The 127669-nt window shown below is 39.5% G+C and overlaps 3 protein-coding genes, 2 long non-coding RNA genes and 1 pseudogene across 11 annotated transcripts in view; 4 read left to right on the top strand and 2 right to left on the bottom strand.

Moving 5' to 3' along the window:
* The window catches only part of LOC109407055 (complement component 1 Q subcomponent-binding protein, mitochondrial), a 9725-nt gene extending 2977 nt beyond the window's left edge, over nucleotides 1-6748 (top strand). Inside the window, exons 2-5 of the mRNA XM_029872363.2 lie at nucleotides 3042-3192; nucleotides 3257-3450; nucleotides 6386-6474; nucleotides 6540-6748. Coding sequence (XP_029728223.1) covers nucleotides 3042-3192; nucleotides 3257-3450; nucleotides 6386-6474; nucleotides 6540-6692 — 587 coding nt within the window. The 3' untranslated portion in view covers nucleotides 6693-6748. The remainder of the gene's footprint in view (nucleotides 1-3041; nucleotides 3193-3256; nucleotides 3451-6385; nucleotides 6475-6539) is intronic.
* A 15909-nt stretch (nucleotides 6749-22657) lies between these two features.
* LOC109421591 (nucleoside diphosphate kinase 7) lies at nucleotides 22658-57192 on the bottom strand. Of its 4 annotated transcripts, XM_029872360.2 has the most exons (6): nucleotides 57061-57191; nucleotides 42662-42933; nucleotides 42244-42601; nucleotides 41943-42185; nucleotides 27945-28061; nucleotides 22658-22875 (listed from the first exon to the last, which is right to left on the bottom strand). In XM_029872360.2, the coding sequence occupies exons 1-6, from the start codon at nucleotides 57061-57063 to the stop codon at nucleotides 22738-22740; spliced, it is 1131 nt and encodes a 376-aa protein (XP_029728220.2). In that variant the 5' UTR covers nucleotides 57064-57191; the 3' UTR covers nucleotides 22658-22737. The 4 variants fall into 4 exon arrangements, with proteins under 4 accessions (XP_029728220.2, XP_029728221.2, XP_062707668.1 ...); XM_029872361.2 differs by lacking the exon at nucleotides 27945-28061 and having other exon boundaries at nucleotides 57061-57192; XM_062851684.1 differs by lacking the exon at nucleotides 42662-42933 and having other exon boundaries at nucleotides 42244-42360; nucleotides 57061-57079.
* A 357-nt stretch (nucleotides 57193-57549) lies between these two features.
* On the top strand, nucleotides 57550-58151 carry LOC134287097 (uncharacterized). Its single transcript, XR_009997017.1, has 2 exons — nucleotides 57550-57850; nucleotides 57922-58151. It is a non-coding gene; the product is annotated as an uncharacterized LOC134287097 (long non-coding RNA).
* On the bottom strand, nucleotides 57855-58688 carry LOC134287096 (uncharacterized). The gene is made up of 2 exons (XR_009997016.1): nucleotides 58528-58688; nucleotides 57855-58454 (listed from the first exon to the last, which is right to left on the bottom strand). It is a non-coding gene; the product is annotated as an uncharacterized LOC134287096 (long non-coding RNA).
* A 1527-nt stretch (nucleotides 58689-60215) lies between these two features.
* LOC134288805 (uncharacterized) lies at nucleotides 60216-61417 on the top strand (annotated as a pseudogene).
* A 5924-nt stretch (nucleotides 61418-67341) lies between these two features.
* Nucleotides 67342-115121, top strand: LOC134288032 (heterogeneous nuclear ribonucleoprotein U). Of its 4 annotated transcripts, XR_009997712.1 has the most exons (13): nucleotides 67342-67647; nucleotides 80544-81184; nucleotides 81241-81403; nucleotides 81740-82485; nucleotides 82558-82704; nucleotides 88317-88439; nucleotides 88500-88628; nucleotides 88693-88864; nucleotides 89008-89380; nucleotides 89440-89516; nucleotides 98716-98816; nucleotides 98902-98995; nucleotides 99075-99106. XR_009997712.1 is itself a non-coding variant. In XM_062851659.1 (12 exons), exons 1-12 carry the CDS (start codon nucleotides 67488-67490, stop codon nucleotides 114372-114374), a joined length of 2967 nt encoding a protein of 988 aa, XP_062707643.1. In that variant the 5' UTR covers nucleotides 67342-67487; the 3' UTR covers nucleotides 114375-115121. The 4 variants fall into 4 exon arrangements, 3 of the variants coding, with proteins under 3 accessions (XP_062707643.1, XP_062707644.1, XP_062707645.1); XM_062851659.1 differs by lacking the exons at nucleotides 98902-98995; nucleotides 99075-99106 and adding an exon at nucleotides 114240-115121; XM_062851660.1 differs by lacking the exons at nucleotides 98902-98995; nucleotides 99075-99106 and adding an exon at nucleotides 114264-115121.
* The last annotated feature ends 12548 nt before the right edge of the window (nucleotides 115122-127669 follow it).

The raw sequence follows: 127669 nt of genomic DNA on the forward strand, positions 1-127669 counted from the left end.
GAAAAATAAACACATGCATGCGATTCGTTGGTTATAACTATTTTCACAAGCATCGGATCGCTTTGCGGTCTTCAACAAAGTTTTTCAGAACATCTTAGGCTATCAGTATTGGTTAAAAAGTTATAGATAAACTTTTTCAACTTATGACAGAAATGCAAAAAAGTATGTTTTCTCATACAAAACCCCATACAAATTTCAATTGCAATGCGCAAAGTGTAGACGCAACCGATCGTGCTCAAATTTTGCACAGATACTCAGGACCCGAAACGGAACCAAAAAAGCTTTGATCTGAGAAAACGATTCCGATGACCCACGCTAATATTCACCTTAGGGCTTAGGCATTCATTTTCTGCTCCGCTGTGAGATACTTGAAAGTGAACACAGAAAAACTCAACTACTTTGTGGACGTTATGACTCCACCTTCATCAACACACACTCTGCGCTGATGGATGCTTCATGTCAACAACGGCCGCATGAATGCGACTCGCCCATAAGCAAGCGTGGTGAATTTTCTCTTTTGAGTACCAATGACAGGGAAAATGTTGTTATAGACGAGTGCACCGATGAACTGAATTCATCGCGGTCCGAGAATTTTGACACTAGAGCGGGGTCGCTTCCAATCAGAAGTGAAAGATTTCCAATCAGAATTGAACAATTCTGATTGGGAACGACCCCGCTGTAGTGTCAAAATTCTCGGACCGCGATGAATTCAGTTCATCGGTGCACTCGTCTATGGACTTATCCACCGATGAACCAAATTCATCGCGGTCCGAGAATTTTGACACTAGAGCGGGGTCTGTTCCAATCACAATCGTCCAATTCTGATTGGAACGGCCCCGCTCTAGTGTCAAAATTCTCGGACCGCGATGAATTCGGTTCATCGGTGGATAAGTCCATTAAATCTCGCCGTCGCCACGATGTGAGCGACGAGAGAATTTATATTCTCTTCTCACAAATCACCTTTACAGCTTATTGCTGACTCACCCCAAATTGGACTATCACACTATTTTTGGTACGCCTAAAAAGTGTGATAAAAGTGCACAATAGGAAGCAATCAGTGAAGTACTAGATTGAAAGTAGTGAGCTGGATTTTTGTATGGTGAGATGATCAGTTCTCCATTTCTGCAATGAAATGGTGCAAACAGCGTGGGTTATATGATTTCTGGGCTAATTTGATGCTGTTTGAGCAAAAGTTTGGGTAACTGTGTTGTTGTATTATTTATTTTTTGCAACTTCAACAACACAGTTACCCAAACTTTTGCTCAAACAGCATCAAATTAGGCCAGAAATCATATAACCCACGCTGTTTGCACCATTTCATTGCAGAAATGGAGAACTGATCATCTCACCATACAAAAATCCAGCTCACAACTTTCAATCTAGTACTTCACTGATTGCTTCCTATAGGAAGCAATCAGTGAAGTACTAGATTGAAAGTAGTGAGCTGGATTTTTGTATGGTGAGATGATCAGTTCTCCATTTCTGCAATGAAATGGTGCAAACAGCGTGGGTTATATGGTATCTTGCCTAATTTGATGCTGTTTGAGTAAAGCTTTGAGTAACTGTGTTGTTGAAATGGGGCACGTTCGGTGTAGTACTAGAATTGTAGTAATGAGCTGAATTTTAGTATGGTGAGAAGGTCAACTCTCCGTTTCTGCAATGAAATGGTGCAAAAAGCGTGGGTATTATGCTGCCCCCACTCGCATAACAGTCCCATTTGACTTTTCATCAATTTTGAGTTAATGTTATGAATAGTCATCATTTTCGATGTACTTCCAAATACAATAATAAAAATTACGAATTTTTATGTCAATGTGTGAAAAAAATACCAAGTCATGAGCGTCCCATATCAAAAGTACCCGCATAACAGTCCCATCATGGATTTTTGTGTCACGAAACACAAAACTGAACAACCTTGTAGCAATTATAATATTTTTTACAGTTATATATTCATGTGCAAAGCAATCTGTGAAAGTTTCGAGATGATCGAAATATTTTTCAAATTTTGACGATTTTTCAAAGTTTTATATGGAAACAAGTTTTCAAACTTCAAATGCCGTTTTCTCAATTCCTCCTTTTTGCAAATGGGACTGTTATGCGAGTGGGGGCAGTATGATTCCTTGCCTAATTTGATGCTGTTTGAGCAAAACTTTGGATAACTATGTTGTTTATGTTGCAAGAAATGGAGAAAACAACAACACTGTTTTCCAAAGTTTTGCTCAAACAGCATCAAATTAGGCAAGGAATCAAAATACCCACGCGTTTTGCACCATTTCACTGCAGAAACGGAGAATTGACCTTCTCACCATACTAAAATTCAGCTCATTACTACAAATCTAGTACTTCACCGATCTGTCCTATTGCAAGAAATAAATAATACAACATCACAGTTACCCAAACTTTTGCTCAAATAGCATCAAATTAGGCATGAAACCATATAACCCACGCTGTTTGCACCATTTCATTGCAGAAATGGAGAACTGATCATCTCACCATACAAAAATCCAGCTCACTACTTTCAATCTAGTACTTCACTGATTGCTTCCTATTGACTCGGATCGCCTCGACGTCTTCGGTGCACTTATTCCTTGATTTGCAAGGAATAAGTGCACCGAAGACCCCAACTCGATCCGACGTGGTCCTGCGCTGCAATCACACTTTGAAGGTGTGTGCACACTATTGTGTCAGTCCAATTTGGGGTACAGTCAGCAATACATTCGGCCAGAACATTAGTGTGATTGGAAAAGTTAAAAAACCCGATTTAATCCACCTATGGTGAACAGAACCCTTCTTACACTTATTAAAAATATTGTATTATTCGTATTTAACAAATTTATTTTGTGTGATTGACCAAAAGTTCTAGAAAATGTTGTGGATTTGGTATCTAGTGGATTGACTTCCAAAATAGCATCAGACCATGGACTAAACTACCAGAAATGCCATACACCTCCTAGAAACTTGTATGGAATGTTAAAAAAATAGCTTACATATTCTGGAATATTGTAAATAATAATTGGTTATTGTTTATTATCTACTTACAGGCGAACGTGAGCTTGTTGAGTTTTTGACCGAAGAAATTGTCGCCGAAAAAAAAGCTCAGAAGAAAAAAACCCTTCCCACTGACATCGATGGATTCAAAGTGAAACTGAACGGAGCCGATGTGGAACTTACCAAACAATCCGACAAGGAAAAGTAATACACTTTTTTTTTAGAATTAGAGAATCACGATGTTTAAACACACGTGTTTGTCTTTCAGAATCGTGGTTTCCTTCAACGTGAACCACACAGTCGATGCTGAAGATGAAGCAGAAATCGATCCCAACGCGGATAAGCCAGAATTTGCCGAAATGCGGAGCAAACCACAGTTTGAAATCGACATTGTGAGAGGATCCCAGACTTTAAGTTTTACTTGCTCATTCCTCCAGGGCGAGGCACAGGAAGGCGAATACAGTAAGTAAAATCCTACAGCTGCCAATATTGTTTCGACATTAATTGTTTATTAGGCATAGTACACAAATTACGTAACGTTATAGAGGGAGGGGGTGTCCAGGTTAGTGTTACGGTCCATAAAACAATGCTATACAAAAAGTGTTACAAGGCAAAGTAAGGTGGTCTGAAATGGTTTATTTTAGCGTTACGAAATTTTTGTACCATGCATTGCCTACGGCTTCTTCTTTATGGCTCTACGTCCCCACTGGGACTTGGCCTGCCTCACTTCAACTTAGTGTTCTTTGAGCTCTTCCACAGTTATTCAATTGAAGGGCTTTCTTTGTCTGCTAATTCATTATTACACCAACGAACCTAACCTCAAAATGACTGACAATAGGCCTGATCAGAATACGTTTAAATTCAGCTGATTTTGGTGGCCTTTGACAGTTCTTCTATGAAAATGACAGTTCAGCGTTTGCGCCTTTGTTCGGCAGTTGTAAACAGTGGCATACACGGATCTGTCAACGAAAAAGGCACATTTTCAGGTCATTTTGTACATCTAGTTACATGAGCATGAAAAGGACGGCAACAAGATCGATAAATTAGAATACATGATCCGTCTTTTTCGTGCATGTATCAAAACGACCTAATAAAATGTTAAACATTTTCATGGCTACCTTTGTTGGTGTAATGGAGAATTGCATGAATTTGTATATTTTGAGGCAAGTACACTATGCCTAGGGAGTCGAGAAAACTTGTCCGATCGGAACGGGAATCAAACCTGCCGTCTCCGGATTGGCGATCCATAGCCTTAACTCACATGAAGCTTCTCCCCACATGTCTTTAGGTAAACCGCTGTCATAGAGTATAGCCGCAGACAAACAGACGTAACAGCTTGAACGATTTTCATGTAAATCCATCGCCCAGTTCACACTACCATCACCTGGTGGAAAAGTTGCACGAATCACTGTGTTGTGCCATATCGTCAACAGAAGGCGCTAGTGTGAAACGTCAAACGCATAGAAAAACGATGCGCGCGCCTCTGATCGTGAAATCCACAACTATAAAAATTTAAAATGATCGTAAAAAGCGTGGTCGATGGAAATTTCGCAAGTGTTACGTCTGTTTGTCTGTGGTATAGCTATAATTTTCTCCATCAACGATCTGTTCATTCTTTCATTTACTACTTCACGGAGAAAAATACCTAGTAAACACAAACGGATTTCAGTTTAGTTTTTAACCGGATTTTTGGTTTGAATTTGGCACAACTGGCATGTTAGTTTAATTTGACTACCCGCGGCAGTTGTTATTAACCAAGTTGTTTGTTGTTTCTCTCTCACTTCGGCGTTTAATTTCTACTAACATCCGTTTGAAAATACCATTATGTTGGTTGTTTCGTTTTGACAGTCGAGGATATAAACGGTTTTGTTTGTTGTTTCAACTGCCATATGCCGTTTATTTTTACCAATGTTTGGTTTGTTTCCTACCTACATTTACCGTTCAAAACCAATCAACCCGTTAGTTGAAACTACAACACCCTCCGCACAAGACCGGTCATCATTATGCACAACCCAGAGCGTTAATGATTAATCATAAATTTAATCATGATTAATGATTAATGATTAAGATTAATCAAAAATCATCAATCATAATCACAAAAATTTCTCATTTAATCATTAATCATTAATCTTAATCACACTGTTTTTGCAATCTAATCATTAATCTGTAATCATAATCATAAGAAAAAATGTTAATCAATCATTAATCATTCATCACCAAAAAATGATTCATCACATAAAATATATTATTCAATTAAAATTGGTGCAAATGCTGTTCTAAATATTATAATTTATGATTCTTCTTTCAAAAATCTCCCAGACAGAGTTACCTTTAACTATTGAAACTTCAAAAATATTTTAAACAACAAATATATTTTAATCACTTCTAGTTTTTTTGTGATTGATTAATCATGATTAATCATGATTTTTAATCAATGAGTCATTTTTAATCATTAATCATAATCAATAATCACAGATGAAACCAAATTTAATCATTAATCATAATCTTTAATCATCTTTAAAATCAAATTAATCATTAATCATAATCAATAATCACCGAAATAAAAATTTTAATCTTCAATGATTAATCATGATTAAATTTTTTGTTAATCATGAACGCTCTGGCACAACCGCTACCAAATATTTTTTCGAATAGTGTGTTTCACTTCGAGAAATACGCCATTAGATGCTATTCGCCATACAATATTTTTGCGATTTACTTTTAGCGATCTTTCGCGCATAGAAGCTAGCGCCACATTGGTCGATGCGGAGAGTAGGAAAACAGTCAAAGCATTTAATTCATTGAACATTTTTCCTTTTTTTCAAGCATAAGCTGTTCTTCCATGTTCATTAATTTCATTGCGTTTTCATGTACAAACTGCTGAAAATGCGAGATTTTTCTTTCTTTTAAACACATCGTATTTAAAATGTTATAAAATGTTAAAATGTTTGGATGTAAGCTACAGATTTGTGCATCAACGTTTTTCTTGCCTTTAGAGTGTTCATTGATTTCTCATAATTTTACTATGAAGTTGAAGTTGCTGACTTTTCATCAGATATTTTTCCATCTTTTCAACATCGTTCGTGGTGCTGCATTTGAATTGAACGCAAGCCGTTACCGTTATCAAATATTTGAAGTTTTTTTTACCCTGCGGGAAACGTGCGCTGGATTACTTTGGCATACCATTGATGCAATGATCACATCTACAAAAATCTAAAATAAGGGGCATTCTCTCCTTTTTAAGGTTCTTTTTATTCGTGAATTTAAACTATAGCTATTTCTTCACATACCATTCTCCCTCGTAAAAACTCCCTCTCCCAAAAAGCTCACGTGGTTCATGAATGGACCCTTGACAGTATCAGCAGATTGATTTACGTGTTGTAATTTACCATTCCAGATGATGTATTTGGTATCGACGAAATAACTCTGTTCGAAGGGGAATGGAACGATAAATGTTATGCAGTAGCAGGGGATGTTCTGGACGGAGTAAGCTTACACAAAATGTTGCAATTGCATTTCGTCTAATATGTTGTATGTGTTTATTTTTTCAGTACCTGTATGATCTGCTCATGAACTTCCTGGAAGAGAAAGGCGTCAGCAATGAATTTGCTGAGAAACTCTCCGATTTCAGCACCGCGTATGAACACACCGCTTATATAAGCTTACTGGAAGGTATTTCCAAATTCACCATCGAAAAGAAATAGAGTCGTACATTTGTAGCATTTATTAAGTTGATTTAAACCATATTTTAAAACTTGAACAGTTATATTTTTTGTCAGAGAAAGAAAGTCAAAACCTAGGTCAAAACATGAAATGGCTCATATTTGATAAGTGACTCGACCCGAAATATTATAATGTGCGAATGAAGCGAAACAAATTGGTCACACTACTGCCCCCATTCGCATAACAGTCCCATGTTTGCTGGGTTTCCTATTCACATGGGACTGTTATGCGAATGGGGGCACTGCACCCCCGGGGCAGTATAACAAATAAGCATTACCAACATGACATTACAGAATGAATAGGACTATCGTTGCTTTTCGTCTCAGATGCATGTTATGGAAATGCATTAAAAAAAACAGCCTAACCTCAAAAGTTTTCCTCCTGAAACGCATTTGCGATAAACGCTATTCGGAAGGGGACAGTATGAAAGAACATTTGTTCGACATGGAGGAGTTTTCGTGACTTGCCAACGCCGGGCAGGAGCTGGAAGCAAACCTCGCAGTCGCAATGATCTTGCGAAGTCTTCCGAGCTCTTTCGACGCCTTAACAACCGCGCTCCAGTGTCGGGGCAATCCCATTTAGATCCCATTTGAACTGTACGAAATTTCAGCGCAATCGGTGAAACTATAATTTAGCACAAGCGGTTCAAAGTTTGCATAGGATTTACTATGGGAAAAGTTACACTTTCAAACAACAAATCCCAGAAGTAGCCCCTTGTCTTCTTAATTCAAATCGTTCAACGCTTCTTGTAGAAAACCCATTTATGAAACATTCCTTCAAAGACCGCAAAACGATTGGATGCTTGTGAAAAAAGTTATTGATTTATTACCGATTAGTGATCCAACGAACGGCTTTTTGATTGGAACGAGAATTTGATATTTGTCCCATACTACTGTACAAGTGTGCAAACCTAGATGCCGACAGAGGATTGATTCAAGTCAGATTGCATCCGCTTTGCACTTCATCGCAATTGTGGTGTCGGGGTAGAGTGTAGGGCTCTAACGCAGCGAATGCCGGTTCGAATCTGGTGAGCGTCATATTTTTTTCATTTGCACTTCATATTCATTGATTTGGTGAATATAGTCTACAAAAATTTGCTTATATGTACACCCAACTCTTTTTTTGCACGGGTCTGGTTTTGGTTCTGCTATAACTCAGACAATTTTCAACCGATTCTCATGAAATTGTGTTTACATGTAGGCACCATTAGTATTATCCGTGTACAAAATTTCATGAGCATCGGTTGAAAATTTACTGAGTTATAGCAAAAACCAGACCCGTACAAATAAAGAATCGGATGTAATAATGTTTTTCCTAAAATGACAAAAATAAATCCTTAGAGAACTTGAAAGTTTCGAGTAGCATCTTAAGCAGCTTTCAAGTTCTACGAAGTTCAGATGAAGTTCCGAATGGAACTTTCTGGCTGCTTAAGAGGCTAACAATGAGCCTTGCTGGAACTTATGTGCGAAGTTCCAGCAAGGCTCATTGTTAGTCTCTTAAGCAGCTAGAAAGTTCTGTTCGGAACTTGAAAGTGCATTTTGTCATGGGAAACGGAACTTTTGGTTATTTGGGTAGTAATCTATATTCCAAAGTTATATTCACATTCCATATAAAATACAAGCACAGACCAACAGACGTAACACTTGCGAAATTTCCATCGACCACGCTTTTACCGATTATTTTAAATCGCATCGTTTTTCTTCGCGTTTGACGTTTCACACTACGTTTCACGCCTTCTTTTGACTACAGCCTGGATTCGCTGGTTGGGTCACGACTGCGCCCCGATTAGCGAATCGTTTTCGTTCGTTAGGGCAACTGACAACTGATCAAAATGCTTTAGATACACTCGAGTGGTGAGAAATACGTCACGAAACTGTTGAATATATCTTTTTACCATTGGGGCGCTGACCCACTGAACTGAAATGTAAACCCTACCTTTGTTATTATTTACTTTCTACTTTGCTCTTCATCAGTTTAATAGAGAACACGTTTGTAAACGCACGTCGCGAGTTTCTGTGCTTTCTCCGAATCACAATTTCCCCACGCGGTTATGGATTCCCTGTGCTAAACTCTGCTGGGTGGCCAATTTCCTTCATACAGGTTATGGTCCCAGAGAGGAATCGTGGAATTCGGTCGGTTTAACGGTGTTATTCGCGGAAGTTTGTTCGGTTGGTTTCGGCGTCGTCGTGCGGAACGCATTCGGCTGATTGTTGTCTGGTGGTGATTGCCGGTTGTGTGCAAAATGGCGGATCCGGGAAAGTTTGCGATCAGCAAGCTGGGGAACACCAACTACGCCAGTTGGAAGTTCCAAATGGAGATGTTTTTGATCCGGGAGGATCTTTGGCATGTCGTGGCGGATGCCAAACCGGAGCCAGTGACCGACGCCTGGAACAAAGCTGACCGGAAAGCCCGTGCTACGCTAGGACTGTGCATTGACGAAAGTCAATAGTCTTGTTCAACGACGCAGATTGAACTTGCTCGAAGTTGCTGCATCTTGCTCTTACCCATTAGTCAACAAACGGGTAAGAGTAGGATGCAGCAACTTCGAGCAAGTTCAACCTACGTCGTTGAACAGGACTAATATGTGTTGATAAAAGATAGTGTTAGTGCGAAGGCGGTATGGGATGCTTTAAAAGCATACCATGAGAAGTCGACAGCGTCGTGGCAGTTGTCACTTCTAAATCGACTATGTGATGCGAAATTAAGTGAGAATGGAGACGTTGAGAAGCACTTGCTCGAGTTGGATTCGCTTTTCGAGCGCTTAGTGAATGCTGGCTTGGTGTTGGCGGAGAAACTGAAGATCGCCATGGTGCTTAGGAGCATGCCAGAATCGTACCATTTCTTGGCATCTGCTCTGGAGGCACGGCCTGACGCGGATGTTACGATGCAGTTGGTAGGGTCCAAGCTCATGGACGAATACCACAAGCGACAGGAGCGGAGCGGAAAATCTTCATCCGGGGAACAAGTGCTAAAAACGCAGAAAGTAAACAAAGAGAAGTTATGTTTCTTCTGCAAGAAACCGGGACATTTTAAAAGTGACTGTCGGAAGTGGCAAAGCGTGAAGGACAAGAACAGTAGTGGAGGCCCATCCGGTGGCAAAGCGGGTGGCAGCGGTCAGCAAGCTGCGAAGGCCAAACAAGTGAAGAATCCGGAAGTTAACAGTGTTTGTTTTTCTGCCCACACCGAGAGTGGTGCTGTCTGTGCAGCGGCAAAAGTGGATCGTTTGTGGACGATCGACAGTGGGGCATCTTGCCACATGACTAGCAGTGAGGGTTTTTTCGATAAGCTGGAAGAGTCGTGTGCTACGGTTATGATGGCGAATGGAAATCGCTCTGAATCCGGTGGTGTTGGGTGCGGATCTTTGAAAAGTGTTAACGGTACCGGAGATCCGGTGGAAATAAATCTGGAAAAGGTGTTATACGTGCCGAACCTCGACGGCGGACTGCTGTCCGTGAGCAAAATGGTAGACAGTGGGTACAGTGTGCTATTCACGAAGAACAGTGTTGAAGTGCGTGATCTGTCAGACTCAGTCGTGGCCTTGGGGGAAAGGCGCGGCGGACTGTACGTTTTGAGTGAGCCAGAACGGGTAGCGGTGGCAACCACCCAGTGTCATACAGTGAACTGCCAACACACATGGCACCGAAGATTCGGGCACCGGGATCCGGCGGTGTTCGAGAAGATTCAGAGTGAAAAGTGTTGGGATATGCAATACTGTTTCCTCTCAGTGTGGCATTCGGCGAGATTGAAGGCGAGATCAACCCTGCGAAAGCTTTCCACAGCAGAGCCGAGCGAGCGCGCCACGCGCGCATCAATGGATGGCATTTCATTCAGTCCCCTTTGTTAAACCCGTTCAGACGTGCATTAAAGTATTTTCTAGTTTCATTCACACGAAGTGTTTCATTCCAAGTCCGGTTCCCTTTCTTCGGTTATTTCGTTTCCGTTGTGCTTTGTCCACCTCTGCCCAACAGGTTATGGTCCCAGAGGAAATCCGAAAGAAATCTTCCGGATAGTGTAGGAAGAAAGTGTGAGAAACTGTGTTCCTGTTTCGGGTGTTCGCGCCGCGTGTTAATCGATTTCGTTTTCGACTGTGGTGATTCAGTGCGGAGACAAAATGGCGGAGCCGAACAAGTTTGCGTTTTCCAGATTGGGGAACAATAATTGGCAAATCTGGAAGTTCCGGATGGAGATGCTCCTGACCAGGGAGGAGCTCTGGTACGTCGTCGTCGGTGCGAAGCCGCAGTCAGTCACCGAGCAGTGGAAGAAGGACGACAGTAAAGCACGTGCTACAATGGGGTTGTGCATTGAAGACAATCAGTTTGGGTTAGTGAAAACGGCGAACAGTGCGAGTGATTTTTGGAATCAGCTCAAAGCGTACCACGAGAAGAGCACAGTCACGTCGCGTGTGTCATTGTTAAAGAAACTTTGCAGTTTGAATCTCGCGGAGGATGGTGACGTCGAAGGCCATCTGGTAGTGTTGGAGGATTTGTTCGATCGTCTGGCGAATGCGGGCCAAGAGCTGGAAGAATCGCTGCGGATTGCGATGATCCTGCGCAGCTTGCCCGATTCCTACGGTGGATTGGTCACGGCTCTGGAGAGTCGTGCCGATGCTGACATCACCATGCAGCTGGTCAAATCGAAGTTGCTTGACGAGTTCGAGCGGCGGCGGGAACGATCAGGTGAATCGTTCGACATGAAAGCGATGAAGAGTGCGGTGCAAAGTGACGACGGTGGTGCGGACAGAGTGTGTTATTTTTGCAAAAAGCCCGGTCACGTGCGACGCAACTGCCGACTGTACCTGGCGAAGCAGAAGAACGGTGAAGATGAGAAAAAGCCAGACGGCAGGGCGCGTGGTCGGCAGAGTGTTAAGAAAGTAGAGGATGAAAAATGTGGTGCTAGCGTGTGCTTCATGGTGGCAGGGCGTGAACAGCGCGAATGCTGGTTCATAGACAGTGGAGCAAGCAGCCACATGACGAGTGATAGGAACTTTTTTGTGTCGTTGGACGAGAAGCCCGGTCCGAATGTGATTCTGGCTGATGGGAAGATTGCCGCTACTGCGGGGCGCGGCGAAGGTGTAGTGATGTGTGTGGATGGGAACGGCGAAGCAATTAAAGTGAAATTGTGTGATGTACTGTATGTTCCGTCCCTAACCAGTGGACTGGTGTCGGTAGACAAACTGACGGCAAAGGGATTCAAAGTGAAGTTCCGAAAGGATGGGTGTTCGATTTGTGATGCCAGCGGGGAGGTAGTGGTTGTCGGTGAGCAATCAGGGTCGTTGTACAAATTGAAGCTGGCGGAGGGCGCGAGAAAGGTGAAAGCTATGTCATCGAGAAATCCGATTCCGAAAGTATCGGAAAGGAAATCGGAGCAAGTTTTGGATTTGGTCCATACAGATCTCTGTGGGCCAATGCGGACGACTACGCCTGGTGGAAAACGATTTTTGATGACAATGATCGACGACTTCAGTCGATACACGGTCGTCTATCTGCTGGAGAGAAAATCAGAAGCGGTCGGCAAGATAAAGGAATACGTGAGGTACGTGGAGAACTTATTTGGACGGAAACCGAAAGTGATCCGGTTGGACGGCGGCGGTAAGTACGTCAATAACGAGCTGCGTCGGTTCCTTGCGGACGAGGGTATTAGAGCGCAATACACGACTGCCTATACGCCTAAGCAAAACGGAGTTGCCGAGAGGAAGAACAGGTCGCTGCAGGAGATGGCGACAACGATGCTGTTGGATGCTGGACTGGACAAGCGGTACTGGGGAGAGGCTTGTGTTGCTGCTGCATATTTGCAGAACAGGCTTCCGACCCGGTCAGTGGATACGATACCGTACGAGAAGTGGTGTGGGCGAAAGCCAGAGCTGGACCATCTGCAAGTTTACGGGTGCCCGGCATACGTTCAAGTTCCAGGAGTGAAACGTGCGAAGAAGCTAACATTCATCGGCTATTCGGAGGAGAATAAAGGCTACCGGTTCGTGGATACTGGTACGAATATGGTGACGATAAGCCGAGAAGCGAAGTTTTTGGAGCTACAGGATCCGAAGCGTTCAACTCAGGAGAAGGTGTCCGAAGGTGGATCAGCAGGTAGCGAAGTCGAATGGTATTCGGAGGCAGGGCCTTCCGGAGCCGAGAAGTTCAAAGAAAGTTACGAGAGCGACAGAAGCGAAGAAGAAGACTATTTCGACATGGACGATGCAGGTGCAGATACAGACCCGCTAGAGGTGAAGGAAGAAGACCGGATCGTCAGTCCGGAAGAACGTTCTGGAGAAGCGCAACGATCCAGGAGGAGTAATCGGGGAGTTCCACCCGGTCATTTGTCGGACTACGTTGTTGGCATAGCGAGAGCCAATACGGAGAAGGTTCGGAAGCGGAAGAGCAAGCAGTCAGGAGGAGATTAGATCGCCGAGCGGTTCGAGGATCCAGCATTGAGGAGGAGTGTTGGGATATGCAATACTGTTTCCTCTCAGTGTGGCATTCGGCGAGATTGAAGGCGAGATCAACCCTGCGAAAGCTTTCCACAGCAGAGCCGAGCGAGCGCGCCACGCGCGCATCAATGGATGGCATTTCATTCAGTCCCCTTTGTTAAACCCGTTCAGACGTGCATTAAAGTATTTTCTAGTTTCATTCACACGAAGTGTTTCATTCCAAGTCCGGTTCCCTTCGGTTATTTCGTTTCCGTTGTGCTTTGTCCACCTCTGCCCAACAAAAAGCTGGCTTCGGGTATGAAGTTAGTGAACTGTGGTGCCAAGGTTGTGTGTGAGCCGTGTATGGAGGGGAAGATGGCCCGGCTGCCATACCCGCAGCAAGCCGAACGGAAGACGACGCAGCCGTTGCAGATGATCCACACAGATCTTTGCGGCCCGATAAGCAACGTGACTCCCGGCGGGAAGAAGTACTTCATGACCCTCATCGATGATTTTAGCAGGTATGTAGTCATGTATTTGCTATCTGATAAAAGCGAAGTGAAACACTGCATAATGAGTTTCGTACGGATGATTGAGAATCAGTTCGGCAGAAAGCCGCAGGTAATTCGATCTGATCGAGGCGGCGAGTTCGTCAACCATGAGCTTGAGAAATTTTATCGAGAGGAGGGTATTCAGATGCACCTGACGGCGGGCTACGCATTGCAGCAGAACGGCGTAGCCGAGCGGCGGAATCGCTATCTTCAAGAGATGGCGGTATGCATGCTTCTTGATAAGAAGTATTGAAGAGGGGCAATAGCAGCCGCAGCGTTCATCCAAAACCGTTTGCCGTCACGATCGGTAGCAAAAACACCGATGGAGCAATGGTGCGGAGAAAAACCCGATTTGAGCCGCCTAAAGGTGTTTGGATGTGAAGCATTCGTCTACATTCCGGACGCCAAACGAGCGAAGCTGGATGGCCGAGCGAAGAAGCTAACTTTCGTCGGCTATGCTTGTGGTTCCAAGGCATACCGCTTCCTGGACAAGCAGACGAACAAAATAGTCATCAGTCGGGATGCCAGGTTCCTGGAACTCGGATCAGAGCTGCAGGAGGAGCCGCAAAACGAAGTAAAGAAGCAGAAGTCACTCGCAGGTCACAAGACGCTGCCTGCGGAGAAGGACGCGATGCCGCGGAGGAACGCGGAGCAACTGATTACGGTTGAACCGGATTTTGCAGACAACGCTAGCATCGACGATGAAGCGGATTGTGAAGGTTTTCCGGAAGAGGATTCGGACGGCGACAATGACTTTTTCGAAGCGGATGATGAAGAACTCGATGAAGATCAAGCGGAGCATGGCAGGCCACAACGCGGAAATGCCGGAGTACTGCCAGCGAGGTACCAGGATTTTGTAGTTGGAGTTGCGAAGATGGACGAACCAGAGCCGAAGAACTATCGTGAAGCAGTGAACAGTGTGTGTAGTGATAAGTGGATAAACGCTATGAACGATGAATACAAGTCACTGTTGTCGAAGGGAACGTGGTCGTTAGTTCCACTACCGAAAGGACGGCAGGCGATAGGCTCAAAGTGGGTCTTCAAGAAGAAGAAAGACGCTTCTGGACAGGTGGTGCGCCACAAGGCGCGGCTAGTGGCTCAGGGGTTTGAACAGCGGTACGGTAGTGATTTTAGTGAAGTGTTTGCACCAGTTTCAATGCCGCAGACGTTTAGAGTGCTTCTGGCGCTAGCAGGTCAGAAGAAGCTTCAGGTTCGCCACATCGACGTGAAGAATGCGTACCTGAACGGAAGATTGAGTGAGGAACTTTATATGCGACAACCTCCGGGCTACGCAGCACCCGGAAAGGAGGAGCTAGTATGCAGGCTGCACCGCAGTCTATATGGGCTCAAGCAGGCAGCCAACGTCTGGAATGCGACCGTGAAGAAAGTGTTGTTGAACTTGGGCTTTCGACAATCAGACTCGGACGCTTGTCTGTTCTTGAAGAAGTTGGACAATATATGTGGACGATATTGTCGTGGTTAGCGGTGATGAGCATCAGATGGATCTTCTGGAGCAGCAGATGAGCAAGCATTTCGAAATCTCGCCGTTGGGTCCCATAAGCCAATTCCTGGGGATCAAGGTCGAGAGGAGCAGCGACGGATTCGTTTTGCTCAGTCAGAAAGCTTTCATCAACGAAATCGCGGAACGCCACGGATTGAACAAGGCCAAGACATCAAGATATCCTCTGGACCCGGATAAAAACTAACCATAGGGTGTATGGTGAAAACCATTCCTGCACCATACAGTGTACCAGCTACAATAAAGTGTATTGTAATGAAATGGTTCGCTATACTATACATTTACATTGGATTTTTATGTAACAATATATTATACTGTTTTTCTTACGTTTGAACCATTCACTTTTCCGAAACATTATTTTTCCGTGAATTTTTAATTATTTCTGGTGTTCGATTTGAATAGATCGTATGTTTGCTGTGATTCCTATGCAGATTCGACCTATTCAAATCGAACACCAGATTTATTCAGTTTAAGATTTTATCCGTGCTTTGTTTTGTTGATGTTTGTGACTTTTTTGATGCAAAGGAAAGGAAAGAAAAAAAAGTGAATAAGTTGAAACATCAATTTAACCTTTTGGAATCGATTTTTTTCGCCGCTGTTGACGCAACGTCGCTGGTGTCGAACACATTTGTTATGCTCGGTTTCATCGCCGGGGTCATATATGACCCCTCCGGCTCTAAAGGGTTAATGCCAATAACATGTTTAAATCAGTGGTAAACTGCAGGTCCAAGCAGGGGTCCAAGAAATATGGCGGGCTCGAGGGTGGGCTAGGTGTGTAGAGTGCGATGAGAGAAATACGAATGCAATGTAGGCCAACCCGGAAAGATGCAGGTCAGATTACCGTAAATCAGTAGATGAGTTCAACACTTCAACACTATTCTTTCTGTATTTGCATTTAGGGGAGTTTTCTCCTCTTCTCTCATGTGAACTTGCCTTCGACCACAATCGAATCAAATGCGGTTGACAAACTTTATCTTTGACGTAGAGCCATCTTTAACATATGGACTGGACTGAACACTGAAATAACTTTTAATATAGGTTCGTCTGCGGGTTCGCTTTTTAACCTAACTTATATTTGAATCGAACTTGACAGTTATCTCATGAGTTGTTATGTATTTCAAACTTTAGTCAAACTGGTGCCTCAATATTGCAATAACGGTTAAGCACGCTGTAATGATACTTATGTACCTCGTCACCCACTTCATGCAACTACATTAGTGGTCTAATAACACTTAGCGCGCTCGGCATAGTTCCATCATGCCGCTCAAAGTGTTGCCACAAATAATGCTTAGTTTGCGAAACCCGGTTATCTGGCTGGTGGGGAATGGGAGCCTAAGCTTCAACTGTTAATGCATTCAGAGACTACTCAGACTTAGACGTGGGCGATCCTATATATGAAGGGTTATCCAAAACGCTCTGGGAATTCCCAAAGCGCATTCTAATAAATCTAATAAGCCTAAGATGTAAAGAAATGTAAGAAATGTAAAACAATTCAACATAACAAAAGAGAACCATTCCAAAACCATTTGATTAAATGTATAACCAGTAGTGAAATTACAGAGTGGAACCTGAGTAGGCCATGCGCGCGGTTGCGTGTGCAAAACTTTCTGTCACGATTTTTTTCGTGCTCGTGGAATTTGGACTTAAATAGAATTCGGCTGATGTCAACCGTTTAGTGCTAAATATTGGTGAAGTTTTTTTGTTTAAAGATGAAAATTCAGAAATCAAATTGTGTTGAACTGTAGGAAAAATACAGCTGGAACTTCTGATGATGGACTCTTGGCCGCAGTTGCTGAATTGTCCGATATGTGCCGTCTCTTCTTTCACAATCTGGTGACCGGCTATGGTAATTTTCAACGGTACGCTGATTCGCTTCAAATTCACCAGAAAATTCACGAAACTGGATTCCCGGCGGCGTCTGGACTCGGACAGCAGGTTCCTCACAGCTGTCATTTTCTGGTGTTGCTGCTTCAAAGCCGAATCATTCCGGATGACGATCTAGCGTAGTTAAATTATGGTGAGATTAAACAACCTTAACTTTTTGCTACAAAGGTTTACTTTTCCAGCGGTAATCAGGTAAATGACAACTCTTAAATGTTAATCAACAACACGCTTTGCTTTTTCGCCATGGAAAGCTTCCCATATACCTCCCCATCCAATTTCCAACTCCAGATATCTATGAGGTGGCCCAAGTTCTTGGACATTATCTTATCATAGATATCTAATCAACATTTCCTCCCCATCCCCGCTGATCGTAAGGACCTGGCCAGGTGTCAAACAAAGAGATCGCTCAATGAAAGATTTGTCAACTCCCAGGCAACTTTTCTGGCGCATTTCACGTCTCTATTGACAGCCACCCCAGGATGTGTACGGTCGGCTATGCTATGCTATGCTATGCTAACCAGTAGTGAAATTACAATTAAAAACAATTTATTTACGGTACATTTTATTGTTTGAAACCATTCATGTACCATACAATGTACGGTATATTTAAACCCACGTATCAGTATTTTGAACAATTCATTAACAATAAAATGTATGGTTTTGCAAAAAAATATATATGGAGAAAAATATTTTTTTATATTGTTACGATACTTAACAACCTGTATAATATATTGTAAAAATCTTATTTACAATTAATGGTATGGTATCCTACATTACATCTTATTGTTTTTGTATTTTTATTTTTACAGTGGTGTCTATTGTAAAAATATGGTTCTAAATAGTACTGTTACAATATATCGTTCGGTTTTTCTACTGTATTTTTTATTCGGGGACACAGGATACATGAAGCAAGCGGATGGTGAACCACTGGCAGACAACGTGCAGTACCACAGCCTTGTTGGTGCTTTGTTATACTTAGCCACTAACACCAGGCCAGACATAGCCGCAACCGTGTCTATACTCAGCCGTAGTAGCAGTCGTCCTACGCAGCGTGATTGGGTCGAACTCAAACGCGTTGTTCGTTACCTGATCGGAACGGAAGATTTGGTATTGCGACTCGGATTCGAACGAGATGATGGATTAACTCTGACGGGATATAGCGATGCGGACTGGGCTGGAGACACCTCAGACCGAAAGTCAACCAGCGGGTTTGTTTTCATGCTCGGAGGTGCGACGGTCAGCTGGGGCAGCCGAAAGCAGAACTGTGTATCGATGTCCACTATGGAAGCGGAATATGTCACTCTTTCAGAAGCGGCACAGGAGGCAGTATGGCTACGACGCTTGTTGGACGAGTTAGGAGTCGAGCAGGAGCAGCCAACGAAGATTAACGAAGACAATCGCAGCTGTATCGATTTTGTTTCCCTCGACCGGCAAAACAAGCGCAGCAAGCATATCGATACTAGGCGACATCATGCGAAGGACTTGTGCGCGAAAGGAGTGATTCAACTCGGCTACTGTCAGACCGACAAGATGGTGGCCGACATCTTTACTTAACCGTTAGGGCCACAGAAGATCAACCAATATGTAGCCGATCTTGGACTGGTAAAGCTGATTAAAAGGTAAATTCGTTCATTAGTTTAGCGAGGAGGAGTGTTGAATATATCTTTTTACCATTGGGGCGCTGACCCACTGAACTGAAATGTAAACCCTACCTTTGTTATTATTTACTTTGTACTTTGCTCTTCATCAGTTTAATAGAGAACACGTTTGTAAACGCACGTCGCGAGTTTCTGTGCTTTCTCCGAATCACAATTTCCCCACGCGGTTATCGATTCCCTGTGCTAAACTCTGCTGGGTGGCCAATTTCCTTCCCACAGAAACACTCACATACTCGCACAAACGTTCTGTATACAGGAGCTGCGATGCGACGGCGGACAGACGTCAAACTTGTTTTGACATCGCTTTTGACATTGACAGTGCTTTTTAGTGGCACGGTAAAGGCTGGGTATGCTGCGCAATTCAGATCCCATTGTGATCCACTAGCCTCTACCCAGCAACTCCTATCCCTACCTCCACGCGGTACCGGCCGGAAACTATGAGCAACCTTAGGGAAGATCGGGTTACCAACCCCGGTGGGAACTTTGGTCGTTGGCTGACAGGGAAGGGGGGGGGGTTTGCTTCGGCAAACCTGAGCATCTGTTCTCCAGGAGGAGCGGCTCACAACAGCGTCTGATCCCCATGTTAGGGGCGGCTGATCTACGTCCGAGTGCCAGGGAAGGACTCTAAGCTCAACTGTGCACTATGGTCCTCCGGAAAGTAGGGGGTTGGTGTCAGGCCCTACGAGCCAGCCGTAAAAAACCATTGTAACGGAAAATCAGCAACAGAATAATACGAACCGAGACCAACGGTAACGACCCCAGCGAACAAAAAGGACTTGCGATTGGAAACTCGGTACGTGGAACTGCCGATCTCTCAACTTCATTGGGAGCACCCGCATACTCGCCGATCTACTGAAGGACCGCGGCTTCGTAGCGCTGCAGGAGGTGTGTTGAACAGGATCCATGGTGCGAACGTTTAGAGGTAATCATACCATCTACTACAGCTGCGGCAACACACGCGAGCTGGGAACAGCTTTCATCGTGATGGGTGATATGCAGAGGCGCGTGATCGGTTGGTGGCCGATCGACGAAAGAATGTGCAGGTTGAGGATCAAAGGCCGATTCTTCAACTTCGCATGTTGAGGATCAAAGGCCGATTCTTCAACTTCAGCATAATAAACGTGCACAGCCCACACTCCGGAAGTACTGATGATGACAAGGACGCATTTTACGCGCAGCTCGAACGAAAGTACGATCGCTGCCCAAGCCACGACGTCAAGATCATCATAGGTGATTTGAACGCTCAGGTAGACCAGGAGGAGGAATTCAGACCGACGATTGGTAAGTTCAGCGCCCACCAGCAGACGAACGAAAACGGCCTACGACTCATTGATTTCGCCGCCTCCAAAAATATGGCCATACGTAGCACCTTTTTCCAACACAGCCTCCCTTATCGTTACACCTGGAGATCACCACAGCAGACGGAATCTCAAATCGACCACGTTCTGATTGACGGACGGCACTTCTCCGACATTATCAACGTCAGGACCTATCGTGGCGCCAACATCGACTCCGACCACTATCTGGTGATGGTCAAACTGCGCCCAAAACTCTCCGTCATCAACAATGTACGATACCGGCGACCGCCACGGTACAACCTAGAGCGACTGAAGCAACCGGATGTCGCCTCAGCATACGCGCAGAATCTTGAGGCCGCGTTGCCAGACGAGGGCGAGCTTGATGAGGCCCCTCTAGAGGACTGCTGGAATACAATGAAAGCAGCCATCAACGACGCAGCCGAGAGCACCATCGGGTACGTGGAACGGAATCGACGGAACGAATGGTTCGACGAAGAGTGCAGAACGGTTTTGGAGGAGAAGAATGCAGTGAGGGCGGTAATGCTGCAGCAAGGGACTCGACAGAACGTGGAACGTTATAAACAGAAGCGGAAACAGCAGACCCGCCTCTTTCGGGAGAAAAAGCGCCGCCTGGAAGAAGCGGAGTGTGAAGAAATGGAACTGCTGTGCCGTTCCCAAGAAACACGGAAGTTCTATCAGAAGCTCAACGCATCCCGCAATGGCTTCGTGCCGCGAGCCGAAATATGCAGGGATAAAGACGGAGGCCTTTTGACGGACGGACGTGAGATGATCGAAAGGTGGAAGCAGCACTTCGATCAGCACCTGAACGGCGTGGAGAACGTAGGCACGGGAACCCACGGCAACGGAGGAAACGATGACGCCAGTGCAGCGGAGGACGGAAATGAACTCCCACGCTGAGGGAAGTTAAGGATGCCATTCACCAGCTCAAAACCAACAAAGCAGCTGGTAAGGATGGTATCGCAGCCGAACTCATCAAGATGGGCCCAGAAAAGTTGGCCACCTGTCTGCATCGGCTGATAGTCAGGATCTGGGAAACCGAACAGCTACCCGAGGAGTGGAAGGAAGGGGTAATCTGCCCCATTCACAAGAAAGGTGACCATTTGGAATGTGAGAACTTCAGGGCAATCACTAATTTGAATGCTGCGTACAAAGTGCTATCCCAGATCATCTTCCGTCGTCTGTCACCTAAAACTAATGAGCTCGTGCGAAGTTATCAAGCCGGCTTCATCGACGGCCGGTCGACAACGGACCAGATCTTTACCGTACGGCAAATCCTCCAAAAATGCCGTGAATACCAAGTCCCAACGCATCACCTGTTCAAAGCGGCATACGACAGTATCGACCGCGCAGAGCTATGGAGAATCATGGACGAAAACGGCTTTCCTGGGAAGCTGACTAGACTGATTAAAGCAACGATGGACGGTGTGCAAAACTGCGTAAGGGTTTCGGGTGAACTATCTAGTTCATTCGAATCTCGCCGGGGACTGCGACAAGGTGATGGACTCTCATGCCTACTCTTCAACATCGCTCTGGAAGGTGTGATGCGACGAGCCGGGCTCAACAGCCGGGGAACGATTTTCACAAAATCCGGACAATTTGTGTGCTTTGCGGACGACATGGACATTATTGCCAGAACATTTGGAACGGTGGCAGAGCTGTACACCCGCCTGAAACGCGAAGCAGCAAAGGTCGGACTGGTGGTGAATGCCTCAAAAACAAAGTACATGCTGGTAGGCGGAACCGAAAACGACCGGATCCGTCTGGGTAGTAATGTTACGATAGACGAGGATACTTTCGAGGTGGTGGAATTCGTCTACCTCGGATCCTTACTGACGGCTGACAACAACGTGAGCCGTGAAATTCGGAGGCGCATCATCAGCGGAAGTCGGGCCTACTACGGGCTCCAGAAGAAACTGCGGTCGAAAAAGATTCACCCACGCACCAAATGCACCATGTACAAAACGCTAATAAGACCGGTGATCCTCTACGGGCACGAGACATGGACCATGCTCGAGGAGGACCTACAAGCACTCGGAGTTTTCGAGCGACGCGTGCTAAGAACGATCTTCGGCGGTGTGCAGGAGAACGGTGTGTGGCGGAGAAGGATGAACCACGAGCTCGCTGCACTTTACGGCGAACCCAGCATCCAGAAGGTGGCCAAAGCCGGAAGGATACGGTGGGCAGGGCATGTTGCAAGAATGCCGGACAACAACCCTGCAAAGCTGGTGTTTGCAACTGATCCGGTTGGCACAAGTAGGAGTGGAGCGCAGAGAGCACGATGGGCGGACCAGGTGGAGCGTGACTTAGCGAGCATCGGGCGCGACCGAGGATGGAGAGCGGCAGCCACGAACCGTGTATTATGGAGAAATATTGTTGATTCAGTTTTATCTTGAATTTGATGTAATACTAAATAAATGAATGAAGTGCTTTTTAGTTGGGTTTTGCCCCAACCAGTGAACATTCAACTTTCTCTGTGATTCAACCATCGAGACAGCCCATCTACGAGCCCCCAACGAACGAATCGGCACTGTATTTGTTGTCACGACTTGTTGGAAACTTTCTTATCTGATCCTGCAAGGAAAAACACCAAAAGAGTTAAAAACTACAAAAAATATTGTTAAGATCTGTTTTTTTTTATTTGTTATGAGTCTTGGTTACACATTGGACATTGAAGAATTGCCAAAGTACACGACTATGGCAGAAATTTAAAAATATAATCCAATTCCAACATTGTGTCTTCCTCCAAGTCTGTACAGTATATTGCATTTAAAATTTTGTTTTGTCCGAATTGAGCTCGCAGTGTGTGTGGTCGCGTTATGCGAGCAATATCCTGAAAATAAACAGCTTGTTTAGTTTATAAATCATCATAGTGCTTATTTGCTCATTATGGAATTGCATTGAATCGTTTCGTTGCATTCGGGACAATAATTCTACAAGATGTATAATCTGGATGCTAGTCCTAGTCGTCCTGCTTTGAAAAACATAAAGAGATAATCCAAACACTGATAGTATTTCACGGAAAATCCAAAGAGAAAATCGATGAAGACAAATCGATCATTGTAGATACGCCTGCATGATACTTAACGCGAGATATTCAATTTAAGTTCTGACGATGTTCTTATTATTTAAAGCATTTAAACGATGGAAAGCTTCTTGCGTATATCGTGTGGTAGGCGCGAAAGATACCCTGCCCGAGGAAATCGACAAAATTTCGGTTGCGAATAATTCTTGAACAGCTCGGTAATCGAACCCGTCATCCTCAACATGGTCAAGTTGAAAACTATTGTAGCGCATCGGAATCATATACCGTAACATCACCAAATTCCAATCCCTTTTTTTCACCAAATCCGTTCACAGCATGTAAAACAAATGAGGTGGGTGGAATTGGGAACCGAAAAAAGTGATTGGAATGAGGTGATTGTAGGGATCATAAGGGATAATGAAAAAAAAAGAAAATCAATGTACTCAATTTGAATTCAAAAAGAACGATGCTGGTTATAAAGATGGATCTTAGGAGGCTGAGCCAGTGCAGAAAAATGAAATGTCAGTTTGTTGGATACTTTTCACGAGAATACATGTGCTTTGATGAACATTAGTAAAAATAGAATTTATTATTGTTGTTTCTTTTGAAATGGAAGTGATCCCAAAGTTGTCCGAAAGTGTAGTGTGGGATAAATCATTTAGCTGCTGGATGGAGCCGATATCCGGTCACTACAGTGATGTTACGGTATAAATAGCGGAACTCATGCTATTTTCTACAACCTGTTGAACTCAAAATTTGCCTGCAATTTCAAGCAATTTGGCCGACAAAATCCTTTTAAGAGATAGAGAACGAAAATCCACAGAATTATAAATCAAGCCTAACTTTACAAAACGCCGTGTGTAACAATTTTATTGATTGGAGAAAATGTCTTCCAAAAATTTTGATTTATGCATTTTTTACATTTACATTTACATTTATTGTTCAAATAATACGGCAACCTGTCAGCTTAAGCCATACATCAGGTCAAAGACACTTCAAATATTTGAAATTTACAAAATGACATATTTTAGTGTTAAGAGGTTTGGATAGGTGTTAATTATAGACACTCCATAGACTCGCGGAGGCGAAGACAACTGTAGCCAAACGAACTGTCAGTTCGTGTAGCCAAACGAGCATGACGTCACAATTTCAATAACGACAATGGATTGCGTGACGTCATATTCGCTCGGTACACTCTAAATTCAAGGCAAAAAACACTAAAATCGTATTGCTCAACCCTGTCTCCGCGAGTCTATGGAATCTATAATGTTAATATATGTCTCAGGTGTTAATTATACATCTTCATGCTCGATTAAGCGCAGCTTTGATTTGAAGGTTGACATCGTTGTTTGGTTCCTTATGGTCAGTAGTTGTGAGTTCCAGGTAGATGCCCCGTAGATTAGGAGACTTCTGCGAGTACTCGTTGTGTGGCGTGGTATTCTCAATTTAGTTGAAAATCGGAGTTTTCGACTAGCGAAGTTGGATTTTTCTCCAAATCCATGCGTCGGACCTAACTTCGGAAGTGGTGCGCTGTATAGTAAACCTGGTCCGCTATACAGCGCACCACTTCCGAAGTTAGGTCCGACGCACGGATTTGGAGAAAAATCCAACTTCGCTAGTCGAAAATTCCGGGATTCAACTGCACGTACAATATGATGAACGACCTCGCACGCTGATTGTTTCCCCTCCGTACATGTTGTGCTGTGCTATGTACTCAGGAGCCTTTCCGTTGTACACAGTGTGCATGAAGCAGCAAACTCGCAAAAGTCGTAATTAGTTTTTTCGTCGTTAAATAGCTTAAGATCAATTAATTATATCATATAAAACTCAAATGAGGATTTATAAATTGATTTTCATAGCATTTTCGTTTGAAGAAGTGAAAATTTTAGATAGGGTATTTCCACTATCGTTTTGTATATACGGTATATGTGGACACTGTGTTAAATAAATTTTGTTTTCAGTTGCTTATAGAATAAGTAAATTAATCATCCACTGGTGACGTTGTCCACAAGTTTCGCAACACTCTAGAGAGATGGGGACTACTCCCGGAGAGTATTTCCAAGCGTAATTACCGTATACAAAAAATATGTAAATTTCACGCAAAACTAGCGTTGCAGAGGGTGAGGTCTGATGTTGTCATATCGGACTCGTCTCCATAATTCAGATCATAAGGGAATGGTCATAAATTACGTTCAACATTTCGGGGGGAGGGGTGGGGGGTTCTAGAAAAGTGTGACAGTACGTGTATTAGAATAACTAGTCACAGAAGTCCAATAGAGTTTTGCATCGAAATTTAACCTCAATTTTCTTTCCGAGAGAGAAAAGAACGGCAACGAACGGGAATCAAAACAAACCACCGGAAAATGTCAAAATTCGCGAGAGAGGGAAAAGGAAGGGACGTACGAAAATGAACCGAACGTTCATTCGTGACGTCACCTTGCAAAATTCAATGTAGCGACTGTTCGTGTGACTAACATCTAGTTTGCCACGCCCTTACAGCGTCATTAGCGGTACTAGAAGTGTCAAATAAATTTTGTTTACCAAAACAAAATACCCTCTACAAGATAAACACTTAAAAATAGTCAGTTATTACAATTAAAGTTATTAAAATAATTTATTAGCAAAAGTGACTACAGCGCCATTGGAGTTCTAGTGTATTTCTATTGTACGTGTATTAGGTATAGGAAAATATCGTGACAGAGGAGGGAGGGGGGTCTAGAAATCCCGAAAACGTTGGGCGTAATAAATGAATCTTCCCTAAAGGTGATGTCTTGGTTAATGTGCAAAACATATTGAATGATGATCTTTCTTCTTGGTGTACATATTCAGCATAAGCGAAGGACTTGCAGCTTCGCCTTTGGTAATGCTTAAGATTGTGTTGAAATCGGCATCAGCGTTATGCTGCCGACTCTTGAAATAAAGTTTCATCCATTATATTATACGAATCAAAATAAAATCTACTTTCGCGACTACTTTTACCCGCAGTCGGATATATTGTACGTGCAGTTGAATCCCGGAATTTTCGACTAGCGAAGTTGGATTTTTCTCCAAATCCGTGCGTCGGACCTAACTTCGGAAGTGGTGCGCTGTATAGCGGACCAGGTTTACTATACAGCGCACCACTTCCGAAGTTAGGTCCGACGCATGGATTTGGAGAAAAATCCAACTTCGCTAGTCCAAAACTCCGATTTTCAACTAAATTGAGAATACACGCGAGACAGTCGCCTAAGAAAACAGACCTGTTTTCAAATTTTCCATCATAGCGCTCTTCGATAATTCTTGAAAAAAGGTCGCCACATGGCCGGGTGATATGATGACTGCTGCGACCAGGCCCCTGGCATGAATGAAATTTATCGTAGCCAACATCTAACTGCCTTATACTCACATTCGTGCAAATTGAAACGAGCGTGTAATCAACAAACGCAGCTTTTGTTTGATGTTGTGAGCCACACACGAAATCACATTCACAATGCGTGTTTGTTGGGTTGCTTTATTCAACTAATCGCATGCTCCTTACCGTACATTAATATTAAAGCGAGTTTGAAGTGTTTTGTGATCATAAGCGGTGGAAAAAATGATTCCAAAAACTGATCAACAAACCAAAATAAACGTTAAACAAAAAATTGTTGATGTTTTCGCATTTGACAGTGGGCGCTATTTATTAGCGCCCAGGACATCCTGTCTACCATGATTCCTATGCATTGATATAGGCCGTGTCAGGGGCCTGGCTGCGACTGCACGTGGCATTTGCACTGCGATTAAATTTTGTCCATCATTGAAGGCCTTGAAAACAGAGATGGCATTGCGCACCGAAAATGTGCACAGTGCAGCTAATTTTCATATTAAAACCGCGCACACTTGCACTCAAACTGAGGAGCATGCCATCCCTGTTGAAAAGTAGTCGCCATAATTGTGTTTTTCTTGCAACGCACAATACACTAGGGAGGATAAGGCACTGACCGGAAAGTGGTATTGAGTTGTCCAAAAAAAGTCTCACGAAACCTACTGCAAGCCTATCCATATTGGCGATCAAATGTGAGGTTAAGTAACGCAAAATTTTCAATTTTGGAAGCAAAAATAACATAGTTCTGGCCAATACATTGCATGAAAGTTAGGAGATTCTGCAATAATTTCACTTTTCTTCCATTTGTAGCATTAGTAATTCAATCTAGGGTTCGTAATTTACTGTTTTAGAAAAGCGCCACCTGCGCAATTTAGCTTTGCGTTTGATGGTCAATACGTGAGAACAAAAGATGTTTACAAAGTTCTTACAGATAGATTAACACGGGAAATCTTAACTCAAACCACTACTACACAGGAATTTGGATTGGTCAATTTGTTGTGGATAGGTTCTTTGAACGCGGGAAAATAGTGACACTAACCACACTAACCGTATGTCGCAGTTTGCTATGATACCATCAGAATGGTAGATAGGGTATTGATACCGTATGTAACAAATATATTTGTTATTTATAATATATATTTTTACATAGGGTGTTTTTCATTTTCATTACCTATTAGCCTGTGCATCAGTTTGTGCTATCTTCCTCACTCCTTCGTAATGTTTGAAAACGGGGACCTCAGTAAACGTCAATTTTTTTGTGGGATAGAGCAAGACAGCATCAAAGGCTGCACAGGCTAATCGGAATGCTATTTGACAATAAAAAAAGCTTTACATATAGAATCTATATGTATATAGATAGAGATATATCACTGTATGCAGAATCGTCAAAATATCAATTTGTTTACATTTGCGACATACGGTGTTTTATAAAGTAAGGCTTGAAATATTCGATATATAAGTACAGAATAAATTGAAACGACTCAAATACGTGTAATTTCCAATGCTTAATATATATGTTAAATATATACGTTACCGGACATGAAGGACCGCAAAAATCTCGAAAGCTCTGCTGAGTGCTATAACCGTTCTCGAACTTGTTTGTTATCTCCAATGCTATTAGATCTCCGCTTATCATTTGCATGACCATGGACTATAGATAGAGAAATTAAATATGATTACTTATCATTGTTATATCCGTTCTGTGAACGCACTCCGATTACTGAGAGAGTAGTTCTGATGCGATCTGCAAATACGATAATAAAGTCAGTTGATTTGCATCTGCCAACCAAACCACTAATGGCTTTTCATTTCGTTGCGTACTTCAATCTCTATTGTTTTCTCCCCGCAACCCGAGTTGGGAGTTGTTACAGTGGCGTACGAGGATGAAAATTTGCCATCAGAATGATGGTTTGGCCACCGGTTCCTCTTATTTGTTTTTTGGTTTGGACACGTGCTTACAGTTTTTAAGAACAACGATTTTCTGTTTTTGTGCATTGTAGAGCGTGAATTGTTTTGATTATTTGATCAGTGCACAGTAGATTGTTTTATTAATTACGCGTGATTTTGTGTAAAAGATTTACATTTTTTATGCATCGCTTTGTTTGAGTTATTCCGCGTATTTTTGTACTATGTATAGACGAGTGCACCGATGAACATTGTGTTCACTGAGCCTGAAAATTTTTGATAGCACAGCGGGGTCGACTCTCAACAACTTCTACTCTGAGATGCATCACCAAAATGCGCTGATAATATGTTTCTTTGATTTCTTACATGAATTTACATTTAAAGTGATGCATATGCATATAGTTAATGCACTAACCCATATTTTTGCAACTTCATCGCGAAAACTAGATGCAATAAATTAAACAAAATTTCAGCTGGGTAGAATTTGTTGAGAGTCGACCCCGCTGTGGTGTCAAAATTCGCTGGCCGAGTGAACTTTCAGCGGGCGGTGCACTCGTCTATACCGTATTACCCCGTTAAGAGCAACATTAACGGCGGCTACTATTCGAGCAACCCGCGCAGCGCTACCATTTTGACTTAACCACCCTTTTCCACACCGGTAGTAATCAAATTAGTCACCCTGATTCGTATCGGGAGGGCTGTCATATTCCCATAGCATTTTTAGCAGCGCAACTGTCCCGCTACTATATTTGGTCACCCACCCATAGCGCTACTATTTTGCGAGCGCATCCAGCAGCGACCGGTAAAGTTTGCTGCAATGATGTAGGGCTGCCAAACGGGGTATAGAAGCGCACCGTTAAAGGTGCTCTAATACGACACCGACTGTTGTCGAATAACCGGGGTAAACTTTTAATTCGACAAATTTGTCACCCTACACCACCATGCTCATTGAAATTTGGCAGCTCTATTTTTGTTTTTGTATTGATTTCCGGATTTGTTGTGAAACATAATTTCAACAGATATTGCGGTGGTACGAATGAAAAGCTCATTCTTTCTACGATTGTTTCTATCCTCAGTTTATTCCAGTTGTACTTTTTTTTTGTATACGGTGTACGATATAGTTTGCACAGCGATATCTCTTTGTGTTTTTTTTTTTCGTTCAGGAGATTGATATCAAAATTGCATTTTTTTTCCCTGACGAAATTGGTAATTCATGTATTTTGGACAGGCTGAGGACAACGTTAGAAAAATCGTCCCCTAGCTCCCTTAGACAACAATTGATTATTTTGCAAAGTTACTAATACGCTTGTAATATGATTGTACTTTGCGTTCCTGGCGACAAAAACCTTAATGAAAGCATTTTAAGCTTAGAAAATCACACTTTCCAATCGCCTGTTAGAATGAATTAAATACTTTGACTGTTTTCCTCAACCGGCTGCGATGCGGCCATGTTTTTGAAGTCATCATCTGTTTCAGGTCAAACATTTGACTTAGGCGTAGTTTACGAGTGATATTTATTCTTTAACAAAAAAGTTCTTTGCATCCCCAATTGCGGCCTAATTTGAACACATTTTTATTTATTGTTACATATTGTGTATTCAGTTCCAGAGGCGTCTCGTGACCCGTAAAGCTGACTGTGCACTTGAAGAGTTTTCACATGGGACTGTAGTATGAATGGAAAACAACAGGAACCTGAACTCCGCCAGACAAGCGAATCTATCGACGATTTCGTCGAGAAAACTGCCTTGTTGTTTCAATTGATGAAACAGAGGGTTTTCTACCGCCATCAGTTTGAGCCTCTTTAGTCTTTGTTTGCTCATTGTAACTGAAGGTAGGTTCTTATTCATTTGAGATGGAAAAGTTCCTTTCAACGGCATCAGTTGTAGACGTAAGTGTTATTATCAGAGGAATAAGCAGATACGTTTCAGAGAAGACGTCTTCCAAATTGTTTTTAGAAAGCACCTTAGCTATCTCTGCGACTTTTTACGTGTAAAACATTCTCAGCTCATTGGTCAGCTGGACTTTATCGGGATTTGGGAAGCGAGAGTAGACATTGCTCACCAATTGTTAAGGGGTTTTTTCGGAATAACTTTTGAACTTTGAAGGATCTACTCAGAAGTGGATAACTGACACTGAAGAAGTGGAACACCCATTGCACAATTATTGGTCACTCTGTAATTATTACTAGTCAGTCTGTTCTCTATATTATTCAAATAGAATTTGAATGAAATTGACCCATGTCATGTGAGTAACCCATGATTATTAGGGTGGGTCAAGGGTTATATGGAAAAACGTGAATTTGATCGTATCTAGCCAGATCAAGGTTTTTTCGATTCCATTTGGGGTCCTTAACAACTGGTCAAAATTTGAGAGGAATCGGTTACGCCTACGTTTTGCGCATCGCGATTGAAATTTGTATGGAAATTCGTATGGGAAAACGTGCTTTTTTGTATTTTTCCTATTTCATCTACTAATTTAACTCAAGTCGTAATAATAAACCCGTTAAAGTATAATTCATGATATACCTTACAACTTTGCCGAAGACAGCAGGGTGCTAAAATGCTCACAAAAAAAGTTATTATGCTCCAAAGTGAGGTATATCGAAATATATGCTGAAAATGACTTTTTCTGCCATCACTGCCCGCAGGGTCAACTATAAACTGCTATAGAACTTTGTGGATGCATTCTATCAATTTGGTGTCTTCAGCAAAGTTGTTTGGATTTACATGCTCTTTGAATTGCATTTGGACATTAGTTCGAAATCTCCCCGCATAGGTGGCGCTGCGATACAAACTTTTTTTATTTCGCATCCTAGAGCTTTGGCGTTTTCGGCTTGTAGAACATGAAAAATTATGAAAATTTGTCGAAGACACCAAAGTTCTAGCACTCAACCCAGCGAAGTTATAGCGAAAATAGTAAATCATATCTCAAAGTTTACGTTTTTGTACTACGTGTGACATATGTATGTACTACATTGCAGCTACCTTGAAAGTAGGTAATTGTACATATTAAAATATATATTTGATAAGATTGTACATATTAAAATATATATTTGACACCCAAGGTTGCAACCATTCATTTGCAAAAATTTACAATCATTTGCTATTATCTCAGTTCAGAAGCATGCTATCGAAAAACAATGTATGGATGAATTTAACCTTGCAGTTTTATCTGAAAGTTTGCCGAATAACATTGGGGTCGCAAACGTATACCAAACTCGTGAGCGAGCTGTGAAGGCAACTCTCCACGCGGTTAATGTAAATTTCATTCACGCTGTGGAAAGTTGCCTTCACAGCTCGCTCACGATTTTGGAATGCGTGTGCGACCCCAATGTTATTCGGCAAACTTTCAGATAAAACTACAAGGTTAAATTCATCCATACATTGTTTTTCGATAGCATGCTTCTGAACTGAGATAATAGCAAATGAATGTAAATCTTTGCAAATGAATGGTTGCAACCTTGAATACTCCTTCCTTATCTGCCAATATAACTAATATATTACGAATGATATTTCTTTTAATCATTATAGTGCGAGGTAGATGTATGTTCAAGTAGTAAACTCTCAGCGTAACCGAACTACCAACGCTATTGAGGATGTCGCCCCTTTGATTTTTTTTTGATTCACTTCCTGTATAGTGACATACTAAAACATTTTTATGTGCACTATACTCAATAATAAATCTTTCAATTCCTATTGTACTAGTGATAGGGTGGATGTACCAATTATGGCACTATCTAAGGAAAACTATTTGTACAAAAATAACGAGAAGATCTACGAATGTCATCAATATGTTAAAAGATAACTAAGTTTCCACACTTTACAGGAAAAATATAGAAACGGAGCCAAAACTACTTTTAGAATTTATTACAGCGTGTGCCAATGATAGGAACCCTGTACCAATTATGGTTACATTTTTTAACTTCGGTTCCTTTTCGCACTATTTGCATGCATTCCTTATGGGATTAACCATAACTGGTACACTATGGCGAAAAAGGGTGCAAGGAAGCCGAAATTTTAAGGAAAATGATTTATTTCTACCATAATTTGAGCAAAATGTGGAATTTAAATGAGTGCAATTGTCTTTTGTGAACGTGATCTGTTGTTCATATTTTTTTCTGCTGGTTTACGCCGTTAAAGGGTGAAAATTAACTATGGCGAATGATTGGTACTATAACCACAATTGGAACGCTTACCCTATCACATTTTCCGAAATAACACTTCGTGAAATGTCATTTCCTGGACTGTTGTCCTTAAAGTCATTTCACGGAAAGAAGGCAATGTTTCGTACTATGTTAATATAAACATCCTATCCATCCTATCCTATTCAAAAAGATCGATCATTCCGGCAAGTGTGTCATTCCAGGAAATGGTATTTTGGGAGATAAAAGAGTTATATTTGGTATAAAATACAAATATCTATGTATCTATGTATATAAAAATTAATTTCTGTCTGTCTGTTTGTCTGACCCTTATGCATTCGGAAACTACTGAACCGATCGGTGTGAAATTTTGTATGTGAATTTTTGTGGGGCCGGGGAAGGTTCTCAGCTTGGTGTGAGACGTCTCCGGTCTCTGGAACGGGGGGCTCCCGCACAGATAACTTTGCGGGAAACGTCCCTATGGAGCTGTATGTCAAAAACACAGTAGGCAGGCAGTACGACGTTTACCGGGATAGCTAGTATAAGATAAACGATTCATGGCACTAAAAGAAGTATATAAAAAAGCGCAAAAACGTAAATTTTTGAATATGATTAACTACTTCTGCTATAACTTCACTGTGTTAAGTGCTAGAGCTTTGGTGTCTTCGACAAACTTTCATAATTTTTCGTGTTCTACAACATTGCCGAAAACGCCAAAGCTCTAGGATGCGAAATAAAAAAGTTTGTATCGCAGCGCCACCTATGCGGTTAAATTTCGAACTAATGTCCAAATGCAATTCAAAGAGCATGTAAATCCAAACAACTTAGCTGAAGACACCAAATTGATAGAATGCATCCACAAAGTGCTATAGCAGTTTATAGTTGACCCAGCGGGCAGTGATGGCAGAAAAAGTCATTTTCAGCATATATTTCGATATACCTCACTTTGGAGCATAATAACTTTTTTTGTGAGCATTTTAGCACCCTGGTGTCTTCGGCAAAGTTGTAAGGTATATCATGAATTATACTTTAACGGGTTTAGTATTATGACTTGAGTTAAATTAGTAGATGAAATAGAAAAAATACAAAAAAGCACGTTTTCCCATACGAATTTCCATACAAATTTCAATCGCGATGCGCAAAACGTAGGCGTAACCGATCCCTCTCAAATTTTAGCCAGTTGTTAGGGACCCCAAATGGAGTCGAAAAAACCTTGATCTGACAAAAATGTTCCGATGACCCACCCTAATGATTATGCTATGACTGTAGTCGAAACATGCGTATCTGTTTAAGGGCTCCAAGGGTAAGCATTAGAGGGCGGAATAAAAAGTATAAATCTGAGTACACTCAATCGAAAAGGATATTCTACTTAGATGATTCGAGAAGCGGTACAAGCTTTTCCTCAATCGACCGCCTGGCAAACGAATTGCGGGAGTAAATTGTCTACGATATCGCGCTTCATTTTCCTTTGAATGTTGCTAGAAAATGAAACCGTACGCGACGTGCAACTAGTAGTGAATGAAAATGCCACCCATTCAGGTCCACCCAAAGGCATGCACGCATGCCAAAAGAGTGGATGGGCGGCCTCCGTTGAATGGTACAAGTTCTCTCGCTTTGCTCTTTCACCTCGCTCTCTTGCTGAAGCATACAGTAGCTCAAATGCCAAACTTACCCCACGTCTCCACTAGACAGAAATGTCTTGCCATTTTGCTGCCAGAAAGAGAAAACGTAACAGAAATGATCAACACCGCTGCTTTCCATGCAAACAGAGAGAGAACATTTCTGTCATGACACATCTGTCCAGCAAAATGGCAAGACATTTCTGTCTAGTGGAGACGTCGGGTTAGCAGCTTCCCCGCGAGCGCAAGCTTGGTGTAAGCAAACAATCTTTCCTTTCCTCCGCCACCGATGAGGCCCATGTCCATTGGAAGAAGTGCACAAAAATTTTACTAATACATTGCCAAAGCAGCACAGAACAGTCGAATACAAGTAAACACAGTTCTTGCATGCATATACAGCGCTCCCGTGCACTGAACGGCGGCTTGCGGTGAAAATTACTATTCTGAGGGTCAATTTAAATGCACAACGCCACTAAATTTGTGCAGACTGAGTTTCTTTTTAATTCAACAGAATTATGTTTTCAATTTTACCATGGACTCGATTTTCAATTAAAAAAAGTTTTTGTTGGCAACCGGATTCGAACCAAGAACCTTGACATCACCAGGCTCGCACGCTACCACTCAGCTATCGAACCGGTTGATGTGAGAAGAAACAAAACGCACACAAGAAGCGTTGGTGGGTCGATGATCATGTTTTGCCATGGTAAATTTAAAAACTTTTCTATGCTTGTCATTACTGCAAGGCTCTTTTCAGTGTGTACTTCTGGAAGTGAACTAAAGCGAGAGATTTTTGGCGCACATGGATGTTTCGCATGCTTCGGCGTGGAGCACTCTGGCAGCGGTAGGGTGGTGGCATAGTGAGATTAAGTTGAAAAATTTACTTGATTCCTATTGGATACGCACTAGTATTTCATAGTGGTTTGTTCACTTGAAGTTGTGAACCTCAAAAGGATCGAATGAGTAGTTTATATCGTTTGTAGCAAAATGTTAACATTATAGTGATTTAGTTTAGTTTTTATCAACTGTGTAGTGAACGCAGTGGACCTATGGACGAGACGCCACTGTTCAGTTCAAAGTTGGATTATCCCGACTGTTTGTGAAACTGTTCAGAACAGTCGTCGAATATCGAGGGGATTCTCGATGTATTCTACAGAAATCAATTAATCAGCAAGTTTGTTCAAGCACATCATTATTTCAAACGTATAGGTCTTCAGAATAACAAATATTAGCAATTATATCCTGGAAGTAATATAAATTGCATTTATTAAACCTCATTTTAAAACATTTAAAACATTTATTGCGAAAACAAAATATTTCCATAAATTTGTTGAGTGATAAACATTGCATCTGAACACCCCCCGACTTCCGCGCCAAAAAGCTGGCGGCTTGGCTGCCGGCAACAGCTGATCAGGGCGATCGGTTAGCTATCCTTGTTTCACCAATTGAATGTTTTTGAAAACGCGTTTGCGCGCGAAATTTTTCTCGCTCATTTCTGCTGTCAAACCCGTCACCGACTGTTTCACCGACCGTTTGAAACGCCGACTGTTTCGAACGGTCGTGAACAGTTTGGAACTGGACGGTCATTTCAGCTAAGAGAATTAGATTTTTTCATAATTCTCCTAGTATTTTTGAAAATTTTCTTTTTTGCTGTGGAAAATATTACGCGCTTTTCAAGTGTTGGTCTGAAAAGTTTACTGTTTACAAACTTTTTGCTGTCAAAATGGGGTTCAACGCATAAGGGAAGATTCAAATATTACGTCCATCATTTTTTGGGATTTCTAGACCCCCCCTCCCCCCTCTGTCACGCTATTTTCCTATACCTAATACACGTACTGTCACACTTTTCTAGACCCCCCCCCCTCCCCCAAATGTTGGACGTAATTTTTGAACGTTCCCTAATGGGGGTCAGAGATGTTGGCTCGCTTTTTTACTGTGGGGTAGTATTCGGATGACAAGTGGCTGGTTTTCCTACTCTCCGCATCGACCAATGTGGCGCCAAAAATCGCTAAAAGTAAATCGCAAAAATATTGTATGGCGAATAGCATCTAAAGGCATATTTCTCGAAGTGGAACACAATATTTGAAAAAAATATTTGGTAGCGGTTGTGCACAATGATGACCGGTTTGGTGCCACCCAAATATTTTTTCGGTAAAAGCTTTTCATTTCGAGAAATTCAAATTAAGATGCTTTTCGCCATACAAAATAAAATTATTTAACTCCTGCTGACCAACATTGCACGCACTCCCTGCGGGTAATCCATTGAGTTGTTTAGTGAATAAAATATTGCTATTTTCTATATCCTAATCAAAAGAGCTCATTTCTGAGTATAAAGTGATTTTATTGCGATCCAATCCCTTTGTTTTCAGGGTTAAATGAACAAAACAAATTTAATTTCTGTGGATAGAATGACAGTTCATTCGATAAAATGACAGTTCGCACCGAACAAAAAAAAATCCCCATAGAGCTTGCTGACGTTTGTTCACCTTTCTCTTTCAAACATGCAGGCGGAATAGGATTTGTTGCCATCAGGAAAGGTTTCCCGATGAAAACAAATCCTATCCCGCCTGCATGCTTGAAAGAGAGAGGTGAATGAACGTCAGCAAGCTCTATACAAACTTATGAATGAAATTATGAAATTTTGGATTTCGACTAATTTTTGGACGGAGAATCCGATTATGAAATGATCTGAATACCCCTAAAGAACTCAATTGCATTTTGGACACCGAATATATGTTTTGGACACCCTTAGGTATATATAATTTGAACAGGGCAATTAATTACCTGCATCGGCTGTTTTCCTACTCTCCGCATCGACCAATTAGGCGCTAGCTTCTATGCGCGAAAAACCGCTAAAAGTAAATCCACAGACAAACAGACGTAACACTTGTGAAGTTTCCATCGACCACGCTTTTAACGATCATTTTAAATTTTCATAGTTGTGGCTTTCACAACCAGAGGCGCGCGCATCATTTTTCTATGCGTTTGACGTTTCACACTAGCGCCTTCTGTTGACGATATGGCACAACACAGTGATTCGTGCAACTTTTCCACCAGGTGATGGTAGTGTGAACTGGACGATGGATTTCCATGAAAATCGTTCAAGGTGTTACGTCTGTTTGTCTGTGGTAAATCGCAAAAATATTGTATGGCGAATAGCATCTAAAGGCACATTTCTCGAAGGGGAATACATTAATCGAAAAAATATTTGGTTGTGGTTGTGCACAATGGTGAGCACTATTAAGCCTACCAAATATTTTTTCGGGAAAAGCTTTGTATTTCAAGTAATTCAAGTTTAGATGCATTTCGCCATACAAAATTAAATTGATTTACTCCTGCTGATCAACTGTGGCTGCGCGCAAAGCAGGTAGTCCATTATCTCAATGTTTAGTCATGAATACTGCTGAATAATGGAAGTAGCATAAATTCAGGCGTTCGATTTGAATAGGTCGTATGTTTGCTGTGATTCCTATGTAGATTCGACCTATTCAAATCGAACGCCAGAATTAACAAATATGTTCTTGCAAATAATCAAATTTTGCCGCTTAACCGTTATGTGGCCGGCAAACTTTTTGCTTTTTTCTACACCGTGTATTTTAAATGGGTGCTGGGTACCCGGGTACCCTGCCGGCCACGTAAGGGTTAACAGACATCTATTTTGATAACTATTTCAGTTTTTTGTTAAAAACGAGGAAATATCGCCAGACCCACAGAATACGCCTCCAAGTATGCAATCGCACAGCATCCCCATGTAGTTCGTCAGATGACCAAAATATATTAACAGTAGAAAACATGCAATGTATTTTGGACACCTCCTATTTTAAGCGTTTTAGATGAATGTTAAGAGATTGGCTGCCTAATGCTTCTTTATTGAACATTTTTCATTGCAATAAGGCATTTAAATTTCTTACAATTATTATTTCAACGATTTTAAGGTGAATATTGTATGTGACTGTGAATTGTATGTCGTCTTGCATACCTGTGCATTTGAGGGGTTTTAGGGAAATAATTTACATTTTTGATAATTTGGAAGTATTGCGTGATTGCTAAGCGTATTTTCAACGTAAGTCATCAGAATAGGGTCTATTTCATCCAATAATCGATATTGAGAAGTATCTACTTTTATTACCTCTCCGGAACAAGACATACATAGCCGTGCATGTCCAAATGGACATGTATGTACCAAATTATAGTTTTTACCATATTTGACGTATTTTTTTACACTGACGAATTGCATCAGAACAAACTCTATTTATTATAGAACATTTTTAATAGGCCATTTTGAATCGCATATGATTCGTCTTTGTCCAGCAAGACGCAGCAATTCAATTTAGTTGCTTGTCTTGTTTTTTGTATTAATAATCACCCACTCATATATATCAGGACACTGATTTCTTAGAGAGTTGTTTAACTTTTCAAGGAACTTCAGTTTAAAAGTCGTTTGATTTAAGGTTCTACTTGCCTAGTGGTTGTAGAAATTTTGAAAAATCATGCACATTATATTTATTCAGAAAAGAAAAGTAGTAATTTTTAAAGTGTTCAAAAGCTATCAAAACTTGTAGGAAACTTTTAGAGAAATTCAAATCATTCACAAACTATTAAAAACTTTTAATAAGCATCACGAAATCTGACGTCCAATTGTAAATCAGCTGTAAGTCTTTGACTTATCCAACAACTTTGCCAAAGACACCAACTCTCTAAGTAATTAAGATTTTTGTTATCACTGTTTGGTCTATTTGTCTCTGAGAGCACAGAAGTTGATCTTAGGGCCGATTTCTTCACCTCGGCTTAACCGGTAAGCCAGGCTTACCCATATAGTTAAGCCTGGCTTAACGCTTAAGGCGAAACTGGAAGCATTTTCTCATTTTTTCGGTTTTTGATTTTTTTATTAAATAACGAAGCAATATTTTCAAAATCGGTTTTCGTGCATATGTAGAGTATGGATCAAGGTATCTTCTGATTTTTTTTTTTGAGGTGGAAAATGTTTTCCGTTTTCGCAGAAACCATTTTTTTGTGAAATTTTGTTCAAAAATGGTTTCTGCAAAAACGAAAAACATTTACCACTACAACATAAATTCAGAAGATACCTTGATCCATACTCTACATGTGCACGAAAACCGATTTTGGAAAAAATTGCTTCGTTATTTAATAAAAAATCAAAAACCAAAAAGTGAGGAAATGCTTCCAGTTTCGCCTTAAGCCAAGGTGAAGAAATCGCCCCTTATACTTATGACACACATGTGATACAAGAATCACTGTACAATTGCGCTTGAAATGAGTGCCATACTGAAAATTCTCTCAGTTCAAGTCAGTCTTGTTAGAATTTTCTTGACACTGCGTACCGTTGTACAGGAATCACACTCGTATCACATGTCTGTCTGGGGTATTAGGATGGTAAGTGGTATGCAGATCCTCTGGTGTGCCTTTGATTCAATAAATTCTCGCACACATCTTAAGGTTGAAGGATTCGTCATTGATATTTTCGTCATCATTGAAATTTCGAAAGCAGTTTTCTCGTGCACAACACAAATATTCGTTATGAAAATGCATTCACTGCATTCCATTTTCCATCTGAAACGCGGTGAATACATTTTCATAACGAACATTAGTGATTTGAACGAGAAAACTGCTTTTTGAATTTCAATGATTACGATGATATCAATGACGAATCCTTCAACCTTAAAGCGTTTTTACTTGAATTGATGACATTGCATAGATTATTGAAGAAACGCTTATCTCGACGGCGTGATGAGTTCTATGCTTAAATATCTAAATATTGTGGATTTACCGGCTACTTGTATTCTACCGGTCGCTTCAGTATGGCCTCCAAAGTAGCCGTTTTAAAAAAAGAGTAACATAAAAATGATTTTAAACATTTTTATTGTATGCGCTATTTATCGTTGCCACTAACTACTCAGCAACATTAATTTTCTGACGATCAAGTTGATTTTTATATGAAAACGGCTACTTTGTAACGGTTACTTAAGTAACCGGTAGAATACAAGTAGCCGATAAATCCACAATATCTGGCAGTGCGAAGTAATGGATCTCAGTAGTCTATTAGATAAAACTAGAAGAATATGGGTGGTACTAAGCCGAAGATGGGCACCCTTGAAGTAGTAAAGATAATGCAATAATATATATTTACACAAATTTGGCTGATTATTCTGATTCTAACATTATGTGCATTTTCGTGACGTTACAACGCGAGCAGAACCCTGTTTGAAACTGAACGGGTGTTGTAACGTCACGAAATGTAAAAGTCGATTAACCAAAAACAATTTCAAAATTTATATGTTTTATTTCACTGAACTGAAGAACAAACCAATAAACTTCAGTGGTAGAAAAAAAACTTCAGAATAACATAAAAATCACAGCAAATTTTTAAAGATGTTGGTAGCGCGGTTGAGAGGATCGGATTCCAGCGCGTTGAAACGTCACGCTACAGATACGCATTTAAAACACGTTTTTATAATGAAAACCAAATGTTCAATAGGTCAAATATATCAGAAATTTTACAAGGAATCCGAATCTAAAAAAATATTTTGAGGTTTACAATCGTTTTCATGAGTTATAGTGGAAAATCTGACAACGAATGCATCAAAACGTTGTAACGTAACGGTAGAATGTGTCTATACTGACAAATCCCCAAACCCGCAGCGCTTTGAAGGCCGTTATGCGATTTCATTACAGCTAGAAGCTGTTGGTATACTAACACGGCTTGTCGGATGTAAACATTATTGTCAAAACAAATTCTAAGCGGGATATACAGCAACTATACAAATTCTTTACAGTTATCCATCTCTGTGCTGTGAAATTATTTAGGTTGCTTTTATTGCACTTTAATTCAATGCCGGAAGATGTGCAAATCGAGTAAGAGTCCCAGCCAATACAACAGCTGCTTTTTTACAGTACGTTTTGTAATGTTGCCAAATACCCAAAACAGCAGTGCTTTGTAGCTGTTAAAAGAACACTCTTTCAACTAGAAGCTGTGACGAAGAACCACATAGGGCCTGTCCATAAACTACGTAGATTCTGAGGGGGGGGGGGTTCTGGCCAAAGTCTACGGTCCTTACAAATTTCGAAAATTTTGTATGGACGAAAGTCTACGAGGGGGGAGGGGGGGGTCTGAGATTGCCGAAATTGAGTCTACGTAGTTTATGGACAGCGCCATAGCTTGTTCAATGTAAACATTATTGCGTTAGACGTTTCACAAGCTTTTGCAGTAAGATGAAGTTGGGTAAGGTTTCTTGTGGCACAATTAAGAAGCCTTGTCTGGAGTAAAACAAAACGGGCTATTTTATATGCTATTTATATTTAGCAGTGTGGCAGCGAGGACATCATCGGGACCAGTGGAAACGGAGATCGGGAGTTCGATTCCAAGTAGCGGCAAGTACTTTAATTATTCAATTTTAAAAGCGATAATTGCAGTTCCACATGTATTGCGTCATGGAATCTAAACCCTAATTATATTTAATCGAATAATTTGGGGATGCCGTATAACTATTATTCAACAACTGCGAAAAGCCTGAAAAAGCATCTTCTCAAGATGTTATTCAGTCAGTGGTTACATAGGAGTCGAGAAAAGAGCTATGACTTCGTGGCATAGAAGCTACTCGTACAGCATATACATGTGGATTAAGTTCGCCAGATTCATTGGTATAGGGCTTGCATAGAAGCTTTCGTCCATATGTACAACACAGTAACTCAGCATCAAGCCGTATTAAGGACGCTTTGTTGACGTTTACATTCACAATAAATGTTAGTTGGGCTGGTCGATGCGGAGAGTAGGAAAACAGCCAAAGTATTTATTTCATTAAAAGAAATAAAACGATATATCAGTATATCACAGCCATTTGGCTTTACATACCTCAAACTCTGGAATGACTCCTTTGTAAACGCCCATAAATTCCTCACAGTTGGCGCGTTCAAATCGCATCATTTTCATCGCTGAAACTATGAATCCTTTTTCCAGAATTTGCGTTATAATCTCGCCGGTTAATCCTTGACGAACTGCATGCGGTTTAATGATACATAGAGTGCTGTTCTTTAACAGCACTGATGATTTGAGGCATAGTCGAACGTCGTTGTTGCTGAAAATTAATTTTGACTCCTGCAATTAGTAAAGCTTTTAGTTTACTCATTCCATAATATAGATCATAGGTTTATACCATATTCGAAGAAATTGCACTATTAGAGAAATAAATTCCTGTTCCATACAATGCTCTCAAAGTAGTCGAAGCGGAAATGTTTGCTCCATCGGAACTATTTGCGTGTCCACATAGTACCTTGAAGCGAATGTAAGAATTGTCTCCTGTCAGCTCCATGGCCACAAATGAGTTCGAAGGAATATTATCTACAAAGTAAGATAGCTCAGATTGTTCAGTACAAAAGTTTTTCAGAATCCATGAGTAGTTATCATCAATTTTCAACATATTCAACTGTCGAATGTGCAAGTCATTTTTAGTGATAGCGTGGAGAATTTCTCCAATGTGCTGCAGTGCTTCCGAGAAGACCATGATAAAAATGCTGAAAATAGTTTCAAAATTTGCTAGTAAACAAGTAATTATTGATGCGTGAGTTAGTTACCGTTGCTCATTTCCGTATTTCAGTTTAGTGTAGCTGTCTCCGTACCCGATGATATTAATTTGTTTTCCAAAAATAAGTAGTTTTGCTCCAACAAAGAAATCGCTTTGTGAAAGGTCTTCAATTTTCGTTTTATGAAGTATCACTTTTTTAGTTTTACGTTCAAAGAGTTCAATAGCTTTTTCCGATGGATAAAAACTAACAATTAATTGTTGAACTGTTTCTGTATCATTCTTAAACCATTCGCCAATAAATGCCAAATTGTTCGGTGTAGCCTGCGAAAAAAAAATACATATAGATGTAGAACCGTTTAAAAAGACTTGTGTGAACATATAGAATACGGCAGACTTTAGAGGGCTGATGGTCACGTAGCACAGTGGTACAGATTAAAAGTTCCCAGCGAAAATTTCCAAATCATAGTTTGTATGTTTTAGCCTAACCGAATGTAATGGAACATAATTTAGCTCTCAATATCATATTTATGGTACCGAAATCCAGTGCGTGGGAGTGTGGTTAAACTTGATCATTTTTCATCTTCTATTATCTACTTTATATATAAAAATGCAGTGGCATACGTGGGACCACGCATAACTCACAAACGGAACGTCCGATTTGGGTCGTCTTTGTTGTTAATTTTCATTCAAGGAAGGTTTATGGAGCAAAAAACATGGTGGAATGGAGATTTTTTGAGAATCGGTTTACCACCCAAGTAACCACGGTGCTGAAACCTTATTGCATGCAGATATACGGTGTATTTAGAGCAATAATTACTTTGGCAAATGGCAACTACCACTTCAAATCAACCTTAAGTGTTCATGTAAAGTAATGATTGCTCTAAATACACCTTATATCTGCATGCAGTTTGCGTACGGGGATTGGGTCTTGAAACGTCAAAAACGCAGTAGGCAAGATACAGTTTGCCGTAAACAGCTAGTCTATATATATAAAAATGAGTTTGACTTCCCTTTGAGGCAACAAAAGTCACGAACGGCTGAACCGATCAGAATGAATCTTGCACGGTTCGGTTCGTATTCGTGATGGCTGTGTTTATATGTACAAAAAGTTACGAAAATCAACTAGAAAAGTGAGAAAATTGATAAAGTACTGATTATGTAGGAGCTGGGAAGGAAATCAACACGATCAAAAATGAAACCAATCTAGAGTGCGGTGCTTTTTTGAGCCTAACAGTTGTCAAACCACCACAAGACGGCAAGACAAAGTTTGCCGGGACAGCTAGTTTTCAATAAAATCAGTTACAATGCGCATGATACCAAACTAATATTTTTAAAACATGTATCAAAGTGATCTCTAAGTTCCGTTAACGAATTTCGCACAAGAAATTACAACATTTTGTAAAAAATATTCGAAATGCCAAAGTTTCCAACTTTGAATCCGCGTTGAATCAACTTTGAAGTTGATCAACCAATGACATTAACCCTTTGGAGCCGGAGGGGTCATATATGACCCCGGCGATGAAACCGAGCATAACAAACGTGTTCGACACCAGCGAGGTTGCGTCGACAGCGGCGAAAAAAATCGGCTCCAAAAGGTTAAGGTGTTATATATGTTGAGGTCGAGCACAAAAACATTTTTTTTTAATTCTTTTACCCTAAGGTATGTGTAAACTATTTGGTAGTCATCATCTTCGATAATTAAATGGCAAACGATCATTTTGATAAGTATAAGACTATATGTTGACTGTGTCTATGTATGTTTTTGACATTTGTAGTATATTTTCCAATAGCTCATTCTAGATCTATGAAAGTATCTCGCAAGGAATCCCTGATTGGATCTTGGAGGAATCCTTGAAAGAATCCCGAGAGACATCCCTGGAAGTGTTCCGGAAGTAATTCCTGAAAGAATATCGCTAGGAATCTCTGGAGGAATCTTGGAGGGATCATTTAGGAAGTCATTCGAGGAAATCCAAGTGCCTAATATAATCACGGGCGGAATTTCTGAATGAAACCCTGGAGTCCCTGACGTCGTGAACCTAGTATAAATTTCTAAAGGAAACCCGGGAAATGTCGAAGAAATCCCGGGAGGAATCCCTGGGACAGAACTGCTTTTTTTCATCATCGCCACCTTGCCGCCTCGCCTCCACGCCTTCTCTTCGCTTCGCACGAGATCAACCACTACCCGCCAATCCGCTACCGATCTGTGACACCCGAAGCCGTCCCACGGGTCACCATCAAGCTCCCGTCTACCCGTACGTCCGCCAACCGTGGTGGTTCGAAACCGGGCCACACGGTGTCGCCCAGCCCATCCGTCCGTGCGTTCTTCTACGCTTACCCCTAGAATGTCATTAAGATTGTTTTTTTCTTGCCGGAACGTAACACGTAAATAAACAACCCGTTTTTTCTTGTTGTCATGGTCACTAAATTGGCAGGCTCAGTCTTGCTTCGATGAAAATGGGTGGAGCAAACTGACAAAGGCCCCTTAGCGTGTCATCGCAAAATGGCGTCTTCAAAATCATTGACCGAAATCAACTTTACACAACATTGCACCAATACATATTTGTAAAAAATCGACACTTATCTTATTTTATAAAATAATCAATTTCACGCGAGATATTCGGCATAAAAATGTATTCACACTACTTCAAATACAAGCCTCTTTCGAAGTAATCGCGATTACTAAGCATTAGTTCACTCGAAAGTAGAAATTTTTAACGATTTGTTTCGATCGCACTGAAATGTGGTTGGCGGTGTTTACAGGTGTTTACCACCCACCGCAGTACCAACGACGACGGCGGCAGCGCGGTGATGTCTTTTGGCGCGCACAATCATCGATCATTGCACGCAGTGATGTCGATCCTGCTGGCCGAAGCGTCAATGAAATTGATCGAAATCAATTAAAAAATCCAGTCAACACATTGGTTATGCGTCATGAAATCAAAAATAATTTGTGGGGTGATTGTTTTTTAACTTTTTTACCACAATTGTTAGTGAAATAAGCAAAGCATTATAATTCACGAAATCTTCACCAAGCGGTCCGCCAGCACTGCTGTTGCAGTAAACATAAACAGTAGTGTGGGACACCAAAATACATTTTACTCCTGTACACTTTTTGAGTTCCATTTTGGCCCCATATCAACTGTGCAAAATTTCAGCTCGATCGGAGAAACTATATTTTAGCGCCAGCCGTTTTAAATTTTCATACGATTTACTATGGGGAAAATCACTTTTTTAAAGAAAAATCACCACAGGTTGCCCCTTAACCCCTAAAAATATATCGATGAATGATTTCTGTTGGAAATTTTACGAGGAACAAACCCTCTGAAGACCGCAAAGCGATCGAAGGCATGTGGAAAAAGTTATTGACTGAAAACCGAATCACATGCCCACGCTGTTTAACACGTAAGGAATAACAATAAATAATAAAATCTCGTCATTTTATCGATCGGGTAAGGCTTAATAACTTTTTCCACGAATGTCGCATCGCTTTGCGGTCTTCGGTGGTCTGATTCCTCGTGAAGTTATCTACAGAAATCATTCAACGACTTATTTTTAGGGATCAATGGTTGACCTCAAGCGATTTTTCTTTGAAGAGGTAAATTTTTCCCATAGTAAATCGTATGAAAAACTAAGAATGGCGGGCGCTAAAATATAGTTTCTTCGATCGATCTGAAATTTTGCACAGCTGATATGGGACCAAAATGGAGCTCAAAAAGTATACAGGAGTTGGAGTTTTTCCATTTTTTATATTTTCCCATATAAACCGTGTACCAGGCTAATAAACAGTGAGAGAGCGTACCAAAATAATTCGATCATTTCTAGCTCGTTGCATAAAAAATCTAACATTTTTCGTGACATTTGGATATGTTTCCTTGTTATTCATTGAAGTAGAGTAGTTTACTGCTTGAGTTGCTTTCAAATGATTCATATTCTCGAAATGTTTACATTGGAAGTACCGAGACAAAGAGGTGCTATTTTTGTTTGTTTGTTTATGGAATTGGTATAGAAAGGCTACACAACTACTATCGTGCTTGATGATTGTTTGGAATAAGAATCAAATAAGAAGAGCAAAATTTGAGCTGACACGCTAGGGGGCCTTAAAAGCGTAGCGTCAAAATCACCAGCATTGGGCGAATGCACTGGGGGAACGACTGGCGTCACAAAAAATTCGCCAGTTTCATATTGATTGTTGCTGTAGCCTTTGTCCGTTATTTTGCTGACAGACAGCAAACCACTGTTCAAATCAGGCACGTAGAGGACCTTCCCAAGCTCTATCTTGATCGGTTTTCCGGCTCCGGTGACACCTCTGACACTTCCGCTGCCGAGACCCCCAGACGGCGCACTTTTTCCGTTGGCCATTGACACCTGCACGTTGGACGACTTCACCAGCTCATCGAAAAACTTTTCGTCGCCGGTCATGTGGCACGACGCGCCACTGTCCACCGTCCAAACACTTTTTCTTTTTGCCAAACTAGTGGATTCACTTTTTTCTTCTATCAAAAACACCGCCGCCGATTCATCCTTGTCTATCGCCTGTTTTGCCTTCGCCGGATATTTTTTACCAGCCGGTTTGCTCTCAGATGGTTCGCAATCGTCAGCATTCACCTGAGCCAGCCACTTCCTGCAGTCACGTTTGAAGTGGCCAGGTTTCTTACAGAAATAGCAGACTTTTTCGGTGCTCGCTTTCTGTGTCTTCAGCACCTGTTCCTTCGACGACGACTTACCGCACCGCTCCAGCCTCTTGTGATACTCATCCATCAGCTTCGATCGAACCAACTCCATGGTGATATCATCGTCCGGCCGAGCCTCCAAAGCCGATGCCAGAAAATGGTACGACTCTGGCATGCTTCGCAGTACCATGGCGATTTTCAGCTTTTCCTCCAAATCCAGGCCAGCATTTTCGAGCTTGTCGAACAGAGTGTCCATCTCCAGTAGATGCCGCTCCACATCACCGGATTCGCCGAGCTTTGAGTCGCAAAGTCGGACAGCTGGGATGTTATTGTTGATTTTTCGTGATACGCCTTAAGCGCATCCCATACCGCTCTCGCCGTCGTGCAGTCTTTGATGAGAGGGTACTGGCTCTGCTCGATACATAGCCCGATCGTAGCTCTGGACTTGTGTCCGCCTTCCGCTAAGCATCCGTCTCCGGTTCCGGCTTTACTTCGTCCACCGTGTGTCAAAGTTTCTCCCTGGTGATGAACATTTCCATTTGGAATTTCCATGTTCCGTAGTTGCTGTTCCCGAGCTTGACTATGGAAAACTTTCCAAGATCCGCCATCCCGCTCACAAGTCGGGTGACAAGTCCACACCTCACCACCTTAGCACCAGCCAGCGGCGTCACACAACAACCGCACGAAATCCGCGATTTTCACCGCCGAACCGAAACGATTCCGCAATTCCCGAAACTGGGCCTATAACCTGTCGGTACAGGGAATGACCAGAGCAGAGATTCCGACCGTAGGGAACTTTCGAACGCGTAGGAAATACGGAAATCGATTTGCTATTTACGAAACGTGTTTTATTCTCGGCGTACACTAAATCCTTTTTTTACGCGATGGATGCGTCCGCGCAAAAATAGATCGTGTAAAAAAAGTTCGCGTAACTTCGTGAAATCGCGTAAAAAAATCAAAGGCAAATCTTTTTTTACGCGATTTGCCCTCCACAAATAACCAAAATCGCGTAAAAAAAAGTCGCGTAACTTCGAGAAAATCGCGTAAAAAAAATCGTGCAAAATAAAATCGCGTAAAAAAAAGTCGTGTAAAAAAAGGATTTAGTGTATACAAAAGGGTTATGACAAATCGAAAAACAATGCAAAGTATTACAAAGGTAGGTAAGACATTTTACTCTCTACACTTCCCGCATAATCGCAAACTGTTATTGCATTGTTTCTCATACTGTAGAAAACCATTAGCAATAGTCATCTAACCATTTCTCAGACTATCGGAGATAACAGTAAGCTAACCATTCCATGTACAGATTTGCCAGTTTGACAAACGGTAATCCGCCAATTTACAGTATGCGGAATAGGCGGTTAAGATAGGTTACCATAAAAAATCGCTCATTTTCTCGAACAAATTTTTCGCAAAACAGTAAAGGATATGGTCAATTTATTATCCAGTTTTTCAGGCAATTCACTGCATAACAAATGGTAAGAGAATAGTTTAACAATATAGCTACAAGAAAAACAAGCACTGTATGGATTATTATTTATGTATAGTCTTTCATGGTATTTAAAGGTTTGATATATGCGTCATCTATATTTGAATCGTTTAAAAATAAAAAAAAACGTTTATGCGTTCACTGAAGTTTTTTTATTCATCAAATATTTATCAACGATCCCAAAGAATATTTATCTTCAAACATCATGCTGAGCAGCACATCCTGCATTGATGGAGGGGCATCTTGTCTGCCGAAATTTCCTGACTTCGACACGTCCCATCCTTGCCCGGTGAGAGCAGATTTTTTTCGCAAGCGACACACAATTTCCACCCGCAGCAGGTCGAATTCGTCGCTCCTCCCGGAACACCTCACAATCGCACACAGTCATGCGGGATCAAGTTTACGAATTCTGAAAAATAATTTGTATATGATGAAATACAACACAGAAACTAAAATGGAAGAATCCTTCAAAACTTACCATTGTGTCTAGTCGCTTCAGGCACTTCAAATCTTTTATCAAGGCAAGTTTTCAGATTTTCACAGTTCACACAGTTGCTCACGGGTGATCTTTTTTTTTTCACAACATTGCAAACTCCGACGTTCGTCGGTACTACGGATACCAATGTACGCTACTATTTGGCAAACTGTTAAATTTAATTAGCATACAGTACAATGCACATGTGTGTGTTGCGAAAATAAAATCATCAACCATTTGGGAAAAGGTCATTCCATATTGCCACCATATCTCACAAGTTTTCATCGCTATATTATTTGACAATTTCTGCACAATATGACATACTGTTACAACTTGGTATGGGTTTCGTAGACCATTCTTTATGATCGAATGTTCAAGTTCCATAGTTTTCAACAGGAAAGCACCTGTTCCTAATACAGTAACAGTACACACCAAATTTTTAGTGCTGATAATCAGCAAAAAATTGCTGATTTTTTTTGTGCTGCAAGTTCAGCAATGCATTCAGCAAAATTTATTTTGCTGGATTTACAGCAATGCGTTTTGACAGTTATTTTGCTGAATTTTCAGCAAACTGCATCATTTTTCAGCCGGGCTCATATTGCTGAAGAACCAGCAAAATATTTTCAGTATTTTGGGTTCGGTTTTTGAATGAAACAAACACAACACATAAAAAAAACTAGAATTAAAATGATTTATTTCAGTATTTTTCGTCAATAACTGCGGTTGAAACACTTCATTTAATTATGAAAACTTTGTCGTTTCCTTTTCCAGTTTCCGACAGCATCAGTGTATTGAAGAGACCGATGAGCTGCATCTGGAAACAGCAATTAGGGAGAAACCTTACTTTTCTTGTAATAACACACATTTTAGACGATTTAACCTACCTTAATTGTGAAGATTGTTGAAAAATTTCACGAAATACGCCGTAAAATCCTGGTGAACTGAAGCACTTGTTTACTATTTATTTGTTCTTTTCGGCTTGCCTTCAAACATTAAGTGTTTGACAGGTGCCTTGCTGGTTGAATCAGTAATTTTTGCAATTTGCTGAATCTTCAGCAAACCAAATTGACGTTGCTGATAATTCAGTAAAATATAATTTGCTGGATTCGTTTCAGCAATTTATTTTGCTGGAAGGCGAAACGAATTTTTGGTGTGTAAGAGATGAAGGGAACATACTGTTTGGAGCAAGGTTTGGAGTGTAATACACGCTAACCTGAAACTACCCATCGCCTGGGTCGATTCTACCCGGATTTTCATGTTGTTAGCAGTTGTCAAAATCCGGGTAACCCGAAAACCCAGATTGGTTGGATCTGGGTAAAGATTTGGGTAATCGGCACTTTGTCATTTTCCGGCTTGAGAATATGGCAGCGGTCAGGCGAACGCTGGCAATTATAGATGTTTCCACGAAAAATATGAGGATAAATGACGGGAACACAGTGAGATTCTTCCAGGGAACTGTTTTCCTGCATCAGGTAAGTGAAAATCACATGGGGCTTGGGAGCTTTCTATTAAAAATCTAAATTGGAAATAAATTAATAAAATCAATGTCCCGGAGGAGCTGGGTACCGGTTACCCAGATTTTGTCACGAGCATCGGTAACCCAGATTTGAGTAAAGGTGCCTTTACCCAGATTAGAGTAACTGCAGTTTTGCTCAATCTGGGTCGCTTTGACATCAATCTGGGTAGCTGAGGGTTAGCGTGTACAAACTGTATTTTGCTATGCGGGTTGACACTAATGAAAATTCGATCGAGTCAAACAAGATGTTTGAACATTGGTTTCTTTTTGGACAAATCAGGCCAAACATTTCTAGATTGAGTTTAAATAAGGGCGAAAGTAAAATGAGAGTTCTCTTCATAGACTCTCTTTTCTTAAGATAAAAGTGACAAGATGCAAGTATGGTTGATTTTTTTGGTCATAAATCGCTAGGTTGCGATGCAATCTAGCGTCTAAGTGTAAAAAAGTTCGACTGAATTTGCATCTTGTCACTTTAATTACCCGAAGAGAGAGTCGATGAAGAGAACTCTCTCATGTTACTTTCGCCCTTATTTAAACTCAATCTAGATTTCAATAGGTCCTACACGCAGAACTCGATGTACACAGCGCAACGAGTAACTTTCACGCAGCGACCGAAAAGACAAAAGAATTTTCACGCAGATTTGTGTAACACCGGATCAACACAAAAAATGTGCTGATCCGGTGTTACACAAATCTGCGTGAAATTCTTTTGTCTTTTTGCTCGCTGCGTGAAAGTTACTCGTGCGCTGTGTTGTTTCATTTAAGGGTGTATCTGCATTTGAGAGGCTCTCTTTATTCACTTTCTCTTTCAATTATTGCTATGTAATGGTACACATTTCAACTATTTTTGCAGTACAAATCAAAAGACGATTGTTTTGACCATCGTTCAATGCAAGGAGACAATAGTCTATTTTACGAAACGACAACAGTGTTGATATTGATATTAACACTCACGGGCTTGGGCGCAACCTCCTGTCAAATTTTCATTCATGAAATGAGCGATCAGCTGATCCGAAACGTCTCGTAAAATGGCTCATCATACAAATAAACAGCTGAGATGTTAACGAAAGAGAGGGACATGTATGGCCTGAAATATTTAACCCTACGTCTCCACTAGACAGAAATGTCTTGCCATTTTGCTGCCAGAAAGAGAAAACGTAACAGAAATGATCAACACCGCTGCTTTCCATGCAAACAGCGAGAAAACATTTCTGTCATGACACATCTGTCCAGCAAAATGGCAAGACATTTCTGTCTAGTGGAAACGTCGGGTAACCCTGTGTACTAGTCTGCCCATATTCGCATAGTCGATGTAACCACTAACGTCTTCTCTGATGGGAAAACACGATTTTATAGATTTTTTCCGGATTTACATATGCACCGACTATTTGAATGAAATAATCTGTCAGTTTCGTGGATTACAGCTACAAAAAGTGAGCCGCGATGATTTTAAGATGTTTCATGTAATTTTTCCATATTTAAAACGTGTACGTCAGTTTATGCGACCATTCAGTCGTTTTGATGAATGATTACACGGATAAGTTGACGTAACAACCAGATTGCTATGACCGTTATGTTAGCTATTACCGAAGACGGCTAATTATTAGCTAGTTATTAGCCGTCTTCGCTATTACGGTACCCGTTTTCTGAACACGTGTTAGATTTTTTTCCGGAATGTCCGTCTTCTTCTTCTTCTATATGGCTCTACGTCCCCACTGAGACTTGGCCTGCCTCGCTTCAACTTCTTTGAGCAACTTCAAGTTCTTTGAGCACTTCCACAGTTATCATTTGAAGGGCGTCCTTTGCCTGCCATTGCATGCATTTGTATATTGTGAAGCCAGTGCAATGATACACCATGCCCAGGGAGTCGAAAAAAAAATTCCCGACCGGAACGGGAATCGAACCCGGGTCTCCAGCTGAATGTCCGTATTCGTGCGTTAAATACATTTTTTGTTGATAAGCAGCAGTCCCGACTCGAAAGAAGATGTACTAACCGTGCACAATGGGTCCAGAGCCGTATTTACGAAGACAAAAATGTTTGTGCCTAAACCATAAGTTTTAGATACATGGTGTTTTTGGGAAACTTTTTTCTTATTTTTCGACCTTTTTTCTCATTATTGTGAAATTAGGGTGGTACCTCTAGTTTCGCTGATCCAAACATCTGCTTTTTGATAATTTTGTGTACGTTCACAAAATGTTCTACAAAGTTGTAAAAGAACTTATTTGGAGCAAGTTTGCCGAAGAAACCATTATTCTATCTCTTATGGTTCCTAACTTAGAGTTTTTTAAAAGATTCATGTTAGGGTGATCCATGAATTTCAGTTTTCCTGAAATAACTTTTAATTCGGTCGTTTCTCGTAAATACTTTGTTCCGATCACTTTTAGAACTATCAACGACGCATATTTTTTCCAAAGAGCTCAAAGTTCTAACTCGCGTAGTTAAAAAGATATTGGCATTTTTCTTCGAAAAATCACTTTTTCAAAAAGTCATATCTCAGGAGCAAATGGATTTTCAATCTCCCGGTTGCATTGGAAAGATCGTACTCTGTTCTATATATGGTGAAAAAACTGTAGGTACCTTTTTTGTTAAAAACTTGTGATTAAATTTTGAAAATACGATTTTTTTCATGGAAATGCAGTTGTAACTTGAAAAATCGATGAGATACAAACTTGATACAAAAAATATAATATAAAATATAACTGTATAACATACATGAGGTGTTTGGATTCTATACTTAGGAGATTTGATAAACACCCATTTTAGAGTAATTTAAAGTAAGCAACTGCGAACAATACTCGCCGCTAACCAGGATCACGGCATATGGCGGCGTTGTATGAACTACGAATTGTACCAAGTATGTAAATAAATCGATACAGTATGAACCCAATTTTGTCAGTCCCACAAACTTTTTGCTCTCATTAACTTACGGTCAAACTTTAACTAATTCAATCATGTTCATCACTAAACTACTGCTTTAAAATCTACTTAGATATTTAAGGAGAACAAAAAATGTGTCCCCGAAACAGGCTGACAAAATCGTTTAACTGATGTATAATGAAGCGAATAAAACACGGCAGGCTGCGGTGGGCTGGGTACGTAGCTCGTATGCCAGAGAAATGACAAACTTATACCATATTAGCAGAGAACCAGGATGAAGCCGTTGGCTTCGTGGTAGGGCGCGCACGTTGGCCTTTTAGGTCTTCCTCAACTGCATTTTGCGGCCCTAAGGGGCTCCAAAATCTCAGGGCGACTGACTGGAAGCGATTGATCCAGGACTAAGGACTATGAAAATTGTTGATATTGAAAATGATTTTCAGGCATCTGAAATCAAGTAATTAGATATCTCAAATATAAATTATGTTTATGTCAATAAATTATCCCAATAAATTGTGTTCAATCACGTTTTATGGGAAAATTTTAGTTTTCTTGTATACAGACGTCAGTATTGCGACCACATGGTGGTTACGTCAAAACGTTCTTTTCAATATACTCACATGTTTTAGAACAAACACATTTTTTTAATAATAGGAGGCAATCAGTGAAGTACTAGATTGAAAGAAGTGAGCTGAATTTTTGTATGGTGAAATGATCAATTCTCCATTTCTGCAATGAAATGGTGCAATTAGCGTAGGTTATATGATTTATTGGCTAATTTGATGCTATTTGAGCAAAAGTTTGAATAAATGTGTTGTTGCCTTATTTTTTCCTGCAACTTCAACAACACAGTTATCCAAACTTTTGCTCAAACAGCATCAAATCAGTCAATAAATCATATAACCCACGCTGTTTGCACCATTTCATTGCAGAAATGGAGAATTGATCATCTCGCCATACAAAAATCCAGCTCACTACTTTCAATCTAGTACTTCACTGATTGCCTCCTATAGGACAGATAGATGAAGTACTAGATTTGTAGTAATGAGCTGAATTTTTGTATGGTGAGAAGGTCAATTCTCCGTTTCTGCAAAGAAATGGTTCAAAAAGCGTGGGTATTATGATTCCTTGCCTAATTTGATCCTGTTTGAGCAAAACTTTGGGCAACAGTGTTGTTGTTTTCTCCATTTCTTGCAACCTAAACAACATAGTTATCCAAAGTTTTGCTCAAACAGCATCAAATTAGGCAAGGAATCATAATACCCAAGCTTTTTGCAGAAACGGAGAGTAGACCTTCTCACCATACAAAAATTTAGCTCATTACTACAAATCTAGGACTACACCGAACGTGCCCCATTGGAGCATATGCTATACAAAGTGGTTTCGCAGCGCGGTGTCACGAACACTAATGCAAATCTACTAGTTGAAAATATGCCCATTTGATATTGCTGGGAACAGCTGATCTTTGTTTACTATTTTCAACCAGTAACTCAGGTAGTGTTCGTGTAATGCAGCATGTACGTACACGCAACACCACTAAAAGCAGAAACCACTATGGTGTAGGAATATGTTAAGCTAAAAAAGTGGATTTTGACCTATGTGGATATGCGAATATGGGCAGTAGTAGCTTAAGCGCTGTTTGCAGATCAGAAGCAGTCTTTCAAGAGCATCCTTCTACTCCATGATTCAAACAAGCATGCTTTGAAACAATCCCGAAAACCGGGATCGTTTTGGATCATGATTTTTTCCAATCTTAGCGTGCGGGATTCGTGCATGGGATTCAATCCCAAGATTGAATTCCTGCGTTCAAGTACACTGAACAGGTTGGGTTGGGAGTAAAGGCAACCTTGGCAACGATTGTTATAAAAAATTGCCTAATACATACACCGTTGCGGGTGGTACGAAAATTGTCAGCAGAATTTCGACTATAAACCTAAAAGCCCATTGCGGAATGCAATATGAACGTTAAGCGTATTTTAATTTGTGTGAGACAAAATTAGTGGGGTGATTCTATTAAACTCATAAGGAATCATCGTACTTAGCCGCCGTACCCAAGCAGCACACAAGTCACAAAGGAGTGTCGATGGCGCAAGTTTTTGGTTTTACCGGAGTTATATTCATGTAATTCTAACCCAAAGGCAAAATAACTTGAAAATGACTCGTATCCAACCAAAAATCTGCGCTGTCGACACTCCTTTGTAACATATGTGCTGCTTGGGTAGCTCTATCTGGCTCTAATGTGTGAACTATTGGCTATTTTTTTTCAATTCATGGTGGAAATAGGAGTGTAAGAATAATAAAATCCTCCTGGACGCCCTTTAAAATCACAATCTCCGGCAAAGATTAACGGTTAACCAAATAAAATGTCTGTAGAAAACCTAAAAAAAGGTTGCTGTCATTGTGTGCCTCGATTTTTGTATCGTTTCAAAGCGACTCCTCTGCGTTGTAATAGGTATTAGAACATTTTCCGTCTTGGAACTCAGATCCAAGCATATTACAGGCATTATTTTCCTGAGATGATAACAGGAGCAACTTTCAACTCAACTTGCTTCCCATCAAATCTGTCAAACAAAACACTTCCTCAACACTTAACAAAATATCTATGGTAACACGATGCATTTTCACTCTTGTGGGAATCAATCAAGGATTGAATCATGGGATTCAATCCTCCCATACATGAGGTAAGATTCAATGCATGCCTGGATCGAAAAATAGAAATACACTAGAACTCCAATGGCGCTGTAGTCACTTTTCCTATATAATTAAATTTATATTTTTTTATTGTAATTATTGATTGTTTTAAGTGTCCAGCTTGAAAAGAATCTTTTGTTTTGGTAAACAAAATTTATTTGACACTTCTAGTACCGCTACTGACGCTGTAAGGGCGTGGCAAACTAGATGTTAGTCACACGAATAGTCGCGACATTGGACTTCTGTGGCTAGTTATTCTACTGATCGAAACGAAACATGCGCGTTGAATTGATCATGCTCCTATGGTTTTGAATCTCAGCAGCTCTTGGAGTGAGATTTTTTGAAGACTGATCAGAAGGAATTTCTCAGCCTATCTTGATGCATGGGAAATTCCTTGCCTGAATCGCTCAAGAAACCTGTTTTTCTCCGATCGCAGTACGCAGTAGCGAAGAAATGACAGTTCAAATGGCAGTCACCGAAGAAAGTTTCTGCCAGGAATCACTCAAGAAGTTTCTTGAGCGATTCCTTTCGAACTCGAAACTGCGCTAGGCATCCGAAAATCATACATGTTCCTGCAGGAACTGGAAATTAATTTTTGTCCCATCCTAATGCACACCCTAAGTCAAGATCATACAAAAGAGAATAAACTACCTACATTGTTCTGCTTGACTAAATAAATTAAGCAGCTTAAAATTGATATAGTTTTTCTGGGCAAAAATGAATTAAACTTACCATTTCGGAGAACTAAAAAATGTTTTTGATTTACTTTGAAAATAAAGCAAACTTGGCACGGTTTCTACGGCAACAAAAATGATTTCAAACTTTTTTGTTGACAGCTTTTGAACGTGCGCGTGATTGTTCCGTTCCAGGATGTTCCGGTCAAAAATAGCAACAGATGGCAGTAAATTGTATTTTCAGCGAAACCTGCTGAATACACGCTAAGAAAAAGTTACTCTAAAATGAGTACACGCTAAGAAAATGTTACTCTAAAATGAGTAAGATTCATGAAGCGTGTGCACACGCTTAGAAAATGTTACTCTAAAATGAGTAAGATTCACACAAAACTGAGCTAAACTGGAACAGCTCAAAAAATGAGTAAATTGCATGTCCAGCGATAGCGCTGGCCCAAGTGCAAAAATCCAACTGGTTTAAGCCGTATAATATTCTTCGCCTAATCAAGAATATTATACGGCTTAAACAGATGAGATTTTCGCACTTGCACGCTAAGAAAATGTTACACTAAAATGAGTAAGATTCACACAAAACTGAGCTAAACTGGGACAGCTCAAAAAATGAGTAAATTGCATTTCCAGCGATAGCGCTGGACCAAGTGCAAAAATCCAACTGGTGTAAGCCGTATCCAGCTTTTTACGCTAACGTGAGGGGTGATTCGAATATGACGTTTCTTGCCGACAATCTAATTTCAGTTCAATGCTGTCTTAGTAGGCTGTTTTATGAGTTTGTTGATTGAAGTGTCAACATTTTTCATTTGATTAATTTCACACCAACAGTGATCCAAAGCGTAATTTGAAATGATAATATAGGTATATTTATTCTACTGAAGCAATTAAATTGTTTTTTGGTTCTTTTTAGGTCAACTACGAGCATTTTTATCGGAAATCAATTGAAAGTCTGAGAGCTGAAATCATCTGAATTTAACTACAAAGCTCTGCCAATTCTCACGCACTCTGATTTGCGTTTTGAAGGTGGTTTTCTAAGCAAATGATTCAACTTTTGGCAGCACATTATTACCATAATAGAACTTTATAATATGCTCTTATTATGGGAATCTAAAGAATAAACTCGTTATATTACCAGACGAATTATTTATTAGACGAATTATTGGTATAATTAGCTTGACCCTGGGATGCTTGACCAACAGTAAAATGTTGAAATGCGAATATGGACCAATGACTGCCGTATCCGACTATCCCTAACAAGGTCCCTATACGCATCATTTTTTGCCAAAACGAACTTCTGCTCCATTTGATATTATTGAGGAAAAACATTACTGGACACTGCTAAATGGAGAATACAGAGGGTATGCTAGGTTATTCGTCGAAATCGTCAATTATTAACATATTTTCACATACAAATATATCCAATCAAATTCCTCCATAGTTGACCTAAAAAAGAATAAAATATTAGATTAATGTTCCTAGCAGAACTATCTAATATATAAAAAATCATTGTAAATACCCTGAGAATCGCTGTTGGTGCAAAACAGATCCAAACAGTGAAAATTTTTGACATTCCAATCAACAAACTCCCAAATAGTCTACTAGGATGGCATTGAACTGAAATTCGGTTGTCGGCAAGAAACGTCATATTTGAATCACCCCTCGCGCTAGCGTAAAAAGCTGGATAATATTCTTCACATCAGCAAGAATATTATACAGCTTAAACTGATGAGATTTTCGCACTTGGGCCAGCGCTAGCGCTGGACAAAAAATAAATAAATAAATAAGTAAATTTTTTTTACAGCGCTAGCGCTGGCCCAAGTGCGAAAATCTCATCAGTTTAAGCTGTATAATATTCTACACGCTAAGAAAATGTTACACTAAAATGAGTAAGATTCACACAAAACTGAGCTAAACTGGAACAGCTCAAAAAATGAGTAAATTGCATTTCCAGCGATAGCGCTGGTCCAAGTGCAAAAATCCAACCAATTTAAGCCGTATAATATTCTTCACATCAGCAAGAATATTATACGACTTAAACTGATGAGATTTTCGCACTTGGGACAGCGCTATCGCTGGAAATAAAATTTACTCATTTTTGAGTTGTCCCACTTTAGCTCGAAAATGAGTGAATTTTCTGACCGTGTAGCTGATGTGAAGAATATTATGCGGCTTAAACCCAGTTGGATTTTTGCACCTGGGCCAGCGCTATCGCTGGAAATGCAATTTACTCATTTTTTGAGCTGTTCCAGTTTAGCTCAGTTTTGTGTGAATCTTACTCATTTTAGAGTAACATTTTCTTAGCGTGTATACACACGGTCAGGAAATTCACACAAAACTGAGCTAAAGTGGGACAACTCAAAATTGAGTAAATTTTTTTTCCAGCGCTAGCGCTGGCCCAAGTGCGAAAATCTCATCAGTTTAAGCTGTATAATATTCTTGCTGATGTGAAGAATATTATACGGCTTAAATTGGTTGGATTTTTGCACTTGGGCCAGCGCTATCGCTGGAAATGCAATTTACTCATTTTTTGAGCTGTTCCAGTTTAGCTCAGTTTTGTGTGAATCTTACTCATTTTAGAGTAACATTTTCTTAGCGTGCACACGGTCAGAAAATTCACACAAAACTGAGCTAAAGTGGGACAACTCAAAATTGAGTAAATTTTTTATCCAGCGATAGCGCTGGCACAAGTGCGAAAATCTTATCAGATTAAGCCGTATAATATTCTTGCTGATGTGAAGAATATTATACGGCCTAAATTGTTTGGATTTTTGCACTTTGGCCAGCGCTATCGCTGGAAATGCAATTTACTCATTTTTTGAGCTGTTCCAGTTTAGCTCAGTTTTGTGTGAATCTTACTCATTTTAGAGTAACATTTTCTTAGCGTGGAGGTTTCGTTTTAAAACACAATTTACTGCCATCTGTTGCCATTTTTTAGCGGAACATCCTGGAACGGAACAATCACGCTAGGAAAATATTACTCTAAAATGAGTAACGGTCAGAAAATTCACTCATTTTAGAGCTAAAGTGGGACAACTCACAATTGAGTATTTTTTTTCCAGCGCTAAGAAAATGTTACTCTAAAATGAGTAAGATTGAGCTAAACTGGAACAGCTCTGTGGTAGTTTAGCAGACCGCTGAGTAGGCGGTGTATTTAGAAAGATCATTATTAGTAGAACTGTCAGAACCACATTGGCGACGACGAACAAGAACCCAGCGCAGAAAATTGAAGCTAATTGGGAGTTAATTCCAAATTTGAATTGTCAATGGTAAATATGCACAGTCTGATCTCGACGGATAATATCTGATCGGGTCAGACAAAAGTTAAAAAAAAACTCACCTCGAAAGGGGTCTGTCGTAGCGACAGATACGATCTGTCAGGTCCGGCGGAAACTCGCCTTTCGAAGGGAGCTGGATGCTGAAGCGATGGATTCGATCCATCGGGTCCAGCAAAAAAAAAAGAATGCTTACCTGTGAGGGAAGCAACCGAAGCGACAGTTTCGAACTGTCAGGTCCGGTAGTTGAAAAAAAGTTCGCCTTTCGAAGGGAGCTGCTGAAGCGACGGATTTGATCCGTTGGGTCCAGCGAGAAAATGCTCACCTATGAGGGAGCAACCGTAGCGGCAGTTTCGAACTGTCGGGTCCGGTGGTTGAAAAAAGGAAGCTCGCCTTTCGAAGGGGGCTGCTGAAGCGACGGATTCGATCCGTTGGGTCCAGCGAAGTAATGCTCGCCTAGGAGGGAGCAACCGTAGCGGCAGATACGATCTATCGGGTCCGGTGGTTGTAATAAATTCCATTTGCCGGGTTTTAAACATAGTTAAAATGTCAGCAAAGGACGTTGAAACTGGAGAAGATAGTAAAATTGCACGCGAAGCAAAATGACGTCGGTATCACTATACCATCAGAATTAAGACCGCGTAGAAGTCGAAATGGTCGGAACAGCAGCACTCAATGCGAAACCTAATCGAAATAGCACTACGGGAGAAACCCAATCAAGAGACTCTGTAACCCTAACCACGGCGCCGACGATGAGTGGTGTTAATTTCGTTGCTTCTACCATTAACGGAGTCAACGTATTGGTTATGTCCCCCGGTAGTGGCAGGCGCGGTAGCAGGAAGGTAAGGACGATAACGACAAAAAACAAACGCAAAACGCGCTGCGCCAAAACTTACAAACGGTCATCCAGTCCACGACCCTTTTCCAAGTCCAAATGGAAGTATGTACAGGTATGTACGATGTAGCCATGCTACGAACTTTAACAAACGTCGCGTTAAAGTATCATTCAAAAGCTCATCACTAAGTGCTGGTAGCATCACCATGAAAGATCCATCCATCTTGCCCAATCAACCGTTGTTAGTGCCCTATAACACCAATCGCTTTTTGATGGAACGCCACCCAAGTAACCAATGACATGACAAAATGCACTTTCAAGTTCCGCAAAGTTCAGATAAAGTTCCAAACGGAACTTTCTGGCTGCTTAAGAGGCTAACGATGAACCTTGCTGGAACTTCGGTCACAAGTTCCGGCAAGGCTAATTGTTAGCCTCTTAAGCAGCCAGAAAGTTCCATTCGGAACTTTATCTGAACTTCGCGGAACTTTAAAGCTGCTTAAGATGCTATGTCGGAACTTTGTCGGAACTTTCAAGTTCATAGAAGTTCAGTTCAGTAGCGTTGTGTTTCAATGAAGATTAAATTTATTTCTTTTACAGAAAACAACTGTTTAAGCGTACACGAATAAAAGACAAAATGAATATATCAAATCAATGAATACTAGGCTTGATAAAAAAAAAATTGCCGCACATCGGATTCGAACCGACAGTCGCTGCGTGAGAGCCCTACGCTCTACCGCAGTACTACAGCTGCGATTGAGTGGCCAGCAGGTAAAGTCTGACTTGAATCGATTTTCTGTCGGCAGCTAGTTTTGCACATTTGTACAGTAGTGAAGTTAGCTTGACTTTGTCAAGTGTCTTCAGCAGCGCAGCGGTAAGTCGGCAGGCTATCACGCAGGAGGGTTCCAGTTCAAATCTACATAGCAGCATCATATGTGAAAATATAATTATCAGTAGCAATTTCCAGACGTGAATCACAAACCCCCACCAGCAGGGTGTGATTCTGAAACACATTTTTGTTTCTGCATGAATTTTGACAAAGTTCCGTCAGAAGCTGCTTAGAAGGCTATCCAGCGTGCTTATGTGAACTTTCAAGTTCCAAAATTACTTAAAAATGAAGCTGCTTAGAAGGCTAATGAGCGACCTCGAACAAGCTGCTTAGCTTATAAAGTACCCTTTTATCTGAACTTTTGGTTACTTGGGCATTTACTTCACGTCCTAACTCCCTTAGAGGACAAACAGAAATTCTTTACCAAGGCATCCAAGCACCGACGAACCGACGTGACAGTGGTGTTTCAAAAGTGTCCCCCCTAATTTTAACGGTCGACCAGCAAAGCGAGCGAACGCTTCTGTCAAATCAGCTCAGGCGCGAACCTTTTCCTATATGAATACACGGGGGTTTGGAGTCAAGCTATCAAAACAACGCGAACCGTTATAGAGGAGGCGGTAGTGTTCGGATATTTTTCATCATGGCGTCGGGGACAACAAATTTGAATTTATTTGTTCTAGCTGTCACGTCGGTTCGTCGGTGATCCAAGTGTGTACGAAGACGGGCGCCCGGATCGGTTGGAAGGGCTCAGCACAAGCCAGCTAATACAGTAAAATTAGCAACTGGAGGCCTGCGCAAGTCAGAGACACTACAACGCCGTCGAATCGCTAACAGATGCGACCTGTTGAGTCCGGCAGAAAATGGAATGAGGAGCTCGCCTGACAAGTGAACTCCTGCATTTCGTTCTCGGTGTTTGACATACAACCACTTCTAGAAGAAATCAGTCACAAAATCAACATCTTTCGTTGAAGAAAAGGAGATGTGGTAGTTTAGCAGACCGCTGAGTAGGCGGTGTATTTAGAAAGATCATTATTAGTAGAACTGTCAAGAAACACCACACCACAAGCTCAAAAAATGAGTAAATTGCATTTCCAGCGATAGCGCTGGCCCAAGTGCAAAAATCCAACCAATTTAGGCCATCAGCAAGAATATTATACGGCTTAAACTGATAAGATTTTCGCACTTGTGCCAGCGCTATCGCTGGAAAAAATATTACTCATTTTTGAGTTGTCCCACTTTAGCTCAGTTTTGTGTGAATTTTCTGACCGTGTAAGCACAGACAAACAGACGTAACACTACGAATATTTTTCGATTCAAATCATAGTTCCGAAAACCTGTTCGCCCAATACTAAAAGGACTGAGTTTGGCCGACCATGAACTAGGTGGCGGTAGTGGACAAACGTCAAACTCGAACAAAAACGATGCGAGCGCCACGGGTGGCCAGTTGGCCAACTATCAAATCTTTAAATAGAGCGGTAATTCGGTGTACGATGGGAAATGTCAGAGTGTTACGTCTGTTTGTCTGTGGTGTAAGTGCGAAATCTCATCTGTTTAAGCCGTATAATAATAGTCTATTTTACGAAACGACAACAGTGTTGATATTGATATTAACACTCACGGGCTTGGGCGCAACCTTCTGTCAAATTTTCATTCATGAAATGAGCGACCAGCTGATCCGAAACGTCTCGTAAAATGGCTCATATGCTGATGTGAATACGGCTTAAATTGATTGATGCACCAAGCGAAAAGAAGAAGAAGTTTTGACATCCTAGCGGTGTGCCGTCGATGAGATCCTCGTCGCTGATTGGTCGATGGATGTAAACGGCACACCGCTTGGATGTCAAAACTTCTTCTTCTTTTCGCTTGGTGCATCAATCAATGAATTAAATACTTTGACTGTTTTCCTACTCTCCGCATCGACCAATGCGGCGCTAGCTTCTATGCGCGAAAGATCGCTAAAAGTAAATCGCAAAAATATTGTATGGCGAAAAGCATCTAAAGGCATATTTCTCGAAGTGTAACACATTATTCGAAAAAATATTCGGTAGCGGTTGTGCACAATGATAACCGCTGTGGTGCCTACCAAATATTTTTTCGGTAAAAGCTTTTCTTTTCGAGAAATTTGAGTTTAGATGCTTTTCGCCATACAAAATAAAATGATTGTACTCCTGCTGACCAACATTGAACGCACTCCCTGCGGGTAATCCATTGGTTGGTTTTTTGCACTTGGGCCAGAGCTACACGCTAAGAAAATGTTACTCTAAAATGAGTAAGATTCACACAAAACTGAGCTAAACTAGAACAGCTAAAAAAATGAGTACATGCTAAGAAAATGTTACTCTAAAATGAGTAAAATTCACACAAAACGGAGCTAAACTGGAACAGCTCAAAAAATGAGTAAAATGCATTTCCAGCGATAGTACTGGCCCAAGTGCAAAAATCCAACTGGTTTAAGCCGTATAATATTCTTCGCATCATCAAGAATATTATACGGCTTTAACTGATGAGATTTTCGCACTTGGGCCAGCGCTATCGCTGGAAAAAAAATTACTCAATTTTGAGTTGTCCCACTTTAGCTCGAAAATGAGTGAATTTTCTGACCGTGTAAATTGCATTTCCAGCGATTGATTGATGCACCAAGCGAAAAGAAGAAGAAGTTTTGACATCCAAGCCACAGACAAACAGACGTAACACTTGCAAAATTTCCATCGACCACGCTTTTAACGATCATTTTAAATTTTCATAGTTGTGGCTTTCACAGCCAGAGGCGTGCGCATCGTTTTTCTATGCGTTTGACGTTTAACACTAGCGCCTTCTGTTGACGATATTGCACAACACCGTGATTCGTGCAACTTTTCCACCAGGTGATGGTAGTGTGAACTGGGCGATGGATTTCCATGAAAATCGTTCAAGGTGTTACGTCTGTTTGTCTGTGTCCAAGCGGTGTTCCGTCGATTAGATCCTCGTTGCTGATTGGTCGATGGATGTAAACGGCACACCGCTTGGATGTCAAAATTCTTCTTCTTACCGCTTCGTGCATCAATCAATAGCGCTGCACGGTCAGAAAATTCACTCATTTTCGGGCTAAAGTGGGTCAACTCAAAATTGGGTAAATTTTTGTTTTCCAGTGATAGCGCTGGCCCAAGTGCGAAAATCTCATCAGTTTAAGCCGTATAATATTCTTGATGATGCGAAGAATATTATACGGCTTAATCCAGTTGGATTTTTGAACTTGGGCCAGCGCTATCGCTGGAAACGCAATTTACTCATTTTTTGAGCTGTTCCAGTTTAGCTCAGTTTGTGTGAATCTTACTTATTTTAGAGTAACTTTTTCTTAGCGTGTGGCCCAAGTGCAAAAATCCAACTGGTTTAAGCCGTACACGGTCAGAAAATTCACTCATTTTCGAGCTAAAGTGGGACAACTCAAAATTGAGTATTTAATTTTTTTTCCAGCAATAGCGCTCGCCCAAGTGCGAAAATCTCATCAGTTTAAGCCGTATAATATTTTTGATGATGCGAAGAATATTATACGGCTTAAACCACACGGTCAGAAAATTCACTCAAAATTGAGCTAAAGTGGGACAACTCAAAATTGAGTAAATTTTTTTTCCAGCGATAGCGCTGGCCCAAGTGCGAAAATCTCATCAGTTTAAGCCGTATAATATTCTTGATGATGCGAAGAATATTATACGGCTTAAACCAGTTGGATTTTTGCACTTGGGGCAGCGCTATCGCTGGAAATGCAATTTACTCATTTTTTGAGCTGTCCCAGTTTAGCTCAGTTTTGTGTGAATCTTACTCATTTTAGAGTAACATTTTCTTAGCGTGCAGTTGGATTTTTGCACTTGGGCCACACGCTAACCTGAAACTACCCATCGCCGGGTCGATTCTACCCGGATTTTCATGTTGTTAGCAGTTGTCAAAATCCGGGTAACCCGAAAACTCAGATTTCTTGAATCTGGGTAAAGATCTGGGTAATCGGCACTTTGTCATTTTCCGGCTTGAGAATATGGCAGCGGTTAGGAGAACGCTGGAAATTAAGAATGTTTCCGAATATGCGAAAAAACGTTGGGAAAACAGAGAAATTCTTCCGGGGAACTGTTTTCCTGCATTAGGTAAGTGAACAGAACATGGAAATTAGGAGCTTTTTATCAAAAATCTAAATTGGAAATACATTAACAAAATCAAGGCCCCGAAGGAGCTGGGTATCGGTTACCCAGATTTTGCCACTAACATCGGTAACCCAGATGTGAGTAAAGGTGCCTTTACTCAGATTAGGTAATCCAAGCTAGATTGCTGAACAAAAATTTTTGCGAATTCAACGATTTTGCGGACACTGGAGCTGATTTTGTAAATGTGCAAGAGTTACACATTTTTGGTGTAGTCTGGAAATCCCGCTGGAAATTATGCACTTTAGTGCTGAGCGGCGTTAGCGTGTTAGATGCTATTCGCCATACAATATTTATGCGATTTACTTTTAGCGGGTTGTCGCGCATAGAAGCTAGCGCCACATTGGTCGATGTGGAGAGTAGGAAAACAGCCGATGCAGGTAATTAATTGTTCGTAAGGGAAGATTCATTTATTACGTCCAACGTTTTCTGGGATTTCTAGACCCCCTTTCCCCCCTCTGTCACGCTATTTTCCTATACCTAATACACGTACTGTCACACTTTCTAAGACCCCCCTCCCCCCAAAATGTTGGACGTAATTTTTGAACGTTCCCTAAGTACCCACCGGATCTAAGCGCACCTGAAAGAGAATTAAATTTTCTTTCCAAAAAGTGCTAGTTTGTTCCTCTGCGATGCGGAATTCGATATGAAAAAGTGAAAAAAGTGCACTTTGCCTATGCTGCGCCATGTGAAATTTTAGCGAAGTCACGTTTTTCATAGGGTTCTCATTCTTGCCACCGGAGGTATCGTTAGCTTCCATTGAATTTACCTATAGAAAATTTTCTCAAATGCTGTGTAAGGATTCATTTTTTTTAGCGTTGACAACATTAGCGGCACCTAAGCGGCAAATTGCCACAGTCAGTGGTGAGTACGCATATCTAGATAAGTTTTATACATATTCACCACCGACAGAAGCGTTGGAACTTTGCGAAAGCAACGCCACCACGAAGTTGCCACTTGTGTTGCCATTTCAAATGACCGTTAAATTCCTAAACGATTTTGGAACTGGAGTTGGATGTCTGTTCTCTGTGCTTAAGCGTAAGCTTGCGCTACCAACGCGAATGCGGTCGGTTTATTTACTAAACACACTGCTTTATCTAGATCAAAAACGTAAAAATTAATGCTGGCAACACTTCCCCGTACAAGCTTTTGTGTCATCACTCATCATGGTTGACAAATCACGCACACTAACGCAAGATTTTGACTGTTTGAAGACTTTCCGTTCTCTCCTCCATTCATTGTATTCTGCTGCTTCGGACGAGCGAGTGTCGAGATTCGTCAGACGCGTGTCGATTTGTTGTCTTGTGAGAAATTTTCGATCATTCCGATTCAGTTATTTGATTATTCTGGCAAATTGGACTATATTCGATCAACATGGACTACAATAAAATGAAAGTGAACGACCTGAAGGCGGAATTGGCCGCCCGCAACTTGGACACGAAAGGCGTGAAGGCGGTCTTGGTGGAGCGTCTCAAAGAAGCCATCGAAAGTGAAAACAGTGGAAGTCCTGCTGATTCCACACCATCCGTTGCAGGTAATGGACATTTTGGCATTGATTCGTCATATTACCGGCCTATTATCGTAGATTTTTTTATTAACAGATCGATAATTTGATATTGTGTGCTCATCTTTTTTGAAGAAAATGGCGCGCCATTTTGAGCTTTTGCTTTTCTCCTGTAGCGTGTATTAATCGAAAGTTTTTTTTTAGTAGTGGTAACGATAAAGCAAAAGGGCTCAATTCGTACAACACCGGCTTGCTACCTGTCAAACAGTGGAAATGTTTGACTTCGCATACACTGTTAAAAAACATTCAAAGTTTGGTATTTTTTTTTTGTAATTGTAATTTTTATTGAAAACGATAACCGGTTAGTTTACACTTTTTATCGGGTCAAGGAAACTAAAATAACTAATAAAATTGATATCTGTCTTATAGGTCACTGCATGAAGTTCTCTCCTTCTCTTTCACTCTTAAAGAAATTTTGAAAACAACAAGGCCAAGAAACGTCAAAACCCCATACAAAATCAAAACAGTGCAGTGCCCTATTGTTACCATTTTTTTTTGGAAATGATTTAGTTTATGAACAGCTATCAGGACATAATAGATTAGTTAATAAGGCAATCTAGCGTTCATCACCCTTCTCTCTCAAGCAGGATAGCAATTTTTTGTTTAATATTTTCATAGGAAAACGTTTCCGTATGAAAACAAACTAACCCTCCTCGGGAGCGAAACAGAGAAAGGTGATCAAACGTCAGATAGCCTTATAGGCCTTTTCAATTGACAGGTCCGTGTATGCCACTGTTTACAACTGCCGAGCAAAGGCGCCAACGCTGAACTGTCATTTCCATAGGAGAAGTATCAAGAGCCCCCAAAATCAGCTGATTTTAAACATCTTCTGATTAGGCCTATTAGTTTAATATATCTGTTGCGGAAGAATGTCACAGTTCCACTCCCCAACAATATCTTTAATATTGTTTTATTGCAGACTACATCCCAAATTGGACTATCACACTTTTTTTTGGTATGTACGCCTAAAAAGTGTGATAAAAGTGCACATTTGCCTCGGATTGTCTCGACGTTTCGGTGCACTTATTTCTCCATTTACAAGGAATAAGTGCAACGAAGACCTCAACTCGATTCGACGTGGCCCTGCGCTGCAATCGCACGTTGAAGGTATGTGCACACTACAGTCGGAATTCGCTCGTTGAACCTCCACCCAACCAACGAATTCGATTCGTTAGTTGGGTGAAGTGACAGCAGCATAAGGAGCCTGCGCATTGTTTTTCAAATCATGTTTAAATTTGAAGTAAAAAGTGAATTTTGTAAATTTTTCAATTTGTTTCACATTTAGAGCATATGAGCATTTAGATACATACAGGGTGTTAGGTTCCTGAGTGCAAACTTTTTAGAGGGTGATAGAGGACCATAAATGGAGAAAAAAATTGTTCTACGCATATGGTCAAATCTCAACCGTTACGTAGTTATTGAACTTCCCATGTTTATGACTCTTATTGCCTTAACTGGCAATAACTTGAAAATGGTCAAACTTATCGAAGTTTTTTTACCCTTATTCGAAAGATTATTTAATTTTCTAACAAATGGCATCTTTGAATCGATTGGTTTAGTTAAATAACTAAGTTTTCTAGAGCAAAATAGCTAAAAATAGTGTATTTTTATTGGGTTTTGTCAATTATTTTTAAAACATGCGTAATAAATTAAAATTCTTTCTTTGGCAAAGTTGTGGCCCCTGTTACACTCTACAATTCGTTCTTTAACACTAAACTTCTATCTCTTATCGTTTTGTTGCAATTTTAATTTTAACATCGCATTTCAGATCATAAATTTGCAACTGTCATGGAAAGCACTTTTTTGCGCATTGTGCCGCACATTTAAATCAAAATTGCAAGAAAACGATAAGAGCTGGAAGTTTGGTGTCAAAGAACGAATTGTAGAGTGTAACAGAGGCCATAACTTTGCCAAAGAAAAAATTTTAATTTATTACGCATGTTTCAAAGATAATTGACAAAACTTAATAAAAATACACTATTTTTAGCTATTTTGCTCTAGAAAACTTAGTTATTCAACTAAACCAATCGATTCAAAGATGCCATTTGTTAGAAAATTCAATAATCTTTCGAATAAGGGTAAAAAACTTCGATAAGTTTGACCATTTTCAAGTTATTGCCAGTTAAGGCAATAAGAGTCATAAACATGGGAAGTTCAATAACTACGTAACGGTTGAGATTTGACCATATGCGTAGAACAATTTTTTTCTCCATTTATGGTCCTCTATCACCCTCTAAAAAGTTTGCACTCAGGAACCTAACACCCTGTATATGACCAATGCGAGAATTAGTAATAGTAATAGTAATAGTATTTTATTGAAAACGGTAGCCTGTTAGTATACATAACTTTTGATCAGGTCAAGGAAGCAATTAATTATCTTCATCCATTTTTAATCGATTGAAGTGAAAATACAGATGATTATGAAACCACCCGGACCAAAGTGCAAGAACAGAACGCTCTCAATGATCTACAAAATAAAGATTGCCGATATTTTGCATTTGCTTCAAAAAAAAAAAAAAAACACATTTTTTTTAAGCAAAATTAAATAGAAATTCTATTCGATTATCAGTAAAGTTTAAGAAACCAAAAACTCCACGGGGATGATATGGTGATCTGATTTTGTTGCCGCTTATCATGCGCAACCAGTGCTCACTAATACCAACATTCACTCAATACAGCAGCGGGAGGAAATAAGGAAAAACGCACTTTGGCGAACAAAGTTTGCGAAAAGAGGTGTTGTGTGTCTTTTCACAAGCAATTCTCACTCTCTGTAGGAACTTTACCTAAACGTCGACACTATGAAATTGAAAATTATCAATTAATGCCGCTTTTTCAAGATCATCACTTTTATGAGATCTAGAGTGATGTAAGCGTTTTGCACCGATATCCCTCGTAAAAAAGGTAAACATCCAAATTAACACAGTCGTGAAATTTTGGTGAATATTTTGGCTGGAGCATAAATTTATGCTCCACGTAAGGAGGCACAATCCAACCTGTCAAACTCCATGGTCCACTGCACGAATATATTCTGGCCTGCTTACTCTCACGGAAAATTTGACGTTTGAGCGGTGCCGGCACCTCTCAAACGTCAAATTTTCCGTGAGAGTAAGCAGGCCAGAATAAATTCGTGCAGTGGACCATAGTGAAAAAATGGGTTGCCGCCCCCTTGAAAAACTCATTTGCTCGCCCCTCTGAATTACACATTGGTTGTCATTTTCAGTTTGACATTAATTATGACATCCAGGTGCCTTTTAGTTGGCTGACAGCTCAACTAACGGAGGCCCAACTAAAAAGTCACCCAATTATTAAACCCCCAACCAACGGGTCCCGACTGTATTGTGTCAGTCCAATTTGGGGTACAATCAGCAATACTTTTTGACTTTGTTCGTTTGCCATTTGTGACCATAACTATTTCAGAGCGTCCATGATTAACAAAAAAATAATCATGATTAATGATTGATGATTAAAATTTCAATTTCGGTGATTATTGATTATGATGATTTCGATTTTTAGGATGATTAATATTTAAAATTGGTTTCATCTGTGATTATTGATTATGATTAATGATTTAAAATGGCTCATTGATTACAAATCATGCTTAGTCATGATTAATCAATCACAAAAAACTGGAAATGTTTAAAATAAATTTGTTGTTTAGAATATTTTTAGTTTCAAAAGTAAAAGGTAATTCCACAGAGAAACAGACGTAACATTTAGAACCAATTTTATTAAAAAATCATCGTCTCGAAATCGTAATCGCCCAATGCTAACCATGCCGTGTTTGAACAATCCAGCACTAGACGGCGGAAGTGAGCAAACGTCAAACAAGAGCAAAAATTATGCCAGCGCCGCGATTGGTCAATTGACCAGCTACCGAATATTTGAATCAACCTTTACAAAGGTAATCGATGTGAAGCGAAAGTGTGACGTCTGTTTTTCTGTGGTAATTCTGTCTGGGGGATTTATGAAAAAATAATCATGAATTATTTTAACCAATTCAAATTGGATCACACCTATATTTTATATGGTGAATCATTTTTGGCGATGAATGATTTTTTTTCTTATGATTATGATTAAAAATTGTGAAAACAGTGTGATAAGGATTAATGATTAAAAGAGATTTTTTTTTCATTATTCATGATTAAATTTATGATTAATCATTAACGCTACAACCCCCCCCCCCCCCATATATAAAATTATTATGCACTAATGGGTTGCATTATGGCAGGGTGTCGACTGCCTGGGAAGTCAGGGATTTTATTTTTGAACCTGGACAATCAGGAAAAGTTTGGAAATTTTTTTGATGGTCAGGGATTTTTTTTTTAATTTTCGCGATAATTATAAAAGAATTTATTTAAATTATACAAGTTCCTACAGTTTACAGAATTTAAAAAATTAGCTAAATCGTTTCTTCAAACATGATTCTAATTAACGATCAAATCAATGTATGATCTTTATCCTGAGTTTTGCAGTACATATTAAGTTCACGTAAATGCTGTTCTGATCTTTACCATGAAGCCTTATGTCATGTCAAAAATACAAGTCTATTTTAGAGCAAATAAGCTAAATAGGGTGGGGCGGGGCAAGATGGGTCACCTAAGGATGGATCATCATAACTTTGTAAATACAAATACAGGGGATACTCAAAATAACTGGGACAGGTAAAATTTTCACTTTTCAAGAAATGTTCAAATCGCTGTAACTTTTCGAAAAGGGCATCAAATAGGGGTAGGCGCGGCAATATGGACACCCTAAGGTTTTTGCCAACTTTTCCTGGCAAGATGTCAAAAAAGTTTAGGTTTTTGATACATGTATCCTTTTAAAGTCTATTTAGCATCTATTGCATAAGAATGCTCACGAAGAAAAATGATTTATCCACTTCAAAAAATGTTATGAAAAATGTTAGTTTTTCATGACCGTCTTCAAGCATACGGGGCAGAATGGACACCCCCATGGGGCAATATGGACACCATCAGACTTTTACGAATTTCGTACATTATTTACACCTATAAAGTCATTTCATTACAAAACAACTATTATGGATGAATAATACGCCGAAAGAGTTCATTTTTGTTCAGTTAATTTAAATTCAGGCTATTTTGGATAAAACTTCGTTTTTGTCGGCATGTACAGCTGTGCCTAGAACAACTATTTTCCATTGCTGTCGTTTTTTGACCAATTTGTTTCACCCTATGTCTACTATAGTGAACATTTAACCGAAAATATACTGAAATCGAAGAATTTGGTTGGTTTGTGATTTAGGTTATATTTTTCCCTTGCCGCTTCTTTCAAAAAGGTGAGTGTCCATTTTGCCCCGGCAGCAGAAGATATTTCCAAACTTCATTTTTGATATAATAATGAAGAAAATAAAAACATGTTAAGCATGTTGATACAGCAAAACTACTTGCATGTGTTCTAGAAATGTCAGGTTTCAATCGACCTGCAATAAATTAATCACTAAATCTTATTTTAGATGGTGTGAAAATTATAATTTCCATGCACAAAAAACGGAGGACGCAACTTTTTCGTGTTAAATCAAGTATAATTTTAATTTCGAATGTTTCTTTCCTGAAACTACGCTTTAGACAAATGGACTATATTCTCCATTCATTAAAAGTTCAAAAAACTTCACATATTTCAAAATATTGAGGGTGTCCATTCTGCCCCGGGTGTCCATATTGCCCCGCCTACCCCTATTCTCAAATTTTCACTGTAAGTTTATCAACAATGAAATTTTGATCATTTAGGACTCATATAATGAGCTATTAAAAACATTTGACTAAACTTAAAATTCTTCACACGAAAGAAAATTGTTTCGATTAGATTATTTTTCTAATATAACACCAATTTTTCCAAAACTTCATCATCGTTTCAAAATTCGAGATAGTAATTATAGTTCATTTAAATTCCCTCTAATTGAATTGAATATATTTATGTTTCGAAGAAAAGCAACCAAATAGCCTTCATTAAATTGAAAAAATAATGGGATGCATATGAAAAATAGATAAATTTACTGAAAAAAACATGGAATAAATGAAATCGCCATAACTTTTTTTTCTTATGAATAATTTCAGATTAAGTCAACTGTTTTTCAAAGTTCATTATTTAAGTCATAAATGATCAAAATTTCATTGCATTCGGTTCATTGAATCCGGAGATAAAGCAGCTCAAAATTGGCTATCGGATAATTATTAGTATGGGACAAACATCGAATCCTCGCTCCAGTCGACTTTTTTGAATCCATTTAGGTCCCATATGAACTGTACAAAATTTCAGCGCAATCGGTGAAACTATAATTTAGCGCAAGCGGTTCAAAGTTTTCATAGGATTTACTATGGGAAAAGTTACACTTTCAGATAAAAAATCCCAGAGGTCGCCCCATGTCCCCTTAATTCAAATCGATCAATGCTTCTTGTAGAAAAATCATTTATGAAACTTTCCTTCGAAAACCGCAAAACGATTGGATGCTTGTGGAAAAAGTTATAGATTTATTATCGATTAGTGATCGAACGAACGGCTTTTTGTTTTGTTTTATTAGCAGCACTGTAGCTGCTGCCTTTGCTGCTGCTGTTTCTGGGGGTGGTGATGCCTCCCGCCACCCCATGCAACAACGGCAGCAGCAGTGCTGCTGATAAAACAAAACAAAAAGCCGTTCGTTGGATTACTAATCGGTAATAAATCAATAACTTTTTCCACAAGCATTCAATCGTTTTGCGGTCTTCGAAGGAAAGTTTCGTAAATGTTATTTCTACAAGAAGCATTGATCGATTTGAATTAAGGAGACAAAGGGCGACCCCTGGGATTTTTTGTTTGAAAGTGTAACTTTTCCCATAGTAAATCCTATACAAACTTTGAACCGCTTGCGCTAAATTATAGTTTCACCGATTGCGCTGAAATTTTGTACAGTTCATATGGGGCCTAAATGGGATCTAAAAAGTCGACTGGAGCGAGGATTTATTTTTTTCATACAAGCGTGTCCCACACTAATAATTATACCTTTTTCTAGAACCTTTATAAGTTTGTGTAGAATGGCCCGATCCTTCCCAAATTTTGACCACTGATACACAACTAGTTGATGAGCTTACAGTAAACATTTGAGAATTGATTTGATGCCCTTTTCGAAAAGTTACAGCGAGTTGAACATTTTTTGAAAAGTGAAAATTTTGCCTGTCCCAGTTATTTTGAGTATCCCCTGTAGTTTTGGTTTGTATATTCATTCTCTCCTCTTTAATACATTAATAGAAGCCGATAAAAAGATAATAAAATACAAAAGACTTTGAACGAGCAGTTTTTGATAAAGTCCGATTTTGCGCCTTGAAAAAAGTGCGGGACAAGATAGATCACTTTTTAAGTAGTTTAGATTTCCTCATCGAAAAACGGCAATGTGTATCATTTTTCTGTATTCATGTATGCTCCATAACTACGCTGAATAAACAAAAGCTACTAGTAAACATTGAATTAATTTATTTGGAAAATAAAGAAGTTTACAGTAGTGTTCTTTAGACGACTTCAAAATCAATGTTTTCGCAAAAAAAATATTTACGTTATAATTTTGGGCGCTCATTCCGCTTGGTTTGAGTGAGTTATAAGATAGTCAAGTAATAAAAAAATCACTTTAAAAAAACGATCAAAAATACCCTCAAAATTAAAGGTGACCCATCTTGCTCAACGGTCGTTTATCTGGAGATTATATGAAATGTATCGCATAAGGAAAATGGCTGAAAACCATTTTATTTTTTATTTCCAATGAGAGTGAATAATTTTTCAGTAAATACCCTTAGCTTTTGTATATTTATCTTGGTCACTCAACAAAATTATTAACATATTCAAAACGTAAGTAATGCGCTCGAAAATGGCTCTGATTCATCTTGCCCCGTCCTGCTAATTACAATGTTTGGCGGATTCTCGGTCCATTCTTTGATATTGTTTTGATGAGATACCTCACTCCTACATCTTGATGGATTTCTAATGTATTTATTGGCGGGTCTAGAGGTGTCCAGAAATTCGTTATACAGACCACTGTTTTTTTTAATTCTGGAGAAATCTTTGTTGAATCCCTAGAAATAATTCCAGAAATCTTCCCGGGATGATTGCCTAGTTCTTCTGATTCATTCTAGATGTATGCTTGGTAGTAGAGCTTGGGTTGCCTCCCTTTAACTTACACTGAGACAAAAATTTCTTTAGAAATTCATAACAGTGGTCTTATTAAAAATCTCATGAGAAAGCTCTTATGAAAATCATAAGACATCTTATGAAACGTTGATCCCGAAAAAAAAAACAAACTTATTATTGCACTCCAACCATTCCAACTTTTGAATCGTCGATGGGCGCGTGAGCAGTGCCGGATTTAGGCTTCGGGGGGCCCGGGGCAAACCCTATAAAGTGGGCCCCAACAGCAAGATTTTGAAGATTTAATTTTTTTCTTCAAAATTGTGTATTGCTCGTATTTTTATTTTTATTTTTTTTTTTAATTTTTACGAACACGAATGTTATTGTTTTTCTGACAATCAACCGAAATGGTATGTAAGACGTACGTAATGACTGAAGTTGATAGGCACAATTTATTTTGAAAAATGGACAAATTGAGTGGAAAATTGCGGTTTTCTTAAATTCGCTAGACAGGGCGCGTTAACCAACACCGCCACGGAAAAGATAACGGTTCTGTGAAGTAGAAAGCCAACCTGAATCCAACACTCACCACACCCCACGTTTTCTTCGCAATTCATCAACTCCATCGGTCCTTGGATGTCCACTTCCAACATTCTCTGATAAGAATACCTAGGCATATTGTGAAATTTTATTTAGGATTGCAATATTCTATGATGAAATACTCATTCAGATAGAAAAAAAGGTAGGACACCCGGGGAAACCTTAGCAATACATTCTCAAAAACATAAGTGAAACTCAAAATATAGAGATGTTAAACCGCAGCTCGCATTAGATTTCCAAAACTGCCCCGAATTTTCTAAACATCTCCTGGAATCATTATCTTCTCTTTCCCATGATAACATCTGTACTCAATGAACTGATGACAATGAGCAAATAGGTACTAAGCAGTTTTCAGAATGTAATTGTATAATCAATAGACTGATTTTTAAGTTACTCTGCAAAACTTCTTTTAACACACTGTGCTTAGAGACGTTCTTGTGTAATAACTTTAACTCACAGAAAAAAAAATTCTACTGCACTCAATAAGAACTTTCAAGGGGTTTAAGAAAAACTCGCGTATTTCAAAATTAAATAAAAACTTCGTTCTATCAAATTGTTGAATACTGTTATGCTTATCTAGAGATGCATTTGCTGCAATCAAGCATTACAACCGATCCCTCAAAATAGTCATTTCTTGTCTATTCCAAACAGTTGGTTAAGTAATTAAATATTGTTTTTAGCTTAATCGAAAAAGTAAATTTCTTTGCTTCAAAATATAAATCGACAAAACAGTTTTTGGAGTTTAGAGCTCATACCGAAAAAAAAATCCCAGAAAAACTTCAAATCTAATCTGCAAAAAAGCTCGAGTGCTTCAAAATTATGATATTTTGGATTTCGATTTCAGATTATGAATTTATGAATATGGATACCCTTGAAGAACCCAATTATAACCACCCTAGAACTTGCATAAACTATAATCGTCTTTGATGTGCATTTTTAAGGGTTTCGTGAACAAAATATATAGTGCTCAGGGATTCTTGGGAGGCCCCCTGATCGGGGAGCCCGGTGCACTTGCACCCTTTTACTCTATTCGGCAAAGTTTTAGACAAAACCACAATGCAAAAGTCGTCCATACATCGTTTCTTGATTGCACGCTTCTGAGCTGAGAAAATAGCAAGTGAGTGTAACTCTTTGCAAGTGAGTGTTCCCATCCTTGCAAGATATCTTATGAAGCGTCGATAGGCGCGTGAGTAAAGCACGCGTTCTCTGATCTCGACGTCCCTGGTTCGATTCCAGTTTGCGGCTGCTGCAGATGGAGTATGGCTGATAATATGCATCAGACATGCTCGATAAACACGGAGGAACTGCCGGGGCTCATTAGAGTCTATATCCAAGCAATAGTTCCAAGTCGGTTGGATTTGAGAAGGTTTTGATGATCATTACAAATCCTAATAAAAGCATTATAGGATTTGTGACAGATTTTGGAACCTTTTACAGCCAGCTGATTTCAAAATGTTGTTTGGGCTCTATATCCTACGTTTTTCGGTTGATTCTGATTAGTAATTTATTGATGTCATAGTCGCTTTTTCGAATTTTTATAATGTTGGTCATATTTTCTTTAAGCAATTAAAATCGACCGAAGAACTAATAGGGTGGGGTGGGGCAAGATGGGTCACCTAAGGATGGATCACCATAACATTGTAAATACAAATCGTATTGGTTTGTATTCGTCCGCTACTCTTTAATACACTAGTTAGCTATGCTAAAAGTCGATAAAAAGTTCATTAAAAACAAAATATGATGTTAAACAAGCAGTTTTAAAAAGTGATCGATTTTGCGCCGTGAAAAAAGTGGGTCACATTTTAAGTAATTCACATTTTCTCAACGAAAAACGTCAAAATATAAATTTTGTTCCGCATTCATATATGCTCCATATCCATACTGAGTAAACAAGAGCTACTAGTAAACATTTTATAAATTTATTTGGAATATAAAAATCTTTACGATTTGAGTGGTCCTAAGGCGACTCCAAAATCGATGTTTTCACTAAAAAATTATCATAATTTTATGTTATAATTTTAAGCGTTCATTCCGCTTGATTGAAGTCATTTATGAGATAGCTTTGTAATAAAAAATAAATAACTTCTGAATGCTCCAAAAATACGTTCAAAATTGAAGGTGACCCATCTTGCCCCGCGGCCGTTTATGTGGAGATTATATGGAATGTATCGCATAAGAAAAGTGGCTAAAAACCATTTTATTTTTTATTTCCAATGAGAGTGAATATTTTTTCAATCAATGCCCCAAACTTTTGTATATTCATGCTGGTCATCTAACAAAATTATTAACATAATCAAAACATGAGTAATGCGTCCGAAAATGGCACTGACCCATCTTGCCCCGCTCCACCCTATACCCTTTTCTAGAATCCTTCTAACTTGCAGAATGGCTCGATCTTTTCCAAATTTGGACCACTAATACACAACTAGTTGATGAATTTACAGTAGGAATTTAAAAACTGAAAATTTTACCTGTCCCAGTTATTTTGAGTATCCCCTGTAGGGGTATTAGGGGCATAATGGACACCCTAAGCAAATGACTACGTTAGGCCTGTATAACAGAAAATCTTAACATATTATCAGTTGGCTTACAACTTTAACTTGTTTTCTACGTATTTCAAATATTTACAGCTTGTAGAATGTCTTTATTGTGAAGAAATAATGAATTGTAAACCGTGTGTTTTTCAGAGCTGGCAGGAAAGGTACGGGGCGAAATGGACACCCATCGGGGCATAATGGACACCCCTGCATATTTTATCCTAATTCTTTGATTACACCAACCAGTTAAGTAATTTGCTTACGGAGATCAATACCACAGATATAATACTCCATCTTAGACGAGTGTACATAACATCAAAGTTAATTAATTAAACTTTAGGCTAAAATAATCGGATTGGTTTTTTCCAAAATTTATAAAACGCCTAACAGTATGCAATGCGCGTACATCCATTCATAATAGGAAGCAATCAGTGAAGTACTAGATTGAAAGTAGTGAGCTGGATTTTTGTATGGTGAGATGATCAGTTCTCCATTTCTGTAATGAAATGGTACAAACAGCGTGGGTTATATGATTTCTTGACTAATTTGATGTTGTTTGAGCAAAAGTTTTAATAACCGTGTTGTTGAAGTTGCAAGAAATAAATAATACAACAACACAGTTACATAAACTTTTGCTCAAATAGCATCAAATTAGTCATGAAATCATATAACCCACGCTGTTTGTACCATTTCATTCCAGAAATGGAGAACTGATCATCTCACCATACAAAAATCCAGCTCACTACTTTCAATCTGGTACTTCACTGATTGCTTCCTATTGCCAGTGTTCATTTTGCCCCGAATCGACTACAAAATTAAAATTGCTTTTTAAGTAAATTTTGATCAAAAATAAAATACTTCATGCTTTGCTAAATCTCCGTATACATGTAGAAAAGGTAACAATTCACTTGATTTTATGGTAGACACACTCCAACACTCGTAATACCTTATTTGCTGCTGCTTCGAAATTATAAGAATTTCACCATATGAAAAACATATTTCAATTTCAATGATATTTTGGTTATTTTGGAGCAATATAAATGGTACTTTTGAAAAATAGAACAATGACTTGTTCCTTTACACTTATGCATTAAAAGTTTAGCATAAAATTCAACGGTTTCGGCAAAAACAGGGGTGTCCATTTCGCCCCGGGTGTCCATTATGCCCCTAATCCCCCTACATAGTTTTAATTGATAAAGCATTAAATTAAACGAAAATCGAGTTAATATGCGTCTTTCATAATTCGGCCGTTCGTTACCTTCGGGGTTTCGTGGTTCGGCCTTTTGTGTTAATCCCGTCAAATTCACCTATAGTGTTTCCGATTTTCAATATGTTTTCAATGGTCAAACTGAGATCTTCAAAAGTATTAAAGTACTAAAATTGCCTCAGTAAAAAAGTTAGAACACGTAATATAATATTCTCGTTAATTTATATTCTGTGACCCGCGGCTCAGACGCAAATTTTCAATTTGGGCCGCGGTTCCGCGGTTTACATCAACCTGAGCACCACTGCTATAAGTCGTTAATATTAGGGGGTTATGCCTAATACTACTGAAGCCTAATCTTCCCTCAATCATCTGTCTGTATAATCCTGACATTATGTTATTTGTATTATTTACAGCTGCAAAAAAGTTGGATGTCGGTACACCTGGTCAATCTACACCAGTTCGCCGAAGTCGACGTCGTTCAATGACTAGGTCTCCGTCCCCCACAAGAACTGAAGTAACTCCATTGGAGAGCGTAAGCGAAGAGGCGGAACAAGCGGAATCGGAAGAATCGACCGATCCATCGAGCGCCCGCAAAAAGCGTCGGACCAGGTCCATCACCAAATCACCATCTCCGGCAAGATCAGTGGAAGTGAAACATTTGGAAGTGTTGGAGGAAGAGCTTGATGTTGCGAACAAAAATGCGGAACCAGTAACACCGAAGAAACAGGCTGTGGCCGACACTAATACGGAAAAGAATCAAGTGACACCGAAAACAGAAACTACACCGACCAAACAAGTAGTCACTCCGGGGGTCACTCCTGTGAAGACAACTCCAACACCAAAGCAATCCGGGACACCGCAAAGTGCGACAAAACCTGCCGTAACACCAGTGAAAGCCACCAATGCTCAGCCAACTGGCCAAGTGACTCCCAAGAAATCATCTTCCGAAACAACACAGCCTGATACACCTAAAGATTCCAAAACACCTGCTAAGGATGATGCCGTTAAGACAGAAGAGACTGACACAAAAGAAGAAACAACAACTGACGACCAAGTGAGTAATTGTAACTTTTTATTTATTTGAAGTTATTAACCAATACTTTTTTGTAGAACGCGGATGAAGCCTCCAAAGCGGTAAAACGCAAATCTTCATCACCGGTAAAGGAAACACCCACTAAAACTCCTCGTGTTAAACCGGCACAAACTAATATAGAGTTCGAATCGGAGGAGAATGAACCAGAAATCGATAACAGCAAAGTTTTGCTTAGCTGGTGTAAGTTCCCAACACGTTTTTCATAGTATGCCAAGGGCCGAAAGCCTCTATAATATAGCTAAATCAATCAATCATAGTATGTAATCCAACAAACACAAACAGAGTACAATTTGACCTCTTTTTAAGTCCATTATCGGACGTAAAAAATCACGTTAGTAAATAAGTCCCATTTTGTTTACTTCATTATTGTTTCCTCCGCGGCGTGTTATTACACTATTAAGAAGAGAGCGTCAAATTGCAATTAAATTCAAAAATACCAATTCAGCAAAGATGAATAGCGAAAAAAAATGCATCAACTTATCCCCACAAACACGTTTTTTTCTACTTTCATTATAGTTGATTCAGATTTGAATTTGGAGATCGATCCAAAAACGTTCGATACAGCAAAGCCTATCTCTGATGGGGCGTTGGCCCTATTGTGGGCAGGCGTACGCGCCAATATGGGCGTCAAAAAGGGAAAGGTAGCTTTTGAGGTTATCTTGACGAAGACCAACGAGATGCGTAAGGTTACAGAAGAGCCTGTAACCTCAGAGTTTCGTGTCGGATGGTCAACTGCGGACGCGAATCTACAGCTTGGAGAAGCCAAGCATTCCTTCGCTTATGCCAGTACGGCATCGAAGGGAACGGACAGCAAGTTTTCCGAATATGGTACGGAATACAAGCTCAACGATGTTGTCGGGGTATACTTGGATCTAGAATCGAGCCCGTGCAAAATCGAGTACACCGTCAACAACGTCAGCCAAGGAACGGCTTTCGAATTCGATAAAGCCGAATTGGAGGGAAAGGCTCTGTTTCCACATATCTGCACGAGAAATTTTGCCTTCAAGGTCAATTTTGGACAACTGGAACGAAGTCCGCTCAACGATAGACCAAAAACCAAGAAGCAGAAGAAGGATGCCAAGAAACTTGAAAAACAAGCTGACGCACCGAAGGAAGGCGAGGTCAAGGCAGCGGAAACCGATAAAACAACAGAAGCAGAGCCACAGGCAGACACTGAAAAGGTAACGGAAACGGAAAAACCAGAAGAAGGTAATAAGGTTGCAGAACCAGTAGCAACAGAAGCATCTAAAGATGACGAAAAGGTAAGTTCACATTTTTCAAGAAGATAGAGCATATCGATAAAGAATAAAACAATGATACAATTCTATCTGCAGGATGACGAAAAGGAGAATCAGAAAGAAGAGGAAGCTGCTGAGCCTGAACTACTGACCATCAACCCAGAGTACATATACGTGGCACATGCTCCAAAAGAAGATCTGGTGCTCGGCGCTTGCCGTCCCGAGAGTCGTAAGGATTGTGAGGTATGTAGCTTTACACACGTAGCTTAATTGGGAGCGGGACATTTGGCATAAAGTCATGTAGTATACTGCCTATGATCGCATAACTGTCCGATATGAATAGGAAACCAAACAAATATGAAATTGATTATTCGTTGTTTTTTCTCGTCCAGACAAGCAATAAAGGGTCTGTTTGAAAAATATATTCAACCAAATGAAGGAGAAAATATTGCTTCATAGTAGTCCCAAAGACATCAAACAGATTTGAACCATATTTTGAATTTAAAAAAATCATGTTCAAAAGTGACTAAAGTAGCCCCTCATTTCAAAAGTAGTCCCGCACGGCGGTACTATTAGGGGCTGTTCATAAAGCACGTAGACCAAAATTTGACCATCTCAGACCCCCCCCCCTTCCCCCTCGTTGACTTTTGTCCATACAAAATATTTAAAATTTGTATGGAGCGTGGACTTTGGCCAGACCCCCTCCCCTGCCCCCAAAAAATCTACGTGATTTATGAACGGCCCCTTATGAAATTTGATGATAGCTAACAGAATGAACTTTATTCTCACAAAAATCATGAAGGTAAAAAATAGCTTTTCGAAATATTTAATTTCTAGTTACAAAATTCTGTTTTTTTAGAAGAAAAACTAAATAAATTTTTCAATGTATATTTTTATGAGAGCCGCTATACACTAATCTACAACTTTTACGAATACAGCTTTCGGATAAAACAAGCAGTTTCCGTGATATATTTTTTTATTTGCATGTGTTTCATTTTTTCATAGGCCCTATTTGAAAGTAAGTCGACACTCGATAAAAAGTTATAATATGAAAAAATGGTTATATGTATTGATTAGAACAGCTGTGCAAAATTGTACAGGGTGGCAACGTAGAAATGATACACTCGAAAAGTGATGCAAAATAATTCAAGCAGGATTTAATTTTTCTGCAAATTCACTTTTAATAACACAACAAAGAGTGTGCGGTAGTTCGGCAGCAGCAAAGTTTCGCGCGCTCGCTTTGCTAGATTTTTGCAATTTTTTTTTCCTCTTCCCTCTGCGGGGCTCCGACGACGGGACGCCAAGCAGTCAGTAGTGTGCGGTAGTTCGGCAGCAGCAAAGTTTCGCGCGCTCGCTTTGCTAGATTTTTGCGATTTTTTTTCCTCTTCCCTCTGCGGGGCTCCGACGACGGGACGCCAAGCAGTCAGTAGTGTGCGGTAGTTCGGCAGCAGCAAAGTTTCGCGCGCTCGCTTTGCTAGATTTTTGCGATTTTTTTTCCTCTTCCCTCTGCGGGGCTCCGACGACGGGACGCCAAGCAGTCAGTAGTGTGCGGTAGTTCGGCAGCAGCAAAGTTTCGCGCGCTCGCTTTGCTAGATTTTTGCAATTTTTTTTTCCTCTTCCCTCTGCGGGGCTCCGACGACGGGACGCCAAGCAGTCAGTAGTGTGCGGTAGTTCGGCAGCAGCAAAGTTTCGCGCGCTCGCTTTGCTAGATTTTTGCGATTTTTTTTCCTCTTCCCTCTGCGGGGCTCCGACGACGGGACGCCAAGCAGTCAGTAGTGTGCGGTAGTTCGGCAGCAGCAAAGTTTCGCGCGCTGGCTTTGCTAGATTTTTGCGATTTTTTTTTCTCTTCTCTCTGCGGGGCTCCGACGACGGGACGAGTGTGCGCATGCCGTGGTTCGAGTCGGTTCCGAATTTTTCGCTTCCCTTCGGTGCTAGTTTCGAATACACTTTTAGTTGATAATAAATATTTTCTTTCATTTTTTGCATTTACACAAAAGAGTGAAAAATGTTACTTCGGGTTCGCCGGTCGAGAAAAAATCCGGGCGCCGACAAGTGAGTCGCGTTCAGTGTATTTCTGTGTGGAATAGACTAAAGGTTTCTGCTCCCTAGTGGAGTGGAGACGCGCGATAGAATTTTCTTTTTGGCTAGTTCTTGCGTCGAAAAGTGGTCGGTTGTTAACGGCGGTTTGTGTATATTGATCCATTGTCAAATCATATCACCAACCATAGGTGACTCCCGGACTGACAATGTACCTTACCCTACTAACAAAAAATTCCAACCTGAGACAAACGTGGAGATGCAGCGATTCGCGGTCTTTATAACAACGTTTGTCTTACTAACATTCCCTTCCATCCTCGATGACCGTAAGGACGTGGCCGGCGCCGTTATTGACCTTATTAAAGTTGAGAGCTCTCGACCTGTGTACATTGAGAATAGTAAGCTAGTCCCAAGCCCTATTCATTGGTTCCTTGTGCAATTTCGATTGCTCTGGTCAATCACGGAGTAGCAACTACGAATTGTGCGGTTATCTATGCTCATGCTCATGCTCAAATTCACTTTTAATAACACAACAAAGTATTATACTTACAAAGTATTTAGTTCAATTAGAATCATTCCCCTTTGTTTTGAATTACGGCCCGCAGACGCTTCTCGAAGTTATTACAAGTCGCACGCACCTCTTCGTCCGGCATTTCATCCCAAATTTTTACCAAACGGTTCTTGAAGGTATCCAAAACCAAGTTCTTCGCGTCGCCCAGGTTCCCTAGCATGTATTCCCATGTACAAAAGTCCAGTGGGTTCAAATCGGGAGAAGAAACCAGCTATTCCGATGAGCTGATGAAGCACGGTAAATTTTGCTTGCATCACTGTTCAAAAACCACTGCCTTATGCGTCGGTACTGAGTCCTACTGAAAAAAAAACTTTCTTTTCCAAACAGTTTCTTGGCACTGGGGAATAGGTGATCTTTGATGACGTGTTGTAAAAAGCACTTTTTGTTGATTTTTATGCCCCTGTCGATGAACAACAATGGCCTTTTGTTGATATGGCGCGCCAAACCATCACCGCTGCAGCACTTCGATATCGTTGAACCTCTCGTTTGTCAGCAGGAATTTCACGAAGACTTGCTTTATACACACGATCATTTTGTTTATTCAGAGACGCTACCAAAGTAAAAAAAATCGTCCGAAAAAAAGTGTTGTGAGCAGCGTGCGTCTTGAGCAGAACGCGAGATCTGGCAACCCTGTCGGAAATATTCTTCAGAGTCAATCCGCGAATCCTTTGTTTCTCGAAAGCCCCATATCTAAGATCCCGTTTCCCCAAGCACATTTGTTTTCAATGCATTAGCATGAATGGCAACGTATGGCTCCCAAACTAGTGTATCACTTTCACGTTGCCACCCTGTAGGCAAATCAAAAATGCAAAATTAAAAAAAAAATAGATGATTTTCGTGCTGCTTTCAGGAAAGCCTCAATTGGCCTTTATGTCAAATTAAGACCAGCATTTGAAAAGGATGGCACATCCACACCTTGAACACCTTGAACGATTTTTATGGAAATCCATCGGCCAGTTCACACTACCATCACCTGGTGGAAAAGTTGCACAAATCACTGTGTTGTACAATATCGTCAACAGAAGGCGCTAGTGTGAAACGCATAGAAATACGATGCGCGCACCTCTGGTTGTGAAAGCAACAACTATGGAAATGATCGTTAAAAGCGTGGTCGATGGAAATTTTGCAAGTGTTACGTCTGTTCGTCTGTGGCACATCCATTGAAAATTTCAACTTTTTCTTTCCCTCCTAGGCTATTTTCATTCATTTGTGCAAGCTTTCTCCGGTGACATATAGAGGGAAGACAGCTCTACCTGTTAGTGATGCCGTAACATCACCTTTATTTCCTCCCCTGTTGGGGAAATTAAGCCACTGCGTCCAATAAGCTGAACTTCTGTGGCCTAATTCCAATAACTTTTTTTCCTGGTTCAAAATCCGTTTGTTTTGCGTGGTGTGAACGAAAAAAAAGGAAGCGAAACACGTGTTTGGAATTAGGTGATTAAAACAGTAACATAATCAAACAATTTACAGTCAGGTCTTTTTTACGCGGTTTTGATTTACGCGGCCACGTAAATAAAAAATCCATCAAAAAAAAATCATTGTCTTATTTTTGCATGATTCGTCGAGAAATGGTGAGGTTTTTTTTACGCGGTTTTTTGAAATTTGAACTGAGTTTTTTTACACGGTACGTATTGCGGAGATTCCACCTGTTTAGACTCCTGCGCGAAAATTAGTTGCGTGGATTTTTCTTGCGTGGGCCCACAGATATAAAACCAGACCGCGTCCTAGTGATTATTTTACGTTGTGTTGTTAGGTACACATTTGGTGATTTTTTTGCATTGTAAACAAACATTTATAACGCACCTACGCTGAAAATGAGCCTAATCATTTATTTGCGTCGGAATCTATAAATCTTCACAACGGGCAATATCCCCCGCGTAAAAAAAAACCTGACTGTACTAGTAATTGCCAAGTTCACAACCATGTAACGCTCCGTCGTGACCGAAAAATGAGCAAGTACCTACGACTTGGTGAGCCTTGTGCCGTGCGGTTAGCGTCACCAAGCGTATAATGTACCATGACCATGCCATGGGGTGAGGGTTTGATTCCCGCTCCGAGTGATGATTCGATGACATTGAAAGAGCCACTTCTGTAAAAATCGCATGACGACTTGTGTTGACACTGATGCTTTCCACGCCGGGTTTGGAGGTAAAGCTATTTAGGGTATGTGTGCCATCAGTAATCTCACGCTTCCATATTCATCCTATTCGAAAACAAGCGATTACTGCACCGATAGATTCCGTTCTTTTTGTTTTCATGAGTGCTCACTTCTAATAAAAAATACAAAAATAAGAAACAAAACAAACATTGCTTCAATCCTTTGTTTTTCGTAGGATGAAAATGGGAGCCACATGCTTAATAAGGGAACCAATACCCTATCTCTCGCCAATTCTTAAGCCGCCGATGAGTTCTATAGGTTACTAATGGCAGAATAAAAGACAATATCTTAATAGTTTGTACCTACACTGAAAAAAGTTTTCACATTGTTTTCATCTGATTTTCACATGGACTGTTTTGATATTGATATGATATTGATATTCAATGGACGCGCATTGAATTTTATGGGAATATCACATAGATTTTGCGAAGTTATGTGATTTTCCAATAGAAGCTATGTGATTTTCTAATGTTTTCCATAGACCGTATTGATTTTATGTGATATTTCCGAAGAAATTTTCATCGGGGAATCCAATAACAGTTATATAGCCAAACTAATGGAAATTTTCCATTGGATATGTGATTCATTTTTTCAGTGTACAGAAAATTTATTCTAACATTCGTTCAATAGACCACCGATTTTTTTGTTCTTAGATTTCACCGACAATATCGCCAGAAATTTCTTCATCTTGTATTACTTGATGTTACGTCCTAACTTGGACAAAGTCCGCTGCACAGCTTTGTGTTCTATAAACACAATTATTTATTAGGTATTTACTGCCCTGAATCGCATATCTGTCCCATTTGCATAGGAAATCCAGCAAAGATGGGACTGATATGCGATTCACGGCAGTTTACTCTCCGTCAGGCGCGCGCTTGCTCACCACCGCCAGCACCACGCTAATGCTGAGTACAACAACCAAGATTCTTTTAACGTGTTGCACAAAACACAACAGCGCGATCACTGAGAGCTTATTTAGCCGACTCCTTGTCGTAACTTTTTCCCTTGAATAACCCTCCATAATTTCGACCATGGTTCTGCTACCTTCCCTGTTATCTCACTCTTTCTTGTACTTTTCCTAATTTACAGCTCATATTCCTCATCGGAATGCCAGCCAGCGGCAAGACACATTGGGTTACAAACTATCTCAAGGAAAATCCAGACAAGAAGATAACTGTGCTAAGTGTCCACACATTGTTGGATCAAATGAAGGTAATATTTTGCATTGTTACACCATTGAAAAAATAAACTCATTTAACTACTGTTTTTTAGCTTGCCGGCGAACCCAGAAAACCGGAAAATACGAAGAAATGGTCAAGACTCGTAGACCAGCTTTCAAAAAGCCTGCACAAACTGAGCGACGTCGCTTGCAAGCGAAGAAGGAACTACATATTTGATCAGGTATGATCCTCTTACTTGTTGCAATAGGTTTCCGTTTGACAATAGAATGTTTTCGATATTCTAGACCAACGTTTTTCCGTCTGAGCAAAAGCGCAAACTCCGAGGGTTTGGAGAATTCGGCGCCAGAAAAGCCGTTATTGTTGTTCCCGACGAAGAAGAGCACGAGCGCCGTATCAAGTTGAAGAATGAAGTTTTTGGCGCCGAAGTAACCGATTCGCATCTAACTGTAATGAAAGGTAAGGCCACTTGTTCTCCATTGCTTGCAATGTTCGGCTTAGCGATCTGTTGTTTTCAATTTCTTAACATAAAATCGGAACAGTAATACATGGTTCGACATGATAAAAAAAATAAGCTAATCCCTGAAATCCCTACATTTCAGCACATTTCCACGTTCCTCCCAAGGATTTGAACTGGTTTACCGAGGTCACGTATACGGACTTGGATGCAGAGAAGGCAACTGAGAGAGCAAAAGCGCTCAACGAGGTGGGTCAAAAGGCACTGCCCCGACCGCTCTTCAACAGGAACCAACCGCAGCGACGAGGAGCCAACAACAACCAGAGATGGAATCAGGGCAACAAACGGTACAGTGGCGTCCAACAGTATCATCAAGGTGGATACAACCCACAGCAACAGCGGTACAACAGCACACAACAGTATTCTCAGAACAGGAACTACCGAGGCGCATATGGAAGGCCAAATGCAGGAGGTTACACTGGCGGCCGCTACGGCAGTAATAACGACTGGACGCGCGGGTAATGTAACAGTTATTGACTATTGAATTCCGGTACTACAATAATCATTTATTTTTTAGACGTTATGATAATCGCTACAACAACCGAGGATATCAAAGCAATCAAGCGCAACGATATGGAAACACCTACAACAGGGGTAAGCAAAAATTGAACTCCTTGAAAAACTATTTCCCAAACTTATTATTATGCGGAAATAAAAAAAAATGGATTTTGATGCGGAATTACCGCGCAAAGAGCTATCACCGCCTAGAAGAAAGCAGGCATAGTATGCATTTTTTTAATTTGTTTGTTTGACGGAGATCCCAGGAGAAGATTCAACGATTCTATAACATTCCCCAGAAAACCAATCCCCAGAATTCCATTCCCCAGAATGTACCATTCCCCAGAAAACCATTTCCCAGAAACCCATTCCCCAGAATGTACCATTCCCCAATAAAACTATTGCTTTAATTCTGAATTATTTATATTAATAGCTAAAAATCAAATATTTATTCGTAAAAAATCACCGGAAGAAACATCCTGCCAAAAATTCTTATTTGATAAGAAAAACTTCGGAAATAAGCATGATTTGCCTTTACAATTTAGGCTATTGGTATACTGCCGTGAATCGCATATCAGTCCCATCTTTGCTGGATTTCCTATGCAAATGGGACAGATATGCGATTCAGGGCAGTATACTTATTGGCATCGCAACTGCTTACTTTTTCAACATACAGTTTTCCTTCTTTTCTGCATAGGCTATTCTTTCGAATTGTACTTTTCAGTAAAACATCAAAACTTCTTACATTTCCTACGTAGTTTTTTCCTTCTTTTCTGCATAGGCCAGGGGTTCTCAAACTTTTTGAACTTGCGACCCCCTTTCGATTTTTATAGGATTTGGCGACCCACCAGCACGTACTTTCATAAAATAAGTATTTTTTTGCAAATTAGGACTGACGTTTTAATTAAATACATTTCATCGCTTTCTCTCACAAATTCTAGAAATTAAAAAAATATATATACATTTTCAACGAAGGTTTTGAAAAATAGTGGCAAATGTATGCTTCTGCAGAACTTCTAAATTTACTTTAAAAAAAAATGGTCAAAATAAGTTCAACGAGTGGGTGAACATGAAGTAGAGATTTTAGAATTATAGTACTGCTGCATAGTCAGATGAATCTTCTTAAAAATTTTGGTCATAGCCTTCATACACACTTATTTCATTTATATTTTTATTGAAATCTCTTCTCAGTTGTACTGTGTTCTGTAAAAGTTCAGACGATCGACATTCAGATGAATTTTACCGAAGTTTAGCTTAACTGAAGTTCGGTTTAGGTAAAGTTTCTTATCGAAGTTTTGTGATTTTTGGTATTTCAATTTTTTTTATAACTTAACTGCTAAATCTGGTGTGCTAATCTAACTGAAAATACAAACTGTAAGCAGCAACTTTAACTCATTTTTCGGAAACGCAAGGAAAATCCTAAATTTCACCCTAATCTTAAACCTTCAGAATCAAAACTCATAATTTCAGTATCCATTTCAGAACGCAGACAGTAGTTGCAATATTCAATATACTCCAAGCTAAGACTTATAATGCAAAATTTTGAATGAAATTATAAAGAAACAGAATTTGTAGAAATAACTCTGCCGATTCTTCAGGGAATATTTGTAAATTAGGAAATATCTAGCAGTATCATTTATTACAATGTTGTCCAAGCCTTCGCGACCCACCAAAAATCAGCCCGCGACCCACCAGTGGGTCGCGACCCATAGTTTGAGAAACGCTGGCATAGGCTATTCTTTCAAGTTACACTACTCAGGTAATTATCGGCACCACAAGCACAGGTGTTTAGAAATTTAGAAAAAAAATATGAAATAAATATAACACCAATTTTAACACCGGTGGAGGCTGTAATGCCTATAATTTCCCGAAAAGTGCAATTCGAAAGAACAGCCTATGCAAAAAAGAAGGGAGAATCTATGTTAAAAAAGTAAGCAGTTGCAATGCCGATAATTTCTTGAAAAGTGCAACTGGAAAGAACAGCCTATGCAAAAGAAGGGAAAATTTTTGCTAAACATATAAGCAGTTGTAATGCCAACAATTCTTTTAACGACTCAAACATTTTTTTAACGAAGAAGGAAACGTAACACTCTGATAATTGACATCGTACATCGATTTAACGGTTTATTTGAAAATTTGAGAGTTGACCAACTGCCAATTCGCGGCGCTCGCATAGTTTTTGTTTGAGTTTGGCGTTTGCTCACTACTGTCACCTAGTTGATGATTGACCAAATTCAGTCCTTTTAGAATTAAGCGAACCTATTTCCGAGACTAAAATTTAAAACGAAAAATGTTCGAAGTGTTACGTCTGTTTGTCTGTGGTGACATTGTTTTCCTTGTGGCATTCAAAAACCCAACACTGTTCCTTTTTTTAAACAAGCTTTTTTTTTAGAATTTAGGCAATTGGAATTATTGGAATTATAACTGCTTTCATTTTCAACATAGACTTTTCCTTCTTTGCTGCATAGGCTGTTCTTTCGAATTGCACTTTTCAGGAAATTATCGGCATCACAACTGCTTACTTTTTCAACATAGATTTTCCTTCTTTTCTACATAGGCTGTTCTTTCGAGTTACAATGTTTAGGCTAGGGAGAATCTATGTTGAAAATGTAAGCAGTTATAATTTAAAAAAAATACTATGCCTTAATTTTAAGAAGAATCATGTTTAAAAAGAAGGAACATTGTTGGGCTTTTGAATGCCAAAAGGAAAACAATGATACTTTTTCCCTTCTTCATTAAAAATATTCAGATTTGTTGGCATTAAAACTGCTTATATGTTCACTTTTTCTATTCCATTTCATAGTATTGGAATAATGATGAAAGCTCTTCTCATACCGCATGAATGAAGAGCAGTGTACGCAGAATATGCCACCGCAAGCGAAAAATTGGCAACGAAGAAGGCACAGCAACAACGCTTTGTTTTTTCGTTAGCAGATAATGACAAAATCGCTCCCGAGTTTGTTCACAACAAAAACGGTAGGAATATTTGTCTCGTTCTATTCACATCGTGATTTTCGCATTGTTTTACAACTGAAACTCAACTCTGAGGTTTGCAAGAGTCTTATTTTGTCCAAATGCTTATGAATTCGATAATGTGGGTCGAAAATTTCAGCAGAAAAGCCGGAATATCAGCACACGCACGGCAAGTGATGTTTGTTTTATTGCTCTTATCGCCTGACATGCGTTTGTTGCGGAGCGCCTTTGTTACCAACATGCACCGCTTAGGACAAAGCGTTTGTTTTTTGGCGTGATCCGTTTTTCGTACCCTGGGCGTGATCCGTTTTTCGTACCCTGATGAAGATCCTTTGAAGCGAATAATTAGGAACAGCCATTGGGATGGATCCCTCCACCCGTTTGCAAAGAAAAACGTGGTCAGTTGAGTCTTTAGTATCTTGTACACTGAACAACATCAGAAGAATATGCGTTTTCTCTGTAAATTTTGCACATCACTTTTAAAACGTTATTCATCGTAAAACAAGTGCTGCACAATTTTCACAAATCTGTCAAAAACAAAACATTTTATAGCAACGCAACTAACAGTTTGTAAACTTTCAAGATAGGTTTAAAGATCAACATGCAACTGTGTACAATGGTAATTAAACGTTTGAACCATTGTAGAATATTTTTATGGATATTTATGTATGTATACATTTTTACCTTAATTTGTTACATATACCGTACAAGAAATAGATATTTGCTCGTAATAACACTATAATGTTAAAATCCTTGCCTATAATACTTATGACACACATGTGATACAAGAATCACTGTACAATTGCGCTTGAAATGAGCGCCATACTGAAAAATCTCTCAGTTCAAGTCAGTAATGTTATAATTTTCTTGACACTGCGTACCGTTGTACAGGAATCATACTCGTATCACATGTCTGTCCGGGGTATAACATATCATTATGATCAACATTTTACTGTTTGTGTATCGAATTAAACTTTTTAGCAGAGTATATTAAGCTTTTCTGGGGAATGGATTTCTGGGGAATGGTGCATTCTGGGGAATGGATTTCTGGGGAATGGATTTCGGGGAAATGGTACATTCTGGGGAATGGTTTTCTAGGGAATGGAATTCTGGGGATTGGTATTCTGGGGAATGGTTTTCTGGGGAATGTTATAGAATCGCGGTAAACTTCTTCTTCCTCTTTTTGTAATATGTAGATTATGAATGACCCCTATATGGCGCTCATTCCATTCCACGTTCAATCGCTTTCCGGCATTGTGCTAAGTTGCCGGCTTTATACATTGTCCCTATATTTCCTGGATTCTGCATTCCCTGGTAGTTTCACGTCGTAACCTTATAATTTATAACATGAGTTAATAGCCTAAAAGAACACAATTCAGTTTAGTTTGTGAACTTATGATGTTCCAGTGTGCTATCATCTAATGATTACACAAGTTTACAAAATAATATGAAAGTCGTGAACTTCTGTCAACGACCAAAGTTTTTGAAGCACAATTTAGTGCTGATTTTGAAACTGACCTCCAAAAAAATTTAAGTAGAACAGTTTTTGAGTTTTAGCTCAATATCGAGTTTTGCAACTTTTCAAAATATGTAATTTACTAAAATCCAAATATATTGCGTTTTGTTCAGAAAATTTTAAATCTTTTTCCATAAATTAAAAGCTTAATACAATACCATTCGATCATCTGAATATAGGTTTTGCGTCAGATTGATGAAATTCAAGATATTGGCGAGTTTTAGGGACGATCTTCCTAAAATTTAGCAAAATTCCCAAAATTTTTTGAAGAAATGTATTTTTTTTCAATAAGAAAAACCAACTTAAAAATTCTTTCTCGACGTTTATTTGACATATCATATGTAGGCGAGTTACAGTAAAAATTTCAGCTCAATCGGAGCATTGATTACGGAGAATGAGATGTTTGAAGTGAGCGACTTTGCCTAAAAATAGAACAAAAATCGATTTCAAATCATCAACCTTGTATGGAAAGTCGAAAAAAAATTCCGCTCTACTGTAATTTTTTTCTTTCGCGTTTTCGAACTCAGGGCATGATTCTACACCAAAAATGGTCATCGGCTTACCGAGTTCAAAAATGCTGTAAACTAGTGTTAGAAGAGTTGTCCAAGCGCATGAGTTTATTGTTATAAAAGATCTTAGGACGGAATGTGTGGAACAAACTCGCTTGAAACTATAGTAAAACAATGTTTAGGAAAAAATTACCTCTATGAAGGTGCGTTTTTTTTAAAGGTGCGTTAAATATGGTACCACTCTATCGTGAAATAGGTGGGCTCGTGCACTGGATAACAATTTAAGTTTTTCAAAGTGGTTGTGTGCACTTAATTTATCGCTTAAACCCAATCTCACCCCCATTCTTAATATTAATATAAAGGGTTGAAAATATTAAATTTCCAAATAAAAAATCAATTGGCACCTAGCAATTATCGATGCATCAACTAGATAATACTTATACCTTACAACTTACAAGAAATATTATGGTAAGATACTTGTGTAACACATTGCGAAGGAAAAAAAATTCAGAGTGATTCACTTAGTTTCATCATCAAAGTTTAGCCACATATTAAAAAAAACTTCTTCTTCTTCTTCTGCTTAATGGCTCGACGTCCCCACTGGAACTTGGCCTGCCTCGCTTCAACTTAGTGTTCTTTGAGCACTTCCACAGTTATTAATTGAAGGGCTTTCTTTGCCTGCCATTGCATGAATTTGTATATTGTGAGGCAAGTGTACATAGTGTACACCCGAGCAGGGAATGAGAACTAATTGAAAACAAATTGAGTTATTTAGATATCACGAATTTTGATAACAAAGTGAGTTTTCATTTTGTACGACTTAAGTGTTAACATAACAAAAATGATAACACAATAATGTACTGGAATATCTTATTGAAAACAGAATGAGTTCTCATTGATAACAAATTGATATCTCATTTTGTTATTCACATTTTACGACTTGATATCATACGCAGTTCTCAGGGAGTTATCAAATCTATAGGATAATAACTAAAAAATAAGAACAAACTTAGTATTCATTTTGATATGTTTGTTTGGGCGCACTGCGCAAGTAATTAGTCGACACGTTCTTAAGACATCTTGATTTTGTAATCGTTTATTTAAATTTTCTTGGCAACCATTAACTTTGAAAGATTTTCACCCATCTGGCATCCCTGTAAAGAAAAGCAAGTAGAATAAACCGATACTTTGTAACGAGTAGACGCGCGTGTTTGATTCTCCCGTCCAGAACCATCCATTTTCAGCCGAAACAGTTTTTGTGTTTGAGCTATCGAGGAACAATGTTATTAGGCATTAATTTACATGAATTTTAATGAGATTTTATTTTAAATTCAGAAGAATCTCGTGATTGAAAACTTGTTTTGTTTGACACGATATCAACAGAATATGACCCCTTTTAACCTTCCGTAACTCGCGCGGTTGGCTACCTGCGTCAGCACCACGCTAATGCTGAGTACAAAAAGCGAGATTTTTTCAACGTGTTATACAAAATACAACAGCGCGATCGCTCGAGGGTTAATGGCCTAGTATTATCGATTGTAACATTAACATTCCATCAGTCATTTCTAATAAGAGCCTACACGAAGAAAAATTGTATTGAAATCGGATATGATATCCTCATCTAGCAACGAATTGAGTCGTATTCGGCTTCTCAGCTCTTTCCCTTGTTACCCGGGGAAAAATGATCACATTGCAAAAATAAAGCATTCGATTGGAAAAAACATTTTACTACATTAATTCTACCGGGTTTGGCATAGTCTTTTGGCATAATGGTCAAATGGCATAATAGTCGTTTGACAAAATGGCCGTTTTACATAACAATAAATGAAATGGCAATTATCATTTTCATGTATGATAGTTATCTGTGTTATTTTCAAATCTGTATCAAACATCACGGGATTCAACAATTTGGTACGGAGCTACAATGAATCCTTTTTCACGCGAGAAAACTTTATAAAGATAAAATAGGGTAATTCATGTATTTTGAACAGGCTGAGGACAACGTTGAAAAAATCGTTCCCCAGCTTCCTTAGAAAGCAATTGATTATTTTGTAAAGCTACTAATACGCTTATAATATGATTGTATACAAGTATACTTTGCGTTCCTGGTGACAAAAACCTTAAAAGCATTTTAAGCTGAGAAAATCACAATTTCCAATCGACTGTTAGAATTGCATTTTGGACACCGAATATATGTTTTGGACACCCTCAGAAATATATAATTTAGACAGGGCAATTATCTCAATGTTTAGCCATGAATACTGCTAAATCATGGAAGCAGCATACATACATTAACAAATATTTTCTTGCAAATAATCAAATTTCTCCGCTTAACAGGCATCTATTTTGATAACTATTACAGTTTTTGATAAAATCAAGGAAATATCGCCAGACCCACAGAATACGCCTCCAAGTATGCAATCGCACAGCATCCCCATGTAGTTCGTCAAATGATTAAGCGTTCTAGAAATGTTAAGAGGTTGGCTGCCTAATGCTTCTTTATTGAATATTTTTCATTGCAATTAGGCTGTTAAATTTCTTACAATTATTAATTCAACGATTTTGAGATGAATATTGTATGTGACTGTGAAGTGTATGTCGTCTTGCATACTTGTGCATTTGCGGGGTTTTAGTTAAACAATTTACATTTTCAATTATTTTGAAATAAATTCTCAATTGTGAAGCGTATTTTCAACGTAAGTCATCAGAATAGGGTCTGTTTGATCCAATAATCGATATTGAGAATTATCTACTTTTATTAGCTCTCCGGAACAAGACGAACATCGCCGTGCATGTCCAAATTACATACATGTCCAAATTATATTTTTTACCCTACGTGACCTTCAACAGTAAAATGATCGTGAATTACTTCGGTTAGCCATATTCAACTTCATTTGTCTTTAATTTAGAATTATACCAAATGAACATTATGCCAATCGGGTATAATGCCAAACGACTGTTATGCCAAACGTCTATTATGCTAAATGACTTAATGCCAAGCGACCTAAAGTGTGAAAAAATTCTGAGTACTGTGGAACTCTCGTTGTTTAGTTTTGAAAGCGCAAATGGTGCAGTTTTAAAATATAGAACTGCAGAAATAATCACCCTGTAGTTCAAATTTTAAAATATTTGGCAATTGTTTAGATTGAAATAACTATTATAGGGAAACTTTTGTATTCTTGGCAGTTTTGTTCTCTTCGTCATGGAAGGCTTTTTGAAACCTGTTGAATTCAACGTTGGCCTCAAATCTTTCCCAACAAAACTGAGCTATACGACCAAGTTTCAGGCAATTTGGCCGAAGAAAAACCGCTCATAACGAAGAGAACAACCCTGCCGTTAATAACCAGTCACCCTAAAAAGACTTAAAGTTCAAGAAAATTTAAATCAATAGACCATCAATTTTAACCATCACCCAGAATCAGCTAATTATAAATTTTGTGTCAATATGTAAGTACAATACTCAGGTAAATTCAACAAATATTTTGTTGATGATGAAGTCGAGTCAAGCACAAAACACTGAAGACGACCTTACAGTTGAGGTCGAAATCTGTCAAAGGATGCAAATTCTAATTCCACTTAACAGTATTTAACCCGATTTTCTTTTTACTCAAATATTTTGTGAATATAATTAATAGGGGTACTCACTAAACAGATTAAATTGTTGCATAAGCCATAATTTTCTGCTTATTTGAAAAGTTTCATGATTTTGCGAATGAAATAATCAACGATTGCCTTGAAGATTACGACGTTTAATCAGTTTAATCAGTTTACGCTGTTAAGTGAATCCCCCTAATGTTAATAAATAAAACATATTAAACCTATTTTGGTTTTTTGAAATCAAATCTTGTTATCATTGAGTTTTTGAAATGATTACAAAATGATATCTCAATTTGATATTAAATAAAAACAATTCGGAACGAAAACTTGTTTTGATTTCATTTTGTTATCAATAACAAAATGAGTTATCATTTTGTTATAGGTTTGTTCTCCTTCCCTGCTCGGGTATGCCCAGGGAGTCGAGAAAATTTTCATGACCGGAACGGGAATCGAACCCGCCGTCTCCGGATTGGCGATCCATAGTCTTAACCACTAGGCTAACTGGAGACCACAAAAAAACTATTGCTTCTAAAAATCTTATTTCGTACCATGACGTGTAAAAATGTGTGCTCTTTGAAATATGTACTATTAAGTTTTGAATAGTTATTTACGACGTTTGAAGAGATATCTCACCCCCCAGACCCATTGTCACCCCCATCGACGGTTCTAACTTTATTTTATGTTACTCTATTGCCTTCAGGATACAACAGCGGATCTACCTGGAATCAACAGAACGCCAACTGCTGGAGTTATGGAGGAAACCAAGGGGATGATTCTCAGCAATGGTACTCCTGGTGGCAGGTAATATAATTTTCTTTTCTCCATGCAACTCCTGCATATCAGGCAAGCCAATGCGGTGTACAACATCTTGACCTATTTCTTTCAGTGAATCGCTGGCTTGTTTGATTTTGATTGATGTCACCAGTACAACAAGTTTTAAAAGACTTATCGCGGTTCAGCGACATACCAGAATACACCAGGTACTAATTTTCGATCTAGTGCTAGTTTCTTTCACGCATCGAGTTGAGTGAAATTGAACCTTGAATCATCTTATTGTAGATACCTACCAATAAAGCGGATTTGAGATTTGACGCAGTTTACATACTTATTTAACGAGAAAATACTTTCAATCGCCATTACTTTCCCCATTTGTTTTAGAGTGAACCGTTATCGCAGGTAATGTAAAAGTGTATAGAAACTAATAATGAAGATGGTGCTTTGTAATTGCTTCTATGTTTAAAATAGTGCAAACTAGTATTAAGTCGAAAATTGGTACCCGTGCTCAAAAATTCGCTAAAACCATTGCCGCAAGGTGCCTTTCTTAATAATGTGCACTTCAGAAAGGCTACACGAAATTAGTAAAACAAACCATTTCATATTCTTTTGTAGTCAGCGATATTGGGCACTCACTTGCAAAGAGTTAAGATCCCAGTACACAGGGTCAAATATTTGTTCAAAAAGAAACCAATGCTCACGCATCTTGTTTGACTCGAACGAATTTTCGTTAATGTCAAACAGATCTTTAATTCATTCTTTGTCAAATATTTGACGCTGGTGTATCTGAGGCCTTACATTCATTTCCTTGTCATCTTCTTTGTAAAATATTTAATACTGTGTACTTGCTGTGTACTGCCTATGATCGCATAACTGTCCCATATGAATAGGAAACCCAGCAAATATGGGACTGATATGCGATCATAGGCAGTGTATGGATTATGTGAGGGAGTGTTCAACCTAGAAGAAGCTAAGGATTTCCTCTTTATTGCCGTCGAGCAGATACAGAATTTCCGTACCTCAAAAACTCTCACGGCAATAACCATCAAGGTCAGTGGCCTTCTCTAAGAGAAACTGGCTATCCGAAGAAAACCACTGATAGTTACTTGATGGGTTAATCCTCCAACGAAGACTGGATACCCGAAGAGGATTAAGGTTGAACTTCTCTTCCAAAAGGGACTGGCTACCCGTAAGGATCCAAGGGGAATGACATTTCCTTTGCTAACCGCAAAAAATCCGCATCCGTTGCTAACCGTCGTAACCCGCGTCTAACTGCTGCTCGGTTAGCAGCGGTTAGCGAAAGTTAGGAACGGATAAATGCAGATTTTCCGGTTAGAAAAGGAAGTGTGAATCCCCCTGTAGAGATCCACTCTGTGGCTAGTTCTAAACAAAATTCGGGACTGGCTACCCGAAGAGAACTACCTAATAGTTTCGGAAATTTCAAAACGAAAGAGCCTCTAGTTCCCGCACTAGAATCTACCGCGAATGCTTTGTTCATGAAACGAGGTCCACCTTGTATACCCTCGTTCAGACATTTTCGCACTCTTTTTCTAAAATGTTTTTTCCTGTTCCTTTGGAAAACTATGGCATTTGAATGTGTGTCGTCCCGAAAACATGCTCATCCTTTTCACATCAATTCTCGCGCTTAGTATCATAAGGGCGTATCTACAATGATCGATTTCTCTTCTTGGCCTAACTTGGCCGGCGAATCATGTTCAGTTGTTTTTGTTGTTTTAGAATGCTAGTAGGGTCTGAGACCATTTGGGCAGGAGCACCTATTTTGGGCACTTGCTGCTATAACTCAGTCAATTTGGAACCGATTGACTTGATTTTTGAGACACGACCAGATACGCACAGTATCTAGCCATGTTCAAAAATTCAAGTCAATCGGTTCAAAATTGACTGAGTTTTATCAGCAAGTGCCCAAAATAGGTGCTCCTGCCCAAATGGTCCCAGACCCTACTAGTCGTCCTTCACCCAAAACGCACCAAGAGATCATCCGAATGTTGATAGTATTTCCCGGAATAATCCAAAAAGAAAATCTATGGAGAGAAATCGATTATTGTAAATACACTCCTAGCGCGAGAATTATTTGCCATGATCGATCGAGATTCTAAATTGCATACATATAATCTTGCTATAAACCTTCCATGGAAATCTTGCTTAGGGCTCTCATCTGCACAGCATAGGATATCAGGACATTTCACGTACTTTCTCGCAAATCAGCTAAACTCATCGAATTTGTTAAGAAATTTTGGCCAAAATTTGTCCAAAATCAGGACATGTCCTGCTAAATCAAGACGGATGGTAATTCTAGTCTTGGATTACAATTAATTTAGGCGTGTTCAAAATTCTTTCAGCAATTAAGCCACACAAAAAAAAATCTACTCAGTGGTTGAGTTGGTCTTACTCAGAAATTGAAAAATCCTTTGTTTTCTTACTCAGTTTCAACCAGTGCTGAAAAATTCATTTCGTCACATCTAAATTGAATCACCTACAGCTCATTTTAGAAGCTGAACCTGAGAATAGGGTATATGAAAAACTTGTGCGGCTAGCTCGGTTCTGTAAGAAAGTCACGGAAAAATCGCAACTTTTTGAATATTAAAGGTAAATGTCACGGACTACCTTCGAAAAATCCCAATGATATTCACGGTGAATATCATTTGGCATTTTTCAAATGTAGTCCGTGACATTTACCTTAAATATTGGAAAAATAGCGGTTTTTCCGTGACTTTCTCACAGAACTGGTCTAGCCGCACAAGTTTTTCATATACCATATTCTTAGGTTCAGCTTCTAAAATGAGCTGTAGGTGATTGAATTTAGATATGACGAAATGAAATTTTCAGCACTGGTTTCAACTTAAAGTGGGGGCAACCCATTGCCAATGAGTTGTATCACTTTTAACGGAAACTGAGTAAGAAAACAAAGGATTTTTCAATTTCTGAGTAAGACCAACTCAGCCACTGAGTATTTTTTTTTCGGCATAATGAGCAGCTTAAGTATTTTGCCACCAAATCCAGTAAATTAAGCGCAATCAATGTGTAACTTTAACGTATAATCCTCATTTGAACCTTAACTGACAAAAATTAATCGTTGAAATTTCGAATATAGGTATAAATGTTGCAAAATGTAGCATCCGCAGCATCACATCCTAATTATTGGATTGGCAAAGGCTGATTAGACGAACTTTGCGATTTTAATGCACTAGAATTATAATAATGTTTTTAAAAACGTATATAATCGTGGATTGCGTTTTAGGGGTGGGGCATACCCGAGCAAAGTCTGATAGCAAATTGAAAACTTATTTGATGTAGTGATATTGCAAATTTTGATAACTCAGGTTGCTGTCGTTTTAACGATTAAAACATCAAAAATGAGAGCTGAAAAATGTTCCTGTGACAACAAATTGAAAACAATTCCTGCTATCGATGATAGCAAGTTTTTTTTATCTGTATTAACGAGATTTTTAGCCCTAGGGCTAGTTCATCTCGGGACCCACGTTTTACTTCCCTTCCGAAGGAAGAACTCACATTTTGCGAGTTTGTCGGGAGTGGGATTCGATTCCAGGTCCTCGGCGTGATAATCAAGTGTTCTAACCATCACACCAAGTCCACTCCATGATAGCAAGTTGATATTATGTTTTTAGTTCAAAGCCGAGTTAGCGACATTTTTTCTTTTATTTCCGCTGCTTTTGCCTTACGCTAAACACAATGTCGGAAGTGGGGCGCTGTATTGTACACCTGGTACTCTATACAGCGCCCCACTTCCGACATTGCACATTGGGTCCAGAGCCGCATTTACGAAGACAAAAATGTTTGTGCCTAAGCCTTCAGTTTTAGATACATGGTGTCTTTGGGAAAGTTTCTTCATATTTTTTGACCTTTTTCTCATCATTGTGAAATTAGGCTGGTCCCTCTTGTTTAGCTAATCCAAATACCTGCTTCCTAATAGTTTTACGTACGCTTACAAAATGTTCTACAAAGTTGTAAAAGAACTAATTTGGAGCAAATTTACCGAAGAAACCATTATTCTATCTCTTATGGTTCCTAACTTACATTTTTTTTTAAAGAATCATGTTAGGGTGATCCATGAAATTCAGTTTTCTTGCAATAACTTTTAATCCCTTCGTTTCTCGTAAAAGTTTTGTTCCCAGCATATAAGTTAGGAACCATAAGAGATAGAATAATGGTTTCTTCGGCAAACTTGCTCCAAATAAGTTATTTTACAACTTTGTACAACATTTTGTAAGCGTACATAAAACTATCAAAAAGCAGCTGTTTGGATTAGCTAAACTAGAGGGACCACCCTAATTTCACAATGATGAGAAAAAGGTAAAAACATATGAAGAAACTTTCCCAAAGACACCATGTATCTAAAACTTAAGGTTTAGGCACAAACATTTTTGTCTTCGTAAATGCGGCTCTGGACCCATTGTGCATTGTGTTCAACGCAAGGGAAAAGTAGCGGAAGTAAAAGAAAAAATGTCGCTTATTCGGTTTTAAACTGGAAGCATAATATCTGTTTTTGTTATCAATGCAAGAAAAATGAAAAATAGTTAAATGTAGAGTTTTTCGGTTGATATAAAACCATAAATGCAATAATATAATTGCATTTATGATATATCCCTAGAATTACTTTACAAAGTTTACTAAAACATTTAATACTTTTCTAACACTAAATATTTACAGTAATTTAAAATGACAGCAAACCGAAAACAAAATTTGAAATTAAATTAAGTATAGATAAACTGATATCAAAATGTGATATCAATTTGTTGCTGAATAGAAATCATGTTTTCGATTTGCTGTTTTGTTGTTGGACGTTGGTCGGGCAATAAACACCCTAGGTAGGGCAGGGTGATCAATCCCTGTTTTGTACACAATCAAATGCTAACTGACTGTTCTTGTCAATGATAAAGCATATCAGTAACAACCAATGAGAATTTGAGGGGAATATGGGGTTTAATTTGTAGGGAACTGTGGCATTCCATGGAGTTTACTATTAAGGTATTTTTAAACAGTGATAATTTACAGATACTAATTTTTGAGGCTAATAATTTGAAAGATTATGATAAAACTTTACTATATGCATCGTAACGGAGAAAACCAAAAGTAAAAATCGTTTGTTTAAGATGTTAAAAATTTTCATCATTTGCTCATTTTGCCCCATCCTACTATCAACTTAAGGCTGACACAAATTTCGATTTTGTCTTATGTCACCCATAACCCCCCCCCCCCCCCCACACACACACACAGTACAAAACTAATTAATTACACTAGTTTACAAAATAAAACGAAAGTCGTGAACTTCTGTCAACGACCAACATTTTTGAAGCATAATTTAGCGCTGATTTCGAAACCGTGCTTCAAAAAATTTAAAGTAGAACAGTTTTTAAGTTTTAGCTCAATATCAAGTTTTATAACTTTTTAAAACATGGAATTTAATAAAATTCAAATATCTTGCGTTTTGTTCAACCAATTTTAAATCTTTTTCCATAAATTTAACGCTGAATATAATACCATTCGATCATCTGAACACAGGTTTTGCTTCAGATTGATGAAATTCAAGATATTTACGAGTTTTGGGGACGATCTCCTTAAATTTTAGCAAAATTTCCAAAAATATGTGAAGAAATGTATTTTTTTTCAATAAGAAAAAAATAATTTAAAAATCCTTTCTCAACGTTTTTTTGACATATCATATGTAGGTGAGTTACAGTAAAAACACAGACAAACAGACGTAACACTTCGAACATTTTTCGAATCAAATCATAGTCACGGAAACATGTTCGCCCAATGCTAAAAGGACTGAGTTTGGCCGACCATCAACTAGGTGGCGGTAGTGGGCAAACGTCAAACTCGAGCAAAAACGATGAGAGCGCCACGGGTGGTCAGTTGGCCAACTATCAAATTTTCAAATAGACCGTTAAATCGGTGTACGATGCAAAATATCAGAGTGTTACGTCTGTTTGTCTGTGGTAAAAAATTCAGCTCAATCGGAGTATTGATTACGGAGAATGAGATGTGTGAAGTGAGCGACTTGGCTTAAAAATAGAACAAAAATCGATTTCAAATCATCAACCTTGTATGGAAACTCGAAAAAAAATCCGCTCTACTGTATTTTTTTTCCTTCGCGTTTTCGAACTTAGGGCATGATTCTACACCAAAAACAATCATCAGCTTACCGAGTTCAAAAATGCTGTAAACTAGTGTTATTAATCAATTATGTAATGTTCATAATCTTCATAATAAACAAAAATGAACAGTAGAGTGAAATTTTTGCAAATAAATACTAAATTCATTGTTGAGCGATGTTTTCGTGAAAATTGCCCTCTTTTTAGATTGTTGTGTTGGCCTGTTTGTCTACGGCACAGACAAACAGACGTATCACTTGTATCAAAATGCGATAAAAAGCATCGTCACGAAAACATAATCGCCCAATGCTAATTAAACTGTGTTTCGCAAACCCACTAAGTAGATGGCGGTAGTAATCAATCGTCAAACAGGAGCAAAAACGATGCGAGCGCCGTGAGCGAGCGATTTGCGAACTACAGAATATTTGAATCATCGGTTAAAAAATGAAACGATGGGAAGTGAGTAGAGTGAGACGTCTGTTTGTCTGTGTTTACGGTTTGAGGACGTCGCTATGACGACGCCGTCGTCAGTCCATTGTTTTAGCTTCGACATTAGCTTCGCATGAGATGGTGGTGCGGTTGTTTGGTTATATCCCATATATTACAGCTCCATTGGTAAAATTTAGAGCGAGATCGAATAAGTTTTCTGAAAGTTATAGAACTTTTAATAAAACTTACAAGATTTTTGATCTCATATTTTAAACATTATATCTCAATATGTACTTGATTAAACTTTTTCAATTTTTTTATGTTACAGTTTATACCTAAGGCTTTCATATGCAGCTTCGTTTTAGGTTTTATATTCACTACAAAAAATATGAAAAATCTGTACATGTTCAGAGTGTCATTTGGAAATTTATCATGTTTTGATCAATAAAAGTGCCAAGTGTTTTCAACTTTTTAAAGCTCTCTTAATGTAATATTTTTATACAGGACCTACCGAACTACATATGAAGAGTAGGTCCTATGGAGTTTTCGTTCAGTTAATGCACTTTTATTGGTGGAAAACGTTTGGCAGATTATATGTGCAAAATATGGTAAACATCGTCAACTACATAAGCACATTTTTCATATTTTTTGTACTGAATATAAAACCCCAAACATAGCTGCATGTGAAAGCCTTAGGTATAAGCTGCAACAAAAAAAAAATATCGAATAGGTACATATTGGAATATAATGTTTTAAAAACGTGTTCAAAAATCTTATAAGTTTTACTAAAAGTTCTATAACCTTCAGAAAACTTATTCGATCCCACTCAAAATTTAACCAAAAGAGCTTTAATATATAATTCATGATTGGCCAAATTTTCAGCGTTTTTGATTGACGCGTAAAATAGTTATAAACATTTGAATGAAACATTATTTTGACAAAAAAAAATGCTGTACGGACAACTGTACCTTCACGTAAGTCTATTGTCGTCGCGGTTAAAACAATATTTTGTTCTTCAAATACATATGTGAAACATAACGTCGGACGTAATGCGCTGGACAGCAGATCTGGCCCTCTATCTAGCGAAATATGTCCAAAGTGCGTCCAACACACGGTTCACGCTATGCCCAAAGGGAAGTATTATGAAAATCTAATGTATCTAGCTTATGTATGTAGCTTTGCACCTCTAGTTTTAGAATCTGTGCGATTTAAAAAATTTCATCTTGGGTTTTTTAATATATTTTTTTATTATTCCTTCCTCTTTTCCCATACAATAATCGAAAAAAGTCATTTTAAGGTCAATTTCGTCCCATATAAAAATGTATTAAAAGCCCAAGATGGATGATTTTAAACCACACATTTTCTGAATCTAGAAGTCTAAAAATATGGTTCTAGCGAATAAATTTTGAAGTACATTCGCTTTTAATAATACTTCCTTTTGGACATAGCGTGCGGTTTACGAAAAACTCGATTTACGCGTGACAAAAAATCATATTTTTAACTTCAAAATAACGGTTGAATTTAATTTCAGCCAATGAGCGATTAATGGGAAAAGCTGTTGTTTACTATTCCAATAAGATTCCAATAAGATTTTCTCATCGAATGTCCCTGGCCAAGTTCGCAGGGTTTGACGATATTAAAGTGAAGGTTATTGTAATGTAGTATTCTTTAGTGAATCATATCACCTTTTTAACACTATAATGCGCCTCCAACGGTTCATCACGAACCGGCTGCTGCAGATGGAGTATGGCTGAGCATATGTTTTGGCATATTCATCAGACATGCTCGATATACACGGAGGGACCGCCGGGGCTCAATAGATTCTATACCCAAGCAATAGTTTCAAGTCGGTTGGATTTGAGAAGGTTTTGAAGGTTCCTAGTAGAAATATTATAGGTTTTGTGATAGGTTTTGATACCTTTTTATTGCCAGTAGATTTGAAAATGCTGTTTAAGCTTTCTTTCTCACATTGTTTGGTTGATTTTGATCGACTACTAAATTTACTATAATTTGAGTAATATTCAATACTTAAATATATTTAAATTAGTAATTTTATCAAAACAGATTTGCTTCTTTTAAATATTACAATGATATCCAGTAATATTCTCCAAATCTAGTGAAATCAACCGAATAGGAAGAAGAAAAGTTGCAGCTCTTAATAGTGCTGATAGATTCGAAGCTAACGTGCGAACAATGGATTACTGCACGAACATATACTGACCTGCTTGCTCTCACACGGGGTTTGATTTTTGAGCGGTGTCGACACCCCTCAAAAGTCAAATTTCCTTTGGGAGTGGGCAGGCCGGCCTAAGTTTGTGCAGTGGACCATACTTAAACGTTTTATTGATGTCATAATGCGTTCGACGTGCCATTTTGGACAAAACTGATTGTTCCTAATGAGCTAAAGGACGTAATTTGTGTATGGTTAGGCTGACATTTCTAGGTTACGGGGGAGAAAATGACATGGTTTATTTAGGTAAGACCGATAGGACAAACGAACGGATTGGCTTTGTTTTAATAGTTAATAGTTAGGTTTTTTTCGTATAATGTTAATAGTTAGGTTGTTTTCGTATCTCGTATCATTGGAAACATTGTTCAAAACTAGTGTCTATCATTGGGTATGGCGCCAGAGCTGTAGGTGGCTACCAACATATGTGCTCATTCTGCGAATGGAGTGACGTGAGAAAAGTCGGAGTCGTATATCGAGATGAGGAATCCACTCTCGAATGAAGTGACTCGCCGTGTAAATCAAATGGAGAGTCACCTCATTCGAGTCGAGATTTCTCACCTCGATATACGACTCCGACTTTTCTCACGTCACTCCATTCGCAGAATCAGCACAATAGGTGTTATCGCAGTAACGGCTGTTGTCTTCAATTGATATTTGACCGTAATTCTTGGAGATTGCATAGGCACAGTTGTCAACATAGACAGCATTTTGTGTTATATTATTTCCAAGAAGTAAAAGCAAGCACATAAACATTCCTGGGGTTTCAGGTTCCGCGGGTTAAGATTTATTCTGATAGCTTAATAGACTTCACATGACTGAGGGCGGACATGACTAATACATCTATGGGAGGGAAAATGCAAAATTTTGATTGAAACTGCTAAGGCACAATATAAAAACTAGTGTTAAATTGGGCAACATAGCCTATCTCGTCTAAACATTGGTCTTTGTAGAGATGAAACTTGAAAAACGGGTTCAGCCTTGACAAACAAGCTGTCACGCATCTCAACTGAAAACCCATAAAAAATAATAATAAGATCTTCACATCGAATGTCGAACACTGTTGAAAGGGTTAAATGGTCGACAAAAAAGCTCCACTCATTAGTGTCATTCGTATGTCGATCCTGCCGGCATGCACAGCCTAATAACATTTTTCACAGGCGTCGGATCACTTTGCGGTCTACTACAAAGTTTGGTATATACTCACCTACAAGAATATCGAAGATTTATTAAATGAACGCTCACAGCGCAACCTAGCGACAAAAATCGAAAATTTTCTACCGTCAAGGCGCCATTCACCGTGGGGGCTCCATTAGTAATCCTACATTATAGAGATCTGCGGAGGCGGCCATTGTGAGCCAATCGTGCAGAGAAAACTGTCAAAGTGTGAGCCAAATGAACATCGTTCATAGGAAGGCTGTGGAGACACCCTAGCCATCGTATTGGGGTATTTGGACAACCCTAACAAAAGGACATTACTGTCAGTTTGTTGATATCGCGTGCGGAGCGAACGAACGTAATAAAACGAATAAGTTAAGTTGTAGTTTATTTATCGCGTTTCAATCCATTCCGACGAGAGAAACACCTACATTGGTGACCCCGACGGTGCCGACCACCGTTATATCGAAGTTTCAACGCGAAACCGGTCGTAAAAATCGTGTCCGTCGTCGACAAATTCACGGTGTTCCGAAACCCGCCATATTTGTTGACATGACAGAAAATCAAACCCCCTCAGCCGCAGCGGCAGCCGCTGCTGCTACTGCTTCGGTGGCCGTGAAGCTTCCAGAATTCTGGAAGAGCGACCCGGCCATGTGGTTTGCTCAGGCGGAGGCCCAGTTCGCGCTGGCTGGGGTCGTAAGAGACGAGACGAAATACTACTACATTATCAGCAAGATTGATCAGTCCGTCATCTGCCACGTAGCAGATTTAATACAGAACCCGCCGGCGGATAACAAATACAAAGCGGTGAAAGATCGACTGATTTCTCGCTTTGAAATTTCCGCACAGGGCAAACTGGAATGTCTGCTAAATGCCTGTGACCTCGGGGATATGCGGCCAACCCATCTACTAGCCCGTATGCAGGAGCTGGCAGCCGGACTCAATATCAGCGACGACGTTATGAAGATCCTATTCCTGCAGCGAATGCCGGAAAAAATCAAGCCAATTTTGTCGATTAGTGATGGTACGCTTGCTAAGCTAGCAGAGATGGCCGATAAGATGGTCGAGACAACTCCCCACGTTGTTGCAGCGGCATCCACACCTGTTGTGTCCGGAATCGATATGAGCAGTTTGCAAGAGCAAATTGCTTGCCTGACAGCTGAGATTCGCCGAATGAAAACATCAGCTCCAAGAAGCCGTTCAACATCACGATCCCGCCGGAGTGTCAGTTCAGGTTCAACCATCTGCTGGTACCACCGAAAGTTCGGACCGAACGCCTACCAGTGTCGCGAGCCTTGCTCCTACAACGCTTCAAAAAACTAAATGAACATCCATCTGAAACGGCGGAGATGGATGCGTTCTCTGGAAGTCGCCGTTTGCATATTTATGACCGGACAAGTGGCTATCGTTTCTTGATCGATACTGGATCGGATGTTTCCATCATCCCAGCTACTTCGAAAGATCGTCTCAAACCACCCACATCATTTCGACTGCATGCAGCAAATGGAACTGAAATAAAAACGTACGAGTCTCGGATGGTGGCTAGCGACTTGGGGCTGCGTCGAAGGTTTTGCTGGAATTTCCTCGTTGCTGATGTGAAAACCGCTATAATTGGTGCAGACTTCTTGTCGTTCTTTGGTGTGCTGGTTGACCTTCAACATCGACGGCTGGTTGACGCTAAAACAAAGCTACATTCCATTGGCGGATTGTCAGCCACTGATATCTATGGTGTAACAACTATTGGAATGAGTCACCCGTATAAAGATTTGCTACTTCAGTACCGAGAGATTACTCTTCCTTCAACTATGCGAACAGCAGTTCCACAACGTGAAGTTAAACACCATATCGTAACGAAGGGACCACCAGTTGCGTTCAAAGCTCGACGACTAGCTCCTGACAAGTTAGATGCAGCAAAGAAAGAGTTCCAATTCATGATCGAATTAGGGATCTGTCGGCCGTCTAGCAGCTGCTGGGCCAGCCCGCTGCACTGTGTGCCAAAAAAGAACGGCCAGTGGCGCTTTGTAGGAGACTATCGAGCTTTAAACAAAGTAACCACTCCAGATCGATACCCTGTCCCTCACATTCACGATCTATTGAATGCTTTTCAGGGAAAGAGAATCTTCACTACAATCGACCTGGAACGAGCGTATCATCAGATACCAGTGCACGAAGATGACATTGCCAAAACAGCGGTCATAACTCCATTCGGGTTGTTCGAGTTCCTGACGATGCAAAACGGTCTCTGCAACGCCAGCCAAACATTCCAGCGTTACATGCACCGATTGTTTGGTGATTTGGATTTCGTCATCGTATTCATCGACGACATTTGCATCGCGTCATCAACCGAAGAGGAACATCGAGAGCATGTTCAGATCGTTTTCGAGCGCCTAAAAGAAAATGGTCTTGTAATCAATGTCGATAAGTGCAGATTCGCTCAGAAACAAGTGGAGTTTTTGGGATATTTGGTGAGTGCAGAAGGAATTTTGCCTTTGCCGGACCGTGTGGAAGCAATCAATCGTTACGAGATACCGACGACAGTCAAGCAACTACGCCGTTTTCTTGCTTTACTAAACGGCTATAAACGGTTTATTCCACGAGCTAGCGACCTGCAAACAGAACTGCTTCAAATGATTCCTGGAAACAAGAAAAACGACGGAAGAAAACTGCAGTGGACCGAAAACAGGAGAGAAGCCTTCGAACTGTGCAAAAACGCTCTATCGCAAGCAACACTATTGTGTTACCCAGATCCTCGAAAGCCGCTTGGATTGATGATCGATGCTTCGAACACCGCAGCGGGTGCTGTGTTGCAGCAGCTAACAGAAGCAGGTTGGCGGCCTCTTGGATTCTATTCTCAAAAGTTTTCCCAGTCACAGCAATCATATTCAACATTCGGAAGGGAGTTAACGGCCATGAAAATGGCAGTTAAGTACTTTCGCCATCTAGTGGAAGGTCGCCAGTTCACCATTTTTACGGATCATCATCCACTAACCAACGCTCTATCTTCGAAGTCAATACGCCTGCCACACGAGGAACGCTATTTGCAGTTTATTTCTCAATTCACGACCGATATTCGTCATATCAGTGGCAGAGACAACGTAGTAGCTGACGCCTTGTCTCGGGTGGAAGCAGTCACACAACTAGCTGTCGACATCAGTGGATTTGTTGCAGACGAAACTACTGACATTGAGCTTCAACGACTACTGCGATCTTCTTCCCTCAAACTGGAGAAACGAAATTGTATTGGATATCCGACTCCCATATACTGCGATGTATCAGTCCAAGGTAAGATTCGCCCGTACGTCCCCACGCAACAACGTCAACGTGTTCTACAAGTTTTGCATGGATTGTCGCATTCTGGCATCCGCGCGACCCGTAAGCTGGTGGCTGATCGCTTTGTATGGAGTGCTATGAATAAAGATGTTAGAACATTCGTCAAGCATTGTATTGAATGTCAGCGAGCGAAAGTGACACGCCACGTCAGATCACCGTTAAGCAGTTTTGATCTACCAAAAAAACGGTTTCAGCATGTACACATGGATATCGTCGGTCCGTTGCCTACGTCTAATGGATTTCGTTATTTGCTTACTATGGTCGACCGCTTTACACGATGGCCAGAAGCAATTCCTATAACGGACATCTCGGCAGAAACCGTTGCCCGGACATTTGTTTCGTCTTGGGTAGCGCGTTTCGGTGTACCACTGCAAATAACGACAGATCAAGGTAGGCAGTTTGAATCCGTATTATTCAATGAGCTGAATCGGATTTTGGGTGCTCAACATCTTCGGACAACCGCTTACCACCCGCAGTCCAATGGGCTCGTTGAGCGCTTCCATCGTACCCTCAAGAGTGCCTTGATGTGTAGCGATCCCAAACATTGGGCAGACAAATTGCCGTTAGTGTTGTTGGGAATTAGGTCCGCCTTGAAACCTGAATTCAAATGTTCTGTTGCGGAACTTGTATATGGACAGCAACTTAGCGTTCCAGGAGAGTTTTTTGACGCACAGATAAAGGACGTGGACCACAGTGATTATTCTCAACAGTTGCACAGAATCTTCGACCAGTTGAGTGCCAGAAACGTCGACCATCATGGTAAACAGAAAGTGTTCCTGCAGCCTGCGTTGTTTGATACCAAGTTCGTTTTTGTTCGAACTGACGCCGTTAAGAAGTCGTTGCAGCAGCCATACGAAGGGCCCTACCTTGTTATTCAACGACACGACAAATTTTTCGACTTGTTGATTTCCGGAAAGCAACAACGTGTCTCCATCGATCGTGTGAAACCTGCGTTTGTGCTAAATGACAAAGATCATAATCGACCTACGGATTGCAAGACTAAAGTCACCCCCTCGGGTCACCGCATCCGGTTCCTGGTGTGACTGGAGGGGGGTACTGTGGAGACACCCTAGCCATCGTATTGGGGTATTTGGACAACCCTAACAAAAGGACATTACTGTCAGTTTGTTGATATCGCGTGCGGAGCGAACGAACGTAATAAAACGAATAAGTTAAGTTGTAGTTTATTTATCGCGTTTCAATCCATTCCGACGAGAGAAACACCTACAAGGCCAAAGCTTATCGTTCGTAGGAAGGCGTCTTTTGAACGGTATTGCAATCGGAACTAAATAAATAAAAATTATTTATTTTTAATATCGAGAAATTGGCGGCATATGTATGTTTATTAAAAATATAAAAGTTTATTAATTCTGCTTTCAAAAGCTCATGCTTATGACGACACTTTTGTTGCTGAACTTGTCGAAAAAAACTTCCATTGCTGCTTCTTGCTTCACTTCTGCCAATATGATTAGCGTAACACTTTTGCAATGAATTTCAGATTTCTTCGATTGCTCCGCTATTTCAACAAAATTTTGGAAAAAAAATTCTACCATAATTAGAAAATGTAAAGAAAACAACTTGAACCACAACGAAGTCACGCACAAAGTTTGAACATCTAGCTTTGTAGCAAGTGTTGGCAGCTGTTGTAAACAAAACAAACAGCGTTGCCGAATCGACGTGTGTAACTTCCGCTCATCTCTATGTAGAGGATTTCTAGGCTCCATTCACCGTGTGCCTTCGAATATTTTTTCATTATTTCCATATTATGATTGAATGATATGACAATTTTCCTTCAATTTCACCAATACAACACTAATGTATTGTTACCATGTCAAAACGCTCATTAGAAACATTTAAAAGTATCATTTTGACACTGAAGTGTGTTTACATGAAGCGGGTTTCTGCTCGTTCACTACATTCATAGTAAAAAACGAAAACTGCGCTAAGGTGATTTAAGCGATAAACTAAATGTAGTAAATGTAGTAGTTTTGTGGAGTTCAAAGCAACTGATTCAGGAGGTAAGGCTGGCATTTTATGCCTTTCAAATAAGTGTAAAGGCAATGCGGATAACCATATCTATTTGCTTGTTGTACATTGTTTTATTATTCCTTGTGTACACTATTTTCATAAATATACATGTTACTCAATGCTTTTACCTCAATGTCTTTGTAGTCAAATCTCAAAAACTTATTGCAGCAGCAAGGAGGCGGAAGCGGCGACTATTCGCAGTATGCACAGCAACCAAGCTATGGAAACTACCAGCATCCTAAGTCCCAAGGATCGGGATCGTCGTTCAGGAATAAGTAAAGGTATTACTTAACAGAAACCTTTCTTAATTTATAAGTGACTTTTTATGAACTTTCTCACACAAAAGCGGCACTATCTTCCATAAAAAATCACAAATACTCTACCATTTGTTATAAGCATGATTTGATTCCGTTCAATGCACTGCATATAAGCTATCATAAATAACATAATTGACAAAACTACGAATAGGTACTTTTATCTTGCATATAAGACAGACAAATAAGTACAATTTGACTGCGTTTTATATTCTGACAGTGAATTGCAGTTGTGAGAAGAAGGTTTTAGATATAGATTTTGCTTACTATTATCTGTAAAATTAAACTAAGATATATACTTTGTATTTAACATATGTTAATGAGCTCAATACTTTATTGAGACAACCATGAATGTTGGATTGGAATTTCATTCACGCAAGAGCAATTCAAAATAATATACTGTGTTATACTGCATAATTTGATGGGGGATGCGTTGGAATATTTTCTTTCCATAATGTACTGACAGTATAAGTTATGCTATTTTTTATAATCTTATTGACGTTTAATTTGTTTATTGCAAATTCTTTAGTTATGACATGTAAATTTCGTTCACTTATGTTTATTGCTTTACTTTTTATGTTTGACTTTATGGCTAAGCATTTAAGAGAAACACATAGTTATATAAATTAGTAAATATAGATTTAACTTGTAAGGATTGAAAACGACAGCGTTGATTGCGTCACAATTAAAGAAAAATATACTGATGTCTAAACATGTGTTCTAATTTTTATCACGAAAACGCCCTATATGATATGATGTAAGTTTTCTCATCAAAATAAGGAAACAACTTAGGTAGGTATGTGAGATATAACACGCAAATTTCAAGCAATTTCACAGTCACACGGTACGGTATGGTACGGTACGGTATGGCCAGAGTGGACGTGTCACGCGCCGCGATGCGATATTTTACGCGTAAGTAAAGTAACCAGGTGATTAGAGCTCCAACGCGGGACATACATTTGGGAAGATGCATAGTAAGGCGAAGTCATGAATCACACACATAGTTTAACGTACCATTTTTACACATTATTTGGTCAAAGTCCAGACCAGAGCAACTTCTCCCCCATCTCCACTCCTTCGAGATTACGTAGTCTATGGAAAGGGCCTTAGGGGTAGGCGGGCATGATGAGCAGCTTAACCCGTTAACGCCCAAGGTGTCCCAAAGGTGTCAAGTTCCAATAAAATAAGCAAGATTTGACAATAAAAATGGAAGTCGATGGTGTAGTTTCAAAAAAATTCTTCATTGTAGGTCCTCAATATCTGATAATTTTCTCGAGTTCTATTTCAGCACAACTTCTACGCTATCGTTATATTCTGATCAGTATAGATACAATACAGCTCTAAACAAGTGAGAGAGATGATAACCACTCAAAAAGAATAGAAGAAGGACTTATAAATGGGGGCAGAAATATAACCCGATAAACGCCTAAAAGTATGCAATGCATGGTTCTTGTAATTTCATGTAATTTCGGCTGCAGTGTTCAACATTTCTAATTTTTTTTAACGAATCAAAGAAAGCGCACTATGCGTAGCATAACCAAACGTTAAAATACTGTAGAAGTAAGATTTTGCACAGATAATGATTTCTAATAAAGTAATTGAGTTTTTCCTTCAGCACCCCACAAACTCTCTTTACGTACTCAGTATACGTAAACTTTTCAGAAATTTTGCATATTTAAAAAAATCGTGTTAGGTACTGTTCCTTTTAATTTATATCCTTTGACAGATACGTATTTCGACCTCAACTATTATAAGGTCGTCTGCGGTGTCTCGTAAAGTTTTCCACTAACACGCCCTGGTTCATCATCATTCCATGTTTTGATATAAAATTTCAACCAGATATACTCTACACGGCTTCTCCACTTATGTTTTTTATTCGTGAACAATATGTGGGTTTTATGGTGTTATTCTGGGCACTATTAAAGTTACATCGAAAAGATAATGTGTCTTTCGGCTACATGAAAAATGATGAACCACTCAAAAATTCAATTTTATTCATTCTACCAATTGCAACTTAGAATTACGTACAAAAGTCTGGAAAACATAACGCTGGGGGAAGAACATTCCCGGTAGAAATCCCCGAAGGAATCCCGGGAGGATTTACTGAAAGAATTCTGAGAGGCATATCTGGTAGAATTCTGAGGAAATCTCACCTGAAAACTTGGTAGGAATCCCTGAAATAATCACAGAAGAAATCCCGTGAGGAATTGCTGAATAAATCCCGGTTCGTAGAAAGAATTCCATTAGGATTCTCTGATGGAATCCTAAGAGAGATCATGACAGGAATGCCGGCCAGAAGCTGAGCAGGCATTCCTGCAAGAACCATAGAAGATGTCTCTATGTTCTAGGATGCCTGAAAAAAAATCTCGGAAGAAATACATATTTTTTCACATTTTTTTCGGGAGGAACCCCTTAAGAAATTACAGCAGGAATCTTGAAAGGAATCTTTAAAGGAATTCCAGCACGAATCCCCGAAGGAATGTAGAAAAGAGTGACTAAAAGAATTCTTTCAGGATTTTCCAAAGCAACCCCTGCAAAAATCCCTGAAGAGAACTCCGGAACAATCCGTACAGCAATCTCGGAAGCAATATCTGAAGGAATCTCGGAAATAAACATGAGATGATTCTCGAAAGGAATGCCTGAAGAAATCCTAATAAGCATTTCTGAAGGTACCTCGAAAAAGAACCTCAGCTCATCTAATCACATCTCAATTCTTCACTCTCTCTAGCCTCTACCTTACTGTCTTCTTTGCCCTCTATTCCAACCCTCTATTCTACGCTCTGTCCTATCCTTTACCGTACCCTCTAGTCTATATTGTGCTTAATCGTACCGTCTACCCTATTCTCTATCCTAACATTTTTCCTACCCTCAACCCTACTCTCAATCCTACCCTCTTCCCTAACGTCCACCCTATCATCTACCCTAACCTTCTACTTCACTCCCTCTATTCTATCCTTCATCCAAGCCCTCTACCCGACCATCTGCTCCACCGTTTATCCTACTCGCTACCCTACCATCTACCACAGACAAACAGACGTAACACTCTTCAAAACGGCTTGGCACTTGCATTTAACGATCAATTCGAATTTTATTTGATTTGCGCGATCCTTCCACCCGAGGCGCTAGTGTTCGATCGCTTTGAGTGTGCTCATGAAAAAGACACCGAGCAAAAGTTTTTGAGGAATTTCCCTTAAGAGTTACGTCTGTTTGTCTGTGCATCTACCATGACCCTTAACCCTTTTTCTCATAAAGCCCGATCGGTAGATACCCATACTGCATGGTATTATATCTCAAACTACCATTCCGTGGCCGCCATCTTGGGTATGGGCCGCCATCTTGGATTTCAAAATGGCGTTAAATATCGATTTTTGACTTCTACTCATCATGCCCGATCGATAGATACCCATATCACAGACAAACAGACATACTACTCAAATCGAAATCATCGCACGATTTAACCGTCATCTTGAAAATAAAGTGTGATTCGGACTGTGCTCGCATGTGTCATGGTGGCGCTGCTGTGCCTGCATCACCTCTCAATTTTGAAGAGAAATGAACGCGACGCCGTTCAATATTTACATAAAATGACTCAATCATGAACCTTCATTCATGTTTTATGACTGGATGACGCCACGGAGGAGTCGTCACCTGCAATAATGTTACATCGAGCCGAGGGAAACAACACCTGCAAATGAATGCTTCGGATTGAGCATTATAGAGGGTGCTAGTGAGAAGCCAAACGATGTTTTTGAAGCAATTTTTCTTCTAAGTAATATGTCTGCTTGTCTGTGCCCATATTGCATGGTATTGTAGATCAAACTACCATTCCATGGCTGCCATCTTGGATTTCAAAATGGCGTCGGATATTCATTTTTGAGTTCTACTTATGAAGCCCGATCGATAGATACCCATATTGCATAGTATCCAAAGCAGCATTGCCGTTAAAAAGCATATATTCTGGAGTTTTTTACCGCCATCTTGGAACCTAAGCCGCCATCTTGAATTTCAATACTCCTACACGCTAAGAAAAAGTTACTCTGAAATGAGTAAGATTCACACAAAACTGAGCTAAACTGGAACAGCTCAAAAAATGAGTTAATTGCATTTCCAGCGATAGCGCTGGCTCAAGTGCAAAAATCCAACCAATTTAGGCCGTATAATATTCTTCACATCAGCAAGAATATTATACAACTTAAACTGATGAGATTTTCGCACTGGGGCCAGCCCTATCGCTGGAAATAAAATTTACTCATTTTTGAGTTGTCCCACTTTAGCTCCAAAATGAGTGAATTTTCTGACCGTGTACTACCACCTCCACATCCTAAGGACTGTGTATAACAAATTTGTTTAAAATTTCTTGACGCATTTCAGAGTTATGCCTATGTTCCGGCATACATATATACATACGTAAATACATATAAACATACAAATAGACAAACATTCAAACATATAAACATACAATCATTCATACATCGACTTTTGTATGTATTGATTGAAAACTCTGGCGAAGAAATGAACTATAATTTATTAACCATTGTCAAGATTCCAGGGAAATATTTTTTTTATTCGCATTGGAAATGAAGCTCATAGATCGTGACAATATGCAATCTTTGCAGCAGCATTTACGCCACCTAGTGAACCAGTCACAAACTATATTATCCACTATGAGCAAGGTATGGGTGTGGAGAACATCTTCTCTGAAGAAAGTATTCTAAAATTTTGCATAATTCTGCAGATATTCACATCAAAAGGACTGTCCTATTTATAGTACGCTGGGCGTTCGAAACATCTGTCCTATAAATAGGACGCTGGGCGGATATGGGTTAAGCATTTTGCCACCAAGTCCAGTAAATTAGGTGCAACCAATGTGTAATTTTAACGTTCAATCCTCATTTGAACCTTAACTGAAAAAAGCTAATTGTTGAAATTCCGAAAAAAATTATAAATGTGGGTGATCAATACCAGTTTTGTACACAATCAAATGTTAATTGACTATTCTTGTCAATGATAAAGCATACCAGCAACAATCAATGATAATTTGAAGGGATTAGGGGTAGGCGGGGCATAATGAGCAGGTGGGGCATAATGAGCACCTTGTATTTTCACTGTAAATCTTCAAATTAACAAAACAAATTGCTTGATTGTAGCCTTATTATCTAAAATCCAATGAGTTGATGACAAAACATTAGTCAAAAAATCCGTTTATCTTGAAAAAATTATCAAAATGCGTAAAGTGGTCATGTACTGGGAAAATATTATAAGAATCAGGTGGCCTAAAATAAGGTTTTGGGTATCAAAATCACAACTTAGTGGGCATCTATCGATTTTCTTGATATTCCCTAGGCCAATGAAATGTATTTGTAACACTTTTCAACTATTTGTATAATTATTTTGTTGAAAAAATATGCTTCAAAGAGTTGGTAGTAGGGTGGGGCAGAATGAGCAACTACTGATAAAATAATGAAAATGGTAAACATCTTCAACAAACAAATTTTAATTTTGGTTTTCTCTGTTTTGATGCATATAGTAAGGTTTTGTTTGTAACTTTCAATTTATTAAGTTGAAAATTTCAGTATCTGTAAATTATCACCGTTTAAAAATTCCTCAATAGAAGACTCATTAAAACCCCACAGTTCCCTACAAATTAAACCCCGTAATCCCTTCAAATTCTCATTGATTGTTGCCGGTATGCTTTATCATTGACAAGAATAGTCAATTAGCATTTGATTGTGTACAAAACTGATATTGATCATCCTGCCCCACCTAGGGTGCTCATTATGCCCCACCCACAAAACGCAACTCGCGATTTTATACGTTTTTAAAAACATAAAATTCTACAACATTATAACTTTATTCGGAATTTCAACGATTAGCTTTCGTCAGTTAAGGTTCAAATGAGGATTGAACGTTAAAATTACACATTGGTTGCATTTAATTTACTGGATTTGGTGGAAAAATGCTTGGGCTGCTCATTATGCCTCGCCTACCCCTACGGGGTTTCATTTGTAGGGAACTGTGGGGTTCCAAGGAGTCTTCTATTGAGGAATTTTTAAACGCTGATAATATACAGACACTGAAATTTTTAAGCTAATAAATTGAAAGTTACAGACGAAACCTTACTATATGCATCAACACAGAGAAAACCAAAATTATTTTTTTTTTGTTGAAGATGTTTACCATTTTCATTATTTTTTCAATGTCATTGGCCTAGGGAATATCAAGAAAATCGATAGATGCCCACTAAGTTGTGATTTCGATACCCAAAACCTTATTTTAGGTCACCTGATTCTTATAATATTTTCCCAGTACATGACCACTTTACGCATTTCGATTAATTTTTCAAGGTAAACGGATTTTTGACTAATGTTTTGTCATCAACTCATTGGATTTTAGACAATTAGGCTACAATCAAGCAATTTGTTTTGTTAATTTGAAGATTTACAGTCAAAATACAAGGTGCTCATTATGCCACGCCTACCCCTATTTATATTTGTTAACGAAAAAGTACATAGAAATATTCATAAACATTCTGTCTAAAGTGTTCACATGAATCCTAATAATTCAATCTGGCCTGAAAAAATACTTCCAATGTTTCAATTCAACACTCAATTATAATACAAATAAAATTATTGTAATTTTTGTAATTTGTTGTGTATTGGGTGCTTAAGCCTATTTATTAGTTTGAAGGATACGGACATACATACATACATACCGTAAAACGGGGTATCATTGATCAGCGGGGTAACATTGATCGTCTTCACCGACCTCATGAAAAGTTCAAACAAGCTTTTTACATTGGATCGGTTGCTGCTAACGAATGGTATGTCGTAATCTGCTATTATTTAGCTATCAAATGACATGTAATTCTTAAAAATTGAATTTCATAAATATTGAAATAAATCGATTTTTCCATAGCTGTGTTTCGTAGCGCAATGAGATACATTGTCAAACATTCATGTATGGTATGAATACTAGATACAATATGACTTTCGAAATCACTGTATTATTTCAATATGATATCCTAGAGTTGGATTTGATGGACGAAACTTTTATGAAAGTGTTCTTTTTCAATAAAATATTGGATTTATTGAAAGTAGGCTATAAATTCCTTAAGCCATTGCCTACCTTTAAGCGTTATTCGCGATTTGGAGGATTTTAATTTTAAAATAACTCTAGAAGTACATACATAACTTGTAAGAATTTGGACAACATATTCGAAATCAGCGACCCCGAATTTAGTAAGTAAGGGTATTTTCAACACAAACGAACATTGTTAACTTAGGTGATCAATGTTACCCCAAAGCAACAAAATAAAAAATAGATTAAAAAGCCTATTTAAACATGTTTAAAAGTTTTACAATACTTTTTCGAATAGCTTATCACATACAGTGAGGATTCGCTCGTTGGGTCACGACTGCGCCCCGATTAGCGAATCGTGTTCGTTCGTTGGGACAACTGACAACTGATCAAAATGCTGTAGAAAAACGCAAGTGACGAGAAATATGTCACGAAACACTCACATACTTGCACAAACGTTCTGTATATAGGAGCTGCGATGCGACGACGGTCAGACGTCAAACACTTTTTGACATCGATTTTGACATTGACAGTGCTTTTTAGTTGGGTTTTGCCCCAACCAGTGAACATTCAACTATCGAGACAACCCATCTAACGAGCCGCCAACGAACGAATCGGGACTGTAATCAGAGGGCCAATTGCTTCAACAAGAGAATCATTCCAGAAAGATCGAAAATTCTGATCAATGTTACCCCGGATTACGGTACATTTATTTGTTCAACATCATTAACCCACCATCAGTCGCTTGCGTGTACTGAGTACACGCGTCTCAGAAAAATGCAAAAAAATAATCGAAATTCGCACCAAATCGAACCGGGTGTTGGTCCTATTCCAAGATCCACTCTTCTTCTTGTTAGTAAGGCAGAAAAAAGACGAAAAAATGTACGGGAAGTACTCGAAAAATACGTAATTCTAACCTCACATTTTGAATGTGTACTCAGTACACCGGCGCGACCGCTCGTGTAACTTTTTTTTTGAACCAGACCGTTACACGAGCGGTCGCGTCGTGTACTCAGTACACGGCATACGCTTTCAATTATGGTTTATATGCTTTACTAGATACAATGTTGGTGTCTTCGGCAAAAATGTCCAACTGGATAATGGGCGTCTGATAGTGGACATGTGGAACCGGTCAACACGATCTGGTCTTATCCCGGGTGTCGGAATGGCCCTAGCGGGAACCTGTTTCGTGGACATTTCAGTTATGGCACCAAAACTAGGCATGCGACGGCTCTATCTTCATGATTTTTCATGTACATCATCTTAGTAACCGTGGAAAGTACCAGTGCCCTTCCTTGGCCAACTCGTGGCCACCGGAATGTGCCCTGGAGGAACCTGTTTCGAGGACATTTTGACCATGACACCAAAACTAGGCATGCGACGGCTCTATCTTCATGATTTTCCATATCAATCATCTTAGTAACCATGAAAATGACTAGTGACCTCCCTGGCCGTCACGTGGCCACCGGAGTGTACCCTGGAGGAACCTGTTACAAGGACATTTTGACCATGCCGCCAGAACTAGGCATGCGACGACTTTATCTTCATGATTTTTCATATCCATCATCTTAGTAATAATGAAAATGATCAGTGACCTCCCTGGCCAACCCGTGGCCACAGGAATGTACCCTGGAGGAACCTGTTTCGATGACATTTTGACCATGACGCCAAAACTAGGCATGCGACGGCTCTATCTTCATGATTTTCCATATCAATCATCATAGTAACCATGAAAATGACTAGTGACCTCCCTAGTCAACCCGTGGCCACCGGAATATGCCCTGGAGGAACTTTGACGCCAAAACTAGGCATGCAACGTCTTTATCTTCATGATTTTCCATATTCATCATGTTAGTAACCATGAAAAGGACCAGTGACCTCCCTGGCCGTCCCGTGGCCACCGGAATGTTCCATATCCATCATCTTTGTAACCAAAAAAACTGTGAGTGACCTCTCTGGTTAACCCGTGGCTACCAGCCATGCAAGGGCTCTATCTCCATGATCTTCAATTTTTTTCTTTTTTGTGTAACGTCCGTACTCGGGCGAAGCCTGATTCTCAGCTTAGTGTTCTATGAGCACTTCCAGAGTCATTAACTGAGAGCTTCCTCTTCATATAATCATTTTTCATGTGTATATCGTGTGGCAGGCACAAAGATACTCTATAACGAAGGAAGTCAAGAAAAAATCCTTCACGAAAAGTTCCTCTACCGACCGCGAATCGAACCTGTCACCATCAGCATGCTTATACTGAACAATCACGCCTTCACAACTGTGCCTATAGTGGTTTTCTATCTTCATGATATTTCATGTACATCATCTTTGTAATCGTAAACAGTGCCAGTCACCTCTCTGGTTAACTTCTGGCCACTGGAATTTGCCCTGAAGAAACCTGTTCCGAACACATTTTGCCCATGTTGCCAAAACAAGGCATGCTATGGCTCTTCATGTTTTTTTCGTATTTTTTCATCTTCGTTACCAAAATAGGACCAGTGACCTTCCTGTTACACTAGTGGCCACTGGGGGTAACGGTTACCAAGACAATGAATATAAAAATTATGAAGATAGAGCCGTCCTCTAAGACATGTTCCGGTGACCACGGGTTTATGCTAGGTATCGCTCAAGTAATTTCTGTTCAGTGCTTTATTTTTTTTACCGGTACGGTCAAGACATTCAACACAGAGAGCTCTATTTGATTTGACGTTTCTTCTCAGTTCCGTACTGGAGTCAAGAAAAATCAAAACCTTCCTCTTGAGCGATTCCTTACCTGAACTTTCCACAAATCCAGAAAGGCAAAAAAAACTTGCGAACTGCATACTTCTCATAATGCAAGGACGCTGCAAAGTGGTTCCACCCTAGGTCTAAAACTTTGATCACAATCAACTGTGATATCATTGTGGTTACATAAAGTTTACCGTTTTTTTTAAAATTTCAGTCGTTTGCATTCATCACTCTACCATTCAGCATGTATTTAGTTGATTGTGTTCGATTCTCATATGGTTGAAAATAATGTGAATGTAAAATTTAGATGCTATACTTTATCATCTTATTTGTATAAGTGTGACTGGCTTATGATTTTTTAACTAAGTCTAAAAAACTGAAAATGCTAATGTGGGCTTCGTGGCCGTGCGGTTAGCGGCGTCAGTCGTCTAGGCGTTTCGTAAGCCTCGGAGTGCGGGTTCGATTCCCGCTCCAGTCGGGGAAAACTTTTCGTCAAACGGAAAATTCTTCATTGGGCCACGGGTGTTAAGTGTGTTGTCCGTTGTCTCGTGTATGTAATGTTCAGTCTGTGCAGCCTCTGGCTGAAGACGGTGTAGTGTCTTTTTTTTTAAACTGAAAATTTTAAACATGCCGAAAAAATGGTAAGATCGTAACGGGATCTCTTCAGACGTTATTTTGTATATATATATAATATATATAATATAAAACAATAATTTACTGACGAGTTCAGCTGCGACCGTTTGCGACTAGATTAGTCACTTAAGAGTCGTACCTTTAATGCACTGAAAACTGACAGCTTTTACCCTCTCTATACATAACATTTCACTATTCTTAAGCAGCTGTGAGTACCGTGGATCGCTCAAACTAATATCAGTATACAGTCATACCTCGATATAACCTAACAACAAAAATTATATTATTCACCCAACAATGATTTCAGCCTTTTTTACATGTTTTTTGTTCGTTGTATTTTATATACCTATCTTCAAAAGTCAATTTTATAGTATAACTTTTTAAATCCAACTATTTAAACCAATATCGCATAAAACAAGATTCTTTTCCATTTTTAAATCTCGAACTGCTCAAGCGTCAAACATTATCTGTTCATGTGATTATAAGTAAATCCCCTAGCAGTGGAAAATGCAAAATTTCTGATCCTCTTGGGATTCCTCCAAAATTCACTCGGAAATTCACCCAGGAGTTTCAAACTTTTCCATTTACTCCTACTGGCTTAAATCTGCTAGAATTTCTCTAAAAATGGCTTTGAAATTACTCCAAAAGTGGATTCCCCATGGGATTCCAGGGATATTTGCAAGGATTCATCCTGCCATTCCCTTAAACATTTCTACTGCGATTCTCCCAGTCATACCTGCAATGCTCTAATACTTGAACTATTCCTGCTCAAGAAGTATTTGCTAGAATTTGCTGGAACTTATTCTGCACATTTTGAACTCTCTTCTAAAATTTTACCAGGGATTTCACCGGTAATTCTTCCGAAAATTCATGCTAAGATTTCGCAAAACCTACCAGGAATTTCTTCAGAGATTCAATCAAAGATTTCTGGTTCCAGGAAACCCTGTTGAATTACTCTAGGGATCCCTCATTTTTTTTTCAAAGCACTTCTTTTAATGATTCCTTCCGGAATTTTCCCTTTTCCATGGATTCTTGCTGTGATTCCTCTAGAAGTTTCCTTCGAATTCCTCCAGAAATTCTCTTTGGTACTTCACCTGGCATTTCTACATAAATTATTCATGTGATTAATCCATGAATTCCTTTAGGAATTATACCAAGAATACCTTTGCATATTTCGGTAGAAATACATCCGGGGATATATCACGGAATTTCACCAGAAAAATAACAAGAAATTTCACTAGGGGTTTATCACAGAATTTGTTAAGCGATTTTCTGCGGGGTTCTTCTAAGACTTGCCCCGGCGTTATAACTCGCAGTATCGCATGAAACCGAATTTGCTTCCACTGCTGTCTCCTGTCATGTCTTTTGGAGTTTGAAGGCTATGAATGCTTCAGTAGGAATGATATGTCAAGAATAAGTACAGTATACTGCAGTAGAAGTTCAGTTGGTGCGAACGGTTTAACTGCAATGCTTTTTACCTGTAAGTCAGGTAAGTGCAACAAATTTGGAGTTATCGCACCGCCAAACGTCAAAATGGTGTGCCATCCCAAGTAACCACGGTGCTGAAGCCTTATTGCATGCAGCTATACGGTGTATTTAGAGCAATCATTACTTTACATTAGGGTGGCCCACACTTATATGAAAAACAAAAATTTCGAAAAATGCCAAGTCTTACCTCCTAAATCAGTTGTGTTTGACTCCCAGAAGCTACGTTCAAAATTTGAGCAAAATCGGTTGAGCCTAAGGGGGCGCTCAAAACGCTTGAAGTTTGTATGGGAAAACTTGGCCAAATGTATGCAGAAATTTTAAGTTTTCGAATTTTGCCGCTAGGTGGCGCTGTAAGCGTTCAATAAATAAACCCTTTTGTATTTTTGTAGGTGACTATATGCCAAAGAACTTTGTCGAAGACCGCGAAGTGATCCGACGGCTGTGAAAAAAGTTATACCCTAGGCAAAGTGAGGCAAAGTATTGAGATTTCATTATTGATATTATTCCTTTACATGTATTGGAAAAATAACAATAAAGTTTATGCTCATTTTACCTAGGGTATAACTTTTTTCACAGACGTTGGATCACTTTGCGGTCTTCGACAAAGTTGTTTGGCATATAGTCACCTACAATAATACAAAATGGTTTGATTATTGAACGCTTACAGCGACACCTAGCGGCAAAATTCAAAAACTTAAAATTTCTGCATACATTTGGCCAAGTTTTCCCATACAAACTTCAAGCGTTTTGAGCGTCCCCTTAGGCTCAACCAATTTTGCTCAAATTTTGAACGTAGCTTCTGGGAGTCCGAAACAACTGATTCAGGAGGTAAGACTTGGCATTTATCGAAATTTTTGTTTTTCATATAAGTGTGGGCTACCTTACTTTACATGCAAACTTAAGGTAGATTTAAAGTGGAAATGAGCAATTATAGAATCAAATTAAGGTTATACTGGTATAACCTTGATTCAGTCGCATAATTGCCATTTCCACTTATATTGAGATGAAGGTTACGTAATATTAAGTTACTTAATATCGAGGCTACGTTATACCAAGGTATGACTGTATGCAAATCATTTGGTAATCAAAACTACAAAACTACAAGCTACAAAATTCGGCTCCGTGAAGCAAAAAAACTATTTTTTATTTCCTTCTATTCCAGAATTACAAAACTAAAATTTAGATTGAACCCATTTTTTATAAACAATACAAAAAACGCTTTTGGGAGGCAAGTATACATCAAATTAACAGATCCATCATGCTATAAGTGAAAATCATATGTATGACCGCCCTCATGTAGAGTAGGAACTGTGAGCGCTAGTCTTTTTCACGATTACTAAATCG

The sequence above is a fragment of the Aedes albopictus genome, chromosome 2 (assembly GCF_035046485.1).
Source record: "Aedes albopictus strain Foshan chromosome 2, AalbF5, whole genome shotgun sequence".
NCBI classification, from domain to species: Eukaryota; Metazoa; Arthropoda; class Insecta; order Diptera; family Culicidae; genus Aedes; species Aedes albopictus.

Coding starts and splice junctions, on each gene's coding strand:
- LOC109421591 (XM_029872360.2), bottom strand. Junction 42,186..42,243: donor GTGCAATTTCTTCGAATATG/GTATAAACCTAT, acceptor TACTAATTGCAG/GAGTCAAAATTAATTTTCAG. Junction 28,062..41,942: donor GAGTCATTCCAGAGTTTGAG/GTATGTAAAGCC, acceptor CTCTATCTATAG/TCCATGGTCATGCAAATGAT.
- LOC134288032 (XM_062851659.1), top strand. CDS start 67,488: ATGGACTACAATAAAATGAAAGTGAACGACCTGAAGGCGGAATTGGCC. Junction 88,440..88,499: donor CATTGTTGGATCAAATGAAG/GTAATATTTTGC, acceptor ACTGTTTTTTAG/CTTGCCGGCGAACCCAGAAA. Junction 98,817..114,239: donor AATGGTACTCCTGGTGGCAG/GTAATATAATTT, acceptor ATGTCTTTGTAG/TCAAATCTCAAAAACTTATT.